This window comes from Chiloscyllium plagiosum, unplaced genomic scaffold (assembly GCF_037043375.1).
Source record: "Chiloscyllium plagiosum isolate Xiang-an unplaced genomic scaffold, Cpla_swu_hap1 HiC_scaffold_12, whole genome shotgun sequence".
Classification (NCBI taxonomy): Eukaryota; Metazoa; Chordata; class Chondrichthyes; order Orectolobiformes; family Hemiscylliidae; genus Chiloscyllium; species Chiloscyllium plagiosum.
The window spans coordinates 17,793,642-17,934,754 of record NW_028270150.1 but is presented as its reverse complement, the minus strand read 5'-3'; the positions used below and the strand labels follow the sequence as shown (position 1 = coordinate 17,934,754).

At 47.1% G+C, this 141,113-nt stretch overlaps 2 protein-coding genes across 3 annotated transcripts in view; one reads left to right on the top strand and one right to left on the bottom strand.

Annotated features, from left to right (window-relative positions):
- Positions 1 to 16,304, top strand: part of atp5pf (ATP synthase peripheral stalk subunit F6) — a 17,226-nt gene extending 922 nt beyond the window's left edge. For both annotated transcript variants that reach the window (XM_087992475.1, XM_087992474.1), the window contains exons 2-4: positions 13,739 to 13,939; positions 15,748 to 15,872; positions 16,185 to 16,304. In XM_087992475.1, the coding sequence (XP_087848601.1) occupies positions 13,770 to 13,939; positions 15,748 to 15,872; positions 16,185 to 16,213 (324 nt within the window). In that variant the 5' untranslated portion in view covers positions 13,739 to 13,769 and the 3' untranslated portion in view covers positions 16,214 to 16,304. The remainder of the gene's footprint in view (positions 1 to 13,738; positions 13,940 to 15,747; positions 15,873 to 16,184) is intronic.
- A 4,398-nt stretch (positions 16,305 to 20,702) lies between these two features.
- jam2a (junctional adhesion molecule 2a) lies at positions 20,703 to 120,243 on the bottom strand. Its single transcript, XM_043701405.2, has 10 exons — positions 119,966 to 120,243; positions 74,790 to 74,855; positions 59,793 to 59,906; positions 59,159 to 59,308; positions 44,706 to 44,905; positions 40,527 to 40,626; positions 37,534 to 37,641; positions 34,463 to 34,478; positions 28,651 to 28,693; positions 20,703 to 25,168 (listed from the first exon to the last, which is right to left on the bottom strand). The coding sequence occupies exons 1-10, from the start codon at positions 120,012 to 120,014 to the stop codon at positions 25,136 to 25,138; spliced, it is 879 nt and encodes a 292-aa protein (XP_043557340.2). The 5' UTR covers positions 120,015 to 120,243; the 3' UTR covers positions 20,703 to 25,135.
- Between the last annotated feature and the right edge of the window lie 20,870 nt (positions 120,244 to 141,113).

Here is a 141,113-nt window from a genome sequence, read left to right as displayed (position 1 = left end):
GGAGAGATGAGGGGAAGAGATGGGGGGGAGCGATGGAGAGATGAGGGGAAGAGATGGGGGGGAGAGATGGAGAGATGAGGGGTAGAGATGGGGGGGAGAGATGGAGAGATGAGGGGAAGAGATGGGGGGGAGAGAGGGAGAGATGAGGGGAAGAGATGGGGGGGAGAGATGGAGAGATGAGGGGAGAGAGAGGGAGAGATGAGGGGAAGAGATGGGGGGGAGAGATGGAGTGATGAGGGGAAGAGATGGGCGGGAGAGATGGAGAGATGAGGGGAAGAGATGGGGGGGAGAGATGGAGAGATGAGGGGTAGAGATGGGGGGGGAGAGATGGAGAGATGAGGGAAGAGATGGGGGGGAGAGAGGGAGAGATGAGGGAAGAGATGGGGGGGAGAGATGGAGAGATGAGGGGGAGAGAGGAGAGATGAGGGAAGAGATGGGGGGGAGAGATGGAGTGATGAGGGAAGAGATGGGGGGGAGAGATGGAGAGGATGAGGGGAAGAGATGGGGGGAGAGATGGAGAGATGAGGGGAAGAGATGGGGGGGGAGAGATGGAGAGATGAGGGGAAGAGATGGGAGTGGGAGAGGAGATGGGGGGAGAGATGAGATGAGGAGGGGAGAGATGGGGGGAGAGATGGGAGGGGGGGAGAGAGATAGGGGAAGAGATGGGGGGAGAGATGGAGAGAGGAAGAGATGGGGGGAGAGATGGAGAGATGAGGGAGAGATGGGGGGAGATGGAGAGATGAGGGGAGAGATGGGGGGGAGAGATGGAGAGATGAGGGGAAGAGATGGGGGGAGAGATGGAGAGATGAGGGGAAGAGATGGGGGGAGAGGAGAGATGGGGGGAGAGTGGGGAGAGATGAGGGGAGAGATGGGAGAGTGAGAGTTGGGGGAGAGATGGGGGGAGAAGATGATGAGAGGGGGAGAGATGGGGAGGAGAGATGGGGGAGAGATGGAGGGGAGAGAGAGATGGGGGAGAGATGGAGAGTTGAGGGGAAGAGATGGGGGAGAGATGGGAGTGAGGGAGAGATGGGGGGGGATGGAGAGTGAGATGGGGAGAGATGGGGGGAGAGATGGGAGAGATGAGGGGGAAGAGGATGGGGGGGGGAGAGATGGGGAGTGATGAGGGTGAGGATGTGGGGGGGGAGAGATGGAGAGATGAGGGGAAGAGATGGGGGGGAGAGTTGGAGAGATGAGGGGAAGAGATGGGGGGGGAGAGATGGAGAGATGAGGGGAAGAGATGGGGGGGAGAGATGGAGAGATGGGGGTGAGTGGGGGATGAGATGGGGGGGAGAGAGGAGAGTTGGGGGGAAGAGATGGGGGGGAGTGTGGGAGATGGGGGGTGTGAGTTGGGTTGGGGGAGGTGATGGGGGGAGCGATGGGGGGGAGGGGAGCGATGGGGGGGAGAGGGGGAGCGATGGGGGGAGAGGGGGAGCGATGGGGGGAGAGGGGGAGCGATGGGGGGAGAGAGGGAGCGATGGGGGGAGAGAGGGAGCGATGCGGGGGAGAGATGGGGGGAGAGAGGGAGCTCTGTGGGGAGAGATGGGGGAGAGAGGGGAGCGATGGGGGGGAGAGATGGGGGGAGAGAGGGAGCGATGGGGGGGAGAGATGGGGGAGAGAGGGAGCGATGGGGGGGGAGAGATGGGGGGAGAGAGGGAGCGATGGGCGGAGAGATGGGGGTAGAGAGGGAGCGATGGGGGGGAGAGAGGGAGCGATGGGGGGGAGAGATGGGGGAGAGAGGGAGCGATGGGGGGGAGAGATGGGGGGAGAGAGGGAGCGATGGGGGGGAGAGATGGGGGGAGAGAGGGAGCGATGGGGGGGAGAGATGGGGGAGAGAGGGGGCGATGGGGGGGAGAGATGGGGGGAGAGAGGGAGCGATGGGGGGGAGAGAGGGAGCGATGGGTGGGAGAGATGGGGGCAGAGAGGGAGCGATGGGGGTGAGAGGGAGCGATGGGGGGGAGAGATGGGGGGAGAGAGGGAGCGATGGGGGGGAGAGATGGGAGAGAGGGAGCGATGGGGGGGAGAGATGGGGGGAGAGAGGGAGCGATGGGGGGGGAGAGAGGGAGCGATGGGGGGGAGAGATGGGGCAGAGAGGGAGCGATGGGTGGGAGAGATGGGGGCAGAGAGGGAGCGATGGGGGGGAGAGATGGGGGCAGAGAGGGAGCGATGGGGGGGAGAGATGGGGGCAGAGAGGGAGCGATGGGGGGGAGAGATGGGGGCAGAGAGGGAGCGATGGGGGGGAGAGATGGGGGCAGAGAGGGAGCGATGGGGGGAGAGAGGGAGCGATGGGGCGGAGAGATGGGGGGGGAGCGATGGGGGGAGAGAGGGAGCGATGGGGGGGGAGAGATGGCGGGAGAGAGGGAGCGATGGGGGGAGAGAGGGAGCGATGGGGGGGAGAGATGGGGGGAGAGAGGGAGCGATGGGGGGGAGAGATGGGGGGAGAGAGGGAGCGATGGGAGGGAGAGATGGGGGGAGAGAGGGAGCGATGGGGGGGAGAGAGGGAGCGATGGGGGGGAGAGATGGGGGCAGAGAGGGAGCGATGGGGGGGAGTGATGGGGGGGAGAGAGGGAGCGATGGGGGGGGAGAGAGGGAGCGATGGGGGGGAGAGAGGGAGCGATGGGGGGGAGAGATGGGGGGAGAGAGGGAGCGATGGGGGGGGAGCGATGGGGGGGAGAGAGGGAGCGATGGGGGGGAGAGAGGGAGCGATGGGGGGGGAGAGAGGGAGCGATGGGGGGGAGAGATGGGGGGGGAGCGATGGGGGGAGAGAGGGAGCGATGGGGGGGAGAGATGGCGGGAGAGAGGGAGCGATGGGGGGGAGAGATGGCGGGAGAGAGGGAGCGATGGGGGGAGAGATGGCGGGAGAGAGGGAGCGATGGGGGGGAGAGATGGCGGGAGAGAGGGAGCGATGGGGGGGAGAGATGGGGGGAGAGAGGGAGCGATGGGGGGGAGAGATGGGGGGAGAGAGGGAGCGATGGGGGGAGAGATGGGGGGAGAGAGGGAGCGATGGGGGGAGAGATGGGGGAGAGAGGGAGCGATGGGGGGGAGAGATGGGGGGAGAGAGGGAGCGATGGGGGGGAGAGATGGGGGGGAGAGAGGGAGCGATGGGGGGGAGAGATGGGGGGAGAGAGGGAGCGATGGGGGGAGAGATGGGGGAGAGAGGGAGCGATGGGGGGGAGAGATGGGGGAGAGAGGGAGCGATGGGGGGAGAGATGGGGGAGAGAGGGAGCGATGGGGGGGGAGAGATGGGGGGAGAGAGGGAGCGATGGGGGGAGAGATGGGGGGAGAGAGGGAGCGATGGGGGGGGAGAGAGGGAGCGATGGGGGGGGAGAGAGGGAGCGATGGGGGGGGAGAGAGGGAGCGATGGGGGGGAGAGAGGGAGCGATGGGGGGGGAGAGAGGGAGCGATGGGGGGGGGAGAGAGGGAGCGATGGGGGGGGAGAGAGGGAGCGATGGGGGGGAGAGATGGGGGAGAGAGGGAGCGATGGGGGGAGAGAGGGAGCGATGGGGGGGGAGAGGGAGCGATGGGGGGGGAGAGAGGGAGCGATGGGGGGAGAGATGGGGGGAGAGAGGAGCGATGGGGGGAGAGATGGGGGAGAGAGGGAGCGATGGGGGGGAGAGGGGGGAGAGAGGGAGCGATGGGGGGGAGAGAGGGAGCGATGGGGGGGGAGAGAGGGAGCGATGGGGGGGGGGAGAGAGGGAGCGATGGGGGGGGAGAGAGGGAGCGATGGGGGGAGAGATGGGGGAGAGAGGGAGCGATGGGGGGGAGAGAGGGAGCGATGGCGGGGGAGAGAGGGAGCGATGGCGGGGGAGAGAGGAGCGATGGCGGGGGAGAGAGGAGCGATGGGGGGGAGAGAGGGAGCGATGGGGGGGGAGAGAGGGAGCGATGGGGGGGGAGAGAGGGAGCGATGGGGGGGCAGAGAGGGAGCGATTGGGGGGGAGAGAGGAGCGATGGGGGGGGAGAGAGGAGCGATGGGGGGGGAGAGAGGGAGCGATGGGGGGGAGAGATGGGGGGAGAGAGGGAGCGATGGGGGGGAGAGAGGGAGCGATGGGGGGGGAGAGAGGGAGCGATGGGGGGGGGAGAGAGGGAGCGATGGGGGGGCAGAGAGGGAGCGATGGGGGGGGGAGAGAGGGAGCGATGGGGGGGGAGAGAGGGAGCGATGGGGGGAGAGATGGGGGGAGAGAGGGAGCGATGGGGGGGAGAGAGGGAGCGATGGGGGGAGAGAGGGAGCGATGGGGGGGGAGAGAGGGAGCGATGGGGGGGGAGAGAGGGAGCGATGGGGGGGGAGAGAGGGAGCGATGGGGGGGGAGAGAGGGAGCGATGGGGGGGGAGAGAGGAGCGATGGGGGGGGAGAGAGGGAGCGATGGGGGGGGAGAGAGGGAGCGATGGGGGGGGAGAGAGGGAGCGATGGGGGGGAGAGAGGGAGCGATGGGGGGGAGAGAGGGAGCGATGGGGGGGAGAGAGGGAGCGATGGGGGGGAGAGAGGGAGCGATGGGGGGGAGAGAGGGAGCGATGGGGGGGGAGAGAGGGAGCGATGGGGGGGGAGAGAGGGAGCGATGGGGGGGGAGAGAGGGAGCGATGGGGGGAGAGAGGGAGCGATGGGGGGGAGAGAGGGAGCGATGGGGGGGAGAGATGGGGGGGAGAGAGGGAGCGATGGGGGGGAGAGAGGGAGCGATGGGGGAGAGATGGGGGCAGAGAGGGAGCGATGGGGGGGAGCGATGGGGGGGGGAGAGAGGGAGCGATGGGGGGGGGAGAGAGGGAGCGATGGGGGGGGGAGAGAGGGAGCGATGGGGGGGGGAGAGAGGGAGCGATGGGGGGGGAGAGAGGGAGCGATGGGGGGGGAGAGAGGGAGCGATGGGGGGGGAGAGAGGGAGCGATGGGGGGGGAGAGAGGGAGCGATGGGGGGGGAGAGAGGGAGCGATGGGGGGGGAGAGAGGGAGCGATGGGGGGGGAGAGAGGGAGCGATGGGGGGGGAGAGAGGGAGCGATGGGGGGGGAGAGAGGGAGCGATGGGGGGGGAGAGAGGGAGCGATGGGGGGGGGGAGAGGGAGCGATGGGGGGGGAGAGAGGGAGCGATGGGGGGGGAGAGAGGGAGCGATGGGGGGGGAGAGAGGGAGCGATGGGGGGGAGAGAGGGAGCGATGGGGGGGAGAGAGGGAGCGATGGGGGGGGAGAGATGGGGGGAGAGAGGGAGCGATGGGGGGGAGAGAGGGAGCGATGGGGGGGAGAGATGGGGGGAGAGAGGGAGCGATGGGGGGGAGAGATGGGGGCAGAGAGGGAGCGATGGGGGGGAGCGATGGGGGGGGAGAGAGGGAGCGATGGGGGGGGAGAGAGGGAGCGATGGGGGGGGAGAGAGGGAGCGATGGGGGGGGAGAGAGGGAGCGATGGGGGGGGAGAGAGGGAGCGATGGGGGGGGAGAGAGGGAGCGATGGGGGGGGAGAGAGGGAGCGATGGGGGGGGAGAGAGGGAGCGATGGGGGGGGAGAGAGGGAGCGATGGGGGGGGAGAGAGGGAGCGATGGGGGGGGAGAGAGGGAGCGATGGGGGGGGAGAGAGGGAGCGATGGGGGGGAGAGAGGGAGCGATGGGGGGGAGAGAGGGAGCGATGGGGGGGAGAGAGGGAGCGATGGGGGGGAGAGAGGGAGCGATGGGGGGGAGAGAGGGAGCGATGGGGGGGAGAGAGGGAGAGATGGGGGGAGAGAGGGAGCGATGGGGGGGAGAGATGGGGGCAGAGAGGGAGCGATGGGGGGGAGCGATGGGGGGGAGAGAGGGAGCGATGGGGGGGGGAGAGAGGGAGCGATGGGGGGGGAGAGAGGGAGCGATGGGGGGGGAGAGAGGGAGCGATGGGGGGGGGAGAGAGGGAGCGATGGGGGGGAGAGAGGGAGCGATGGGGGGGAGAGAGGGAGAGATGGGGGGAGAGAGGGAGCGATGGGGGGGAGAGATGGGGGCAGAGAGGGAGCGATGGGGGGGAGCGATGGGGGGGAGAGAGGGAGCGATGGGGGGGGGAGAGAGGGAGCGATGGGGGGGGAGAGAGGGAGCGATGGGGGGGGAGAGAGGGAGCGATGGGGGGGGGAGAGAGGGAGCGATGGGGGGGGGAGAGAGGGAGCGATGGGGGGGGAGAGAGGGAGCGATGGGGGGGGAGAGAGGGAGCGATGGGGGGGGAGAGAGGGAGCGATGGGGGGGGAGAGAGGGAGCGATGGGGGGGGAGAGAGGGAGCGATGGGGGGGGAGAGAGGGAGCGATGGGGGGGGAGAGAGGGAGCGATGGGGGGGGGAGAGAGGGAGCGATGGGGGGGAGAGAGGGAGCGATGGGGGGGAGAGAGGGAGCGATGGGGGGGAGAGAGGGAGCGATGGGGGGGAGAGAGGGAGCGATGGGGGGGAGAGATGGGGGGAGAGAGGGAGCGATGGGGGGGAGAGATGGGGGCAGAGAGGGAGCGATGGGGGGGAGCGATGGGGGGGAGAGAGGGAGCGATGGGGGGGGGAGAGAGGGAGCGATTGGGGGGGAGAGAGGGAGCGATGGGGGGGGGAGAGAGGGAGCGATGGGGGGGGGAGAGAGGGAGCGATTGGGGGGGGGAGAGAGGGAGCGATGGGGGGGGAGAAAGGGAGCGATGGGGGGGGAGAGAGGGAGCGATGGGGGGGAGAGAGGGAGCGATGGGGGGGAGAGATGGGGGGAGAGAGGGAGCGATGGGAGAGAGGGAGCGATGGGGGGGGAGAGAGGGAGCGATGGGGGGGGAGAGAGGGAGCGATGGGGGGGAGAGAGGGAGCGATGGGGGGGAGAGATGGGGGGAGAGAGGGAGCGATGGGGGGGAGAGAGGGAGCGATGGGGGGGAGAGATGGGGGCAGAGAGGGAGCGATGGGGGGAGAGAGGGAGCGATGGGGGGGAGAGAGGGAGCGATGGGGGGGAGAGATGGGGGCAGAGAGGGAGCGATGGGAGGGAGCGATGGGGGGGGGAGAGAGGGAGCGATTGGGGGGGAGAGAGGGAGCGATGGGGGGGGGAGAGAGGGAGCGATGGGGGGGGAGAGAGGGAGCGATGGGGGGGGAGAGAGGGAGCGATGGGGGGGGAGAGAGGGAGCGATGGGGGGGAGAGAGGGAGCGATGGGGGGGAGAGATGGGGGGAGAGAGGGAGCGATGGGAGAGAGGGAGCGATGGGGGGGGAGAGAGGGAGCGATGGGGGGGGAGAGAGGGAGCGATGGGGGGGAGAGAGGGAGCGATGGGGGGGAGAGATGGGGGGAGAGAGGGAGCGATGGGGGGGAGAGAGGGAGCGATGGGGGGGAGAGATGGGGGCAGAGAGGGAGCGATGGGGGGGAGAGATGGGGGCAGAGAGGGAGCGATGGGGGGGAGAGATGGGGGGAGAGAGGGAGCGATGGGGGGGAGAGAGGGAGCGATGGGGGGGAGAGATGGGGGGGAGCGATGGGGGGAGAGAGGGAGCGATGGGGGGGAGAGATGGCGGGAGAGAGGGAGCGATGGGGGGGAGAGATGGCGGGAGAGAGGGAGCGATGGGGGGGAGAGATGGGGGGAGAGAGGGAGCGATGGGGGGGAGAGATGGGGGGAGAGAGGGAGCGATGGGGGGGAGAGATGGGGGCAGAGAGGGAGCGATGGGGGGGCAGAGAGGGAGCGATGGGGGGGGAGAGAGGGAGCGATGGGGGGGGAGAGAGGGAGCGATGGGGGGGGAGAGAGGGAGCGATGGGGGGGGAGAGAGGGAGCGATGGGGGGGGAGAGAGGGAGCGATGGGGGGGGAGAGAGGGAGCGATGGGGGGGGAGAGAGGGAGCGATGGGGGGGAGAGATGGGGGCAGAGAGGGAGCGATGGGGGGGAGAGATGGGGGGAGAGAGGGAGCGATGGGGGGGGAGAGAGGGAGCGATGGGGGGGAGAGATGGGGGCAGAGAGGGAGCGATGGGAGGGAGCGATGGGGGGGGGAGAGAGGGAGCGATTGGGGGGGAGAGAGGGAGCGATGGGGGGGGGAGAGAGGGAGCGATGGGGGGGGAGAGAGGGAGCGATGGGGGGGGAGAGAGGGAGCGATGGGGGGGGAGAGAGGGAGCGATGGGGGGGGAGAGAGGGAGCGATGGGGGGGAGAGAGGGAGCGATGGGGGGGGAGAGATGGGGGGAGAGAGGGAGCGATGGGAGAGAGGGAGCGATGGGGGGGGAGAGAGGGAGCGATGGGGGGGGAGAGAGGGAGCGATGGGGGGGAGAGAGGGAGCGATGGGGGGGAGAGATGGGGGGAGAGAGGGAGCGATGGGGGGGAGAGAGGGAGCGATGGGGGGGAGAGATGGGGGCAGAGAGGGAGCGATGGGGGGGAGAGATGGGGGCAGAGAGGGAGCGATGGGGGGGAGAGATGGGGGGAGAGAGGGAGCGATGGGGGGGAGAGAGGGAGCGATGGGGGGGAGAGATGGGGGGGAGCGATGGGGGGAGAGAGGGAGCGATGGGGGGGAGAGATGGCGGGAGAGAGGGAGCGATGGGGGGGAGAGATGGGGGGAGAGAGGGAGCGATGGGGGGGAGAGATGGGGGGAGAGAGGGAGCGATGGGGGGGAGAGATGGGGGGAGAGAGGGAGCGATGGGGGGGAGCGATGGGGGGGAGAGAGGGAGCGATTGGGGGGGAGAGAGGGAGCGATGGGGGGGGAGAGAGGGAGCGATGGGGGGGGAGAGAGGGAGCGATGGGGGGGGAGAGAGGGAGCGATGGGGGGGGGAGAGAGGGAGCGATGGGGGGGGGAGAGAGGGAGCGATGGGGGGGAGAGAGGGAGCGATGGGGGGGGGAGAGAGGGAGCGATAGGGGGGGAGAGAGGGAGCGATGGGGGGGGGGAGAGAGGGAGCGATGGGGGGGGAGAGAGGGAGCGATGGGGGGGAGAGATGGGGGGAGAGAGGGAGCGATGGGGGGGAGAGAGGGAGCGATGGGGGGGGATAGAGGGAGCGATGGGGGGGGATAGAGGGAGCGATGGGGGGGGAAGAGAGGGAGCGATGGGGGGGGAGAGAGGGAGCGATGTGGGGGGAGAGAGGGAGCGATGGGGGGGGAGAGAGGGAGCGATGGGGGGGGAGAGAGGGAGCGATGGGGGGGGAGAGAGGGAGCGATGGGGGGGAGAGAGGGAGCGATGGGGGGGAGAGATGGGGGGAGAGAGGGAGCGATGGGGGGGAGAGAGGGAGCGATGGGGGGGAGAGATGGGGGCAGAGAGGGAGCGATGGGGGGGAGAAATGGGGGCAGAGAGGGAGCGATGGGGGGGAGAGATGGGGGCAGAGAGGGAGCGATGGGGGGGAGCGATGGGGGGGAGAGAGGGAGCGATGGGGGGGGGAGAGAGGGAGCGATGGGGGGGGGAGAGAGGGAGCGATGGGGGGGGGAGAGAGGGAGCGATGGGGGGGGGAGAGAGGGAGCGATGGGGGGGGGAGAGAGGGAGCGATGGGGGGGGAGAGAGGGAGCGATGGGGGGGGGAGAGAGGGAGCGATGGGGGGGGAGAGAGGGAGCGATGGGGGGGAGAGAGGGAGCGATGGGGGGGGAGAGAGGGAGCGATGGGGGGGAGAGAGGGAGCGATGGGGGGGAGAGAGGGGGGGAGAGAGGGAGCGATGGGGGGGAGAGATGGGGGGAGAGAGGGAGCGATGGGGGGGAGAGAGGGAGCGATGGGGGGGAGAGATGGGGGGAGAGAGGGAGCGATGGGAGAGAGGGAGCGATGGGGGGGAGAGATGGGGGCAGAGAGGGAGCGATGGGGGGGAGAGAGGGAGCGATGGGGGGGGAGAGAGGGAGCGATGGGGGGGGAGAGAGGGAGCGATGGGGGGGGAGAGAGGGAGCGATGGGGGGGGAGAGAGGGAGCGATGGGGGGGGAGAGAGGGAGCGATGGGGGGGGAGAGAGGGAGCGATGGGGGGGGAGAGAGGGAGCGATGGGGGGGGAGAGAGGGAGCGATGGGGGGGGAGAGAGGGAGCGATGGGGGGGAGAGAGGGAGCGATGGGGGGGAGAGATGGGGGGAGAGAGGGAGCGATGGGGGGGAGAGAGGGAGCGATGGGGGGGAGAGATGGGGGGAGAGAGGGAGCGATGGGAGAGAGGGAGCGATGGGGGGGAGAGATGGGGGCAGAGAGGGAGCGATGGGGGGGAGAGAGGGAGCGATGGGGGGGGAGAGAGGGAGCGATGGGGGGGGAGAGAGGGAGCGATGGGGGGGGGAGAGAGGGAGCGATGGGGGGGGAGAGAGGGAGCGATGGGGGGGGAGAGAGGGAGCGATGGGGGGGGAGAGAGGGAGCGATGGGGGGGGAGAGAGGGAGCGATGGGGGCGAGAGATGGGGGGAGAGAGGGAGCGATGGGGGGGAGAGATGGGGGCAGAGAGGGAGCGATGGGGGGGAGAGATGGGGGCAGAGAGGGAGCGATGGGGGGAGAGATGGGGGCAGAGAGGGAGCGATGGGGGGGAGAGATGGGGGCAGAGAGGGAGCGATGGGGGGGAGAGATGGGGGCAGAGAGGGAGCGATGGGGGGGCAGAGAGGGAGCGATGGGGGGGCAGAGAGGGAGCGATGGGGGGGGAGAGAGGGAGCGATGGGGGGGGAGAGAGGGAGCGATGGGGGGGGAGAGAGGGAGCGATGGGGGGGGAGAGAGGGAGCGATGGGGGGGGAGAGAGGGAGCGATGGGGGGGGAGAGAGGGAGCGATGGGGGGGGAGAGAGGGAGCGATGGGGGGGGAGAGAGGGAGCGATGGGGGGGGAGAGAGGGAGCGATGGGGGGGGAGAGAGGGAGCGATGGGGGGGGAGAGAGGGAGCGATGGGGGGGGAGAGAGGGAGCGATGGGGGGGGAGAGAGGGAGCGATGGGGGGGGAGAGAGGGAGCGATGGGGGGGGAGAGAGGGAGCGATGGGGGGGGAGAGAGGGAGCGATGGGGGGGGAGAGAGGGAGCGATGGGGGGGGAGAGAGGGAGCGATGGGGGGGGAGAGAGGGAGCGATGGGGGGGGAGAGAGGGAGCGATGGGGGGGGAGAGAGGGAGCGATGGGGGGGAGAGAGGGAGCGATGGGGGGGAGAGAGGGAGCGATGGGGGGGGAGAGAGGGAGCGATGGGGGGGGAGAGAGGGAGCGATGGGGGGGGAGAGAGGGAGCGATGGGGGGGGAGAGAGGGAGCGATGGGGGGGGAGAGAGGGAGCGATGGGGGGGGAGAGAGGGAGCGATGGGGGGGAGAGAGGGAGCGATGGGGGGGAGAGAGGGAGCGATGGGGGGGAGAGAGGGAGCGATGGGGGGGAGAGAGGCAGCGATGGGGGGGAGAGATGGGGGGAGAGAGGGAGCGATGGGGGGGAGAGAGGGAGCGATGGGGGGGAGAGAGGGAGCGATGGGGGGGAGAGATGGGGGGAGAGAGGGAGCGATGGGGGGGAGAGAGGGAGCGATGGGGGGGAGAGATGGGGGCAGAGAGGGAGCGATGGGTGGGAGAGATGGGGGCAGAGAGGGAGCGATGGGGGGGAGAGATGGGGGCAGAGAGGGAGCGATGGGGGGGAGAGATGGGGGCAGGGAGGGAGCGATGGGGGGGAGAGATGGGGGCAGGGAGGGAGCGATGGGGGGGAGAGATGGGGGCAGAGAGGGAGCGATGGGGGGGAGAGATGGGGGCAGAGAGGGAGCGATGGGGGGGAGAGATGGGGGCAGAGAGGGAGCGATGGGGGGGAGAGATGGGGGGAGAGAGGGAGCGATGGGGGGGAGAGAGGGAGCGATGGGGGGGAGAGATGGGGGCAGAGAGGGAGCGATGGGGGCAGAGAGGGAGCGATGGGGGGGAGAGATGGGGAGAGAGAGGGAGCGCTGGGGGGGAGAGATGGGGGGAGAGAGGGAGCGCTGCGGGGGAGAGATGGGGGGAGAGAGGGAGCGATGGGGGGGAGAGATGGGGGGGGAGAGGGAGCGATGGGGGGGAGAGATGGGGGGAGAGAGGGAGCGATGGGGGGGAGAGATGGGGGGAGAGAGGGAGCGATGGGGCGGAGAGATGGGGGGAGAGAGGGAGCGATGGGGCGGAGAGATGGGGGGAGAGAGGGAGCGATGGGGCGGAGAGATGGGGGGAGAGAGGGAGCGATGGGGGGGAGAGATGGGGGGAGAGAGGGAGCGATGGGGGGGAGAGATGAGGGGAGAGAGGGAGCGATGGGGGGGAGAGATGGGGGGAGAGAGGGAGCGATGGGGGGGAGAGATGGGGGGAGAGAGGGAGCGATGGCGGGAGAGAGGGAGCGATGGCGGGGCGAGATGGGGTAAGAGAGGGAGCGATGGGGGGGCGAGATGGGGGGAGAGAGGGAGCGATGGGGGGGAGAGATGGGGGAGAGAGGGAGCGATGGGGGGGAGAGATGGGGGGAGAGAGGGAGCGATGGGGGGGAGAGATGGGGGGAGAGAGGGAGCGATGGGGGGAGAGAGGGAGCGATGGGGGGAGAGAGGGAGCGATGGGGGGGAGAGATGGGGGGAGAGAGGGAGCGATGGGGGGGAGAGATGGGGGGAGAGAGGGAGCGATGGGGGGGAGAGATGGGGGGAGAGAAGGGGAGAGTGGGTGGGGGCGAGTGTGGGAGGGAGGGGAGAGGTGGGGTGTGAGGGGGGAGAGGTGGGGTGTGAGGTGAGTGAGGGAGAGAGGGGGAGAGCGAGGGGGGAGAGAGAGGGTAGAGTGGGTGGGAGGGGGGAGAGGTGAGGTTTGAGGGGGGAGTGGTGGGGTGTGAGGGGGGAGTGGTGGGGTGAGAGGGGGAGGGGTGGGGTGAGAGGGGGAGGGGTGGGGTGAGAGGGGGAGGGGAGAGAGGGGAGAGTGGGTGGAGGGGAGAGTGGGTGGAGGGGAGGGAGGGGAGATTGGGTGGAGGGGAGGGAGGGGAGAGTGGGTGGGAGGGGAGGGAGGGGAGAGTGGGTGGGAGGGGAGGGAGGGGCGAGTGGGTGGGAGGGGAGGGAGGGGAGAGTGGGTGGGAGGGGAGGGAGGGGGGAGTGGGTGGGAGGGGAGGGAGGGGGGAGTGGGTGGGAGGGGAGAGGAGCTGAGTGAGGGTGGGGTGGGAGAGGAGAGGGCAGAGAGGGTAGGAGAGAGGGGAGAGGGGCAGAGAGGGTCGGAGGGGAGAGAGAGGGAGAGTTGGGTGAGGGGTTGACGGTGAGGGCTGGAAGGCAATGATGAGGGGAGGGTTTGGGGATGGGTGTGAAGGAGGGTGGGGCTGTGAGGGGGGAAGATGGGAAAGGGCAAGAGAGGAGCAAGGTGAGGGAGGGAAGGGGTGAGTGGAGGAGGGGGTGGCGCACGGGCATTCTGAAGGCTTTGTGCTGGGGGCAAGATTGGTTGGGCAGTTGGTGGAGTGAATCTGGGCATGGGATTAACTGGGTGTGCAGAGCGTCTGGCGGAGACTCGAGTCAGGGATGAAAGAGGTGGTACCAGTTGGAAGATTCCTTTCCCGTGATTCTGGGATGATTTGGCTGGAACATATAGAAAGAAAATCTATGAATAAGGAATCCATGAAAATAGTTTGGGAGAAATTTCCTCACTTGATATTTTGTGAATCTTTGGAATACTGTGGCTTGGAGCGCTCTGGATGTTGAGTCATTGACCATTTCCAGAAGTGGGTTTACAGATTTTTCTTAGATACTGAGGAATATGCTGTTTTGAGGTTGAAAACTGCTCGGATTGTGTCGAATTGCCTACTCTTGCTGCTACATTTCCTACAGAAATGTCCAGCCTGAGCAAACTGTAGGTTTAAGTGTGCTGATCTTGCCCCGTGCTGCTGCTGTCGATTGTTGCTGTCATGAACAGAAAGTTTGCAGATTTGGCGGGTGCTCGGGTGATTTGCCTGTTCTTGAAGTTTAAATCCTGTTTGTTTTCTGCAGTGTTTGTTTGGATTTGCATAACCAGGCCGCCATGACTTTGCAGCAATTGTTGCGTTTTTCCACCCTCCTGCGATCTTCACTTTCCATCGAGCTTCGGCGAAACATCGGGCTCACTGCTGTGGTGTTTAACAAGACCAAGAACCTCGACCCAATCCAAAAGCTCTTTATTGATAAGATCCATGAGTATGACTCGAAGAGCAAGTAAGTGACTTAAAGACAAAATCAGAAATTGCCTTCATTCTTGCTTTGCTATCCTCTTTAGAAACAGGAATAGGCCATTCAGCCTCTTGAGCCTGTTCCATCATTCAGCAAATAAGTCTTTTTGGAATTGTTACTGATAGAAACATGGCAGCTCATTTTGGCACAGCAAATTTCCACAAACAACGGTGTGATAATCAGCAGATAATTTCTTTCCATGTTGGTCAAGGTATAAATAATGACTGGGATACAGGTGGAATTCCCTGTTTGTTTTACACCCACCTGGTGGGGGAATTGACTGGATCTCAATTTAATATCTTGCTTGGAGACATAAAAGACCCCACTGAAGAACGTGGAATTTAAATCTGCAGTGACTCTCTTGGAAGTGTTTGTGCTATCCCTGTCTACTACTGCGAGTGCCTTGTAAACTTCAGGAGCTGTATAATTGTAGTGAAATCTGTCTCTGAAGATGTTCGATAGTGGAAATCTGAAATATCTCGTTGAGTTTTCATATTAACTCCACACATATATTTTCAGAGTAACTGGTAACTTTGAGTCATGTGACGGCAGGTTGGAAGAGTGAAGAGTGTACGTCTGCAGTATGTGTGACGTTCTGGACTTTTCCATGTGTTCCAAACTCCCATATCTGGGAGTCCCATATTCCGGATTTCTGAACTTGAACAGCGTCTGGAGTCTCTGTCCTCATCCTGGAGGCAAATAACACTTTTCAGGAGCTGGTCTTCCACAGATTAGAAGCATACAGACAGAGAGGGAATGGGTGACTGCCAGGCTAAGAGAAGCAGGCAGATAGTGCAGGAGTCACCTGAGTCTGTCTTACTTGCTAATTGGTATTCCAGTTGGAAACTAGTGAGGGTGATGGTTCCTCAGGAGAATTCAAACAGAGTCAATACCATGGCACCATGGGTAACTCAGTCGGAAAAAAGAATTGAAAAGCAACAGTTACAGGGGAGTCCATAGTCTTGGGATCAGTTGGGCATTTCTGTAGCAGTAAACATAACCCAAAAATGGGGTGTTGCCTTTCTGGCGTGCCACAGTCCAATAATGGCGTGGAGCAGCTGCAAGAATCTTACTGTTTAAGAACATTTGCCTTAGCATCGGTGAATCTGTGTGAACAGGACACCAAGTGATAACATTCACACTGTGGGAGCGCCATCAGCCAAAAGCTGTGGCCCACTTTAACGCTAATGATGGAGGTCAGGAGAGGGATGAGGTCCTGAAGACACATGTCAGGGTGTTAAGAAGGAAATTTCCAAAAAAAGTCTTGATCAGTAATCCCGGGAAAGTCCCAGGATTACTCCCAGTGCCATGTGCTAGTGAGCATTAGAGCAGGAAGATGAGTTGATTGAGCACGCAGCTGGAGAACTGGTGCAGGGGGAAGGGTATCAGCTTTCTCAGGAATTGGCACTGGTTCTGGGACAAGTGGGATCTGTGCAAGCTGCATGTGTTACACCTTAATGGGACTCGGATTGGGACTGTGATCCTCACAGGAAGTTGAAGTGTTGTTGGAGTGGATTGAAACTTAGTTGTTGGATGATGGGAATGTGAAGTGTAACCCAAATTGGAAGAATGTAAAATTGGAAACAGGAAGTTGAAAATATGCAAGAGGATCTAGAAGACAGGAGGGACAATAATGGGATAAGGGGCAGTGGAAAGGTGAAGGCATACCAATGCAGAAGTGAAGAGGGCATCTTCAGTGTTTGATACGAGCAGACTAACTTTGGTTGTGAATTGGTTACAATGGCAGAAAAGTGCGGAAACAAGGATTTGATGTGCCTTTTTTGTTAATACAGAAAAGCAGGTGGTCCTGTGGATGCTGGTCCAGAATACCAGAAGAACATGGAGGATGAGATTGCCAAGTTGCAGCGGCTCTATGGGGGAGGAGACCTCACCAAATTCCCAGATTTTAAATTTGAAGGTAGGCATCTTGAATAATGTAGATTGTAAGCAAAAAAATTCTTGTGAATGGGTGGCTTTGGTCAGTTTTAGACTTTTACTGCAATTCTGACAGAGCAACGCGAGGCAACTTGTGCAAACTGACTTTAAACATTTAAGTTGAAAATATTTATCTTGTGACAGTTGTGTGTGATGCTGCCTAAGAGTTGCTGGAAGATTAAACTCCAGTGAAGGAGTGGGATTGGAATAATTGTGCATTATGTTGAAGATTAAAAACTTTTGTTCATATGAATTTGAGGTTTCTAAAGAAATGTCTGTATTTTTCATCATCCAGAACCGAAATTTGATGAAGTCAGCAAGTGAGTGATGACCTTCAGAAAGGAAAAGATCAGCTGTTCTTTGATATTACCTGGGACTGTAAATGTAATTTAATAAATTCCACTGCACTAAAGTGCTTTTTTTGTTGTTGTGTTGACTGCACATTCTGATCTGTTCAATATACATCAGTAAGCTTCAGACGGTCAGCAACAAGAGATCACATCTGGAGTGAGGCACAGCCTGAGTAATTTTCCAGGGATTGTGGCGCAGAGGGGAGAGGTGCTTTTTCAATTCATAGTTTGTAAGATCTTCTCATTGGGATAAACTGAAGCTCAGGATCAGTGTGAGATCACAGGATACCCTTAGGTTTATTGGTTGGTAAAAGCTGCTAATTTGACTTTAACAAATTACTTTTCAGATTGAAAGTGAATAGAAATATTTACAGATTTAAAAACTAAAAGACCAATAGGAAATTTTAACAACTCAGCAAGTAAAATAAAGATACAATGTGTTGTACCTGCATGATTAGAGCGGGTGCTCCATTGTACTATATAGTGACCACATCCACAGCAGTGTTGGTTGCTTGAGGAACTCTGGCTCAGAGGTATGAGCTAGAGTTAGTGGTTTGAATACAATGACGTATGGAGGGGGAGACCTGAGTTCAAGTTTCACTTGTTTAAGAGGTCGTTTAGAAAATTGTTTTTTAAAGGGGACAGTTTCCCGGTTGCTGTGGTTCAGGAGGTAGTTCCACACCTTAAATTAATTCCCTCAAATTTGCTCAGTGGTCAGGGAGCAGAAGCTGTGACTACAAATGAGGCAGGTAGAGGGATCCCTGAGGTAGTGCTGAAGGAACCTCAGCCGTTGAGCTTGAGATTCTTGCTCCCTGTGTGGATGAGGGGGGGAGGGGGGGCTGTGGGGAGGCTGAGCAAACTGACCATAGCACCATGGTACAGGAGTCATTCAAGAAGTGGGAGGAAAGAGAAATGTATTTCTAACTGGGGACAATATAGTCTGGGGAATAGATGCTGCTCTCTGGATCGAGAGTTCTGAAGGCTGCGTTACCTGCCTGGTGCTCAGGTCAGAATAACTCAGCTGGGCGGCAGAGGAACTTGGAGTGGGGAAGGGAACCTACCAGCTAAACTGACATCCGGTAAATGAATATGATCTCATTGCCATTATTAAAATATGGTTAGAAGGAGATCGAAACTGGAAACTGAATAATCAGAGATTTTTGACCTTTTTGGAGAGACAAGATGGGTGGAAAACGTGGGGTGTTAGTACTATTAATAGGTGAAATGAGGATATTTGTGGAAAACGATCTGGGCTTAGATGGTGTAGGAAGTAGGAGGTGAATGTGCTGTAGCTAATTTGCAGATGAGACAAAAATAGGTGGAAATGCAGGAATACAAATAGTTAACAGAGAGATATCTTTAGATTAAGTAAGTGCGCTAAGAGTTGACAAATGGCTTGTAATGTGGGAAAATGTGAAGTTGTTCATTTTGGAAAGGAGACATTGTTTAAATTCAGAAAGGGACTTGGGGTTCTTATGTACAAAACACAGAAAGCCAGCCCACCAATGCAACAGGTAATAAGGAAGGCTAATGGGATATTAGCCCTTATTTCATGGGGATTGGAGTGTAAGAGAAGGGATGTCTTACTGCAACTGTACAGGGAAAATGCAGGAAAGTGAATGTGAGGAACAATGAATCAACCTGATCCTACTGAATGGTGGAGCAGGCTTGAATGGCTTACCCCTGTTCCTATTTCTTATGATCTTATATACATCCAGAGCAATATCTATATGGATCATTTGGTTTTGCTGCTCAATTGGGTGGCACAGTGGTTAGCACTGCTACCTCACAGCGCCAGGGACCTGGGTTCCATTCCAGCCTTGGGCAGTTTTCTGGAGTTTGCACGTTCTCCTGTGTCTGTGTAGGTTTCCTCCGGGTGTTCCGGTTTCCTCCCACAATCCAACGATGTGCAGGTCAGGGTGAATTGGCCATGCTAAATTGCCCATAGTGTCCAGGGATATGTAAGTTAGGTGCATTAGTCAGGGGAATGGGTCTAGGTGGGTTGCTCTTCAGAGGGTCAGTGTGGATTTGTTGGTCCAAAATGACCTGTTTCCACACCGTAGGGATTCTGTGATGATTTCTGTCCACATCCACCCTTGGACTCTTGTTCAATTGCTGCACTTTGTTGTACAAGGTGCTTATTTTCCTCATTCAGTGTGAGTATATACTCATCACTCACTGTTAACAACGATGGCTATAAAATTTGCACCCATGTGGAAGAATGGGATATTATTTTCAAACGATAAACTGGATTCAACAGACCGTAGCCTCCAATCAATTGGAGGTCATGACATAGATGTATTTTTTTCCCACAAAGTGTATCTGTGTATTAGTTCATGAAACACCTTTGATTTAAAAATCCAATTCCATGTTCACACGTTTTTATACAAACTTTTCGTGGTTGATTATAGCACGGTGGCACAGTGGTTAACATTGCTGCCTCACAGCGCCAGAGACCCGGGTTCAATTCCCACCTCAGGCGACTGACTGTGTGGAGTTTGCACATTCCCCCCATGTCTGCGTGGGTTTCCTCCCACAGTCCAAAAAATTGTGCAGGTCAGGTGAATTGGCCATGCTAAATTGCCCGTAGTGTTAGGTGAAGGGGTAAGTGTAGGGGAATGGGTCTGGGTGGGTTGCGCTTCGGCAGGTTGGTGTGGACTTGTTGGGCCGAAGGGACTGTTTCCACACTGTAAGTAATCTAATCTTGGGATTTATTCATCAAGCTATCGGAAATGGAACCTGCAGTCTTATGAAAAGTAAACAAGTAAATATATATCGAAATAAGAAACAGGCTTAAATGGAAAAATTGCTTCTTGGTTGGATTTTTTGTAATGTTTTATCTTTTCTCAACAGCAATGAAGTGGTATTTTTAACCAAGCCCTGTTTGCAGTTTTAACAGAAGTTTGAATTGAGGTTTTAGTACATAGGTTGTTTATAAAGACCTCGTGCAAACTTTAACTTCATCTGTGTGTTAACTAACTTTAAATGTCAGATGAAAACATTGTAGTTTTATTAATGCTGTTTTAAAATTTCTTAAACTGCAATGGTGACAGTAGACAAAATGAATGATGTTAGGGCTACTGGAACTCCCTAGAATCCCTACAGTTTGGAAACAGGCCATTTGGCCAAAGGAGTCCACACCGATCCTTTGATCCCACCCAGACCCATTCCGCTACCCTATCCCTGTAACCCTGCATTTCCCATGACTAACACATCCCTGAACACTTGGACAATTTAGCATAGCCAATCCACCTAACCTGGAGGAGAAAGTGAGGTCTGCAGATGCTAGAGATCAGAGCTGAAAATGTGTTGCTGGAACAGCGCAGCAGGTCAGGCAGCATTCAGGGAACAGGAGAATCGACGTTTCAGGCATAAGCCCTTCTTCAGGAATCCACCTGACCTGCACATCTGTGGATTGTGTGAGGAAACCAGAGCACCCAAAGGAAACCCATGTAGCCAAAGGGTGAACGTGCAAACTGCACACAATCACCCGAGGATGGAATCAAACCGTGTAAACTCCACACAGTCACCGGAGGGTGGAATCAAACCTACGCCCCTGGCGCTGTGAGGCAGCAGTGATAACCACTGTGCTGCCCATGCACTGTTATGCTTAATAATCATGAAGTATTTTGATTATGTATTCATGTTATTTTCAGTTTGCTATTACATGTACACCCAAGATTAAAGCTCCACCAGGACTTGCTATTTACAATTTGTATAAACGGTGGATTTTTGCTGACCATTTCAGGAGCACGGACTGATAAGGTGAATTTCTCCCAGAGTCCTTCAGCTGCTAAGCTAAAAAGTTGACAAGAAAAACTAACGGTCAAGTGGGGACAAACCTGAAGAAATTCATTCTCCAATAAAGACAGGCATGCATTTATATAGCACTTTTCATGTCACCCTGAAATTTACAACTAGCCACTGAACTACTTTTGAAATGGTCACTTTACACTGTTGTAATGCCTGGACAAACTTAAAAATCACACCACACCAGGTTATAGTCCAACAGGTTTATTTGGAAGTACAAGCCTTCAGAGCGCTGCTCCTTCATCAGGTGGTTGTGAGCAGCGATTCAAAAGCTGGTGCTTCCAAATAAACCTGTTAGACTATAACCTGGTGATGTGTGATTTTTAACTTTGACCACCCCTGTACAATACTGGCACCTCCAAGTAAAGCTTGGAGATACTTTTGTTTCTATTATTGAACACAACTTCCATTTAAGGTCCATGTGATTAGTTACTAATGGGTTGGGTCACCATTTTGTGATCCTTCAGTCTGTAAAGTGATTCACAGCAATTTGAAGTGGTTGTTACTGGCCTCATAATTTAAGAAGATGGACTGATACAAGGACTGAAATAGTGAGGGCATTGGTGAAGGGGTCAAGAAATTTTGCACTATCACTGACAACTGTGACTTTCGTATCCTGTTTAATCAATGTTAAAAAAAATGGAACCCAAGGCCTGTGTTGACACTTTTAATGTTATCTCATTACTGACTCAAATTATTAGCTGATAAAGAGTTAAAATTATAAAGTCTTCTGGTAAAAGTTAGTTTTTAAACTCATGCGCAACAAGAAGTATTTGCATCAGTTCATGTTATGGAACTCAAAAGCAGTCAACAAAAATGATTAAGAGTTAGTTGCAACTCCCAAAAGCAAACATAATGCTGGAAGTACACAAGACCCATTGGTATCTAAAAAGACATGGACACATCAATGCTTTTGGTAGGATCTTGTCATCACAGCAAACCTATTGAAAGCAACCCTGTTCAATTTTTTTCTGCAAATACTGAAATTCCTGCGAGAATCCCATATTGAAGTGATTCTCCAGACAAATATATTCCTGTAACTCGCCTTGGAATTATTAATATACTGCAGGGGTTATCCTGAAAAGTACTGATTCATGGGTATGCAGCTGCAAAATGATTAAACCAGAAATATTGCCATACAAGTAGGGATACGTTCTGGGGATCCACCTGCAAATCCTGATGTATTGTAAGGATTCCCCTGCAAATACTAGACATACTCCTGGGCACCCTCATTGCTGGTACTGATATACTCTTCAGGATCACAGAGTCCACAAAATTCTCATGGTTCCTTGGAAAGATGGATGTAGTCACAGGCATCCCAAGGCTCTCTCTCTCTCTCTCTCCTACTTCCCCAATAGACTGAATAAGCTATTTTAGGAACAGGATTATGCCATTGTGCTGCTTCAGCCTGTTCTGCCATGAAGCCAAATCTTGGCTGATCTGTACCTCAACTCCATTTATCAACCTTTCCTTTTCACCCTTTGATACCCTTCGTCAATGAAAATCTGTGAATCTTAGACTGTAAGTGACCTGGTGCAAAGTATTCCAGTTTTTCTAACTTGTGAGAAAATGCAATCTGGTTTCACTCCTGAATAGTGTAGCTTTTATCCAAAGGAGTCCTCGTCATCCTTTAATTCCCTCATCTTCATCTACCTTTTGAATAATGACAATTACCATTTGACACACTTCAATTAGATCATCTTCAATCTTCTAAATCTCAAGGTAGTATGAACCAAGTTTATTCAATCTCCCCAGTTTAATCTTTAATATATTTCTGATGAATCAATGTTTGTAGTTCTGTCAAGCCTTGAGGTGAGCTGCCCCAAACTGAATCTGATATATCAGGCAGCATTTTGCAGAAGTTTGAATTCCAACTCTTTTTTTTAACCGGTTAAAGGCCAACATTCATTCCCGGTTTGTTTTATATTGTGCACTAGTTTTAAATGGTTTATGTGCATAGACACATCAATCCCTTTGCTTCCTCCAAAGCTCCTATGGTTTCCAAGTACATTGAGAAAACTGACAGATTGTCGTTCTAAAATTTAAAAGGGATGGCCTTCCCATTTAGTTTATCATTCTGCAAGAGATATCCCTGCCACTCATTGTAGAAAAACATTCATTTGTACTCTGGGATATCCTGATCTTGAGAGGGGGATGCGTATCTCCTCCTGTGGGACAATTTACAACTTGAGCTCACCCATTTGAGAAGGATTAAGGAGTACTTTATTCTTCTCTCAAACTATCGTGAGTCTTTAGATATTTTGAAGTCAAAGGTAGATGGAATCTTGATAAGTAAGGGGGTTAAAGGTAATCAGTGGAATATGGGAATGTGGAGTAATCTGATCAGTCACAGTCTTATTGAATTGCGGAAAAGGCTCGGGGGGCTAGATATCCTGATTGTAATTTATATCTTTATTCATCCATCTAGTAAATCAACAAATATGGAGAAGAAAATTGTAGACATTTATGTCTTAAGGCACTTTGATTGAATATATAAGGGTCCGAAAAACATTGACCCCTACAGGCCTTTGAGTGTACAGCTGGGAAATTTGGAGCATCTCAGCTGAATGATGCGGTGGCTTACTGGGTTGAATACTTGTCTATAAGTCAGAAGATTGTAGGTTAAAGCCTCACTCCATACCCATGTATATAATCTAATCTAAATGTTTCAGTGCAGTACTGAGGGAGTGTTACACTGTCAGAGGTATTGACTTTCATATAGACAATTGCCTGAAGCCTCATCTGCTCTCTGGTAGATGCAAAAGATTTCCATTGTGCTATTTTGAAGAACAGCTCTTCTCAGTGCCCTGGCCAGTATTTATCCTTTATTCAGTATACTAAATCAGATTATCCTCTTCTCATCACATGGTGAGGATTTACTGCATATAAACTGGCTGCCACATTTTCTACATCACAAGAACAGCTAAAAGTATGTCACTGTTTTTTTGTGTGCTTTGTGATGTTCTGAGGTTGTAAAAGATCCTAAGTAAACACTAGTCTATTCCTTAGTGGTGAACAAAACTGAAATCAGAATATTAGGATGCCAGTAATGTGAGAAATAGGCAAATTAATGGGGCACTGGGTTTTAAGTTTAAATTAAAAAATGCAGATGACGCAAAGCTAAGTGTGAATGTGTGTGTTGTCAGGAAGGCACAGAACAGCTTCAGGAACACGTGGACAGGCTTAGTGAGTGGGCAGATGGAATATAATGCAAAAAACGTGAGATAATCCACTTTGGTAGGAGGAACAGATGTACAGAGTATTTCTTAAATGGTAAGAGATTGGAAAGTGTAGGGGTACAAAGGGGCCTAAGTGTGCGCCCATTGATGAGTCACTAAAGGCTAACATGCAAATACAGCAAGTTGTTAGGAAGGTTGATGGAATGGTAGCAGCACAGTGGCTAGCACTGCTGCCTCGTGAAACCTGGGTTCAGTTCTAGCTTTAAGCGACTATGTGCAGTTTGCATGTACTCCCTGTGTCTGCATGGGTTTCTATTGCTCTGGTTTCCTCCCACAGTTTACAGATGTGCAGGTTGGTGCATTGACCATGCTAAACTGTCAATGGTGTATAGGCTGGGTGGATAAGCCATGGTAAATCAGGGTAGTGGGCAGGGTCTGTTTGGGATGCTCTTCAGAGGGTCAGTGCAGATTTGTTGGGCTGAATGGCTTCTTTCTGCTCCCTGTGGGGATTCTATGAATTACTGCTTTATAGCAGTAAGTAATAAGAGTGGGTGCAGTGTGACTAAAAAAATGTTAAAGTTGCATTTAACCAGCATCATGCTTGACCTCAGGATGTCATAAAGCATATTTCTCCACAATATATTCCATATGCCATGTCATTGCCTATTCACTGTCAAAACTTTCCTGAAAATACATTACATCTTCCTCACAACATTCATTTCTGCTTCACAGTCAACAGTTATACTGTCAGAAAAACAGCAGTCAAATTTATCAGCAATGTGATAAATGACCACCTTAATTCCTCTTTCGTGATGCATACCATGGGATAGATGTGGCTTGGACACCAGAAGAATTCCACATTCAGATTATGTTTGATAACTATTAAGTCAAAATTGCTCAACTCTCTCTACATTTCCAGCCTTTGAGGTTCTTTCCTTTCTTCCTTATAAAATTAATAAGCAGTGTATTTGTAGAAAGAGAAATCCCTTTTCTCCGATGCGCCAAGACTCTGTTAAATGGAGTATGAGGTTTATGGGCTTCATGTTTTGAAAAAGAGAGAGGTATTGGTTTACAACGTATGATCATAAGAAAACACTACCTTCAAACCTCAGACTTGGGACAATGTCAGCAGTCAGAGGAGTCACTTCTTTGACAATAATTCACTGGGGTAAACCTTGATTTTTTGCAGTACGGTGGTGATAAGAGACTGGGGCCTATTTTCTCTCTCCATTCTTACTTTCACTAAAGACAATTGTAGAGATATAAAACAGGTTTTCAACTTGCTATCAACACATTGCATCTACGGAGTGGCTTAAACATAAAACGTTCCAATGTGCTTCATGTAAACATCATCAGTTGACAGTTGACACCAAAAGCCATATTAGGCAATATTATGGTAGGCTGCAGAGTTAACCTTGAAGGAGCCTCTTCAAAGGGGGTAAAAAGACATGGAGAAGAACAGAAATTCCAGAGCTTAGGGTCCATACAGTTAAAAGCCCTGCTGCTGACTGGAGTGAAGGAATTTGGGAATGTGTAAGAGACGGCAATTGGAGGGACAAAATCAAGATCTATACCAGAAACAAAAACAGACATTGCTGGAAAAATTCAATAGGTTTGACAGCACCTTAAAGAGAAATCAGAGTTAATGTTTCGGGTCCAGAGACCCTTCCTCAGACCAGTTTTGAAGAAACGTTACCGGATCTGAAACATTAACTCTGTTTTTTCTCCACGAATGCTGCCAGATCTGCTGAATTTTTTCAGCAATTTCTATTTTTGTCTCTGATTTCCAGCATTGGCAGCTCTTTTGGTTTTTATCAGGATCTATACCACTGTCCTAAAGATAAGACTTAAAATGCTTTATGGATAAGAATAGCGGTTTCAAATTCTTCATAGATCTTCCCTTTGCTTCAGATAACAAAAGACTTGGTATGTTTGAATTCCTGCAAAAGTAAAAAAAAATAAATCAGAGAAATAAATACATATATAGATATGAAATCAGCTGCCAGAGGAAGTAGTGAGGCTGGGACAATTACAATATTTAAAAGGCATCGGGATGGGCATATGAATAGGAAGGGATATGGACCAAGTGCTGGCAAATAGGACTAGATTAATTTAGGATATCTGGTCGGCATGGATGAGTTGGACTGAAGGGTCTGTTTCCATGCTGTACATCTCTATGACTCTAAAATCTACAATTTCATGGAACAAAGAAACAATGAGGCTGGAATGAAAGAGAATCAGTTATTTCATCCAAGCTCCAACGTAGAGTCATATTGGACACAGAATGTTAATTATGTTCCTCTCTTCAAGATGCTGCCAGACCTGCTGAGTTTCTGATTTTATTTCAGATTTCCACCATCTACAGTATTTTACCTTTATCTTTTGCTGGAGCAGTATATTACAAAGGAACAGCTGACCCTGGTATATTACTATATCAGAAATTGAGGATTCACTGTCAGCGAAGCTGCAGAAAAAGCTTTAGTAAAAGGGGAGACTACTTTCTGACCCTTTGCTTTGAGTACCCCATGTTCTGAGATTATTCCCTCTGGTCCTAAACTGTCCCACAGGGGTATATAACCTCTCCATAACTACCCCGCGCCACCACTGATATTATATGATTCAATAAAGTTCCTTCTCATGCTTCTAAAATTCAATGAGTACAAGCTCAACCTTAGTCAACCTCACCTTACAACAAAGCCCTCCATACTTGGGATTGCCCCAGTGAACCTCCCAGACCCCTCTCACGAGTCTCCCACCTGCAGTCAAACTATTCATTGAGAACTATCGATGTGACATTGGTCGCCTTTGTTTCTCTGCTCCTCTCACTCATTCTAACCTAACTCTCTCTGAACTTACTGCTGTGAGGGAATAAGTACAATATTAAGAAATGATCTTGGATTGGATGATGTAGAATCCACATAGGTGAAGGTGAGATAACAAGGGGAAGATAATACTGGTGAAAGGAGTCTATAGAATCCCTAACAATAATTTTAAGTAGGAGAGAGATTAAATCAGGAGATGAGGCCATGTAAAAAAGACAGTACAATAATCATAGGTGGATTTACAGAGTCATAGTCACAGAGTCATAGAATCATTACGTAGGGAAAACCAAATTGTCAAAGGTAACCATGAGGAAGAATTCATAGTGTATTCAGGATAGTTCCTCAGATCAATATTTTGTACAACTGAGGATCAGGCTATTTTGTATCTGGTAATGTGAAATGAGGCAGAATGATCTCAAAGTAAGTGATCCCCTAGGGAACAGTGACCATAACATGGTGGAATTAAGCATTCAGTTTCAGAGTAAGACACTTGAATCCATAATAACTGAGCTTATTTAAATAAGGGTAATAACAGAGATGAGAGGGTTGGCTGGAATGCATGGAAAGAGTATTTAGAAGAAAAAATAATTGAGAAACAATGGCAGGTGTTTAAGAAAATAATTCATGTCTCACAGGAAAGACATATTTACATGAGGAAGGAAGACTCCAGGAAAGAGATAAACCAACAATAGTCAACCAAGAAAGTCAAGGACAGTACCAAATCGAAAAGAAAAAAATCATGCAATGAGACAAAGATGAGGAGAAAACAGATAACAAGGAAAATGTTAATGGCAATAAAAAATGACCAAAAATTTAATAATAAGGGAGAAAATAAGCCAAGAGTGCAAACTAGCAATACAAATGGATGGTAAGAGCTTCTTTAAACTTATTGTACAGAAATAAGAAGCCAAAGAGAACATCAACCTTTTAGAAAATGAGGCTGGAAAAAAATAATGGGGAACCAGTATTTCGCAGAGGAGTTAACTAAATATTTTGCATCAGTTTTCATGGTAGATGACATTAATAGCATTTCAATGATACTAATGAACAATCACAGGGCCCAGAGTCGGGATAGAGAAATAATAGAATAACTACCACTGGATGAAAAAGTAATTAATAGGGGCCAATTGTCTGCGAGTCTCCTGGGCCAGATTTAAGATCCTACAATTTTAAAGGAAGTAGCTATAGAAATGTGGGATGCACTGGTAGTAATCTTCCATTAATCCTTAGATTGAGGAAAAATCCCAAAGGATTAGAAAACTGGTATGGTAATACACTTATTCAAAATTAGAGCGAAATGAAAAATACTAACCAAGGCCAGTTAGCTCAATATTTGTAATTGGGAAAATGTTAGAATCTATAATAAAGTGTATAATGGCAGAGCATTTAGACATAGGTAATAAAATCAAACACAACTTCAATGAAAAAAATGATGTCTGACAATTTTTTACAGTTCTTTGAGGAAGTAATAAGCAAGATAGATAAACGATAATCAGTAGATGCAATATATTTGGATTTCAAAAAGGAATTTGATGAGGAACTGAACATTAGGCTGCTTAATAAAGTAAAGGCCATGGTATCGGGGTAGAATATAAGTCTGGATACAGGATTAGCTAACTAATAGAAGATAGAGAGTTCGGACAAAGGGGTATTTTCAGGATGGTAACCTATTACTAGTGGAGTGCTCCAGGGATCAGTGCTGGGGCCATAATTACTTACAATACTTGTATGCTTACATTAATTATATTGATGACTTGGATGATGGAAGTGAATATTCTTATCACCAGTTTTGTGACTGACACAAAAATAAATGTGAAGGCAAATACTGAAGATGACACAAAGATTCTACAGAGTGAAACAGACAGGTGAAGAGAATGGGAAAAACTTGGCAGATGAAATACAATGTAAGAAAGCAAGAAGTTATTCACTTTGGCAGGAGGAGTAGAGGAGGTGAATGCTATTTAAATGGAGAAAGACTGCAGAAATCTGCAACACAGAGAAATTCGATCCTCGCGCATGAGTCACAAAAATACTAGCATCCAGATTTAGTAGGTACTAGGGAAGGCAAATGGACTATTTGGCCTTTAGTTCCAAAGGGTTAAAGAAAATAAATGAGAGGTCTTGCTAAAATTACACAAGACATTTGTCAGACCTGAATACTACGAACAGTTTTGGTCCTGTTATATAAGGAATGATTTATTGACTTTGGACTGTTTCCTGATGAAGGGCTTTTGCCCGAAACATCAATTTTCCTACTCCTCGGATGCTACCTGACCTGCTGTGCTTTTCCAGCACCACTCTAATCTAGACTTATTGACTTGGAGGCAGTCCAGAGGAGGTTCACTAGGTTGATCGCAGGTGTGGAGGGATTTTCTTGAGGAGAGGTTGAGTAGGTTGGACCTGTACTCATTGGAGTTTAGCAGAATGAGAGGAGACCTCATTGAAACAAGTAAGATTGTTACGGAGCTTGAAAGTGTAGGTGTGGAGAAACTAGAACGAGAGAGCATTATCTCAGAGTAAGCGGTAGCCCATTTATTGTTAGTGCAGACTCCACTTCTATTCTTACATAATGTGGTCTTATCACATTATTTCTAACTTACTTCATTCACTGGAGAAGCAGCTGTTTGTTTGGTGGCTTTTTTTCTGTGGAAACAGAAAGAGAGAAATGGCAGGTCAGTACACAATAACTCGAGCCTCGGAATAAGCAACTGAATTCTCAGGGAAGGAATGAGGAAAACCTAACATTGCAGAACAAATAACAAACCTGCATTTATATAGCATCTTTCACAGTCTCAGGATGTCCCAAAAATACTTCACAGCCAGTGAAACATTTTTGAAGTGTTATATTGTTGTATAATGAGTACACAGGAAATCCACACAAAGCACAATGTAATAATGACCACGCTATTTGTTTATCAGGGATATTGATTGAAGGTAAAAATTGATTAGGAGGAAGATCAGAAGAGGGATATTTTACATTAATGTGTATTGTTTCATGGAGATTGCAGCAGAGATGGTGATGTACCTATGTCTGTATGGAATGGACTTAAACTGTTGAAATGTTTTTGCTCTGGCCCTTCCTTTTGTGAGTTTGATAAGAATAGAGACAATGTGAAAGTATGAAACAGCATTTGACTGTGTAATTATAATATGTTTTGTAAAAAATTTGATCCCTCTTTTAAATATATTGGTTCATTTCAGCCAAAACACTGACTGATGTTACCTCAGTATCAATTACTAAGGGAGGTACTTATAATTCACAGAGTCATACAACACACAAACAGACCCTTCCGTCCAACCAGTCCATGCCGAACATAATCCCAAACTAAAAGACAACTACCACTGACTCTATCTATAACTCTCATTATTTTATAAGCTTCTATTAGGTTACCTCTCAACCACCTACGCTCCAGTGAAAAAGGCCCCAGCCTATTCAGTCTTTCCTAATAACTCAAACCTTCCACACCTGGCAACATCCTGGTAAATTGCTTCTGAACCCACTCGAGCTAAACCAATTAACATTTGAACACCGCAGTGTGTCCAACTAAAGGTGCAAGAATTCAAAGCCTCTGAGTGAATACAGGAGACTTGAAGGCCCCACCACAGGAAATTCCAGCATAATTGACTTTCTAGATCAGTCAGGGATATCAAGGATTATGGAGGAAATGCAGGAAAGTGGACGTGAGAAATGTTGGAACATCCATGATCCTATTGAATGGTGGAGCAGACATATGTAGCCAAATGGCTTACTCTTGTTCCTATTTTTTATGGTCTTATGATGATGCTCAATAATTCACCAAAAGCTAATACAGCTACCAGCTTAAGCTTTGGTTTGTTCAATACAGGCTTTAAGACACCATTCTGAGCAGAAATAGAGTCATAGAGTCATAGAGATGTATAGCATGGATTCGGTCCGAATCGTCCATGCCGACCAGATATCCCAACCCAATCTAGTCCCACCAGCCAGCACCCGGCCCATATCCCTCCAAACCCTTTCTATTCCTGTACCCATCCAAACGCCTCTTAAATGTTGCAATTGTATCAGCTTCCATGACCTCCTTTGACAGCTCATTCCATACACGTACCACCCTCTGCATGAAAAAGTTGCCACTTGGGTCTCTTTTATATCTTCCCCTCTCACCCTAAACCTATGCCCTCCAGTTCTGGACTCCCCGACCCCAGGGAAGAGACTTTGTCTATTTATCCTATCCATGCCCCTCATAATTTTGTAAACCTCTATAAGGTCACCCATCAGCCTCTGATGCTCCAGGGAAAACAGCCCCAGCCTGTTCAGCCTCTCCCTGTAGCTCAAATCTTCCAACTCTGGCAACATCTTTGTAAATCTTTTCTGAACCCTTTAAAGTTTCACAACATCTTTCCGATAGGAAGGAGACCAGAATTGCAGGCAATATTCCAACAGTGGCCTAACCAATGTCCTGTACAGCCGCAACATGACCTCCCAACTCCTGTACTCAATACTCTGACCAATAAAGGAAAGCATACCAAACGCCTTCTTCACTATCATATCTACCTGCGACTCAACTTTCAAGGAGGTATGAACCTGCACTCCAAGGTGTCTTTGTTTAACAACACTCCCTAGGACCTTACCATTAAGTGTATAAGTCCTGCTAAGATTTGCTTTCCCAAAATGCAGCAACTCGCATTTATCTGAATTAAACTCCATCTGCCACTTCTCAGCCCATTGGCCCATCTGGTCCAGACCCTGTTGTAATCTGAGGTAACCCTCTTCACTGTCCACTACGCTTCCAATTTTGGTGTCATCTGCAAACTTACTAACTGTACCTCTCATGCTCGCATCCAAATCATTTATGTAAATGACAAAAAGTAGAGGACCCAGCACCGATCCTTCTGGCACTCCACTGGTCACAGGCTGCCTGTCTGAAAAACAACCCTCCACCACTATCCTCTGTCTTCTACGTTTGAGCCAGTTCTGTATCCAAATGGCTAGTTCTCCCTGTATTCCATGTGATCGAGCCTTGCTAATCTGTCTTCCATGGGGAACCTTGTTGAACGCCTTACTGAAGTCCATCTGGATCACATCTACTGCTCAGCCCTCATCAATCTTATTTGTTACTTCTTCAAATAACTCAATCAAGTTTGTGAGACATGATTTCCCACACACAAAGCCATGTTGACTATCCCTAATCAGTCCTTGCCTTTCCAAATACATGTACACTCTGTCCCTCAAGATGCCCTCCAACAATTTGCCCACCACTGAGGTCAGGCTCACCGGTCTATAGTTCCCTGGCTTGTCTTTACTGCCCTTTTTAAACAGTGGCACCACATTAGCCAACCTCCAGTCTTCCAGCACTTTACCTGTGACTACTGATACAGATATCTCAGCAAGATGGCCAGCAATTTGTGGGCGGCACGGTGGCACAGTGGTTAGCACTGCTGTCTCACAGCGCCAGAGACAGCAGTGCTAACTATTGAGCCACTATGCTGCTCATTCACTGTGTTTTCACTTTGGAAAGATAATTTCAAGCAAATAGCAGATCTGCAACAATAATAGATGGATCTTACTTACATCTCTTTAAGCATCTTTTAATGGTACTTACGCAATCTTTGTACATTAGTCATAACTGTATTATTACTTTAGTCAGCTTCAATGATATGTTATGCGATATAACATTAATCTTATTTAAGACCAAAGCTTTTCTGATGGTTATTTCTTTTTTAATTACAGCTGTCAAAAAACATGAAGAGGGGTAAACAAGCTTATTCCTGATGAAGGGCTTTTGCCCGAAACGTCGATTTCGAAGCTCCTTGGATGCTGCCTGAACTGCTGTGCACTTCCAGCACCACTAATCCAGAATCTGGTTTCCAGCATCTGCAGTCATTGTTTTTACCACTTTATCTATGTGGCCTGGATGATCAGTTTAGTGGGATTGTCGGTGCAGGGAATCGTATTACAGCAACTGGCTCTACACTAAGGTTTAGCATCTTTTCAGCTGTCCCATGAATCCAAACGGTCAATAATTTGACTTCTCCAAATCTTTTACATCTTTATTTGCCTCAGTTTCCCTCATCTTCCTCCTCACAAGTTGCTAATTAAGGCAAGACTTGTTTAATGGCTGTCCACTTCGAACACACATCCATTCATCTTTCAGAGCTCCTTTAAAGAAAAAGACATGCAAACTACAGGGCACTGATTTCTGATGAAAAGTGACTCTCCTGCTCCACGGATGCTGCCTGACCTACTGTGCTTTTCAGCGCCACACTTTTTGACTCTGCTCTCCAGCATCTGCAGGCCTCACTTTCTCCCAGAGGGCATCAATTTACCCAGGGCATCCATCTGGGCTGGACACCAGGAGAGACCTGGCAGTGTATGTGTATCTATTTCTGGGGCAAAGAAAGCCAGTTTTGTGTCAGTTTTTAAATTAGCGGAAGGTTTTGATTGTGTAAATTGGGAAAAGCTATTTCCTCTGTCTGTGCTGAAATTGTCAAGTGAAATCAGCAAGGAGGGAGACGAGAAAATACTTCTTCATGTGATTCCCGGTTGGAGTGTTCACTGTTCTGCTATGGAGTTGAAGGAGATCTCAGTGTACCACTGCCATGGGATAAATAAATATGTTGCTCTACTATGGGCACAGTGCTCAGATGATACCTTTTGATGCTTTTAACTTCCCAACACCAACAGGCCTGACTTGACTGTCTCTGGATGGCTTCAATTGTTGTTGATGGAAAAGACTTCTGAGTGTCGGATTTATCAACAGCGGAAGGCCATTTGACCCTTTGAGATTGCTCTGTCAGTTGGTATGATCATGACTGATTATCTCACTCTGTTTGCATCTGCAGTTTTTTTTTTACATCTAACCTGCTCCCACTTTCATCCCCTTAACCATCTTTTCAATGTAGAGATTTCTCAACCTCAGCCCTGACAGGCCTGAATCTGTTACTTTTTAGCACATGTCCCCTGGTCATACAGAAACAGCTTGTTCTACGTAAGAAGTGGCAGAGGCCATTCAGCCCCTTGAGCCTGTCACCATGCAATTAGATTACGGCTGATCTGTCTCTTATAGCTCCATCTACCTGCCTTGTACACTACAGTGTCTGTAGAGTAGTCACTCAAGACAGAGATCACACTTTCCCTCAGTGGTCTGGTCTCCTTCCTATCGGAAAGATGTTGTGAAACTTGAAAGGGTTCAGAAAAGATTTACAAGGATGTTGCCAGGGTTGGAGGATCTGAGCTACAGGGAGAAGCTGAACAGGCTGGATCTGTTTTCCCTGGAGCGTCGGAGGCTGAGGGGTGACCTTATAGAGGTTTACAAAATTATGAGGGGCATGGATAGGGTAAATAGACAAAGTCTCTTCCCTGGGGTCGGGGAGTCCAGAACTAGAGGGCATAAGTTTAGGGTGAGAGGGGAAAGATATAAAAGAGACCTAAGGGGCAACTTTTTCACGCAGAGGGTGGTACGTGTATGGAATGAGCTGCCAGAGGAAGTGGTGGAGGCTGGTACAATTGCAACATTTAAGAGGCATTTGGATGGGCATATGAATAGGAAGGGTTTGGAGGGATATGGGCCGGGTGCTGGCAGGTGGGACTAGATTGGGTTGGATATCTGGTCGGCATGGACGGGTTGGACCGAAGGGTCTGTTTCCATGCTGTACATCTCTATGACTCAATACAGGGCGACTGCTGTATCCGCGGACACGGTTTTAGATACCTGAGGTCTACCGCTGCCTGGAACATATTACATGGAACATTCCAGAACCAGGGACCAGGGGACTGCCTGGGAGGTAAGTTTCCCATTTAAATGAATGGGTTTGCTGTGATCCGCGGTTCTGGGCATCCACGGTAGGTCTTGGAATGTAGCCCCAGTGGGTGTGGTGGGGGGGTTACCCCAGTGGGTGTGGTGGGGGAGGGTAGCCCCAGTGGGTGTGGTGGGGCGGGGGGATCTACTGTACTCAGTCCGACCCCAGGTGCATGAAGAGAAACCAGTTTGTGCAAAATTGGCACAACGCAGTCCCGGCAGCCCACTCCCAATCCATGGTGAAAAGTATGTGAGAGTGTTGACCGAGGGAACCATGAGCATCCTTTGTCCTGGCATGGAGAATGGTCAGTTGAGCAAGGTACCAGAGGGTGCCTGATGCCCCTTCAATGAAGCAGGCAACCCAAACTCTCATTTCACTATATATAAGGTGCTATGTAAATGTATCGCAGCAATTATCAAAGCAAATTTGACACTGAGTGGCAGAAGAAAATATTAAGACAGGTGGAGGATATTTAATCCAGGAATTATTTTTAAGGAGCATTCTGGCAGAGGAGAGTGGTCAGGTGATGGGGGTTTCTTGGCCTGGAGACCTGAAAGCATAGGGACTAAAGGCAGAAAGCGAATGTGGAGAAGGGGAAAACTTGGAAGATGAAGGAGAAGCAGATAGTTTACTTACTTAGAGGATCCTGATCCTGTGAAAAGAAAAACAAACAAAAATTAATGTTCAACATTATGTTGGGGAACATGTTGGTATTTTAAGATGCATTGGAACAGATATAAAGTGAACCTAAATGAATGTAAGGAGGAACACTGCTTTTTTTTAAAAGCACTATACAGGATGTACAACAGGATATTTGACCTAGTGAGGCCATGCCAGTGTTTACACAAGCCTCATCCTATCCGTTTTCATACAAATCAATCCACATTGTAGGCCTCCATTCCCTATTCTCTCTCCCATTTGCCTAGCTTTTCCCTTACAAACCACCTCCTTCAGAAATTCCCTGTGCATATGAATTATATATTCTCATCATTCTGTGAATAAAAATGCCTTCACTGAATTTCCTTTTGGATTTCTCGGTTCTTCCCCACATCATAGAATCCCTGCAATGTGGAAACAAGTCATTCTGCCTATCAAGTCCACACCAACCCTTTGAACAGCACCCCACCCAGATCCCCTAACCTCCCATTCCTCAGGTCTGAGGAAGGGTCACCAGACCCAAAACGTTAACTCTGATTTCTCTGCACAGTTGCTGCCAGACCTGCTGAGCTTTTCCAGCAACTTTTGCTTTTGTTTCTGATTTACAGCATCCGCAGTTCTTTGATTTTTTCTTAATTTAGTACAATGTTTGGACATTTTGCTCCTCTACCCAACTTGGACTCATACCTTCCAAGTAATGAGCGATCTCGTGATTTTTTCCACCAAAATGTACAACCTTATATTGATCAGCACTGACCATCATAAGTCCATTCTTTAAGTTTATGACGTTCTTGTGATTTGTTGCAATCCTCCTCAATATGGAGTATTCCTTCCAATTTGGAGGTTAAGTACAAGTTTATAAATTAGAATTCTGATTCCAAAATTAATGTAAGTTAAGAGCAGCAGTGGCTCCAGCACAAACCTTGCTGGATACCACTTCCTACCTTCTGCCATTCTGAAAGACCACCCTTTACTTCTACACTCTGCTGTCTCTTTTGAAGCCAACTAGAAATCTATTTTATCCCTAGTCCCTCAATTCTAATATCCACAGTCTTGTTCATCTTTAATGGGACTCTTTATTGAGTGCATCTTGAAAGTTCAGGTGCATCATCTTCACTGAATTACAACTGTCTGCTCTGTTACCCACTTAAAAAAAAGGAATAATATCTGTTCTATTGATTATTATATTTCCCATTCCTTGTGTGGCTATGTGTATCAATATTGTTCTATGTAAGAATGTACAGAAGGCCACCGCAATGTGTAATACCGCTCACTTCACCAACTATCTGTAAACAAACAGTTGCTCTTTTTCTTCCCCTTCTCAATTCTTTTGTTGCCTCTCTTGAAGGTGTGGCCTCTTACTGGCACTGTACTTCTGTAGACTTCATTAGTATTGCTGAAAAAAGACATGTATTGCCAAGAAACTTTTCACTTAGCATTAATGCTAAATCTCAAGATGTTCACAACAATTTATGCAAAAGGAGAAAAGGAGCTAACTGGCTGGCTCCCAGCCAATTTTTAAACATTGGTGTATTTGTATTAGGATCCCCTTGTTTCTCCACCCCACCTACACAGATAACATCGACTTACAACGTGCAAGGCTTGAACATATTCCTTTTGTTTGCAGAGGCCACACCCTGGCAAATGAATGGATGTCGCCTCTAGTGAATCACATTACGGGTCTAAAAGATGATCTTGATAGTGCTTGCTGACATACGATGCTGCTACGACTGTACACCACATCGGCACAGTTTCCAGGCAACGTGCATACACAGACCTGCCTGCTCCCTACTGCCTGCCCCCTCCAGTGGCTCTGGCCAGATGCCAGCCTCACAGCTCCACCCACTGCCAACCTTGATCACATCTCGTTGGCGAAATGAAACAGTGACATTTTTAATTCTCGGGGTGGGGTGGGAAATGAATAAAGAGACGGAGTCGTCAGACAGAATCGCACATTGCCATTCCTCACATGCTGGGCCAGCCATGTAAAACAAAATGGTAACCACTGAATGCTCACCGCAATGCAACTTATCATGTTGGCAGTCAGCTCAGTTATAACAGTAAGTATGTGGACACGTGTTAAGAATCTCATTCAGGAGGGCCTGTGTAAACATCTTCTGAGAGTATACTGTGCACGCAATGTATACTGTGGTGTCAGCAATGCAGCTGATCTTAAATTGGTTACTCATGCAGCTACGAATGCACTTGTATGGAATCACAACTAGCAGCAGACAACTTGTTTCAGCGGTTCTGAAGCACAGGCTAGTTAAATATAGCTGCCTGTTATAAATATCCAAAGGAACACACTGTTTAATTCGACCAGCCAATTGCTGCACCAATATCTACATCAACAACTAATTTAAAATAATCAATTGAGCTCATCACCAGCATTCCCTCATTTATAACTTCAGTGTGGACCGCTGAGGTCCGTGTGCTGCAGTAACTTAGAGGGGATACTGCTTACAACAAAGCTCATTTTCGCTTGTTGGAAACAATGTATTCATGAGCAAGGATCCAGCCTCTGCAAACAAAAAGTATATGTTCAAGCCCTGCGTCTTTATTCAAATTACTCAAGAACTTGGAAAGCCTAAATTCCCATTGTGTTCTCCATGATAATATCTTAGCCAATTTAGGTGTACCTGGCAACCCTTTTCTCCTGTAGTATACATTATCGTGATCATTTGAAATGTGGCTTTCTTGTGTTTGTCCTGATTAGTGCAAGATGAAAAGCTTTGGCAACATTTCCCACCTTTTTCAATTAAGTCTGGACTTCATTAGTCTTACGCACATATAAACAAGGAGCAAGAGTAGGCCACTTGACCCTTCAAGCCTACTCCACTATTAAATATCTGATTTTAACCTCAACTTTACCTTCCTGCATATCCCCAGTATCTTTCCCCATTAGCCTATTCTCCAACTGGGAGCCTGGGGCTTTGACATATTCTCATCAGGGTTTCACAAGTGTGAAACTCACTCAAGCTCTTTGTTCACAGGAGATGCATCATTTCCCAACAATCCCTCCACAGATAAGGAAACAAGATGTTACTCACTCCCTAAGTAACCCTTTTTGTGGGTGTAGTACATTCCGAGCCCACACAGCGATAAAACCAAGGAGATGATTACCACGGTGATAACGATTGCACCGATGTCTAGATCATCTGCAAACAAATGGAGGAGGAGTGAGAAACAATCTCATCGACGAGCAATGTGAAGAATAGAAGGAAAAACTTGCATTAATATAGTGACTTTTACATCCTCAGGATGTCCCACAATAAAAGTGTTTTACAGCAGTTACTTGAATAGATGTTTTGAAGTTTTAAACAATCACTTAATTTTATGAATGCCACTTTAATCGCTGAGAGCTGACTATCCTTCTGGTTGTAGGTTTGCTTGCTGAGCTGGAAGGTTCATTTCCAAATGTTGTTGCCCTACTAGGTAACATCTTCAGTGGGGTAAAAACAATGACTGCAGATGCTGGAAACCAGATTCTGGATTAGTGGTGCTGGAAGAGCACAGCAGTTCAGGCAGCATCCCCGCTCCTTGGATGCTGCCTGACCTGCTGTGCTCTTCCAGCACCACTAATCCAGAAACATCTTCAGTGGGCCTCAGGCAAAGCACTGCTGAAAATTCCTGCTTTCTATTTGTATGCTTGCTTTTCTTTGGGTTGGTGATATCATTTCCTGTAGTCAAGTCACTTCCTGTTCCTTTTCTCAGGACGTGGTAGATGGGGTAGCCGGGTGCTGGCAGGTGGGACTAGATTGGGTTGGGATATCTGGTCAGTATGGACGGCTTGGACTGAAGGGTCTGTTTCCATGCTGTACATCTCTACGACTCTATGAACAAATACATTGAGTTAGACCCCATCTACCACCTCCTGAGAAAAGGAACAGGAAGTGACTTCACCACAGGAAATAAAATCACCACAGGAAATGACATCGCCAACCCAAAGAAACCCAAGCATATAAATAGAAAGCAGGAATTTTCAGCAGTGCTTCACCTGAGGCCCACTGAAGATGTTACCTAGTAGGGTAATGAAACGTCTGGAAATGAACCTTCCGGCTCAGCGAGCAAACCTACATCCAAAACCACAACCTGAGCTACAAATCTTCTCAAAACTTGCTGGCTATCCTTATTATGAGGTATAAAATCATTCATAAAAGAAAAGATGTATTTATCTTTTGTTTTCCACCTCTATTATTTGAAACTTTACACCTCATTTTTGTGGGATAATTGTAACGTAGGAATCCAACTTGCACATGGCAAGGTGCAACAAACAGTAATATCACACTGACTGGATCAACTGATTCACTTTTAAGAACTGTTGTTGGCAGAGAAGAAAGCATTGGCCAAGTCACCACAGACACCTCCCTTTCATCTTCTTCAAACAGTGCTACAGGATGTCTTTCTTACACCTGACGGGGCCTTGCTATAAAACCTCATTGAAAATATAGAGCAGTCCCATGTCTACACGTTTCAGGTCTGTGTAACACTGACAGGTCAGCCAAGCTTGTTGTGCTCAAGTCTTAACCTTCTGACCCAAGGCTGGAGGTGCTGGCCATGAGCCAAAGCTGATGGCTATGAACTGAAATCATGAAATAGGATGTAATCGATATTTGTCAATTTAATTAGAGGTTTCTTATACAGTCTGAATATTGATATTCATCTGAATAGAGAGAAACTACTACTCTTTGTTGGGGAGTCAGTGACAAAGGGCTCACCATTACAATGAAATGAGTGGGGAGTAAAATGTCCTTTACACAGTGGGATAGTTGGAGCACGGAGTGATTTAACACAGGGTCAGTTCAAGGTGGAGGACAACGTAACTTTTAAGGAAAGTTGCAAATCTAAACTGAGAGAGTCGGAGAGTGGGTTACGTGTGAACAGCCAACACTGGCTCCCAGAGCCTGACTGGGTGCCAACATCCACATTCTCTCTGCTTTTGGCTGCTTTTGCTGATCTGAATTAGTGAGACTGTGGGACAGTGCAGCTGATGGTCTACTGATCAATCTGATCAGGAGAAACACTTTTAACCAGAGAGTGGCGGCAATGTGGACTTTATTACAACATGGAGTTCTAGTCTGGAGACACTCAAGGGGAATTCAAGATAAGGGAATTGAGAGAGAAAAGAATCAAAGGATGTGCTGATAGTTGCTGCAAAGTAGAAGGTCAGAGACAGAAAAACTGCAGGTGCTAGAATACAAAGTAGACAAACAGGAGACTGAAAGAACACAGGAAGCCTGGCAGCATCGGGAGGTGGACAAATCAACGTTTCGGGTATAACCCTTTTTCATTCCTGAAGTGTTGACTTCTCCACCTCCTGATGCTGCCTGACTTGCTGGGCTTTTCCAGCCTCCTGTTTGTAAAGTCGGAGGTGGTGCATAAACGGTTAGTTGGGCTGATGGCCTGCTTCTGTCTTGTATTTTTATGTTATTTGAAGTAAAGATTTTGACTTGGATGCAAAATCGTATCTAACGCAATCAGGTGGACGAGAGAAGGAGGTGGGAGATCATCCTGCTGTGATTTCAGACTGTAAAATAACAACCACTGGTTAGGCTGCTCTGGAAGATCTTGTTACAATGGGCTCCATTCCAGTCTCTGAGCCAGAAACTCCAAGTTGGAGTGTCCCTCCAGGACCTGATGACCAAGGAAGGCGCAGATGGCCAAACAGGTCAGGTATCAACCTGCAAAAGGAAGCAGGAGAGATTCCTGGTCAGCAATGTGATGGAGCTCCACCAGTAATATCCAAAGCTGCGGACTACAACATGAAGGTCAATGTGTGTGTGTGGTGCTACAGGAACCCAGTCTGCTCTTGCGGCAAATGGGGTGCAGGTTGTTCGGCTGATGTAGACATAGTTCAGATGAGTGCCAACAATATGGGATTCGATCCTATTCCGATCGAGATGGATTCAGGAAATGCATTGCCTCACTGTGACATAGACAGGGAACTCATGAAAAAGGGAGCATTCTATCACAAGGAACTTCTTTCTTCCTTTAACCCAAACAGTCCGAGGTGTGATTCAGGTACAAACGTAGCAACACTTACTGACTTGCATGAACTGAGCTGAACATGTCCTAGAAGCGACTTTATTCTGTGCCCTACAGTGGTATGATCCACTGTTACTCTTTTGGACAGGGTTAAATGTCTGTTGAAGTAAAAAGAAAGGATTAGACTGACATAGAATAAAGAACAGAGAGCCTTGGAGAAACTCAGCAGGTCTGGCAGCATCTGTGGAGGGAAAGAGTTGCCCAAGTTATCGTTTGGAGTTCACTGATAGTTCTAAAGGAGAGCCATTTGACTCAAAACGCTAACTCAGTCCACAGATGCTGCCAGATCTGCTGAGAAATCAGATCTCCGGCACCCACTCTATTTTGTTGTAAGTACAGAATAAAGAATGTTGCTTGGCTGTTCTCTCCAGCTGGTTTCTGAATCTAAGTTTACATTACAAGCTGGATTGCAAGCAGAGAACCCATTCGAGATATTTTCTAACCAACCTGTTCAGAGATGTGATTACACACCTCTGGAGTAGGTTGGTCTTGAAGCCAGGCCTCCTAATTCAGGGATAAGGGCACTACCACTGCACTACATGAGCTGTAGGAGAAACCATTCTAATAAGCCTAGACTTCCAGTCTTTTGAGACTTTTCATTCTTAGTGGCTGTGATTAGACAATATTGGGCAGGATCTCAATTTCAATGAGAGTTTGTCGGTTGCATCCTTCACTTCCTGGTATCGAAATCATAAAGCCCCCTCTCAAGGATGGGTCTCAATGTTAACCAACTTTGCTAAAACCCTCCCAGTTCTTGGGATGTGAACCAGACTGGCAATGACACAAGTATTGCCCTCCCTCCTCCTCTTCCCCTCGAACTGAGCTGAGATGGTTGTGGTAGGTCTGCTCTTGAAAATTCACCAATATTGTGTCAAACCAAAAATGAGCAGATCAAGCCAGATTCATGATATATTTAGATCGCTTGTCGTAGCCATTAATTTCAAGCCATCCTATTTATCACCAGTTATGTGTTTTGTAACTTCCCTGCTCCTAGTTCTTATATTCCACATTTATTGTGCAAAATTCAACATCTAGCAGTGGAAGGTGGAGGTGCCTATCACCTACCCAGGGTCTAGGCAAGTGTAGTTTCTATTCATGGTTTCTGAGTTCCCTAACTTCCAAAATCCATCTTCTCTGACAGAGTCGTGTCCTTTTACTAATTCAAAGGCCTTGATTAAATTTTAAAAAGAGGTCTGTGTAGAGTGGATAGGGAGAAACTGTTCGCACTCATAAAAGGATCGGAAACGAGAGGGTACTGGCTTAAAGTGATTTGCAAACGTAGCGACTGTGATTTGAGAAAAGACTCTTTCACCGAATGAGTGGTGGAGGCAGGTTCACTCGAGGTTTTCTGGTGTGTCCTGTAATAATTATTTGCACAAAAAAACTGACAATGTTGAGGGGATGGGAAGAAGGCAGTCGAGTGGTACTGATTTGTAAAGCTCACTGGAGAACCAGAGCAGATGGGCTAAATGGCCTCCTTCTGCATCAATAGACAATAGACAATAGACCATAGGTGCAGGAGTAGGCCATTCTGCCCTTCGAGCCTGCACCACCATTCATTATGGTCATCGTTACCATTCTGTGATTTGAAAATGCTCAGGTCTCTCTGTGCCTCCAGCGACTCATCAACCAAGTCGCCCTTTCCAAAGGCTTTCTATCACCCAAAAGGTGAAGACAGAGCAAAATGGAATGAGGATTAATCTCAGAAGCATAATAATGTGGATGCTGGAATGTTGAAATATAAACAAAACGCGTCTGGGAACATCTGGGCTCTCCTTTAGATAGTGCTGTAGGATCTTTTGGATGCACCTGAGATGAGGCAGGGGAGCAAGGACTCAGTTTAATGTTGCATTTGAACACAGAGTGTCTGACAGTGCAGCACTCACTCAGTACTGCATGAGCACTTGCCTCGGAATGCCCCCCACATTTCAAAAAATCAATATTTCACAAAGTGTAGGCATCAGGAGCAAGGCCAGTATTTGGTGATGATGTGGAGGTGCCAATGTTGTACTGGGGTGTACAATGTTAAAAATCACACAACACCAGGTTATAGTCTGACAGGTTTATTCGGAAGTACTAGCATTCAGAGCTCTGCTTCTTCATCAGGCAACTGTGGAGCAGGATCATAAGACACAGAATTGATAACAAAAGATCACAGAGTCATGTAACTGATACGATATATTGAACAGGCCTAGCTTGCTAGGCGAAAGTGAGGATTGCAAATGCTGGAGATTAGAGTCGAGAGTGTGATGCTGGAAAAGCACAGCAGGTCAGGCAGCATCTGAAGAGCGGGAGGATCGATGTTTCGGGCAAAAGCCCTTCATCAGGAATGTTGACATTTCGGGCAAAAGCCCTTCATCATTCCTGGTGAAGAACTTTTGCCTGAAACGTCGACTCTTCTGCTCCTCGGATGCTGCCTGACCTGCTATGCTTTTCCAGCGCCACACTCTCAAACCTACTTCGCTGTTAAGTCTTAATGAACCGAAACCTGCAACTCATTCTAAAAGATGAAAGACTTAACTGCAATCTACGTTTGTTCAATAAATCGTATCAGTTACATGACACTGTGATCTTTTGTTAGAAATTCCGTGTCTTATGATCCTGCTCCACAGCTACCTGATGAAGGGGCAGCGCTCCGAAAGTTAGTACTTCCAAATAAACCCGTTGGACTATAACCTGGTGTTGTGTCATTTTTAACTTTGCTCTCAAGGAGGTCATGGTGTGCTGCCTTCTTGATCTGTTGTGGTCCATCTGGTTTGACCTTTCCTGCAGGTCATTCCAGTGAGGCTGTTCATTGTCAAACATATTACTGCAGTCTGGACTCACATCACCAAAGCAAGTAAGGATGAAACAAGTACCTTAAAATGAAGCAGGGTTTTTAGAAGACCAGATGGAAGTTCTAATGACCCTCACTCTGGAGGCAAGCTTTTAATCCCAGATTTTTTAATGAATTGATTGGAGTGAAAATCCACCAGTTGAGCTGGGATTTGAACTTGTGTCCCCAGAGCATTAGTTCATGAATTAGAATCATAGATTCCCTACATCGTGGAAGCAGGCCTTTTGGCATATCAAGTCCACACCGGCCCTCCGATGAGCATCATACCCAGAACCACCCCCTATCCCTGTAACCCTGCATATCCCTGGACACTACGGGCAATTTTTCGGCCAATCCACCTAACCTGCACATCTTTGGACTGTGAGAGGAAATTGGAGCACCCGGAGGAAACCCACGCAGACATGGGGAGAATGTGCAAACTCCACATAGACAGTCTCCCGAGGCTGGAATTGAACCCAGGTCCCTGGCCCTGTGAGGCAGCAGTGCTAACCACAGAGCCACTGTACCACCAGTTGTAGTCCAGTAACTAGGCCAGCAACACCAGCAATTACTGCCCTTTGAAGCAGATGTTTCACACTTGCAATAACTTTCAACCAAGTCAAAAACAAACGAACCAGCCATTTAAATCCTCACCATTAACCAGTGTAATGTTACAAGATTAAATGGGAATATCACTTTGGACATTAATGTAATATTAAAGAGTTAAACTGCATTGAGTGAACCTTCTGGAAGTGGATGGGGACGACAGTCATGCAAGAATACGAATGACTCCCACTCCATTTCGACAGACATTTGCTACTACTCCCCCTACTATTATCAAATTAAACTCTCATTCAATCTCCCCCATTCAGAAATACTTTCTAGCCATCTCCTGAAGCTAGGTATGTCGCACCTGCATTGTCTTGGGTAATACTGAATCAGGAAATCGTTTGCATAACGATTCCCCAGGATTAGGGCATTTACATTTACGTTATCTCTGAGGATGATCTCATCCTACCATTTTACCCAGGGTAACATGTGACTGTGGGGGAGTGGCTGGGGGGGGGGGAGAGTTGTCTTGAGTGGCATGTGACTGTGGGGGAGTGGCAAGAGGAGCTGTGAGCATGACCAACTGACCTGTATAAAGGGGATGTGTTTTCTTTGTTCAGGGCCTCACTTTGACTCGACCTTGCACGCCTGCGAAGAGGGTCAAAGGGGTCACCTCGCTCGTACAGCCTTTAATAAACTTTAACTGTTTGCAGAGGTTGGTGTGTGCGAATTGCATCTCGTGTGCGAAACCTTGGGAAAAGAACCAAACACCAGAACAGGCTCTGATTTAAATCACCAAACATCCCCATTTACCAGAATTCCAGTCTTTCCATCCACCGTGTAAGATTTGTTGGAAGTTGAATCCTTAACTGGACGATTCATGAGTATGGTGTTGTCTTTGTACCAGGTGTAATTGGACGGTGGTGATCCTTCTGACTCCTTGCAAGTCAACACGACCTTCGACCCCGAGAGTGCAGAGCTCGGAACTTTACACGTGGGAACAATTGGTGGCACTGGGAATGAGAAAACAGTGATGAGGCAGGCACTGCCATGTAAATCATCAAATATTAAAAAGAAAACTAGTCATAATGGGCAGTGGGCAAGGTGTGGATTGGCAAGATTCCTTGGACAGCACTTTCCAACCCTGTGATGTCTGCCTCAGAGAAGGATAAGGGACAATAGCTGACTGGGAACACCATCAGGTCCTCCTGCTCGTTTCATACTATCCTGAGCCCCAGTTCGTGCTGCTCTGACGCCAGGCTGGAAGACCGTCCCTAACAAACCCCAAATGGGCACAGCTATACCAGAGCGACGGAGACCTATTACCTCAGACAGTGCACTGTTCAGATAAATGTCGATTCCTATTGGTGGACCTGGGTCCTGCCTCCTCACCCTGTCCCCTGAGAGTGGCAAAACACCGCAGTCCAGGCCAAGATCCCTGCATGGAGTGTTGCCAGGCAACAAGACAAGGACCTGCCTTCAGGGAGAGCACTAATGGATGAATGAATCAACATCACCTTCTCAAGGGCAGCTAGGGACACCCTATGAAATGTGTCCTTCCCACTTACTCCTATGTTCAACAAAAAAAACAAATTCTGCCCCAATGTGGCACTGAGGAAGATTATATCATCAAAAAACATGGGATGATGTTTGAACAGTTGATGAAAAGTTTAGCTAGGAACACATTCTTTTAAATAAAAGAGCAGGATAAATGATAGAGAAAGAGCGGGGGAGGGGGGGAGAGAGAGAGAGAGAGATCATGATAGAGATAGATAGATAGAAAGTGAGAGAGATATATAGAAAGATCATGATAGAGATAGATAGGTAAAGAGTGACAGAGGCAGACAGTGGGAGAGGTAAAAAGACTGTGATACGGAGAGAGAGAGAGAGAGAGAGAGAGATCATGATAGAGATAGATAGATAGAGAGTGACAGAGATAGAAAGATCATGATAGAGATAGATAGGTAGAGAGTGACAGAGGCAGACAGAGAGAGAGGTAAAAAGATTGTGATAGAGATAGAGAGAGCGACGGCGTGGGGGTGGGGGGGGTGGGGGGGGGGGGGTGAGAGAGAGAGGTGGTGGTGGGGGATTTGGTGGGGAGAGAATTTCAATGTTTGGGCCTGGGCACTAGCAGCTCCACCTCCCTGTGGGCAAGGATGCTGAGAGGGCCGCAGTCAGTGGATGTGGTCTTTGTGGAAGAACACAGAAGTTCAGTCAGTCCCCTCCAGCCTACTTCACCATTCAATGAGATTGTGATTGACCTGTGGCCAAACTCCATGTACCTCATCACCATTATTGCCTTAAATTACCAGGAATCTGGTGAACCCATCCGGACACAGCTGAAACCCACTCACTGCTTTGCCTCCTTCAAAACCACCTCATCAGCCTCCTCTGTTACTTCCTCAAAAAACTCCAGCAAGTTAGTTAAATGTGACTTTTTTTCCAAAGAAATCTACGCTGGCTCTTGTCAAATGACCCATGTCGATTAATTTTATTCTGATTTACTGATTTCTGGAAGTTTCCTCACCACTGAGGTTAAACTGACTGGTCTATAATGAATGGGCTTATCCTTTCTGAACAAGGTTTGTAATTCTCCAAATCTCCAGCCCACCTGAGCAAAATGAAGACCGAACAAATTATTGACAGTCTCTCGACAATTTCCATTCTCACTCCCCTCACTATCCTTGGATGTGTCTCACCTTGGCTTGATAGGCAAACGTGAGGACTGCAGATGCTGGAGATCAGAGTCTAGATTAGATTGGTGCTGGCAAAGCACAGCAGGTCAGGCAGCATCCGAGGAGCAGGAAAATCGACATTTCGGGCAAAAGCCCTTCATCAGGAATGGATGCTGCCTGACCTGCTGTGCTTTTCCAGCACCAATCTAATCTAGATTCACCTTGGCTTGATGCCTTTCAATCTTTAAGTACAAGACGCGGTAGGTCCTCCTTATCAAACTGAAACCAATCTATTTCCTGAGTTTCTTCCCCTTTCACCACAGTATCTACCTTGTAGGTAAAAACAGATGCAAGTCATTTTTCCTGCCTCCATGAGTAAATCAGCTTTCTGATCCCGCCCCATTCCTCCCTTCACCACACATTTCCTTTCTATACAGCTGTAGGAGATTTTAGGTTTCCCTGTTTTGTTTACTGCTGGTCTCTATACCTTCTCCCTCTTTGTTCTTATTTCTTTCCCACCACCCCTCAGGACTTTCAGACTTCTCAATTATATTTTATGCCTGACACCTGTCATAAGCATAGTTTATCTTCTTTATCAGAACTTGTGCATCTTTTCTTATCCAGAGAACTCTAGATTTCTTTGTTCTTTCTTTCCCTTTTGAGGGAACATACTTTGTACTTAAACTGTTTCTTCTTTGAAAGTTCAGCTACTGGTTTTCCTTTGACTCCAAATCATTTGACCCAAATCCAGTCTAAGTGCATTGACGTTGACTTACCCCCAATTAATTAGTTACACCAAAATGTTTTCTGATTCAGTATGTGAATGTACCTACCAGAGAAGGTGCAAAACTTGACCTACTCTTGGGAAATAAGACAGGGCGGTTGACTGAGGTGTCAGTGGGGGAGCACTTTGGGGTCAGCGACCATAATTCTATTAGATTTAAAATTGTGATGGAAAAGGATAGATCAGATCTAAAAGTTGAAGTCCTAAATTGGAGAAAGGCCAATTTTGACGGTATTAGGCAAGAACTTTCGAAAGCTGATTGGAGGCAGATGTTCACAGGTCAAGGGACGGCTCGAAAATGGGAAGCCTTCAGAAATGAGATAATGAGAATCCAGAGAAAGTATATTCCTGTCAGGGTGAAAGGAAAGGCTGGTAGATATAGGGAATGCCAGATGACTAAAGAAATTGAGGGTTTGGTTAAGAACAAGAGGGCAGCATATGTCAGGTATAGACAGGATACATCGAGTTAATCCTTAGAAGAGTATAAAGGAAGTAGGAGTATACTTAAGAGGGAAATCAGGAGGGCAAAAAGGGGACATGAGATAGCTTTGGCAAATAGTATTAAGGAGAATCCAAAGAGTTTTTACAAATACATTAAGGACAAAAGGGTAACTAGTGAGAGAATAGGACCCCTCAAAGATCAGCAAGGTGGCCTTTGTGTGGAGCCACAGAAAATGGGGGAGATATTAAATTAGTATCTTGCATCAGTGTGTACTGTGGAAAAGGATACGGAAGATATAGATTGTAGGGAAATAGATGCTGACATCTTGCAAATTGTTCATATTACAGAGGAGAAAGTGCTGGATGTCTTGAAACGGGTAAAGGTGGATAAATCCCCAGAACCTGATCAGGTGTGCCCTAAAGCTCTGTGGGAAGCTAGCGAAGTGATTGCTGGGCCTCTTGCTGAGATATTTGTATCATTGATAGTCACAGGTGAGGTGCCAGAAGACTGGAGGTTGGCTAATGTGCTGCCACTGTTTAAGAAGGGCGATAAAGACAAGCCAGTGAATTATAGACCGGTGAGCCTGACCTCAGTGGTGGGCAAGTTGTTGGAGGGAATCCTGAGGGACAGGATGTACATGTATTTGGAAAGGCAAGGACTGATTAGGGATAGTCAACATGGATTTGTGCATGGGAAATCATGACTCACAAACTTGATTGAGTTTTTTGAGGAAGTAACAAAGAGGATTGATGAGGGCAGAGCAGTAGATGTGATCTAGATGGACTTCAGTAAGGCATTCGACAAGGTTCCCCATGGGAGACTGATTAGCAAGGTTAGATCTCACGCAATACAGGGAGAACTAGCCATTTGTAAACAGAACTGGCTCAAAGGTGGTGCTGTTTTTCAGATTGGAGGCCTGTGACCAGTGGAGTGCCAGAAGAATCGGTGCTGCGTCCTCTACTTTTTTTCATTTACATAAATTATTTGGATGCGAGCGTAAGAGGTACAGTTAGCAAGTTTGCAGATGACACCAAAATTGGAGGTGTGGTGGACACCGAAGAGGGTTATCTCAGATTACAACAGGATCTTGACCAGATGGGCCAATGGGCTGAAAAGTGGCAGATGGAGTTTAATTCAGATAAATGTGAGGTGCTATATTTTGGGAAAGCAAATCTTAGCAGGACTTAAGCACTTAATGGTAAGGTCCTAGGGAGTGTTGCTGAACAAAGATTCCTTGGAATGCGGGTTCATAGCTCCTTGAAAGTGGAGTCGCAGGTAGATAGGATAGTGAAGAAGGTGTTTGGTATGCTTTCCTTTATTAGTCAAAGTATTGAGGACAAGAGTTGGGAGGTCATGTTGAGGCTGTACAGGACATTGGTTAGGCCACTGTTGGAATATTGCGTGCAATTCTGGTCTCCTTCCTATCGGAAAGATGTTGTGAAACTTGAAAGGGTTCAGAAAAGATTTACAAGGATGTTGCCAGGGTTGGAGGATTTGAGCTATAGGGAGAGGCTAAACAGGCTGGGGCTGTCTTCCCTGGAGTGTAGGAGGTTGAGGGGTGACCTTATAGAGGTTTACAAAATTATGAGGGGCATGGATAGGATAAATGGGCAAAGTCTTTTCCCTGTGGTCGGGGAGTCCAGAACTAGATGGCATAGGTTTAGGGTGAGAGGGGAAAGATATAAAAGAGACCTAAGGAGCAACTGTTTCATGCAGAGGGTGGTACGTGTATGGAATGAGCTGCCAGAGGAAGTGGTGGAGGCAGGTACAACTGCAAAATTTAAGAGGCATTTGGATGGGTATATGAATAGGAAGGGTTTAGAGGGATATGGGCCGGGTGCTGGCAGGTGGGACTAGATTGGGTTGGGATATCTAGTCGGCATGGATGGTTGGACCGGAGGGTCTGTTTCCATGCTGTACATCTCTATGACTCTATGTACAGCATGGAAATAGACCCTTCGGTCCAACCATCCATGCTGACCAGATATCCCAACCCAATCTAGTCCCACCTGCCAGCACCCGGCCCATATCCCTCCAAACCCTTCCTATTCATATACCCATCCAAATGCGTCCTAAATGTTGCAATTGTACCAGCCTCCACCACATCCTCTGGCAGCTCATTCCATACACGTACCACCCTCTGTGTGAAAAAGTTGCTCCTTAGGTCTCTTTTATATCTTTAATGACTCCATGAAATTCCACAGTAACCCTGAATCTTATGATACAGTGTGGCGCTGGAAAAGCACAGCCGGTCAGGCAGCATCCAAGGAGCAGGAGAATTGACGTTTCGAGCATAAGCCCTTCATCAGGAGTATGCTCAAAACGTCAATTCTCCTGCTCCTTGGATGCTGCCTGACCGGCTGTGCTTTTCCAGTACCACACTTTTTGACTCTGATCTCTCGCATCTGCAGCCCTCACTTTCTCCCACTGTCTCACAAATATTCTCTGAATGACTTCTGGCCCATTTCACTCCCTAAGAACCAGGTCTAGAAGTGTTTTCTTTTGGTGTTGAATTGGACATTTACTGCTGGGGAAAAAAAAAATCTTGATTACACTTTAGGGATTCTTGCCCTTTACTACAATCCCACTTTATAATCGGACAATTATGCTCCTCCAGTATAACAAACGATATAATTTTTGTCCCTCTCTGCAATTTCTTTTGCAAATTTGTTCCTCTCTATCCTTTCTACAAGTTGCTGAGAAGTCTGGACTCTCTCACAGATCAAAAGTCTGCCTAATTTATTCAATGATGTAGACCTTCACTGCCCTCAAGAATTCCAAAGACTAACGTCAGATAGAGGGGGAATTCTTCCAGATTCTCCATCTATCATGGTAGTCGCGTATTCTGAGAAGGAGTCATTATTCCAGACCATCTAAGCAGCTGAAGATAGTTATGAATGTAGGGCAACACATTGCACATAACATCCATCAACAAAGACTTGATGGGCTTCTTGGACAGTGAATTGTTTTGGAGTTCATGAAAAGGGTGAAACAGGTCATACATTCTCTTGTGGTGGAGATGTTAAACGGACAATGTTGGTCAAGACACCGGGAGAACCCTGGGTCTCCTCCCAATAGTATAATTAGTCTTTGCTAACCAACTGAAGTTCAAGGGCAAATGGGGCATTAAATACTGGCCCAGCCAGTGATGTCCACATCCTACAAATGATTTTAAAACACCTCAAGCTGAGGCTTCAATTTAAGTTGCAGAAACACCATTTCTATTGATCCATGTCATCATAACGTTATGTTGTTGGATCAGAAGCAAAATAAAAATAACTGCAGTTGGGCTTGGGAGCTTTGTGGTCACAACAATCAGTTGGCTATCAAAAGGATAAAGGAAAGCAACAAAAATTAAGATGTATATCATTGTTATAACAAAGGGTTGTTTTTCTTAGCGAAGAGAAGGCTGAGGGGGGGAACCCCGATTGATTATTAGGGACATTGATAGGAAGAAGCTTTTCTCCTTGGTAAAGGGGTCACTAACCAGGGCCATAGATTTAGGCTTTAGCCTGAAACATTGATTTTCCTGCTCCTCGGATGCTGCCTGACCTGCTGTGCTTTTCCAGCATCACTCTAATCTTGACTCTAATCTCCAGCCTCTGCAGTCCTCACCTTTGCCCAGATTTAAGGTACAGGGCAAGAGGTTGAGAGGGGATTTAAGGAAGCATTCTTTCACCCAGAAGGTGATGGAGATCCGGAACTCGCTGTCTGAAAGAGTGATAGAGGAGAGAACATTTCAGTATTTAGCTGAACACTTGAAAAGGCATTCTCGGGTAGGTTCCAAGTGCTGGATAATAAGACCACAGTAGGTAAGTGGTTGATGAACAGTACTAACACAGGGTGTAGGTTTGCTCGCTAAGCTGTAGGTTTGATATCTAGACGTTTCATTACCTGGCTAGGTAACATCATCAGTGGCGACCTCCAAGTGAAGTGAAGCTGTTGTCTCCTGCTTTCTATTTATATCTTTCTCCTGGATGGGGTTCCTGGGGTTTGTGGTGATGTCATTTCCTGTTCGTTTTCTGAGGGGTTGATAGATGGTATCTAGATCTATGTGTTTGTTTATGGCGCTGTGGTTGGAGTGCCAGGCCTCTAAGGAATTCTCTGGCATGTCTTTGCTCAGCCTGTCCCAGGATAAACCTGAGCTACCTAAACCTCAACCTGAGCTACAAACCTTCACAAACCGTGCGAGTACAAACACAATGGGCCGAAGGACCTCTTTCTATGTCACAAAACTCTGTGACTCAATGATAACCAGGAGGTGACACCTTGATATTGACTTTCCTATCCCAATCCTAATTTAAAGTGGACAAGCAAGAGGCTGGAAGAATACAGCAAGCCAGGCAGCATCAAGAGGTCGAGAAGTGCTGCCTGGCTTGCTGTGTTCTTCCAGCCTCCTGCTCGTCTACCTTGGATTCCAGCATCTGCAGTTTGTTTTTTGTCTCTAACCAATCCTAATTTAAGCCAGAAGGGAAGGGAACAAAAACATAAATTGCTGGAAAATTTCAACAGGTCTGGCAGCATCTGTGGAGCGATATCAGAGCTAATGTTTCTGGTCCAGTGACCCTTCCTCAGGGCAGTTCTGTTTGTGTTTCAGATTTCCAGCATTCACTGTTCTTCCAGGTTTTATGTCTAGGGATTGGACGCAGTACTGCATCAGTACCAGCAGAGGGCATGATATCACCACATATCAATAAGAATCGAACCAGCCATTCAGCCCATCATGACTGCACCAGCTCTGCAAACAAACATCATTACCTGGTGCCAATCTACTGATTTTCCCCATACCCTTGCCCCTTATTTCTATTCAAATGATGATCCAATGAATTCTTGAATGCTCCAATTGACTCTTACTCCCCAGTCACACAGGATAACTGTGTTTTAAGTTCCCCTCGTGTTTTTGCCTCCAACATGTCCCTGAAAGATCTCACTGAAAATAATTGCACCCTGTGGCCTAATTATTTCTTGCAAACATATAAATTAATTTTTAAAACTTGGGAACGTAAGGTTAAATGCCGTGATGGCAAATGGTGAAATATAATTTCAATTAACGGAATTTGGAATCACCAATTATCATTAAAATCCCAGCTGGGTTCATTAGTGTAAAGGATGAGAGAAGGAAATATGCCATCCTTACCCTGTCTGGCTTACATGTGACTCCAGACCCACAGTAACGCGGCAAACTCTTCAGCGTCCTCTGAACCGGCCAAGTACACCACCCAATTCAAGGGCAATTCGATCATTTAACACAGGAGCAGTTGTAGGCCATTCAGCCCATTGAATTTGCTGTTATTCAGTGAGATCATAGCTGACCTGATAATCCTCAATTCCATTTCCCTGCCTTTTCCCCATAACCCTTGATTCCCTTACTGATTAAAAATTGGTCTATCTCAACCTCCAATATCCCAGCCTCAACCACCCTCTATAGTACACAATTTCACAGATTCACTCCCCTCAGAGAAGAAATTCCTCCTCATGTCTGTTTCAAATTGGAATCCCTTTACTCTGAGGTTGTGCCCTCCGAGACTCTCCCAGAACGGGAAACAACCTTTCTGCATCTTCCCTGTCGGGTCCTACAATAGTCTCGTGTGTCATCTCTCATTCTTCGAAACTCCAACAAAACAGACCCAATCAAGTCAACTTCTCCTCATAAGTCAGCCCCTCCATACCTGATGTTAGCCAAGTGAACCTTCTCTGGACTGCCTCCAAATCCCAGCAAATCTTTCTCCAGATAATGGGTTTACAACAGTTTGAAGTATTCCAGTTATGGTTTGATTAATGCCTGGTGTAGCTTTCACCAAACCTCCCTATTGCTGCACTTTGATTTAAAAAAAAACAATTCCATCTGCCTTCCCTAGTATCCAATAAACGTGGACACTAGCTTTTTGTGATTCACGGATGAGGACTCCCAATCCCTCTATCCCGCAGCTCTCTACAGCCTTTCTCCATTTAAATAATATTCAGCTCCTCTCTGAGCCAAGTGCTGGAAAATGGAGAGAGTTAGGTGCTTGTTTTTTGACCAGAGCACTGTGCATGGACTGTAGCCCTCTATGATTCTATTCTGCCTGCCCAACCTGCCTAACCTCACATTTCCCCACATTATATTCCATCTGCCAATTTTTGCCCATTTTTGTATTTGCATTTAACCTTCCTATATCCCTTGACACAGGCTTTGTGTCTTCCCCACTACTTGCCTTCCCACATGTTTTTGTGTCATCTGCAAACCTGGTGATAGTACATTCACTTTCCTCTAAGTCATTAATATATTAGTAAATAATTATTGTCCCAGCACTGACCCATGTTAGAATGACCTTCAAAAGCTGATTGGGGGCACATGTTCGCAGGTAAAGGGACGGCAGGAAAATGGGAAGCCTTCAGAAATGAGATAACGAGAATCCAGAGAAAGTATATTCCTGTCAGGGTGAAAGGGAAGGGTGGTAGGTATAGGGAATGCTGGATGACTAAAGAAATTGAGGGTTTTGTTAAGAATAAGAAGGCAGCATATGTCAGGTATAGACAGGATACATCGAGTGAATCCTTAGAAGAGTATAAAGGCAGTAGGAGTATACTTAAGAGGGAAATCAGTAGGGCAAAAAAGGGGACGTGAGATAGCTTTGGCAAATAGAATTAAGGAGAATCCAAAGAGTTTTTACAAATACATTAAGGACAAAAGGGTAAATAAGGAGAGAATAGGGCCCCTCAAAGATCAGCAAGGCGGCCTTTGTGTGGAGCCGCAGAAAATGGGGGAGATATTAAATGAGTATCTTGCATCAGTGTGTACTGTGGAAAAGGATATGAAAGATATAGAAAGTAGGGAAATAGTTGGTGACACCTTGCAAATTGTTCATATTACAGAGGAGAAAGTGCTGGATGTCTTGAAATGCATAAAAGTGGATAAATCCCCAGGACCTGATCAGGTGTACCCTAGAACTCTGTGGGAAACTAGAGAAGTGATTGCTGGGCCTCTTGCTGAGATATTTGTATCATCGATAGTCACAGGTGAGGTGCCAGAAGACTGGAGGTTGGCTAACGTGGTGCCACTGTTTAAGAAGGGTGGTAAGGACAAGCCAGGGAACTATAGACCAGTGAGCCTGACCTCGGTGGTGGGCAAGTTGTTGGAGGGAATCCTGAGGGACAAGATGTACATGTATTTGGAAAGACAAGGACTGATTAGGGATAGTCAACATGATTTTGTGCGTGAGAAATCATGTCTCACAAATTTGATTAAGTTTTTTGAGCAAGTAACAAAGAGGATTGATGAGGGCAGAGTGGTAGATGTGATCCAGATGGACTTCAGTAAGGTGTTCGACAAGGTTCCCCATGGGAGACTGATTAGCAAGGTTAGCTCTCACGGAATACAGGAAGAACTAGCCATTTGGATACAGAATTGGCTCAAAGGTAGAAGACAGAGGCTGGTGGTGGAGGGTTGTTTTTCAGATTGGAGGCCTGTGACCAGTGGAGTGCCAGAAGGATCAGTGCTGGGTCCTCTATTTTTTGTCATTTACATAAATGATTTGGATGCGAACATAAGAGGTACATTTAATAAGTTTACAGATGAGACCAAAATTAGAGGTGTAGTGGACTGTGAAGGGGGTTACCTCAGATTACAACAGGATCTGGGCCAATGGGCTAAGAAGTGGCAGATGGAGTTTAATTCAGATAAATGCGAGGTGCTGCATTTTGGGAAAGCAAATCTTAGCAGGACTTATATACTTAATAAGGTCCTTGGGAGTGTTGCTGAACAAAGAGTCTTTGGAGTGCAGGTTCATAGCACCTTGAAAGTTGAGTCACAGGTAGATAGGATAGTGAAGATGGTGTTTGGTATGCTTTCCTTTATTGGTCAGAGCATTGAGTACAGGAGTTGGGACGTCATGTTGAGGCTGTACAGGACATTGGTTAGGCCACTGTTGGAATATTGCCTGCAATTCTGGTCTCTTTCCTATTGGAAAGATGTTGTGAAACTTGAAAGGGTTCAGAAAAGATTTACAAGGATGTTGCCAAGGTTGGAGGATTTGAGCTACAGGGAGAGGCTGAACAGGCTGGGGCTGTTTTCCTTGGAGCGTCGGAGGCTGAGGGGTTTATAGAGGTTTACAAAATTATGAGGGGCATGGATAGGGTAAATAGACAAAGTCTCTTCCCTGGGGTCGGGGAGTCCTGAACTAGAGGGCATAGGTTTAGGGTGAGAGGGGAAAGATATAAAAGAGACCTACGGGGCAACTTTTTCACGCAGAAGGTGGTACGTGTATGGAATGAGCTGCCAGAGGAAGTGGTGGAGGCTGGTACAATTGCAACATTTAAGAGGCATTTGGATGGGTATATGAATAGGAAGGGTTTGGAGAGATATGGGCCGGGTGCTGGCAGGTGGGACTATATTGGGTTGGGATATCTGGTCGGCATGGATGGGTTGGACCGAAGGGTCTGTTTCCATGCTGTACATCTCTATGACTCTGACTGACTGGTTAGAATCACAGAAATCCTACAGTGCAAAAAGAGGCCATGCAGCCCATCAAGTCTGCAATAACCCTCCAAAGAGCTTCCCTCCGGATTCCCATGAGCCTACATTTCCCATGGCCAATCCACCTGACCTTGGATTGTGGGAGGAAACCCAAGCAAACCCACACAGACACGAGGAGAATGTGCAAACTCCACACAGACAGTTGTCCAAGGCTGGATTCGAACACAGGTCCCTGGTGCTGTGAGGCAGCAGTGCTAACCACTGAGCCACTGCAACACCCTCAACAGGGACTGCCAGCTTGAAAACAGCTCCCTTATCCCAACTCTGTCTTTTGTCATTAGCTAATGCTCCATTCGTATTAATCTCCAACAGTAGACTGTTGTCCTATTGGAGATGGAGTTATCCCACAAAGGAATAAAAATAACCCACTGCTGTGCTCTATCCTGCTGCAAAGTATATATTTTCAAAGACATCTTCAAAATACAATTTACATCCACATCCAACATCTTTTGCAAGTTCATGCTGAATCTGATGAAAAGTAAACTCTTTAGATTACTTACAGTGTGGAAACAGGCCCTTCGGCCCAACAAATCCACACCGACCCGCAACCCACCCAGACCCACTCCCCTACACCTAACACTACAGGCAATTTAGCATGACCAATTTACCTGACCTGCACATTTTTTTGGACTGTGGGAGGAAACCGGAGCACCCGGAGGAAACCCACGCAGACACGGGGAGAATGTGCAAACTCCACACAGTCAGTCGCCTGAGGCGGGAATTGAACCTGGGTCTCTGGCACTGTGAGGCAGCAGTGCTAACCACAGAGTCACCGTGCCGCCCATAAACTCAAACATCAAATAAAAAATAAATTGCTAATTTTCCCATCTGGTTTTTGTTAATTATCTTAAAACGAGTGATTAAAACCCTGGTTAAGGGGAGGCAGGTTTTACAGGGGGTCTGAATAGCAGAGGCAGATCTAGGCAGAGAAGTGCAAAGCTCTGTCATAGATAGAGATGTACAGCATGGAACCAGACCCTTCGGTCCAACCCGTCCATGCCAACCAGATATCCCAATCCAATCTAGTCCCACCTGCCAGCACCTGGCCCATATCCCTCCAAACCCTTTTCATACACCCATCCAGATACCTTTTAAATGTTGCCATTGTGTTTTGAGATGACAGAAGGTACTGCTGCAAAAGGTGAGGGACAAGAGTGTGAAGGAAGAGGTGGACGGAAAAGAGAGTGGAAATGGAGGAGCATACGTTGAGAAGGTGGTTGGTGGGATGTTAAAGTGATAGAGAGAATACAAGAAATAAGAACATGTAAGATCCTTCCAGTCCATCAAAACCCTGTTCTGCCAGTCAACAGGGTCACGGCTGATCTCAGGCATCAACTCTACTGCCCTGTCCTGTCTCCCTGAGAGACTAAAAATCCATCTTAATCAATCGCAAATGGTGGAGCACCCAAAACCCTCTGGGGCAGAGAGTTCCAAAGAATCACAGCCCTTTGAGTGAAGTAATCTCCCCTTGAATCAGTCCCCTGTCTCGGAACTGTGCTCCTATGCTTTAGGTTACTCAAACAAACATCAAAACGAAGGGAAAATGTTGCACATTCTGGTGTTTATTACTAATTTTCAACGAGTACTGGAGAAATTCAGTATTTCTGGCAACATCAGTGAAGCGGGGTGAACAGAGCTCATTGCTTAGAGTCCGATATGTTTGCCACCCTGCTATAGGAAGGATGTAATTAAACTGGAAAGGGTGCTGAAAGGATTTACCAGGATGTTACCGGGATGGGAGGGTTTGATTTATAAGGTGAGGCTGGATAGCCTGGGGCTATTTCCCTGGAGGCATGAGGGGTCACCTTCTCAAGGTTTATAAAGTCATGAGGAGCATAGATAGGGTGAATAGTCAAGGTCTTTCCCCCAGGGTAGGGGTGGTTTGGTTTGAGGGGATAGGTTTGAAGTGAGAGGGTAAAGATTTAAAAGGGACAACTTTTTCATGCAGAGGGTGGTGCGTGTATGGAACAAGCTGCTAGAGGAATTGGTGGAGGCTGGTACAATTAAGCATTCAAAAGGCATCTGGGCAGATACATGGATAGGAAAGGTTTTGAGGGATATGAGCCAAAGACATGTAAATGGGATTCGTTCAGTTTAGGATGCCTGGTCAGCATAGACGAGCTGGACTGAAGGGTCTTTTTCCATAGAATATGATTGTATAACTTTCAGTTCTCTTCACATTTATTCTGTCAAGCCCCTTCAGAATCTTGTGTTTCAAAGAGATTCCGTCTCTCCCTCATAAACTCCAGAGATCCTCGGCTGAAGTTTCTCAACCCCTCATAAGACAGTGCTCTGTTTCCAGGGTCTGAGCTAGCGTACCTTGGCTGTACTTTCTCTCCAATGCAAGGATACCCTGCAGAGCAGTGAGGCTGCACACGGATGTGAACAGAGTCAGGTGAAGCGGGGAAATGATTTTCTCCGATCAAATGATTCCGACAAACTGAATCTGTCATTGCCTCCGATTCTGCGGGGTACTCAGTGAATGCCAGTGCAAGTTGGGACCAGGCAGATACTCACTACACTACAGACATCCAATCAAAAGCCAACAACCCAACATATGGTATTGAAGACACATAGCAAGACTCTCTCAGTGACCAGGCAGTCTGCTACGGATGTGGGCTGTACCGTTCCAGCCAACTGAAGCAAAATATTGCGGGGATGCTGGCAATCAGAGATAAAAACAGAAAGTGCTGGAGAAATGCGGCAGAGAGAAACAAAAAAAATCAGTTCACGCTTCAAGTCCGGTGCGACTCTCCTTCAAGACGGGCAGATTCCAAGTGTTTTGTTACCCCTGGAAGAGTTGGTTTGTTAACAATGACCTTTAACCTAGCGGAGACCCCGAGAGCTCACCCAGGACAGAGAGTTTGAACTCCTTCTCAGCAAAGACAATCGGGTCATCCTTGGCGGTCACTTCACAGCGATACGTGGCCATGTCATCACGGGTGACCCGGAGCAGCTCGATGCTGTACCCCTTCATTCTCGCCCGGTCCTTGTATTCACCTTCACGCAAAACAAACCAGGAGAAGACTGTAAGGTTAAAGGTGGGTGGGCACTTGCATTTACGCAGCGCCTTTCATGTCCATGGAACGTCCCAAAAATAGCCCATAGCACTATGTCAAAGAAGACCAGGGAATATGTGCCCAGTACTTTGATTTAGTACATTAGAATCTTTACCATCCTCTCCAACAGAGCAGATTGCACCCCCAGTTTGACCTCTTTTGTAAATCTATGTTTAAATATATTAAAATGACAGTTAAAGCTCCCAAAGACTGGACTCCATTTCCGTAGGAATGGAGCTACCCTGAACTCCTCATGTACATTCGATTCACCACCCACGCCCTCGCCTCATCTTCACCATGGACGTCCAGTGTGTGTGTGTGTGTGTGTGTGTGTGTGTGTGTGTGTGTGTGTGTGTGTGTGTGTGTGTGTGTGTGTGTGTGTGTGTGTGTGTGTGTGTGTGGCTATTCGATTGTGTCAGACATACCAGTCAGAGCACGGTCAAAGAACATGAAGGTGACTTGTTTCCCTTTGATTTTCTTCCATTCCACCCGAGGGGTCTGAGTTGACTGCAAGTTGAAGACACAGGGAAGAACAGCCGCTGGAAACATACAAGCACAAAACCGTATGAGTGGGGGATCAGGGGTGACAGGCTGGGCTCTGGATTGGGAATTCTCCAATGCTAGGCAATTCTACAGCTCCCTTGTTAAATGTTAGTGGGTGACCAGCCACGTGTTAACCTAGATCACCAGGAAACACCTCATCCATGGTCAATATGCGCCAGTCTCTCCTCAACGTCTTTCTGAGGGTGTGAGATGAGAGAGACAATGTGCACAAAAACCGAAAAAAGAATCATGCCATCAAACGTCGTACAGGAGCAATCGTAGGCCATTCGGGCCCTCATTTCCTGCCTGCCAGTTAATGATCGCGTGGCTCACATGTATCTTAATTCCGCTTTTAACTGATATCCATCACCATATCCAACATCGATCCACTGGTCTCAATCCTGAAAGCTTAGACTGGCTCGCTCATGTCAGACAATCAAACATTCTGTCCATCACTATCAGTGCTGGCCACTCCCTGGTCCCTGTGTTACGCTGAACCTTCTTAACTGGGAAAATAACTGGGTGGTTCCTGACACCACTCTCTTCTCCAGTGCTCTCTTCCTTTGGTGGGAGCAGCTAAACAACATGGTGTCAGACCTGGACTTTGGACGTGGCATTTTGATACATCATGATGGTTGCTAGGGTAGCCACTGGGCCTTTTTGTCTTGTTGCTGCTGAGCTCCTAGGGGCACCAGGAGTGGGTAGCAACTCGCTGGAGGTGCCAGCTCTAGCAGAGGAAACACTGAAGCTTCACCAGCCCCAGATGTTAGTCCAAGAGGGTTCTCACACACAGTGCTGAGTCCCTGACTCGGGAGAACATTAACCTTGTCATCTCTTTGCAGACACATGTACAGCACCCTTCAAGGTGTCTGTGACAATCAAATCGCTGATCAGGGGTCTCTCCCATTCTCAGTGGCCCGTGTTGGAAGAATTCACAAGTTATTTTTCTTCTTTTCTCCCTCTTTTCCTCCCTTCTCATGGCCTCTAACTCCCAGCTTCTTAAGTGGGGACGCCAGTGACCAGGAGCCTAGTGCGGGATTGGGGGTAGCGGCCTGGTGCTGACCGGGGCTTAGTGACCTGTTGCTAGGGGCCTGGTGTGGAGCAGGGACATGGTGTGGAGCGGGGTGTAGGGGCCTGGTGTAGAGTGGGGTGTGGGGCCTGGTGTGAAGTGGGGTTAGGGACCTGGTGTGGAGTAGGGGTTGGGGCCTGGTGTAGAGTGGGGGTGGGGACCTGGTGTAGAGTGGGGTTGGGAGCCATGTGTGGAGTCGGGATTGGGCCCTGGTGTGGAGTGGGGATTGGGGCCTAGTGTAGAGTGGGGGTAGAGGCATTGTGTGGAGTGGGGGTAGGGGCCTGGTGCGGATTGGAGGTAGGGGCCTGGTGTGGAGTGGGGGTTGGAGCCTGGTGTGGAGTGGGGGTTGGGGCCTGGGTTGGAGTGGGGGTTGGGGCCTTGTGTGGAATGGGTGTAGGGGCCTGGTGTGCTGTGGAGGTTGAGGGGGACTGGTGTACAGTGGAGATGGGGACCTGGTGTGGAGTGGGGGTTGGGGCCTGGTGTGGAGTGGGGGTAGGGGCCTGGTGTGGTGCGGGGGTTGAGGGGGCCTGGTGTACAGTGGAGATGGGGACCTGATGTGGAGTGGGGGCTGGGGCCTGCTGTGGAGTAGGGGTAGGGGCCTGGTGTACAGTGGGGGTGCGGGCCTGGTGTGGGGCGGGGTGTAGGGGCCTGGTGCAGAGCGGGGTGTAGGGGCCTGTTTCAGAGTGAGGTGTAGGGGTCTGGTGTAGAGTAAAGGAGGTTAGGGGCCTGGTGTGGAGTGGAGGTAGGGTACTGGTGCAGAGTGGGGGTAGGGGCCAGGTGTGGAGTGGGGTTAGGGCCTGCTGCGGGGTGGGGGTAGGGGCCAGGTGTAGAGTGGGGGTGGGTGCCCGGTATGGAGTGGGGGTTGGGGTCTTGTGTGGAGTGGGGTTTGGGGCCTTGTGTGGAATGGGGGTAGGGGCCTGGTCTAGTGTGGAGGTTGAGGGAGACTGGTGTACAGTGGAGATGGGGACCTGGTGTGGAATGCGGGCTGGGGCCTGCTGTGGAGTAGGGGTAGGGGTCTGGTGTACAGTGGAGGTGGGGACCTGGTGTGGGGCGGGGTGTAGGGGCCTGGTGCAGAGCGGGGTGTAGGGGCCTGTTTCAGAGTGAGGTGTAGGGGCCTGGTGTAGAGTAAGGGATGTTAGGGGCCTGGTGTGGAGTGGAGGTAGGGCCGGTGTGGAGTGGGGTTAGGGCCTGCTGTGGGGTGGGGGTAGGGGCCAGGTGTAGAGTGGGGGTGGGTGCCCGGTGTGGAGAGGGGGTTGGGGTCTGCTGTGGAGTGGGGGTGGGGGCCTGGTGTAGAGTGGGAGTTGGGGGTCTGGTGTGGAGTGGGGCTTGGGGCCTGGTGTAGAGTGGGGATAGGGGCTTGGTGTGGAGTGGGGGTTGGGGCCTGGTGTAGAGTGGGGGTGGGGGCCTGGTGTGGAGTGGGGGTAGGCGCCTGGTGTGGAGTGGGGGTACGGGCCTGGTGCGGAGTGTGGGTAGGGGCCTGGTGTGGAGTGGGGGTAGGGACCTGGTGTACAGTGGGGGTGGGGGTCGGGTGTGGAGTGGGGGTCGAGGGGGACTGGTGTACAGTGGGGATGGAGGCCTGGTGTGGAGTGGGAGTTGGGGGTCTGGTGTGGAGTGGGGGTCGGGGCCTGGTGTAGAGTGGGGATAGGGGCTTGGTGTGGAGTGGGGGTTGGGGCCTGGTGTAGAGTGGGGGTGGGGGCCTGGAGTGGAGTGGGGGTAGGCGCCTGGTGTGGAGTGGGGGTAGGGGCCTGGTGTACAGTGTGGGTAGGGGCCTGGTGTGGAGTGGGGGTAGGGCCCTGGTGTACAGTGGGGGTGGGGGTCGGGTGTGGAGTGGGGGTTGAGGGGGACTGGTGTACAGTGGGGATGGAGGCCTGGTGTGGAGTGGGAGTTGGGGGTCTGGTGTGGAGTGGGGGTTGGGGCCTGGTGTAGAGTGGGGATAGGGGCTTGGTGTGGAGTGGGGGTTGGGCCCTGGTGTGAAGTGGAGGTTGGGGCCTGGTGTACAGTGGGGCTGAGGGCCTGGTGTAGTGTGGGTGTCGGGGCTTGCTGTAGAATGGGGGTAGGGGCTTGGTTTAGAGTGGGGGTAGGGGCTTGGTGTGGAGTGGGGGTGGGAGCATCGTGTGGTGTGGGGGTTGGGGCCTGGTGTACTGTGGGGTGGGGGCCTGGTGTGGGACGGGGTGTAGGGGCCTGGTGCAGAGCGGGGTGTATGGGCCTGTTTCAGAGTGGGGTGTAGGGGCCTGGTGTAGAGTAAGGGAGGTTAGGGGCCTGGTGTGGAGTGGAGGTAGGGTACTGGTGCAGAGTGGGGTAGGGCCAGGTGTGGAGTGGGGTTAGGGCCTGCTGTGGGGTGTGGGTAGGGGCCAGGTGTAGAGTGGGGGTGGGTGCCCGGTGTGGAGTGGGGGTTGGGGTCTGGTGTGGAGTGGGGTTTAGAGCCTTGTCTGGAATGGGGTAGGGGCTTGGTGTGGTGTGGAGGTTGAGGGGGACTGGTGTACAGTGGAGATGGGGACCTGGTGTGGAGTGCGGGCTGGGGCCTGCTGTGGAGTAGGGGTAGGGGTCTGGTGTACAGTGGGGGTGGGGGCCTGGTGTGGGGCGGGGTGTAGGGGCCTGGTGCAGAGCGGGGTGTAGGGGCCTGTTTCAGAGTGGGGTGTAGGGGCCTGGTGTAGAGTAAGGGAGGTTAGGGGCCTGGTGTGGAGTGGAGGTAGGATACTGGTGCAGAGTGGGGGTAGGGGCCGGTGTGGAGTGGGGTTAGGGCCTGCTGCGGGGTGGGTGTAGGGGCCAGGTGTAGAATGGGGGTGGGTGCCCGGTGTGGAGTGGGGGGTTGGGGTCTGCTGTGGAGTGGGGCTTGGGGCCTGGTGTAGAGTGGGGATAGGGGCTTGGTGTGGAGTGGGGGTTGGGGCCTGGTGTAGAGTGGGGGTGGGGCCTGGTGTAAAGTGGGGTAGGCACCTGGTGTGGAGTGGCGGTACGGGCCTGGTGCGGAGTGTGGTTAGGGGCCTGGTGTTGAGTGGGGGTAGGGGCCTGGTGTACAGTGGGGGTGGGGGTCGGGTGTGGAGTGTGGGTTGAGGGGGACTGGTGTACAGTGGGGATGGAGGCCTGGTGTGGAGTGGGAGTTGGGGGTCTGGGTGTGGAGTGGGGGTTGGGGCCTGGTGTAGAGTGGGGATAGGGGCTTGGTGTGGAGTGGGAGATGGGGGTCTGGTGTGGAGTGGGGGTTGGGGCCTGGTGTAGAGTGGGGATAGGGGCTTGGTGTGGTGTGGGGGTTGGGGCCTGGTGTAGAGTGGGGGTGGGGGCCTGGTGTAGAGTGGGGTTAGGCGCCTGGTGTGGAGTTGGGGTAGGGGCCTGGTGCGGAGTGTGGGTAGGGGCCTGGTGTAGAGTGGGGATAGGGGCTTGGTGTGGAGTGGGGGTTGGGCCCTGGTGTGAAGTGGAGGTTGGGGCCTGGTGTACAGTGGGGCTGAGGGCCTGGTGTAGTGTGGGTGTCGGGGCTTGCTGTAGAATGGGGGTAGGGGCTTGGTGTGGAGTGGGGGTGGGAGCATCGTGTGGTGTGGGGGTTGGGGCCTGGTGTACTGTGGGGTGGGGGCCTGGTGTGGGGCGGGGTGTAGGGGCCTGGTGCAGAGCGGGGTGTAGGGGCCTGTTTCAGAGTGGGGTGTAGGGGCCTGGTGTAGAGTAAGGGAGGTTAGGGGCCTGGTGTGGAGTGGAGGTAGGGTACTGGTGCAGAGTGGGGTAGTGGCCAGGTGTGGAGTGGGGTTAGGGCCTGCTGTGGGGTGGGGGTAGGGGCCTGGTGTAGAGTGGGGGTGGGTGCCCGGTGTGGAGTGGGGGTTGGGGTCTGGTGTGGAGTGGGGTTTGGGTCTTTGTGTGGAATGGGGGTAGGGGCCTGGTGTGGTGTGGAGGTTGAGGGGGACTGGTGTACAGTGGAGATGGGGACCTGGTGTGGAGTGCGGGCTGGGGCCTGCTGTGGAGTAGGGGTAGGGGTCTGATGTACAGTGGGGGTGGGGCCTGGTGTGGGGCGGGGTGTAGGGGCCTGGTGCAGAGCGGGGTGTAGGGGCCTGTTTCAGAGTGGGGTGTAGGGGCCTGGTGTAGAGTAAGGGAGGTTAGGGGCCTGGTGTGGAGTGGAGGTAGGGTACTGGTGCAGAGTGGGGGTAGGGGCCGGTGTGGAGTGGGGTTAGGGCCTGCTGTGGGGTGGGGGTAGGGGCCAGGTGTAGAGTGGGGGTGGGTGCCCGGTGTGGAGTGGGGGTTGGGGTCTGCTGTGGAGTGGGGCTTGGGGCCTGGTGTAGAGTGGGGATAGGGGCTTGGTGTGAAGTGGGGGTTGGGGCCTGGTGTAGAGTGGGGGTGGGGCCTGGTGTAAAGTGGGGGTAGGCGCCTGGTGTGGAGTGGCGGTATGGGTCTGGTGCGGAGTGTGGGTAGGGGCCTGGTGTGGAGTGGGGGTAGGGGCCTGGTGTACAGTGGGGGTGGGGGTCGGGTGTGGAGTGGGGGTTGAGGGGTACTGGTGTACAGTGGGGATGGAGGCCTGGTGTGGAGTGGGAGTTGGGGGTCTGGTGTGGAGTGGGGGTTGGGGCCTGGTGTAGAGTGGGGATAGGGGCTTGGTGTGGAGTGGGAGATGGGGGTCTGGTGTGGAGTGGGGGTTGGGGCCTGGTGTAGAGTGGGGATAGGGGCTTGGTGTGGTGTGGGGGTTGGGGCCTGGTGTAGAGTGGGGGTGGGGGCCTGGTGTAGAGTGGGGGTAGGCGCCTGGTGTGGAGTTGGGGTAGTGGCCTGGTGCGGAGTGTGGGTTGGGGCCTGGTGTGGAGTGGGGATTGGGCCCTGGTGTGGAGTGGAGGTTGGTGCCTGGTGTACAGTGGGGCTGAGGGCCTGGTGTAGTGTGGGTGTCGGGGCTTGCTGTAGAATGGGGGTAGGGGCTTGGTGTAGAGTGGGGGTAGGGGCTTTGTGTGGAGTGGGGGTGGGGCCATCATGTGGTGTGGGGGTTGGGGCCTGGTGTACTGTGGGGGTGGGGGCTCTCTGTGGAGTTGGGGTTGGGGCCTGGTGTGGAGTGGGGGTTGAGGGGGACTGGTGTACAGTGGGGATGGGGGCTTGGTGTGGAGTGGGGTTTGGGGCCTGGTGTAGAGTGGGGGTAGGTGCTTGGTGTTGGAGTGGGGGTAGGGGCCTGGTGTACAGTGGGGGTGGGGGCCTGGTGTAGTGTGGGTGTAGGGGCTTGGTGTGAAGTGGGGGTAGAGGCCTGGTGTGGAGGGGGGGGTTGGGGCCTGGTGTGAGTGTGGGTCGGGGCCTGGTGTAGAGTGGGGGTAGGGACCTGGTTACAGTGGTGGTGGGGACCTGGTCTAGTGTGGGGGTAGGGACCTGGTGTGGAGCGGGGGTTGGGGCTTGGTGCAGAATGGGGTAGGGGCCTGGTGTGGAGCAGGGGTGGGCCTGGTGTAGAGTGGGGGTAGGGTCCTGGTGTACAGTGGGGGTGTGGGCTTGGTGTAGAATGGGGGTAGAGGCTTGGTGTAGAGTGGGGGTAGGGGCTTGGTGTGGAGTGGAGGTGGGAGCATCGTGTGGTGTGGGGGTTGGAGCCTGGTGTACAGTGGGGGTGGGGGCCTGGTGTGGAGTAGGGGTTGGGGCCTGGTGTACAGTGGGGGTTGCGACCTGGTGTGGAGTGGGGGTGGGGGCCCGGTGTACAGTGGGGGTGGGGGCCCGGTGTACAGTGTGTTGGGGGCCTGGTGTACAGTGGGTGTGGGCACCTGGTGTACAGTGGGGGTGGGGGCCTGGTGTGGCGTGGGGGTTGGACCTGGTGTGGAGTGGGGTGTAGTGGCCTGGTGTGGAGTTGGGGTAGGGGCCTGGTGTGGAGTGGGGGTAGGGGCCTGGTGTGGAGTGTGGTATAGGGGCCTGGTGTGGAGTGAGGGTAGGGGCCTGGTGTGGAGTGGGGATAGGGGCCTGGTGTGGAGTAGGGTGTAGTGGCCTGGTGTGGAGTGGGGTGTAGTGGCCTGGTGTGGAGTGGGGTGTAGGGGCCTGGTGTGGAGTGGGGATAGGGGCCTGGTGTGGAGTAGGGTGTAGTGGCCTGGTGTGGAGTGGGGTGTAGTGGCCTGGTGTGGAGTAGGGTGTAGTGGCCTGGTGTGGAGTGGGGTGTAGTGGCCTGGTGTGGAGTGGGGTGTAGGGGTCCGGTGTGGAGTGGGGGTGGGGGCCTGGTGTAGGTGTAAGGCAGCCAGTGATCATACTACGTGGTGGCTCCCCTGCACTGGTCTGCTGCAGTGAGCCCTTGGAGAGAGACTGTGATGTTTGTCTTTTTAATTTTGCTTCTTGTTTCCCTGACCTATGGCTATACTGTGTACAGCTGTAATATAACTTTATTTCTTCATTTCTCTATTCTGTAATTAAGGACTGTACCTCGGTATGCTGTACATAATATAGCACTGTAAGTGGCACCTTAGAAAGTTTTCATTTGTGCACATATGACAATAAAGCTGATTCGATTCAATTGATATTCAAGCCATTTGGTCTTATATTGAAGAGCTGAAACTGTGTTGCTGGAAAAGCGCAGCAGGTCAGGCAGCATCCAGGGAACAGGAGAATCGACGTTTCGGGCATAAGCCCTTCTTCAGGCTTATGCCCGAAACGTCGATTCTCCTGTTCCCTGGATGCTGCCTGACCTCCTGCGCTTTTCCAGCAACATATTTTCAGCTCTGATCTCCAGCATCTGCAGACCTCACTTTCTCCTCTTATATTGAAGACCCCTTTCTTAAATGTGGAGTGAGGCTTGAACTTGAGGCTCCTGGCTGAGAGGGAGGGAAACTTTCCCCACAAAATCCTGCACCAATTGACCGTGTAGAGACCACACCTCACGTTGACCCCATGCACCAATGTCCCTTCCCTGCTCTCTTCCCTTTCGGTTCACACAAATTGATAGTGCACCTGACCCAACATGCATCCTCACCAAACTCCCCAGAAAAGTGTCCTTGTACCAGCTCTCAATGAGCTTCATGACTACTTACCTGGTCCTCATGACAGACCACAGGAGGATTGCCAAGACCTGTTTTCCTGGGTCCTGATGTGAGGTGTCTGCATTGGGAATGTCAACGGGAAACTAACACACCAGCGATTTTCAATGCTCACCCACCTACCTCAATTCTTGCTCCCAGGGACACAGAACCCCCGACCAATACATCACCAGCTCCCTTACTGCTCTGGACTTGTACAGATCTTACTCAAAGATAGGCCAGCACCAAAACAGCAGCAGGAAATGTTACCTGCCGGTGAACTCAGAGTACAAAGACATCACAAGAACATAAATTCCAAGAGGAAGAAGGTCAATGCCTCAGCCCCAAGACAGTTGACCAAGGAGACGGATTCCAATCCCAGCTCACCCCCAATCTGGAAAGTCTTCACCCATCCAACTGAAGTCCTGAACACTGGGATCAAACCAAGTCAGCTGGGCCTCGACCAAGGGGCTTGAGCATCATTGTCACCAGAATTAAACAAACGCTGAAATAGGTGACCTCCTGGATGAAAAACGTGTGGAGCTTTCATTGCCTGGGAGAAGGACACATGGCTTTAAGTCAAGGCAAGGCTGATAGGAGACATATCAAAGATCTCCGCTAATGTTCTGACCATTATGTGTGTCGTACACACACCCCACCCTCCCTGCACCATGTGCTTCTGGAAGCCACCAGAGCTATCCACAGACTATGGCCAGATCAACTTGGAAGTTATGTCTCTCTTTCTCTCTTTGTGGATGACAATGCCTCAGCTGTGAATCCATGCATTGGAATGCATTGCCAGAGGTGGTGATGGAAGCAGATACAGTGCCAGCATTCAAGAAGCACAAGAGCAAATACATGAATAGGAGGGGAATAAAGGGATATAGATCTTGTAAATAGAGTCATAGAGATGTACAGCATGAAAACAGACCCTTCGGTTTGTCCATGCCGACCAGATATCCCAACCCAATCTAGTCCCACCTGCCAGCACCCGGCCCATATCCCTCCAAACCATTCCTATTCATAAACCCATCCAAATGCCTCTTAAATGTTGCAATTGTACCAGCCTCCACCACTTCCTCTGGCAGCTCATTCCACCATGGGAGACTGGTTAGCAAGGTTAGATGTCACGGAATACAGGGAGAACTAGCCATTTGGATACAGAACTGCCTTAAAGGTTTGAAAACAGAGAATGATGGTGGAGGGCTGCCCTTAGACTGGAGGCCTGTGACCAGTGGAGTGCCACAATGATCGGTGCTGGGTCCACTACTTTTCGCATTTACATAAATGATTTGGATGTGAGCATAAGAGGTATGGTTAGTAAGTTTGCATATGACACCAAAATTGGAGGTGTAGTGGACAGCGAAGAAGGTTCCCTCAGATTACAACGGGATCTTGACCAGATGGGCCAATGGGCTGAGAAGTGGCGGATGGAGTTTAATTCAGATAAATGTGAGGTGCTGCATTTTGGGAAAGCAAATCTTAGCAGGACTTACACACTTAATGGTAAGGTCCTCGGGAGTGTTGCTGAACAGAGAAACCTTGGAGTGCAGGTTCATAGCTCCTTGAAAGTGGAGTTGCAGGTAGATAGGATAGTGAAGAAGGCATATGGTATGTTTTCTTATATTGGTCAGAGTATTGAGTACAGGAGCTGGAAGGTCATGTTGCGGCTGTACAGGACATTGGTTAGGCCACTGTTGGAATATTGCCTGCAATTCTGGTCTCCTTCCTATTGGAAAGATGTTGTGAAACTTGAAAGGGTTCAGAAAAGATTTACAAGGATGTTGCCAGGGTTGGAGGATTTGAGCTATAGGGAGAGGTTGAACAGGCTGGGGCTGTTTTCCCTGGAGCATCGGAGGCTGAAGGGTGACCTTATAGAGGTTTATAAAATTATGAACGGCATAGATAGGATAAATAGACAAAGTCTTTTCCCTGGATTGGGTGAGTCGAAGACATTTTTAGTGTGGAAGGACAAAACATGGTGGCACAGGCTTGTAGGGCCAAAGGGCATGTTCCTGTGCTGTATTGTTCTTTGTTTTTGTTCACACAGACAGCTGTTATGCTTTAGGGTATCTCTTGGCCCCAGGTGGTACAATCCATGGGGGGAGCTCCATCGGACAGGGTGCTCACACAAACAATCAAACGGATTAAAAATAAAAAAAAACCAGCATTGCAGGTGGAGGGATTCAAAACTGGTGCACATTTTCTCACACCAAGGAAAAAGGACCCAAATTCCCCGTCCCCTAACCCAAATCTCTAACTCCCCAACTAGTTTGCAACAATTGTAATTAGGTGGAGGAAGGGTGATAAATCATATTATGGAAACTACAGCTGGTGTGGTTTACATAGACTTTAGGAAGGCCTTTGACAAGATTCCATACTGAAGGCTGATCCAAAAGGTAACAGTCCGGGTGATTCAAGGCAAGTTGGAAACTGGATCCAAAACAAACTTAAAACAGGAGGTAAAGGGTGCGAGTTGTTTTTGTCATTGGAAGCCTGTGACCAGCTATGTACACAGGGAGTGGTGCTGGCACCTTTGCTGTGTGTTACACATATAAACAAAATGAATGTGAATGTAGAAGATGTCATTAGTAACTCTGCAGATGGGCTGAAATTGGTGGCGTTATTGATAGTGAGGAGGGTGGTGTCAGGGTACAGTCTGATATTGATCAGCTGGTAAACTGGGCAGCACAATGGCAGACGGAATTTTCGGGAGACCTAATGAGGGCAGGCGGAACACAATGAATGGTAGATCCCTGAGGAACAAAGGGAATTTGGTGTACAAATCCATAGATCCTTGAAGGTGTCAGTGCAGGTTCACAGGGAGGTAAAGAAGGCATAAGGGATGTTTGCCTTCATTTAGCAGGGGTGTAGAATAAAGGAGCAAGAAAGTCCTGTTACAACTTTATAAAATATTAATTAGGCCACAGCCAGAAATATGTATACAGTTCTGCTCACCACACTGCTGAAAGGGTGTGACTGTACTGGAGAGGGCACACAGAGATTCACCAGGATGATTCCTGGAATGCAAAGTCTCAGTTATGAGGAGAGACTGGGATGGGCTGGGTTTGTTTTCCTGGGAACAGAGGAGACTGGTGAGGGATCTGATTGAGATGTACAAAATGATGACAGGCATCCACAGGGTAAATCGTGAGAAACTCTTCCCATGGCACGCGTGTTTAAGACCAGAGGGCAGACATTTAAGTTGAGGAGCAAGTGGTTTAGATGAGTTTTAAAAGAAGAAAATTCACTCATCGGGTGGCAGAAGTATGGAACATGCTACCTGAGAGGGTGGTGGGGGCACGTATTCTTGCTACATTTAAGGAGCGTCTGGAAGGGCACTTAAAATGCCAGAGTATAGTAGGCTATGGACCAAGTGCAAGTAAAAGGGATCAATGTAGTTTGGTGTTTGTTGGTCAGCATAGACATGGTGGGCCGAAGGGCCTGTATCTATGCCACATGACTCTATATCCATTTTGTCCATAGCAGGGAATATTCTGAGGCATAATCTCCTGAATCACACACTTCCTGTGACTGAGGAAATCCCGTCAGAGACTCATATGGTCTTGAGCTTTCCAGAGGAAATAGAGGATATGGTCTTTGTTTCGAGACAAATCTTTGAAAAATACCAGAGAACATCATGAGTGACTCTTCATTGCATTTATCGACCTGAGTAAAGAATCTGGTTCAGTGAGTCGTGAGGTTTGTGAATTGTTCTCCAGAGATCTGCATATCCAAAAGAAAAACTTCCTCACAATCCTGGAACTGCTGCACGATGAGGTGGCTGTAACTGTTTGCGTGGGATGTAAATGTTCCGTCGCTCATTTACGTCAAAGGACTCTGGAGTATGTTGTGCGTTTGGCATACCTTAGCAGCTTCCTCCCTCTGAAGGCCATTGGTGAAGTGATGCAACCTTGCATTAGCTACACCAGTTTAGTGTTTTACAAGCTACGACAGTGAGTGCTTGATATTATGGAACTGCACAAATATCAAAAGTGCTGGTGTTTAGAGAGCAGTGGCTCTCACGACACTGCTGCAGTGTTCTTTTTATTCAATCATGAGCATGCTAGGCCAGCATGTATTGCTCATTCCTAACTGGGGCAACCAAAGGGTAGTTCAGAGTCAACCACCTTGTTGTGGGTCTGGAGTCACATGTAGGACAGACCAAGTAAGGATGGCAGTTTCCTTCCCTAAAGGCTTTCGTGAACCAGATGGAACTTTCCTGACCACTGACGATGGTTTCATGGTCACCATGGGACTCATAATTCCAGATATTTATTGAATTCAAATTCCACTCACTGCCTTGGCAGGGTTCAAACCTGGGTCCTCAGAACATTACCCGGGTTTCTGAGCTAACAGTCCAGTGATAGTATCACTCGGCCATCGCCTCCCCATCACTAGTCATTCTGGAATGTTAACGGCTTCTATACCTGTTGGCAGCTCACAGCAGAGCTCCCTCCCACATGCGCCATCTTCCTGCAGATGGTCCCATCCAGACTGAGTCATCTATTTGTAGGTCACAGCAGAATGTACACACTCCACCCAACGTGCTGTTTAAGATGTGCAACATTGTACCAAGCCGAAACTCCTTGTGTGGGCTGTACATGGGTCAGTTCCTTCAGATTACTTTACATCCACAGCTCCATAAAAAAAACAAAGAGTCCACACTCTGGAATAAACTGCTTGTACACTCCAGAAAAAGAACTTGCAGGTCTGTTGCCTGCAATGCTGCTCAGTTTTACAGTGGCTAGACTCTTCCATGACCCGTGGAGGCAACTTTACAGTGTGGGCAGTGATAAATCTTACAAAGGCATGTTCCCGCTGCACTCTGACATGCTCCTGCCTCCATGTGACTTTCTGGACTTTTCTGTGCTCCTTGGGTCTGCCCACCCTTCCACAGCATGCAGCAGCATAAGTTAGTTGAAAGGGCAAAGTCACCTCTTAATTTTGTGCAGCACGTTAATTTTACAAAAGACGAGGTAGGAAGACTGCCTTTGACGTCAAGGTGATATCTGACCAAGTCTGGCATCAAAAAGCCCTTGCAAACTTGACATCAATGGGGATCAGGGGCAAACTATCCATTGAGTGGAGACATACCTGCAACATAGGAAGATGGCTGTGACTGCTGGGGATTAGTCATCTCAACTCCAGGGCATCTCTGCAGGAGTTCCTCAGGAGAATGTCCTAGGCCCAACCATCTTCAGCTGCTTCATCAATGACCTTACCCCCCTTCCTAAGGTTGGAAGTGGAAAATCTTACAGATAGAGCAAGGCCACTTAATGGAAATCGGTACATCTTGTGTCCGGTTAATAACAAAAAAAACAATGAAAATGCTTTGCTTCAGTGTTAAAGGAGAAAGCTTGTTTGACTGACAGAAAAACTCCTAACCACTTTCTCATTCATTCCTTTGGGTTTTTCTGGGACGTCTGCCACATAACTACTTAATTCAAAAAAAACTGGCTGATTGCCTGTGTCCCTGTCTCTTATTCTACTCTGTTTGGTCAGAGAAAAGATTGGATATGATTCAACACAATGGGTGTGAGATGTATTTCATCACTAAGACAGCACAATGGGCTGCCTGTTATTTACAGTGTATGGCAAAACAACATCAAAGCTCTCTCACTAGTGTCACACAGCTAACTGCCTCACATCTCTGCATTAAACCAGAAACTGGCATTAAAACACTATTGTTTAAAACCATACATGGGAACTTTTGCCCCCAAAATCTTCCTGTAGGAAAATAACCAATAAGTGACAACACATCCACGCCTGGTCTCTTGGTCTACCCGGGCTGAACGCTAATCAGAGACACAGGCTTAAATCCTCAGCTTACACAAGTTGAAAAATTGAACTACTTTTCATTGACGTGTCCCCCATCTGGGAGAAAGAGCCCTGTCCTGGAGAGCTGCTGGCCAATCAAATGACTGACATCTCTGTGGCGCCACCAAGAATCGTGTTGGGCGCTGGAACTGCAGGAAGTTTCCAATGATGAGGCATGGAGCTGGGTGAGAAGTACTTTAGGGGAGAAAGGGGGTTCACCCTGGCAAGGGTCATATTAGTGACAATCATTCAATTACTCCTCAGGGAGTTGGTTAGTTTATTTAAAAAAGTAAGCCATGTAATAAGTTGTAAAGAGACATTACATCAACAAATAGATTTCAGGGTGAGCAGTCTGCAGTGGAGACCCTTATCTGTACACAATATGTAACAAGGCTGCTAGAGTGGGTACGGAGACCAATATGTGCCTCAGTAACAGGAATGGTGAGTAGGTGACAGACAGATATACAGCTCACATATCAGAAAAGAACATCACTTTTATATCAGAGAAACATATGTTGCTAATTTAACAAAGGAAAGATGAACAAGGCAATCATGCTGTGTTTCATTCATGATACACAATTTCTTTGTCTCGTCGATAATCAAACCCAAACAATTTTATGCCTCTGCGTAATAACGTGTAGAGGATTTCATACAAATGTTCAAGACGAAAACATCACTCAGAATGATGACAACACTTTTCATGTTGCTGAGTAAATTCATCTCTCCTGACAAGAAACAATATTCGGCATTTGTATTTGAATCATAAAATGGCCCTTCGTTAAAAATGACACAACACCAGGTTATAGTCCACTAGCACTAGTTTCCAAACAAACCTGGTGTTGTGTGATTTTTAACTTTGTACACCCCAGTCCAACACTTGCGTCTCCAAAAATGGCCCATAGCACTGAGAGTGTTATCAAGCCATAATTTGTTTATTCAAAGACAGGTGGCCAAGAGCTAAGTCAAAGCTGATGATTTTACAGAAGCAACATAAAGGAGGAAAGAGAAATTGAGAGATTTTAGAGCAGGAATGTGAGAGCTCAGGACTTAGACTGCTGGATACTTACAGTTATGTTCATGTGTTTCAACTTCTTTATTTGAAGATGTGATTACGACTCCACGGCTTTGGTAAACTGAGAAGAAAGATAAGAAAAAGCTCAGTGAGGTTACATTGAACACACCAGGCTGCAAGGTCCAAACACAGAGCCATTCACTCTGCCAGTGGGACGTGGGTGGGGAGTGGTCTCAACACTTACATCTGCAGCATGCGTGAGAAAAGACATATACCCCCTCCCCTACCTCCTATTCCAAAGATGCAGTCTCATTCAGAATTACCACAATTGACAAATCCTTACAATTATATAGTGCTTTTGAATATCATGCAACATCTTGCTTCACAAGAATTAAATCAAGTGGAAAATGGCACTGCGCCGCATGAGGAGAAGTAAGGAAAGGTAAGCAAGTGCCCGATCAAACAGATTTAGGAACATAGGAAAGACATTCAGACCACTAAGCCTGCTATTCAATTTGAATAATCATCTCCTTAAACATCACTTGCCTGCACTAGCTCCCCCAATGCCATTAGCCTCCAGAAACCTATCCATTCCATTGTGGACAGGTTCAATGATTGAGTTTCCACAGCTCATTGGTTGGAGAGTTCCAAAGATTCCCCATGCTCTGAAGACATTTCTCCTCATCTCAGTCTCGAATACACTACACTTGGGGCAGCACGTATGCTCAGTGGTTAACACTGCTGCCTCACAGCGCCAGGGACCTGGGTTCGATTCTAGCCTCGGGTGACTGTCTGTGTGGAGTTTGCACATTCTCCCTCTATCTGCAAGGGTTTTCTCCCACAGTCCAAAGGTGTACAGATTAGATGAATTGACCATTGTGTTCTGGGATGTGTAGGCTAGAAATATTAGTCAGGGGAAATGTAAAGTAATAAGGTAGGAGAATGGGTCTAGGTAAGGATTGGTGTTGACTTGTTTGGCCAAAAGGCCTGTTTCCACACTGTTGAGATTCTATGCCTCCTTATGCTAAGATTATGCCCTCTAGTTTTAGGCTCAGCAGCCAGGGGAAGCATCTTCTCAACATCCACCCTGTCATGGCGTGCAAGAATTTTATAAGTTTCAATAAGATCACATCTCATTCTTCAAAAGTCGAGAAAGATCGTAATCACAGTTTCCTCAATCTCTCCTCATAAAACCATCCCGCCATCCCAGGGATTAATCTGGTGAAACCTTGTTGCACACTCTTTGCCAAGGATATCTTTCCTCATAAAGGGGACCAAAATTATACACAATATTCCAGGTGCTGTCACACCAACGCTCTATACAACAGCAGGAAGACCTCTTCTGTATTCAAACCCCCTTGTGATGATGACCAACCAACTATTTGCCTTCCAAAATACCTGCTGCATCTGTGCTGAGTTCTGAACAAGAAATTGAGGTTTATAAAATCATGAGGGACATAGATAAAGTGATTGACAAGGATCTTTTCCTGTGGGTGGGGGTGTTCAAAACTAGGGGGCATATTTTTAGGGTGGGAGGAGAGAGCTTTTGAAAGGAAGTGAGGGGCAATTTTCTTTTCACATAGAGCGCGGTTTGTCTGTGGAATGAATCAGAGGAAGTGGTGGATACCGGGACCATTACAACATTTAAAAGACGTTTGGGTAGGTTCATGAATACGAAAGGTTCAGAGGGATACAGGCCAAGCTCAGGCAGGTGGGACTAGTTCAGATTAAAACACCTGGTCAGTGTGGACTATACGTGATTTTTCTAGAACGCGATGGTTGCGTTCTTGTGCAGCCTTGCTTTAGAAACAATGCTTAAAATGTTAGTCATGCAGTCGCATTACAGTCAACAAACATTTTAAAAGTTCGCGCTTTAGAAACAGTGTCCTCAGTTTGTCAATCGCGTTACAGCCAATTCACGCTAACGAAATGCGCGTTATAGCAGACCGACCTGTCATTGAACTGAAGGGGCTGTTTTTGTGCTGTACGGCTCTATCCCTTCGAGTATCTGCATTTTCAAAACTCTCACCGTTTAAGAAATATTTTGCCTGTTGTTTTTCTACAAAGTGAATAACTTCATTTCTATTTACTTAAATTTTCATCTGCCATGTTCTAGCCCATTCATTTTGATCGGAAAGGTCCTCCTTAAGTATTCTTGCATCCTCCTCAGGACTCATGTTCCCAACCAGTTTGGTACCATTAGAAAATTTGAAAATCTTATAATAGGTCCCCAACTCCCAATCATTTATCTGAATTATGAACAGCCTGGGACCTAACTCTGGCCCTTAGGGTACTCCACCACTAATAGCCTGCCATCCTGAGATTTATTGCTACTCTCCAGTTATTAACCAATTCACTATTCATATAATGAATACTCCCCTCTGCTGAACTAACAGAGCATGCCAGAGGCTGGGAATTCTCCAAGTTAAAAATCACACAACACCAGGTTATAGTCCAAAAGGAAGCACTAGCTTTTTGAGCACTGTTCCTTCACCTGATGAAAGAGCAGTGCTTCGAAAGCTAGTGCTTCCAATTAAACCAGTTGGACTATAACAATGTGTTGTGTGATTTTTTAACTTAGTCCACCCCAGACCAACACCGGCTCCTACACAGAGGGAATTCTCCAGTATGCAGCTCACCCCCTGATGTCAAAACCATCTACAAGGCACAAGTCAGGAATGTGATGCAATACTCCCCACTTGCCTGGGTGGATGCAGTTCCAAAAATACTCAAAACCCTTGACTCTCTCCAAAGGAAAGCAGCCTGCTTAGTTGCTTGTGGATGCGGTGTCACTCCGTCCTTTCACCACTGACACATTGCGATGGTTGTGTGTACCTTCTACAAGATGAACAGCAACAACCCACCCAGACTCCTCACCTTTCAAACCCAACATCTCTAACATTGAGAAGGATGAGTAGCGATAGAGCAGCAGCAGGGGCAGCACTGTGGTTCAGCGATTAGCACTGCTGCCTCATAGCAGCAGGAAACCAGGATCAATGTCAGCCTCAAGTGACTGTGTGGAATTTGTATATTGTCTCCGTATCTGCATGGGTTTCTTCCAGATGCTTCGGTTTCTTTCCACAGTCCAAAGATGTGCAGGTTGGGTGGATTGGCTGTGCTAAATTGCCCAGAGTGTCCAGGGATGTGTAGGTTAGCTTGGTTAGCCATAGGATAGGGTCGAGCGGTGGGTCTGGGTGGAAAGCCTTTCGGAGGGTGGCTGTGAACTCGATGTCCTGCTTCCACACTGTAGGCATCTTATTCTATAATCTATGATAGGGGAACACCACCAAGTTCCCCTCCAAGCGACTCACCACCCAGACTTGGAAATGTATTGCTGCACCTTCAATATCACCCACTTAAAATCCTAGAACTCTCTCCTTATTACATTGTGGGCTTACCTGGAGCAAAGAGACATGGAAGACTCTGTGGTCAAAATGGTGGCAGTGTCCAGGCCCCTGTGCCTGGGCTTGTCCACTTCATCCACTTTTTCTTCTTGTCCCTTCCTTACAATTTCAGTTTTTGTTTAGTTTTTGCTTAAACCCTCTTGACAAAGAGACATCTTCCGTGGGAAAGTGGCTTCAATGGATTCCAGAGTGGGTGGTTGCATTTTCAGAGGCAGCATGGCTGCAGAGCCGGTCAGCCGGCCTGGGAAACCTGCAGCAGGACTCTCGCTTCCGCATGGAGAGCGACTCTGGCGGAAGGCATGGTGTGGGCTGGTGTAGCCTGGAGAGAGACTCTGGTAGGGGGCATGGTGTGGGCTGGTGCAGCTTGGAGAGAGACTCTGGTAGGGGGCATGGTGTGAGCTGGTGGAGCCCAGAGGGGGACTCTGGTGGGGTGCATGGTGTGAGCTGGTGTAGCCTGGAGAGAGACTCTGGTAGGGGACATGGGGTGGGCTGTTGGAGCCCGGAGAGGGACTCTGGTGGGGGGCATGGTGTGGGCTGGTGGAATCCGGAGAGGGACTCTGGTGGGGGGCATGGTGTGAGCTGGTGGAGCCCAGAGGGGGACTCTGGCGGGGGGCATGGTGTGAGCTGGTGGAGCCCAGAGAAGGACTCTGGTGGGGGGCATGGTGTGAGCTGGTGGAGCCCGGAGAAGGACTCTGGTGGGGGCATGGTGTGAGCTGGTGGAGTCTGGAGAGGGACTCTGGTGGGGCCATGGTGTGAGCTGGTGTAGTCTGGAGCAGGAACTCTGGTGGGGGCATGGCATGGGCTGGGGAAGCCTGGAGTGGGATTGTAGTGGTGGAGAAGGAAAGGTTGGACTCTATTTAAGTGATTTCCCTTTTTTAAAATTTTATTTTAAGTTCATGAGAATGGTGCCGATGCAAGGCAACAGTACCCACTTTTCACTATAATGATGTTGAATACATATGAAAATAAATGATTCAGTCAGGTGGCTCAGGGCACTTAGGAAGGGGCAATAAATATCGGCCGAATCAGCAAAGGCCACATCTCCCAATCAATAACAACAAGTGAAATTGTGATGTTCCCCCCTTTCAGCAAGCACATCGGAGTTCAATTTTCTCTACAAATGGTTATTGGTGTCTGTGAAGATCCTGATAATAGCAGTACTGAATGAGCAATTCAGACGGAGGTGCTAACTTTTCGATGAGGTGTTAAACCAAAGCACATAGATAGGTGGACATAAAAGATGCCAAAGCACTATTTGGGAGAAAATGACAGTGAGTTCCCCAGTGTCAATATTTATTCCTCAGCAAACACCACTGAGTGGAGGCAGATTAACCAAATTATTTTGTGTGGGACTTCCCTGTGTGCAAATTGCCTGGCTTACTTCCTACAGCCTAACCTAATTGTTCAAAATATTCTTCATTGGTGGCGAAGTTAGTCCTGAGGTCATGAAAAGCAAGATTTTTATTTCCTTGCTTTCCACTCGTAGTGCAGTGGCTCTGACAATTCTCTCTATTCTGGAAGTCGGCCTGGCTGAAAGCTGCAGTTGCTAAGCAACGCACACTTCACAGGTCAGACTATTCTCGAACTAATCCTCATAAAAAAACGAGGAAAGAAATCCCAAAGAACTGTTGAAGCCGCAGAGCAAGAGATAATTTCAAAACTGAGATTGACAGATTGTTGTTAATTTCGCTTGCTCTTACACAGGGCCAAGACACGTGACTGAGATTAAGGCAGGGACCATTAACAGTCCAACTGGAAGGTGATGAATGACATAATCCCGCTCCCATATTCTTGCTGAACATTCCTTTGGATGTTTTGCACATCACGAACTATATATTTCCCACCCTCCACAGATGTTCTAAACTCAAGCATAACTTTGAAAGAATACCATAGAGAATTTCAGGGTAATTTTAAAAGTTTGCTAATTGGGTGGGATAGTGTGTAATGCTACATTCATGGAACTGACAGGATTTTCATACCACACCCTTGTCACCAGATATTCTCACACACCTTCACATTCACCAGCACATGGGAGAAGGCGTCAATTAAATCTCATCTTATTTTCAGGTGCTGCACTTCAAATCTTCACCATTTATTACAGAAAGCTTTTCCTGATGCCTATCTTAGCTGTTTTGTTGTCAATCACCTTAAATTGATGTCCTCTGTGTTTTGACTCTTCTGTTAACGTGAATAGTCTCTCCTTTTCAATGATGAATAGATACCTAATGGTTTTGAATTCCATTACCAAATCTCCTTTCACCCTTCTCTTCTCCACTGAGAACATCCTCAGAATGTCTAAACCGTGTAATTGAAGCTACTCATTCTTGGAATGATTCTCATGACTAGTTTCTGTACCCTCTATGATGTCTCCACATCTTTCTTGAAATCAGGTGTCCAGAACCACAGCAAATACTCCATTTGAGGCAATCGTGTATCTTCATTACCGCTCCTGCATCTTGGTAAAATGATACCTTGCAGTTCTATAAAAGTTCCTTGTGTACTGTTATGAACCAGTCCAGATCCCCTCAAAATATTTTACCGTAGCCTAGACCGTAACTTTTTCTTATCTTAAAGGCTAATGCAATCTGCTGTGCTCCAGAGCAATTCAACTGGTCAAACTACTTGATGTTAAGCAAAACACCATTTATTCAACACTATATTTAACATACAACAAAATAAATAAAAACTTAGAACAACTTAACTCTAATGGTAAAGCTAACAGAATAAGAGATACAGTAACTATTACTAGTCAATTGTTCCAATATAGTAACATCTCATAAACACATCCTTTGGCAAAAAGGCAAATTCAGAAAAATGGACTTGTCTCACAGCTAACCCAGTAGCAAAGAGAAACCCAGCTTTTAACTGTAAACGAGAGAGGGAAAAGATAGCTTTCTACTCCTTCAAAACTCCAGCTGCTTCTGCTGAACCTAAAAGCTAAATAAAACCTAGAAATTCTGGTCTGTGAGAGCTGGCTACACCCATCCAGGTTGCTTCAATTGTTCCAACCTTTTAAAAACCCCAAGGCCTCACATGCTGTTTACTTTTCTGGCTGTCCAATGCCACAGCTCAGTAACTCTGTCTTAATGGTAAAAACAAGGACTGCAGATGCTGGAAACCAGAATCTAGATTAGAGTGGTGCTGGAAAAGCACAGAGGTCAGGCAGCATCCGAGGAGCTCTATTCCTGTTGAAGAGTTTTTGCCCGAAACGTCAATTTTCCCGCTCCTCGGATGCTGCCTGACCTGCTGTGCTTTTCCAGCACCACTCTAATCTAAACTCTGTCTTAAAACCTCTTAAAGTCACAGCATCATCACAGTACAGACAGTTAGGTACTTTCAGCCTCCAATCTTGGGGTAAACGTCCTCCAAGGCTGCCTTCAAGATACATAACAATGCAGAATCACTGACCAGAAACTGATAGCCAAATTCCATACCCATGAAGACGGTCTCAACCACAATCTTGGGGTCATGACACGCTACATGTAACCCCACAATTGTGTTCTGTGTTTGTGAAATCTTCCTTACTATTCTGTTTTGACACCATAACCTTGATAACTTATTATGATGTCTCCACCTTAAGTAGTTGGTCCAGCTTGGATTACATGTTATTTTGGTTAGAACCTCGGTATGTGACTCATATCTATCATGTTATTCAAGCCATTTGATTTGTCTTCAGCACCATTTTATTTTTAATTATTTTGCAATTATCTCTCTGCTTCAATTAATCAGACCATGTCATCCCCTTCACTTGTTATTCAGCTGTTGACACTTTACTCACACTGCCTGATTCTCTTGATCGCCTGCAGAGACTTATGATTCAGCCTGGTAACACTCCACTCCCATCATTTGTCTTGATGCCTCTTGATCCCTCTGCCTATAAATTCTGTGCCTACTTCACCTGATGAAGGAGCAGTGCTCCAAAAGCCTGTGATTTCAAATAAACCTGTCAGATTATAATCTGGTGTCGAGTGACTTCTGACTTTGTCCACTCCAGTCCAACCTCCGCATCTCCACATCATGTTTCCCATGGCTAACCCACCCACCCTGCACATCCCTGGATACTATGGCCAATCCACCTAACCTGCACATCTTTAGACCATGGGAGGAAACCAGAGCAGCTGGAGGAAGCCCACGCAGACATGGGGAGAATGTGCTAACTCTAAACAGACAGTCTCCCAAAGACAGAATCAAACCCGGGTCTCTGATGCTGTGAGGCAGCAGTACTAACCACTGAGCCACCGCATAGCAAAGTTCAACTTGATTGTTGCCTACATCTGCTGCTGCAGTTGGGATCTACTGTAAGGCTGATGCAGGATTTCATTTCTGCAGGAACAACACTTCATCACTTTACATTTAGCATTGGTTTCTTCTTTATTCATGTTATGTTTTTATAGGCTCGCTAATGGAGTACTTCACTCCCAACACCTCCAACAGTCCTGACAGCTATCATGCTGATGTCTCTTGCTCTGGGGATATCATTCAATGGTTCATCTGCCCCTCAGAAGCAGTGTGTTGCACAAGTATATAAGTAATGACACATTGCTGCAAATCACATCAATTTGACTTGAAACTTTTGTGAGCAATAAGAACATAAGAACTTGGAGAAGGAGTAGCCAATTCAGCCTCTTGAGCCTGATCTGCTATTTAATACGATCTTGCACTCAATTTTGCTCTTAACTCCACTTTCTGCCTTCTCTCCACAGCTTTTCAACCTATTAGTAATTACAATCTTCCTTAAATTTAGTCAATTTCCCAGCATCCACTGCACTCAGGTGGCAAATTCTACAGACTCAGAATCTACCAATTTTTCCTCCACTCTGTCTTAAATCTGCTATCCCTCAGCCCAAAACCACAAACTTTCATCCCAGATTGTCCCACAGCCTTTCTACATCAACTGTGTCAATCCCCTTTAGCATCTTATGTATTACAATTATATCTTCTCTCAGTCTTCTAAACTCCAGAGAGTATTGGCCTAAACTGCTCAATCTCTCTTAATAAAATAAATCCCTCAGCTGTGGGATCAATTCATAATCACAAAGACATTCTGGAAAGAAATTCCCCATTTTATTACTCCTTTCCCACTAACCTGTTTGGTAAGATTAAAGGAAATGTTTGCAAAAGGAAAATCACGCTTGACAAATGCACTGGAGTTCTTCAAGGACAATAATGAGTCTAAGAGTTGATTGGGGCTTTAGTGGACGTGGTCTATTTGGACTTTCAGAAGGCTTTTGACAAAGTCCATTTTAAGAGGCTAATGTGTAAAATTAAAGCGTATGGGCTTGGGGGTAATATACTGAGTATTAACTGGTTATCTTCAGGTTTGAGAGAATTTTTACAGAAGAGAAAGGATAGCTCCTTCCATTTCCAGACAACTTCTCCCTCAAACCTTCACACCCAAAAGCTGTTTGATTTCCTTGGAACCAATCATAGTTCACGGCAGACAAGAGGCCTTCGTTGTTGATAACTAATTAGCTACTTGTTGCTGGTCAAAGGTCCATTCATACACACGACCCTGGCCGCAGTTTGTCTGTAACTAAGATGTCCCCACTGCTTGAACCAACAGCAGTCTAAACAACACTTACAGTGATGTCAAATTATTTGCTTTTAAAAAGTGCAGCAATCCTTTGACAATCCGTGGATTTTTAAAGCAATTCTTTTCCCATTTCAGAGCAATTAAAATATAAATAGAAGAGTCAGTCTTTACATTTGCCTGTGGTGAGAACTGATTCAGTGAATAGTTTCTTCTTCACTACAGAAATATGGTCTGTGATTTCTATTAACTGAACTCATTAGGCAGGAATGTTGGGGATTTTGAGTAATTAGATTAAATCTTTAACTGTTGTGATGACCTGAGAAAGGGGAAGGCTTGAGAATCAATTTGCTTTCCCAAGTGGGTTATGATGCTGACCACTCCCCATATTCCTCAATTTCCTGACAGACCAAAATCTGTCTATCCCAGCTTATAAGGTTGTGGATAGAGTGGAAAGTATGAGGATTTTTTCCCAGCGTGGAGGGTTCAATACCAGGGGACAATAGCAGCATTCAAGAAGCACCTGGACAAATACATGAATAGGAAGGGAATAGAGGGATACACATCCTGTAGGTGAAGATAGTTTTAATATGAAAGGGCAAACTGTGGCAGGTTTGAAGGGCCGAAGGGCCTGCTCCTGTGCTGTATTGTTGTTGGTTTGTTTTAAATGTATTCAATTATGGAGCATCCACAAGCCTTGGGGTAGACTCACAACCCTTTAAGTAAAGCTATTTCTCCACATCTCAGCTCTAAACAGTTGGCCTCTTATCTGAAAATTGTGCCCCTGTGTCTTAGATTCCCCAAAGCAGTCTGTGTCTACCCTGTCAAGCCTCTTCAGAATCTGAATACTGTTCATTCTTGTACGTTTCAGAGAATATAGGCCCAATCTACTCAGCCTCTCATTGGTGGGCAATCCCTCTTTCCCCAATAACCAATTTAGTAAAACTTTCCTGCCCTCCAACTCAAATATTTCCCTGATGAGGAAAGGAGGATATCTTTGTAACGTCACCCTTCTTGACCTCTCAAATATCTTGCGGCTACTGAAATACCTTTTCAAGTGTAGGAAACACTGCAATCAATTTGTACAGAGCAAGCTTCCGTCAAGTAAATATGATAAAAGATCGGTTTTCCTGATGTCGCTCAAGATGTAAAAGATTTGACAGAACACACACGGAAAATTCCAGTGCTCTACATCATCTTTATTCACCCAAGAAGGTAGAAGGAGACCAGGATTATCATTTGTAAGATGGCACCTTCGACAGCCCAGCACTCCTTTAATAGTGCACGAGTCTGTCGCTTCAATCTCGAGGTTGAAGCCACAGCTTTGTACCTCAGAGTTGAGAGTGCTACAAACTGAGCTACCCTCCAACAGATAAAATCATAGAATCCATACAATGTAGAAGCAGGCTATTCAGCCCATTAAGTCCACACCAACCTCCCGAAGAGCATCCCATCCAGACCTACCCCCATTTATCCTATAACTCTACATTCCCCATGTGTGTTCAAGATGGCAGCAGCGTAGGATGCTCCAGTTGGAGCTCCTCTGCTCGCCAGTTCCTTTTCCTTTCTTTTTTCCTCCTCTTTTCCTTCCCACGCACAACTTTCTACTGCCCTGTCCTATCTGAAGGAGTAGGGTAAACTGAAAGGAACATTTCATCTTGGTGGAGGGATCAATGACTGGGGTTGGAGGAAGGGGCAGAGATTTAACAGTAAGGGGAGAAGGTTTAGAGGAGATGTGAGTAAAACCTTTTTCACCCAGAGGCTGGTGGGAATCTGGAACTCACTGCCTGTGAGGGTGCTAGACGTAGAATCCCTCCCAATATTTGGGATGTTTAGATATGAACTTGTGATGCAAGTGCTGGAAAATGGGATTAGAATCGTTAGCGACTGCTTTTGACTGACTAAGAGGCTATGGGCCAAAGGGTCTTTCTCTGTGCTGCAGACCACTCTGACAGGCATTAAAGCCTGTGTGTAGGGAAAGGGGAGAAACATCAGCTGGAAACATTGTTGCAAAGGCAAAACCAAACAAAACAGTGGATAGAGAGAGAAAATGCATAAAAACCTCAACAGCTCCTCTGTTCACGGGCTGTCCCATCCCCCATTCTAGTCAATGCAAAGTAAAATCAAACACAACTAACTCAATTCTCCTTATAAAGAGCAGCTCGACTTAATCACTTCTTTGGCCGCCATCCAAATGAGTATATTCCTGACAGCCAATGATTTGTCATGCTGAAGGACTTCAGGGTTGTATGATGATTTGCTGGGCTTTTCTCCCTAACTTGCGCCTTTCCAAATCCACTTCTGCAGTGAGCTGCTTCCATAGCTATAAGTGTCATGGCAACTGGTAAGGAGACCACTGATTTGGAGGAGCCGGTGTTGGTCTGGGGTGGACAAAGTTAAAAATCACACCACACCAGATTAGAGTCCAACAGATTTATTTGGGAGCACTAGCTTTCAGAGCGCTGCTCCTTCATCAGGTGGCTGTGAAGCAGGACCATAAGACACAGAATTTAAAGCAAACGATTACAGTGCTACAGTGATACATTGAATAAACCCAGATTGTTAAGTCTTTCATCTTTTAGAATGGATTTGCTGGTTTCAGTTCTTTAATATGTAAATCCCAGAACATCTTTTAAGTCATATTCTCAAGATAATTTAAGGTGTTATAACAAAAGGTGACATCTCAGCTTAGACAATGCCTTAAAGGTATGAGTCAGACCAACCTTGAGTCAGACTGGTTCTGTTTCCAAAGTGAAATTTACAAATATTATATGGATTCACTGCCTGCATTGACTGCTTGCAGGTTCTGCAATTTTTGAGCAAAATAGAATGTATCTGCAAATATAATACAAATTCACTCCCTAAACTTATATGTGTGTGCACATGCAGGAGAGAGAGAGACAGAGTGAGTGTGTGCATGTGAGTGTGAGTGCACATGAGAGAGTGTGTGTTTGTGTGTGTGCAAGCTTGGTAAAGTGTGCGCGCGTGTGATGGGACATAAGCTTGTGAGAGGGTTTGTGTGTGCACGACTGTGGGAGGTGCATGTGTGTGCATATGAGAGGGTTTGCGTGAGTGTGTGAGTATGTAAGAGTGTGTGTATGTGCGAGAGAGAGTGTGTATAGTGCAGTAGGGTTATAGTGCAGTGTGACATGAACCCAAGGTCCCGGTTGAGGCCATCCCCAGGGGTCTGGATCAGTGGTGCTGGAAGAGCACAGCAATTCAGGCAGCATCCGAGGAGCTTCGAAATCGACGTTTCGGGCATAAGCCCTTCTTCAGGAATGAGGAAAGTTTGTCCAGCAGGCTAAGATAAAAGGTAGGGAGGAGGGACTTGGGGGAGGGGTGTCGGAAATGCGATAGGCACCTCCAACATGATCATTTTTTTCTTCGACAAAGGACACCCACCTCCAGCCAATTCTGCTGACAGGTTTCCAACTGTGTCTGATCCATCTCCTCCACTTCTGCTCTCATCCCTGTCCCTCTTTTCCAGAACAATGGTATCCTGGTTCATTCTTCCATTATTCCCAAAGCTTCCTCATTTCCCCAACCGCCACCCCATGGCATCTTCCCATCGAGTCACAGAAGGTGTAACATTTACTCATTCATTTCCTCCCTCTTCGCCATCCAATTTTCCCTAGCACCCCTTGTTCAGCTGGAAGGGGTGCTTGGGAAAATTGGATGGCGAAGAGGGAGGAAATGAATGAGTAAATGTTACACCTTCTGTGACTCGATGGGAAGATGCCATGGGGTGGCGGTTGGGGGAATGAGGAAGCTTTGGGAATAATGGAAGAATGAACCAGGATACCATTGTTCTGGAAAAGAGGGACAGGGATGAGAGCAGAAGTGGAGGAGATGGATCAGACACAGTTGGAAACCTGTCAGCAGAATTGGCTGGAGGTGGGTGTCCTTTGTCGAAGAAAAAAATGATCATGTTGGAGGTGCCTATCGCATTTCCGACACCCCTCCCCCAAGTCCCTCCTCCCTACCTTTTATCTTAGCCTGCTGGACAAACTTTCCTCATTCCTGAAGAAGGGCTTATGCCCGAAACGTCGATTTCGAAGCTCCTCGGATGCTGCCTGAATTGCTGTGCTCTTCCAGCACCACTGATCCAGAATCTGGTTTCCAGCATCTGCAGTCATTGTTTTTACCTCGCCATCCCCAGGGGTACCAAACTTGGCTATCAGCCTCCGCTAGGCCACTTTACGTGGTTGCCAGTCCCAAATTCTGCCTGGGAGGATGGTCACTTGATGGTCCGAGGCAGAATGTCCCAGACCGCTGAAGTGTTCCCCGACTGGGAGGGAACACCCCTGCCTGGTGATTGTTGTGTAGTGTCCATTCATTCGTTGTCATAGTATCTGCTTGGTCTCACCAATGTACCATGTCTTGAGGCATCATTTCCTGTAGTGTATGAGATAGACAACATAGCCAAGTCACATGAGTACCTGCTGCGTACATGGTGGGTGTAATGGTGTACATCCCACGTGTAATGGTAGTATCCATGTCAACACTCTGACATATCTTGCAGTAGCTGCCTTGACAGGGTTTTACGGTGTTGTGGTCGATGTTGTCCTGAAGGCTGGGGCAGTTTGCTGCGAACAATGATCTGTTTAAGGTTTGGTGGTTGTTTAAAGACGAGAAGTGGAGGTGTGGGGAAGGTCTTGGTGAGATGCTCATCCTCATTGCAGGCCGTGAAGAACATGGTGTAGTTTTTTGGCTCCTGGGAAATACTGAACAACGTAGGGGATCCTGTCGGTTACAGCTCGTGTCTGTCTCCTGAGGGGGTCATTATGGTTTCTCGCTGTGGCACGTCGGAACACCACTTTCGAAATAGAACCAGTCTGACTCAAGGATGGTCTGGCTCACACCTTTAAAGCATTGTCTGAGCTGAGATGTCACCTTTTGTTATAACACCTTAAATTCTCTTGAGAATGTGACTTAAAAGAAGTCCTGGGATTTACATATTAAATAACTGAAACCAGAAAATCCATTCTAAAAGATGAAAGACTTAACAATCTGGGTTTGTTCAAAGTATCACTGTACCACAATAATCTTTTGCTATAAATTCAGTGTTTTATGGTCCTGCTTCACAGCTACCTGACGAAGGAGCAGTGGTCTGAAAGCTTGTACTTCCAAATAAACCTGGTGATTTTTAACTCTGAGCTAAAATGTTCCACATCCACCATAGCTCATGGCAAGATAACAGGAATGCAGCAGCACAGTTTAAAATAGATTCCAAAAAAATAACTTGGTTACAGTGTCAGATAAGAAACAGATGGAAACAGAGTTGGAGTGTGCCTGGGATTTCACAATGACCTTATTGTGATTACTGTAAATCCCGTTTCTAATCCTACAAATAGGCTGGAAGAATAGAAGAGAAAGAAAGCTAGTTCCACAGCAACGGATGCTTGGAATACAGTTTAAGACAGAGATTGGAAGATTTTTGTGTTTGTAAAGGTATGGAGGAAACATGGAGTGTGATTAATCATGTCACATAAACAGTGCAACAAGCTGAAGGAATGGAATGGGTTACTCCTATTGCTCCAACTTATTAGTGTGAATAAAATCAAAGCTGGAAACAGGCTGGAGTGGAAACCTGGATCCACTTAAACAATTTTGAAGTCAGCCACATCAGCAGCTAAGTAACTGTGACAGATCAACAAAAGCTAAGTGCTGTTCTGCGACACTCCCATCTGGACAGTACAGTTCAACAGCATTGTCATTATTTCCATCCAAACATCCATCTGTCTATTTACGTACTACATGTACTTTTATGTATTTATGTATCAATATCAAACTATTCAGGTGACACTTCATTAGCTAAAACAGTGCCAGTGATCGAGAGTTGATCCAACTCCTGTGCTTGTCTTCCACACTCCTAAGACAGAAACTCAAATCCTGCCCCTGGGGCTTGTCCTTTGAATTGTCCGTCGTCACCTTCTTGCTGCTGGTTCTACAGCTTCTCATTATCTTCTGACGGGGTTTCCTCCACTGAGGATTGATTAGCCTTGTCTAGGCATTCATTTGCACTGTCACCAACAGCACTGCCTGGGAAGTGGGCTGGCTGTTTGACCACTTGGTGTTGACCAGTCACCAGTAGCAGCAGGATCATTATAATATCAGTACTGGACTTTATTATATATATGTTCATTCTTGAAATGTGGTTCATGTTGGTGAGTACGATATTTAATGCTTATTCTTAGTTGGAGACATAACCAAATGGTATCAGAGGAGAGCTAAGAATTAAGGTTGACTGGATTTGATTTATCATTGTTACATGTACCTCGGACAAGTTTTGTTCTGTATGCTGTACAGGCGGATCATACACAAAGTGCATGAGCATAATATAACAGAACAAGGAACACAATGTTACAGCTGCTGAGAAGCTGCACAAAGAGCGAGGTTAACATTAAATCTGAAATTTGAAGGTCCATTCAGAAGTCTAACAACAGCGGGGAAGAAGCTGTTCTTGAACCTGTTGGTATGTCAGTTTGAGCTTTTGTATCTTCTGCCTGCCAGAAGAGGTTGGAAGAGATTATAATCAGGGTGGGAGGGGTGTTGATGATGTTGGCTGCCTTTCTAAGGCAGTGGGAAATATAGATGGAGGCAATGGATGGAAGGTTGGCTTGTATGATGGACTGGGCTGTGTTCACAACTCTCTGTCGTTGAGTTATGACATGCCAGATTGGATAAGGGCTGCACATTTCCTTATTTAAAGAGCCTCAATGAATAAACTGTGCCTATATTATAACCTACTTTATCGCTTTTATGATCTCATAATTTCTGAACTCTCAAATTGCAGAGATTACAAACGTAATCTTTAGATTACAAGTCCAGTAAAATAATCATTACAAGACCGCACTCCTTCAGTATTGTCACAGTTGAAGATGAATCTGTACAGTTTTCAGTCTTTGAATCAGGTAACAATAGACTAATGCAGATATACATTTTCTGGTGACAGAAGGCAATTGGTGGGATTAACTAACTGCATACACTGGAGAGTGATTGTCCCATAGGAGGTTATGTTGTGGCTACATCTACTTTCCCCATGTTGATAAATGACTCACATTAAGGATTAATAGAACACGCATTTCAGCATCTTTCATGACTCCTTGTGCTTTATAGAAAATGATATACAATAAAGAAAGCATAACGACTGCTTTTGTAAATTCAGAAGGTGGCAGCCAATTCACACACAGCAAGTGCAAAACAGCAAAGTGACCATAAAAGTTTCTTTTACTGATGTCAATAAACATTGATCAGTTGTAATTCAGGGAAGAAATTACTTTTCTTTGTGCAAAATCATGCTATGGGATTTTTACATCCACCTGACCAGGCAGTTGGATGCCATTTTATTCTCTCATCTATGAGATGGCAGTGTATCACTTCCTCAATGCCACACTGAAGTGCCATCCTAAATACTGTCTTCTAATCTCTGCATTACTAACTGAGCATTATTTCAAATAGAATAGGCCTTGAGGTGTAAAATTTGACAATGGTACTATATGTGGGTATGGAAAATTGTGACACGATTAAGAGATTCTGCAAGATGTGTAGATGGATCAGCTGGATCAATAAATAGGTGGCAGCGTATTGGCATAAATATTGAAATATGCATTTCAGAGAGAAGAATAAAGGAAAGGAAGTACATTTAAAGGAACAGGACTTAAAATAGGTCCTTGACATACCTGAGGGGCAACTTATTCACACAGAGTGTGGTTCGTATGTGGAATGAACTGCCAGAGGACGTGGTAGTTGCAGATACAGTTACAACATTTAAAAAACATTTGGACAGGTACACGAATAGGAAAGGTTTATAGGGATATAGACCAAATGGAGGCAAATGGGACTAATTTAGTTTGGGAAACCTGGTTGGCATGGACGAGGTGGAACGACGGGCTTGTTTCCATGCTGTATGACTATATGACACATTATGATGCTCCAAGTGTTTATTGTATATTGTGCTCAAGTATAATTGGGTAGCAGGCATCGACTATGGATTTGCTTGCAGAGATAAGGACATTATATGTCTGAAAGAGATGGTGGGGTGGGAGCCCTCAGTTGAAGCTTCTTTTAGATGTCACCCAAAGATTTTGCAATGGGGGAAGAGGACTCCCCCAGTGGGGGCCCTGCACAATACTGCATTATGTCGATTTACAAATTTCTGGTCTACCTATCATTCTGTGGTTGAGAGGAGTTGGAGGGCAGGGAGTGGGCTGCACCGCTCTTGGACTTGGCCCAGGTAATCATCAATCGGTCAAACAGACAGCAAACAGTCAAAATGGGCCTGTGGGCTTACTGCTCATCTCTCTCCAATGGTTGCACCTGCACCCAGCTGTCCCTGCAGAGACAGCAAGGAGTGCCCACTGATATGTATCCATGGCCAGTGGGCACCAGGGGTGTGGGGTGCATCATCAACCCTGGAATAATAATAATGTAACATAAATTGTAATAAGTTTTTTTGAAAGTTTTAGTTTGTTTTGTTCGGGAGATTGGACGCTCCCCTTTCAAATTAGACACAATTGTTTGTGGGTTCTTCAATGGAAGTATACATTGGAGTTAATTGGAACTGCGCCTTTTGTGATGTGCATCTCTGCAAATAAAACCTCATACATACGTGTAAAATTTAAGGTCCAGAAAGAGAGGCTGGGAACCCAGCAGCGATTAACTCACCTCCTGACTCAGCAAAACTTGTCCACCATCTCCAAGGCAAGATTCAGGAGTGTCATTGAATACTCCCCACTTGCCTGGATCACTACACTCCAGATGCTTGACACCATCCAGGATGAAGCAACTCACTTGGCTGACACCCCACCTAACAACTTCAACACTCACTTCCCCAACTACTGACACACTTATAGCCGTGTGTAGAAACTACAAGACTCACTGCAGAATTTCAGCCGGGCTCCATCAACAGCAATTTCAAAGCTCTGACCTCCACCACTTAAACAGGCAAGAACAGCAGATGCTTTGGAGCATCCCAAACGTGTAAGTTTTCCTCCAAGTCACAAAACATCCTATCTCGGAAATGTAATGCCTTTCCTTCAGCATCACTGGGTAATCCCTCCCTAACGGCACTGCGGTGTTCCCACACTCCAAAGACTGTTGCAATTCCAGATGGAGGCTCACCATTATCTCCTCAAGGGTAAATAGGAATAGTCAAGAAATGCTGACCCAGCCAATGATGGTCATATCCCATGACTGTACAAAACAAAAATCAATGACGTGTGAAAAGAAATCAACTGAAATTCTGGGCCTTGTGTCCAGAAAACACAAACATGAAAATGATATTTGTATCTATTTTTGAACACTGACAATTTCCTGTAATAATTTGACTGATGCACAGACCACATCTTATCCAGTTTGTTGCCAATTGAAATGAATACATTAGAATGCTAAAATTGTGCAGTCCTCCCGTGTGGGCAAAAAAAGTGGGTTCAAGTAACTTTGATTTAATTATCACATGCATTTTACAGTAAGAATACAACAAAATGCAGTAAAAAGCTTTCATTTTTCGCCATGAAATGGTGCCATTTTGAATAATTTAAGTATAAGGAAAGAAGTGGTGAATTCTGAGTATTGTGGAGCAGGAGGTATATCTGATCATACGTGACTTACAAGAGTGGCAACGAACCCTCAAACTCAGTTTGATCAGTTAAGTGTCATACATATTTTAAAATACTCATGAATTTGCACAGTGTAATATTAGTACGACCCTAGGTGAGGTTTCCTTTAATACTTAAACCACATTTAAGCCTTTGAAAATTAAAATCAATAATGATCCAAATATGGTCAATAATGATCCAAATATATTCTGTTCATGTTATTAATGGAATGATCAGACATGTTAATAGCCATGCTTCCAGGAGTTTCCACCATGCATGGGCCTTGGAGGCCTGCACAGCTGGGGTGGCACGGTGGCTCAGTGGTTAGCACTGCTGCCTTACTGCACTAGGGACCCAGGTTCAATTCTAGCCTTGGGCAACTGTCCGTGTGGAGTTAGCACATTCTCCCTGTGTCTGTGTGGGTTTCCTCTGGGAGCTCTGGTTTCCTCCCACATTCCAAAGGTGTGCAGGTCAGGTGAATTGGCCATGCTAAATTGCCCATTATGTTTAGGGATGTGGAGGTTGGGTGCATTAGTCAGGGGTAAATATAGGGTAGGGAATGGGTCTGGCTACTCTTTGGAGGGTCAGCGTGGACTTGTTGGACCGAAGGGCCTGTTTCCACACTGTAAGGATTCTAACAAAATTAGAGGGTACGCTGGGACGAATCGGGGAAAACCAACTGGAAAAAATTCAGCCCCCCCCTCCCCAAGTGGAAGGGACAGAATCTGTGAGGAGCTGCTCCTACAACTCTGCTTCTGTCTCATGTGTACTGATGGTAAGCTCAGCAGGCTCCCCGATCAGCAGCAGACACAGGAGGGGAGCAGTCAGCAACTGGGGCAAGTGAATGACAATGGTCGTCAGGGGAGTTGGAATTGCCTTTTGTGGTGGGCCAGGCTTTTGTCGGAGTGTTGCTTGTTGAGCTCACGGGGCGACTGAGGGGAAGATTGGAGAGTGAGGAAGGAGGAAGAGAAGGAAAGGACAGCTGACGGTGAGGGGGTGGGAGAAGAGGAGGAGGCTGCAAGACAGATGTGGGAGGGAAAGGAGGAGAGTTCATGGGAGGCGGGGGAAAAGATGCTGTAATGGGGGGGTGAGAAAGAGGAGGCTGCAAGAGTAAAATGGTGGAGGAGAACAAGAGAGTGGCTGCAAAGGAGAGATAACATTGTTCTGTAGCTAACTGGAAGTTGGGAAAACTTGAAAAGACTGAACTATGAACGGCTTCTGAATGGCTGGGGAAACTCTAGCCTCAGGCTGCATTAGTTCAGGAGCTACTATACGGGGAAAAATATAGCAGATACTATTGTAATTAAACTTAAATCTGAAACTGAAAACTGCAATAGAAAGAGTGGTAACTGCTTGGTTAAAATATTCCAGCTTGTGTATATGAAATATATTGCATTGAAATGGAAGGCATGTTTCGGGTAATGGCTTTTTGCTTGTAGAAGTGTTTGATTTATTTTGGAAAATAAATTAAGTTGTCTCGTGCCTGTGTAAATAATGTAGTGTATTGTGTGCAGTGTTTAACAAAGGATTGATAAGTTGAAGCTATTGATAAATTTTTCTAATTTTGCCTTATAGTCCAATAGCCTCATATGTTAACACAAACACTAAGTGCAAATTGTGAGCAGAAGTTGACCATTTCTCGAGCCTACTTTGTTGCTCAAAAGGATTATGAATGACCTACTTGGGTTTCCAATTCCACATTCCCAACTAAGTCAAAAAGTGTGGCGTTGGAAAAGCACAGCGTGTCAGGTAGCATCCGAGGAGCAGGAGGATCGACGTTTCAGACATAATCCCTTTATCATTCCTGAAACATCAACTTTCCTACTTCTCGGATGCTGCCTGACCTGCTGTGCTTTTCCAGTGCTACACTTCTTGACTCTGATCTCCAGCATCAGCAGTTCTCATTTTTTCCACATTCCCAACTAACCCCACATTAACCAATGATTCCCCTGCCTAATAAGGATCAATCAATTTCTTCAGTTACCAGTTCCAAAGTCAGAACCCTTACAGAAAAAAAATTCTCTTCAGTTCTGTCCTAAAATGGCGACCTGTAATTTTAAGTCAATGGTCTCTAGTTCTGGATTGACCCACAGAAGATAACATCCATTCTGCATCCACCTTGCCAGGATCATTCAGGATCTTGGACACTTCAACCAAGTCACCCTTCACTCTTCTAAACTCCAGTCTGTCTAATCTATCCTCTAAACATGGCTCATTCATTCTACATGTCAACCTTTTCTGAACTCCCTCTAATGTATTCTTGAAATAAGGAGACAGAAACTGCACACATGGATTCAGATATGGTCTCATCAATGCCATACATAACTAAGGCAGAGCATCCTGAGTTTTATGGCCAATTTTTCTTTAAGTAAAGGCTGGCCTCCCATTTGCCGTCCTGATTATGAGGGGGTCAGAGGGTCATGCTTCAAGTCTTACCCTAAATTGGTTTCATTCATAATTCAAGTGGATTTCGGAGTGCAGTCTGGCACCTTATTAGAACTCACTGGTTCAGCACTTTGAAAAAGTGATATTTGGACAGTCTGTGGGTAAACTCAAGGAGTGCAGAGGTAACCCCCACTTTCTGAAGGCAGGCTGACAGTGACTTGCAGTATCACTATGGAGCCAGGTGGGGCGCTGCAACTACTACTGGTCCCACATGAAGGGCTTGTTTGTAATACTGGGCAGAGGGCACCACATCTACCACCCACTTTCACCAAAGTTAGCAATGGAAATCCTGAAAAAGGCACCAGGGATCTCTGACAATTAGATCCTGGGACCTCGATCCCTGTTTGGATGGGTGTCCTGCACGAATCACTGTCAAACCTCTCCTGGCTGGTTCCCAATTGAGCCTTCGTTTGAAAGTTCTCAAAATCAGATCTGAGATCTCTCCATGACCTCGTTCCTTCCCTATCTCTAATCTCCTTTAGCCATACAATGTTTCATCTTATCTAATTCTGCCCCCTTGAGAATCCCGAATTTTCTGTATTGGTGTCCCCAAGCTCAGGAATCCCCTCTCAGGCTTCTCAGCTTCTCCCTCCTCCTTCAAGACCCTCCTTAAGTTTGACCAAGCTTTTGGTCACCTCACCTGAAATCATCTTACGGGACTGCAGTGCTAATTGCATCCAAGATGGCGGCAGAGTAGGATGCTATGGCCGGAGTCAAGATTAGAGTTGTGCTGGAAAAGCACAGCAGGTCAGGCAGAATCCGAGAAGCAGGAGAGTTGACCCTTCATCAGGAAGGGTCTGGTCGGTGCTTCTTTGCTCACCAGTCCCTTTCCCGTTTCCTTCTTTTTTCTCCTCTTCGTTGCTTTACTTTTCTCCCCCCACCAGCCCGTCCTACCTGGAGAGTGGAGACGAGGGGCGGAGTGAGCGGGCAGTGTTCCAGGGAGGAGCGAAGTGAGTGGGTCGTGTCCTACGATGGAGCGGAGTGAGCAGGCCGTGACCCATGGCAAAGCGAGCATGGGCCGAATCCTGCGGCAGCAGCGGAGCGGATGGGCGATTCTCAGAACGGTGGCGGAGCGAGTTCTTGATGAAGGCCAGCAAGTGGAGGCAGTGTGGCCTTGTGCTCTGGGGCCTACAGGCATGGACTGGAACTGAAACACTTATGGTCACTTATTATCATTCTGGACCTGTTCACTGTTTCATGCTAATCTATATTTTTTTTAACTCAGTAACAACGCTTTTTCTTTTACTCTGCAAGATTTGTATCTAGGTACTTGTACCTAAGATAACACCATTAAAGGCAGCCATTGTAAAAACTTTTCACTGTTCTCATGTACTTCTGCACTGGAGTACATGTGACAATAAAGGATATTCTATAGTCTATTCTATCTGATAAAAGTCCTGTGAAGCATCTTGTGCTATATTATTATTTCAATGCCTACATAAATACAGAGTTAAAAATCCCACTACACCAGGTGATAGTCCAGCAGGTTTATTTGGAACCAGAACCTTTCGGAGCCACCTGAAGGAGCAGCTCACCGAAAGCTTGTACTTCCAAATAAACCTGCTGTACTACAACCTGGTGTTGCGTGATTTTTAACTTTGTCCAAACCAGTCCAACACCAGCACCTCCACATCATATAAAAATACAAAAGTTGTTGTTGATAAAGGCTGCCTGTTTCAATTAGGTGGATCCTGGCTATGATTTTGATAAAAAGAGCAGGTTCTTAGAATAAAGCTACGCCAGTTTAATACAGGGATAGGGAGAACATTCTTCTCTCAGAGGATTGAGAGTCTTTGGAAATCTGTCGTCTGCAGAGTCCTTGTGTATATTTAAGTCTGAGAGAGACAGATTCTTGATCAGTCAGAGAATCAAGGATTAAGGGGAAAAAGCAGGAAAGGGGATGTGGGGATTGTTGGATGAGCCATGATACTACTGAACAGAACAGCAGGCTCGAGGGGCCAAACGGCCTACTCCAGTTTTCTAATTATTGTGGTTGTATTCTTGTGGTCTTTATCAAAATGAAGTTGGGTTTCTTCCTGTCTTCAGGTAAGGGAAAGAGAAAATCTTTAAACAAAAAAAACTTGCACAAGTTTCCTTCACACCAAAACATTCTTGCTGCTTGTTATATTTGAGGGCGGGGAACAGAAGGGACAGGGGTGCAGGAAAGGGAAGCAATATTGAATTCTGTGCCTTCACTTGAAGCACTTCAAGGAGATTCTGTGTGGAATACTTTTTCTTCAATAAAAAAGCCCAAAGTCTAAGGCAACTGAAAAGAAACAAAGAACAAAAAGAACTGAATTCATGCCATCTTCCCTCAGCAGGCAATTATACATTTCCTCAAGGCTTTGTTGTGCTTTCAAACTGTGTGTTCAGAAAGTAAAACTGGCGTGTGAAGAGGCTGAGAAACTGCGTGAACATTCTTGGATGACTGCTTTCTCTGCAGCAGAGAAATGCATCAGCCTCCGCAGACCCCTCACTTGGCTGTACACGATCCAAGGTTTGAAGAACTGTAGTCCTGCTACATATAGTCAAAGGATCTGCTGAGGCCTTGTGCCTGCTGTCTTTACAATGAATCAGAAGCAAAGATTTTTCATTCTGAAAGCAGCTAAAGTTAGAACGAACTTATCCTGAAGGGTAAGAAAAGTCACAGAAATCTTACGAGTCGGAAGAAGGCCATTCTGCCCATTGTGCCTGAAGCAGCTTTTAAAATGAGCCCCATTGCCTCCTGTGTTTTCCCCAAACCCTCGCACGTCAGTTTTATCCAAATAATCATCCAATCCCCTCTTGAATGCCTCAATTGAACCTGCCTCCACCAATTTCCAGGCAGTGCATTCCATATCCTAACTACTCACCCTTGCTTCTTCTGCACATAGAGACACACAGCACAAAAACAGACCCTTCTGTCCAACTTGTCCATGCTGACCAAATGTACTAAATTAATCTAGTCCCATTTGGCCCATATCCCTCTAAACGTTTCCTATCCATCTACCCATCCGGATGCCTTTTAAATGTACTAGCCTTGACCACTTCCTCTGGCAGCTCATTCCATTCATGCACCAACCTCCGCATGAAAAAGTTGCCCCTTAGGTCCCTTTTCAATCTTTCCCCGCTCCCCTTAAACCTCTGCCCTTTAGTTTTAGACTCCCTGATACTGGGGAAAAGACTATTCACCCTACCCATGCCCCTCATGATTTTATAAACCTCTATAAAGTCATCCTTCAGTCTCTAACGCTCCAGGGAAAACAGTTGTAGCCTATTCAGCCTCTTCCTATAGCTCTTTTTAAATCTATGCCCTCTCATTTTTTTACAAGCAGGAACAGTTTCTTCCCATCGACACTATACATGATATTCAAAACCTCTATCAAATCTTCTCTCAGCCTTCTTCTCTCCAAGGAGAACAATCACAGCATCCCCAATCTACCCTCACAACTGAAGTTTCTCATCCTTGGAACCATTCCTGTAGATCACTTCTGCACCCTTCGCATCTTTCCTGTAATGGGGTGCCCACAACTGTACACAATACTCAGGTAAAGTCCATCAAAAGTATCTGATACAAGTTTAACTTCACCTCCTTGCTTATACTTTATGCACCTCTTAATAAAGCTGAGAATACTGTATGCTTTACGCACCGTGCTTTTCACCTGGCCTGCCACCTTCAATAATCTGTGCACACATACACACAAATCCCTCTGCTCCTGCACTCCCTTCAGAATTGAGCCGTCTATTTTATCTTCCTTCCAAACTACATCACCTTCTCTGCATTGAAATTGATCTGTCACCAATCTGCCCACTCCAGCACCTTATCAATGTCTTTTTGGAGTTCTACACTAATCCCCTGCACTTTATGATTCTTCCAAGCTTTATGCAAACTTTGAAACTGTGCACCAAGATCCAGTTCATGAATATATTTCAGGAAAAGCAAGGATACCAATACCAACCCCTGGGAACTCTATTACAAACATTCCTCCAGACTGAAAAATATCCATTGACCATTCGTCTCTGTTTCCAAACATTCAGCCAATTTTGTACTCACTTTGTTACTGACCTTTTTATTCCATGACCTATATCTTTCCTCACAAGTCTGTTGAGTGGCACTGTATCACACATTTCTGAAAGACCATGCACATCATTTCAAAAACATTACCCTCATTCTCTTACATCTTCAATAACTCTAGCAAGTTAGGTAGACAGGATTTCTCCATTAGAAATTCATGTTGGTTCTTTCTAATCAACCCACATTTTACCATGTGACTGCTAATTCTATCCTGAACTTGTCAATGTTCTTTTGGAGTTCTACACAGTGGCTCAGTGGTTAGCACTGCTGCCTCAGGACACCATGGACTCAGGTTAAAGATGTATCATAGTTTTATTACATGAATAGGAAAGGTTTGGAGGGATATGGGCCAGGAGCAGATGGGACTATGTTTGGCATGGGCTGGTAGGACTGAAGAGTCCGTTTCCGTGCTGTATGACACTATGACTGCCTGTATGAAGTTTGTACATTCTCCTCGTGTCTGCATGGTTTTCTCCGGGTGCTGCGATTTCTTCACACAGACCAAAGACATTCAGGTTGGGTAGGGGTTGGCTGTGCTAAGTTACGCATAGTGTCCAGGGATGTGTAGGCTAGGTGGATTGGCCATTGGAAATGCCAGGTTCTGGGTGGGGTGCTCTTCAGAGGGTCAGTGTGGACACAATGGGCCGAATGGCGTGCTTCCACACTGTAGGGGTTTGACGAACAATTTCTCTACAATTTTCACTATCACTGAAGTTAAACTGACTACTTGTTAATCGTTAGGCTTATACTTACAACGTTTCTGCAAAGCAGCTGCAGTGTTTGCATTTTTTGCTGTCTTGTGGTGCCTTTCCTGAGTTCATGAAAGACTGAAAGGGTGGCCTTGACCCTGCAATTTCCACCCTCACTTCCTTCAAATGCTTTGGATGCATCTCATCTGGTCCCAATATATTGTCAATTTTAAGCACCAAATCTACCTGACAGTTCGTCTTTATCAATTTTGAACCCTTCCTGGTCACCATGGCCTGGATAGCATCTCCTTTTTGGTAAAAGCAGGGGTAAATTGCTCCCAGCTCGGCCCCATCATCGGTTGGAAATCTTGTTGGTCCCTAATCAGCCATACTCTTCCCTTTACTGCCTTGTTACTACTTAGATACTATCAAAGACTTTGGGACAGCCTTTTTAGTTGGCTGCCTATCTTCCCTCATACTTCCTCTCAGCTTCCAAACATACCACAATGTTTTTGTGGGATAGATTAAGCAGTCACAACTTGGCTTTATGTAATGGCTTTAACACAGGAAAAAGTACCAACACATTTCACAGAGACATAATTAATAAAGAAGAAAATAGTGGAACAGCGTAAGAGGCCAAAGGAAGAGAAGGGGGTTTGAAGGAGACTAACAGCTTGATTTCTACAGTAGGCACCTCATGACTTTATGGCTGCCAAAGGTTAGACAAACGGAGTGAAGGATAAATAGGAGAGATGGCTGGTTTCAGAAATCCAGTAGCTCTCAGTTTGTCAATCATTTAGCAGATTGGATGCAGACCACATTTGAAATTCAGTCAACAATCTCATTACAATTAGCGCTGGAACATGACTTATTGTTTGCTTTTGTCATCCAGTGCCAATAACAAACATTCTCAGGTTAAGTATGCATGTGAACAGAAGAGAGAGATGCTGGAGGTCAATCAACCTGTTGTCAATCTGACTGTCATGGGGGAATGTGTGATCGGGAATATTTATTCAACATATCATCAGCTGGACATATACATAATAAACCATCTGGCCAATAAAGAAGCATTTCAACATGAAAAGGAAATGAAGAGTGTTATTTCAGGTAAAATGTAGAGAGAGTGAAAGAAATAGACAGAGAGTGGCATAGATAAAGAGAGACAGAAAGAAAGAGCGAGAGAAAGAAAAATGATAGAGAGAAAAAATTTAAAATCATGAGAGAAAGAAAGAGGACAGAGAGCGAGAGTAAGAGACAGAAAGAGAGAGAAAACAAAGAGCAAGAGAGAGACAGAGAGTTTGTGAGAGAGTGTGTGATTGTATGTGAGAGAGAGAGAGAGAGAGAAAGAGAGTGAGAGCAAGAGAGAAAGAAAGAAGAGAGAGGGAGACAGACAGAGACAAAAAGTAGGAAAAAGACAGAAAGTGAGAAGGAGAGGGTCTCATGGTTTGGCTACGAAAGCAATACCGTGCAGTCAGTCTCTGAAAGGCCACCTCCAGGGAAATGAAATAACTCCAGAGAGGCTGTTATCTTGTCACCATTGACACCGATCCAGCTTCCTCACAGTCAGCTCTCAGAGTGAACAGAATCTCTGACACTCCTCTTTATGTCTATCAGCCAGGGCTCCTTGATTGGACCAGATTAACAGCCCCAAATTAGGGAACTCATATTCTATGAAGTCCACCTGATTGACCTCATTACAATCACAACATTCTTCCCCCTCTGAGTCTGAGGACACAGGCTGGTTCTTTTATCTGTAGCTCACCTTGGGGCGTTTAACCTAGGGTCAGGTTCCTCCAACTATCTCTCTGATACGGGCAGCGTGTAACTTCTTGTGCCCGGAACATCTCAGTAGAGATTCATTCCTCCAGACGGCAAAGGCATCAAGGCAGCGACATCCGCTGTGTCTGTCTCAGATTCCAAGGTTCCTTCAATGCTTGTTAGAGAGGAAGAAACCATGGGTTTCAGAACAGTTGGAAAGGCAGTGGAGGAGCTGGGCATATTTTGCTCCTGGACAGTTTGCAAGTTTGCAGTTTTTATATGGTCCACGTTCTTGTTCAGGACTGTCACACCTACCCGAACTCGATACATCACTGGACCCTACCTTGTGATAACCATGCCATTTACCCATGCAGCGCCATTCCTGTGCTTCTTACAACAAACGCATCCCCTGAAGAAAGCTGTCTCTCTGGCTTAGCAGATTTCTGTGTCCAGCACTGGTGTTCTTGATGCTGTTTCACCCTCCCCCCTCCCAATGTCCGGGTAGATCAGATTTAACCTGGTGCAGAGTGTTCCCTCCCATTAGCAACTCTGCTGGAGCTATTCTTGTAGTTGCATGAGGGGTGGTCATATAATCGAACAGGAACCGGAACAGTTTGCTATCTATGTAGCCTGTTTCTTTAAACCTGACTTCAAAGTTTAGACAGCTGTTTCCATCAGACCATTGAATGATGGATGATATGGAGCTATCCTTATATGTCAAATATAAATCAACTTTAGGAAATACTCAAATTCCCTGCTGGTCAATGATGGTTTGTTATCTGTGACCAACACTTCTGGGAGCGCGTGTATTGCAAAAGATGCATGCATTTTTTTCTATTGTTGTCCCTGTGCTTGATGAATGATCTCTGTGCACATCCAGCCACTTTTAGTGGATATTCACAATGACTAAGAATGTTGAGCCCATGAAAGGACTTTTAACCAAGTCCAAAGTTTACCTGGCCATTCCGACAAATATGGGGGAGCTGCTGGCAGTAATGTTTGTCCTTGTTCGCACTCTAGATACTGCCTCACCAACACAGCTATATCTGCATCCAGTCCAGAACAGAAAATGACATTACCATAAGAAATGATGTCACCACAGGAAATGACATCAACAAGCCTAGGAAACTCAAACATTTAAATAGAAAACGGGCTACATCACCAGTGCTTCATTCTGAGGCTCACTGAAGATGTTATCTATTATGGGGATGAAACGTCTGAAAACGAACCTTGCAGCTCAGCGATCAAACCTACATCCATGTCTCTTGCTGGCTAGTTGGTTTCCTTCCTGTTTGCCCTTTGTAGTGATTTTGTAGTCTGGGGCTTGGACTAGAACATTAATATTAAAGTTTACAGCTTATTACAAAATGATGTCACCACAGGAAATGACATCACTAATGTCCTTCAACAAAGAGAATGAGCCAACCAGTTGTATCCAAACTAATTCAGTCTTTCTGCTAGGCGACCAGTAATAGGGAATTATTATTGCAATTCTGACACTATTTACACACCAAGGGGAGACTAAAAATCAAAACAAAAACCCAGCTAGCGTTGCTTCTGATAATTTTGTTTTTTTGCTTTACATTCTCAATATTTAATCTTGTAGTTTTAATTTGATTACAGAGATTAAATGGAATAATGTGAGTTAATGCTACTCTGTATCTGATTTCAGCATTGATGAGTCTGGTAAACAACATCTGAATTAAACTTTACTTAATAATTATAGCGCAATCGCTCTGTCAGATGTAGTTTGGTCAATGGTCAGTACAACCTGCGCAGGATATCTACAGCAGTCTAATGATGAACTATTTTTGACCTCTTACATACTCCAGAAGAGAATGTCACAGCTCATTTCAAAATACATGATCTGTTTTTCTTAGGAAAATGAATATCTCTAAACCACCTACTCCTCAATTATCTACTGTTCCCCACATGGTGAATGACACATCATAGAGACACAGAGGTCTACAGCATGGAAACAGGCCCTTCGGCCCAACTTTGCCCATGCTGTCCAATTTTCACAATTTAAACCAGTCGCATTTGCCTGCATTGCCATCACAGATGTGCTGTCACAAGAGAAGCAACATCTATGGCAGAGAAAGAGGCCATTAGGCCCATCAGGTCCTTGCCCGTTCCCCACAGGACAATGCAGTCAGTCTCACTCCACTGTATTTGCCAGGTAGCCAGAGATATTTTATGAACAAAAAGAGCAGAGAGAAAGACAGTTAGAGTTTCTGTTCAGTTAGAAGGCAGAGAACTGGTAGCAAGGAGTTCAGAAATCTCAGATGAGATTGGAGATTGACAAAGAATCAGAACTTCTTTCACTCATTCACAGGATGAGAGTGTTGCTGGCTAGGCAATATTTATTGCCAATCCCTAACTACCCAGAGGGCAGATAAGAATCAATCACATTGCCATGGATCAGGAGTCACATATAGTTTAAGGATAGCAGTTTCCTCCCTTAAAGGACATTAGTGAACCAGATAGGCTTTTCCTGACAATTGACAATGGATTCATAATTCAACAATGATCATTAGATTCTTAATTCCAGATTTTTATTGAATTCAAATTCCATCATCTGATATGGGAGCCTGGGAACAATGGACATCAGACATCACTTCTTGTTATAAAACAAGAAATCACAGCAAGTCTGGAAGCAATTGTGGAGAGAGAGCAAGCTAATGTTTCGAGTCTACCTGACATTTCATTCAAGCTGACGTGAATTATGGAGGGGGCAGCATTTAGTGTGGAGGCGGAGTGCTGGGGGAGAAAGGGTGCTGGTAGAGCAATTTAAGTGACCGGAATGTGAGAATGGCAGAACAATGATGTGTCCAACTGCAAGACTGGAAAAATCACGTAGTCCCACTGGAATGGTGGGGGGGGGGGCGGAACATGGTGTCAGAGAAAACAACTAAAGCTAAAAGGGAAGAAATGGGAATGAGTTAACAATCTTAAGGCATTGAATTCAATATTAAGTCCAGAGACTCAATGTTAAGTGCAGTAATTTGCTCCTATCACTTCTTGTTCATAGAATCCCTACAGTGTAGAAGCAGGCCATTTGGCCCATCAAGTCCACACTGACCCTCTGAAGAGTATCCCACCCAGACTCAGCCCCCTACCCTATCCCTGTAATCATGCATTTCCCACTGGTAATCCACATAGCCTGCACATCTCTGAACACTATGGGCAATTTAGCATCTAACCTGCACAACTTTGGACTGTGGGAGGAAACCGGAGCACCTGGAGGAAACCCACACAGACACAAGGAGAACGTGCAAACCCCACACAGACAGGATGGAATTGAATCCGGGTCCCTGGCGCTGTGAGGCAGCAGTGCTAACTAGTGTGCAACCTTGCTGTTACTTTTCTTCCTGTGGCTCTTGGATGAAAGTTTATGCCAAGATGGGAAATAATGGCAGAGTTTGGTTTTTAAAAGCATTTAGATTGTCAGAGAAAGGAATCTGAAGTGGTATCAGAAAGGACAGAGTTTTCTGGGCAATGTTAATTTGCAAACGAATGAACTTTCTCAAGTTTTGCCAATGTCAATTTCTCAATCTGCCCCTGGTGACTTTGAAATGTGTTGTAGAAATCGCAGAGCAGTCTGTCCTAAACCACTGTGGTCTTAATGGCGTCCCAAGTGATTTTTACAAACTTACTCTACTACAGGGATAAAGCCAAACATTGGCAGCAGATTAAATAAACACAGGGAAGCGATCAGCTGTTATTGACTCACTGCCCAAGGTTCAGAATGGAATGGGAGAGAAGGAACAAATGAATTTGAAATTATACTTGAAATTGAATTTATATAAATTCAGGATGAGCCAAAGTTCTTTGAAAAAGATTTCTGGAAATGTGATATCGGAAACAGCAAGCTCCCACAAGCAGCAACATGATTTATGTTTAATTTGTTCATGGGAATGTAGGCATCACTGCTGGGCCAGCAGTTATTGCCCATTCCTAATTGCCCAGAGGGCAGTTAGGAAGCAACCACATTGCTGTGGGCCTGGAGTCACATGTCAGTCACACCACATAAGGACAGCAGGTCTCCCCAAAAAGACGACAATGAACTAAATGGGTCTTTATGACAATATTCACATGGTTACCGCTGGGATAACTTTTCATTCCAGAATTTTAATTACATGCAAATTTCACCATTTGACTTGGTTGGTTTCAAACTCATGTGCCCAAAACACAGGGCTGGGGTTCTGGATAACTAGTCCAGCATGGTTACCATGGTGACATTAGCACCCCCATCTAGTTAGCTGTAAATTAAATCAATGGCAATGTATTTTGAATTAAATAGTTGGTAGAGGGTAAAATTGGCAGTCCGTGGTGTAGCATGCTTCTCCTACAGAATGTAGGAAATCAGAGACAATTCAAATATCCCTGGTGACTACATCGGGCAGGAAGTGTGTCCAACTGCAGCTCCCGTCATACAGCATGGATTGATTAGAGCGGCACTTAGGAATATTTTGAAAGCATCATAGAAATGGGTTTTAGAGACATTTAGATTCGATTAGATTAGATTTCTTTTAGATTAGATTCCCTACAGTGTGGAAACAGGCCCTTTGGCCCAATCAGTCCATACCGACCCTCCGAAGAGTAACCCACCCAGACCCACTTCCCTCTGACTAATGCACCTAACACTATGCTGACATGCTCATATTCAGGGTTCAGGGAGATAGATGGGTGACTGCTAGAAAGACAGACAGTACAGGAGTCCCTTGTGGCTATATCCCCCAAACAAGTGGACCGTCTTGGATACTGTTGGGGTGATGGCCTATCAGAGGATGGTGACAGCAGCAGCCAGAGTGGTGGCATCACCACTGGCCCTGTTATACAGCACAGAGGGTCAAAGTGGCAAGAGCAGTAGCAGCAACAGGGAGCTCGATAGTCAGGGGCACAGTTAGGTGTTTCTGTGATCACGGAAGAGAGTCCAGATTGCTGTGTTGCCTCTCTGGTGCCAGGGTCAAGGATGTCTGAGCAGGCAAGGGCCATTCTCAAAAGGGAGGGTGAGCAGCCTGAGGTCGTGGTACACATTGGTATTAACAGCATAGTCAGGAAGGGTGACGAGGTCCTGCAAAGGGATCCAGGGAGTTATGCAGGAAGGTGAATTGTGGAACCTCGAGGGATTTAATCTTGAGATTACTCTCTGTGCTATGTGCCAGTGCGGCTAGGAATAGGAAGATTAGAATCTCTACAATATGGAAACAGGCCCTTCGGCCCCACAAATCCATACCGACCTGTCGAAGAGTAACCCACCAAGATCCATTCCCGTAACCTATCTTTACCTATTGGCAATTTAGCATAGTTAATTCACCTGATGTGCACATCTTTGGATTGTGGGAGGAAACTAGAGAACCTGGAGGAAACCCACGAAGACACTGGGGGAAGGTGAAAACCCCACACAGACAGTCGCCCGAGGTTGGAATCGCACCTGGGTCCCTGGCACTGTGAGGCAGCAGTGCTAACCACTGAGCCACTGTGCCGCCCAGATAGTACAGTTAAATACATGGCTAAAGAGCTGGTTAGGACGGAGGGCTTCAGATATATGGATCATTGGGATCACTTCCAGGGAAGGTGGGACCTGTACAAAAGGGTAGGTTGCTACTAAACTGAAGGGGCACCAATATCTGGGCAGGGAAGTATGCTAGTGCCACTCGGGAGGGTTTAGACAAGTGTGGCAGAGGCCAGAAATTGGAGCTGTAGGTCAGCAAGTGAAATGACCGAGGTGAGTTAGAGAGTAAGGCCAGTGAGATTAATAGGAAGAACAGACAGGGAGAGGTTACTGAACACAGCAGGACTGCTGGTCTGAAGTGCATTTGTTTTAATACGAGATGTATGAATGGTAAGGCAGGTGAACTCAAGAGCTTGTGAGATAGGGGAACAGATAGGTGGACAGATTATGGAATAATGTGAAAACAACAGGGTTGCTGTGGTAGGTGATTTTAACTACCCCTATATTGACTGAGACTCCTTTCATGTCAGGGGCTTGGATGGTGTCGGGGGGGGGGAAGAGTCTGTTAGCTCCATCCAGGAGGTTTTCTTGAAGCAAAATATAAGTTGTCCAACTAGGGAAGGGTCGAGAGTGTGTTGCTGGGAAAGCACAGCCGGTCAGGCAGCATCCGATGAGCAGGAGAATCAACATTTCGGGCATAAGCTCTTCATCAGGAATCTAATGAAGGATTTATGCCCGAAATGTCAATTCTCCTGCTCCTTGGATGCTGCCTGACCTGCTGTGCTTTCCCAGCAACACACTCTTGACTTTGATCTCCAGCATCTGCAGTCCTCACTTTCTCCAACTAGGGAAGGGGCCAAACTGGACCTGGTACTGGGGAATGAACCCAGATAGCTGATTGAAGTTTCAGTGGGACAGCATTTCGGGAACAGTGATCATAATTTTCTAAGTTTTAAGTTACTTATGGATAAGTATAAGAATAGTCCTCAGGTGAAAGTACTCAAATGGGGGGAAGCTAACTATGACAATATTAGGCAGGAACTGGGGACTGTAGATTGGGCACTGCTTTTAAGGGTATATCTAGGAATCCTCTAAAGACCAGTTGATTAGAGTTCAGTAACAGCATGTTCCTGTGAAAATGAAAGATAAGGATGGCAAGATTTGAGAACCTTGGATGGCAAGAGAAATTGAGAACTTAGACAAAAAGGAAAAGGAGACGTACATAAGGCTTAGGAAACTGAAGACAGACAGAGCCCTCAAAGAACGCAAAGCAATTAAAAAGACCTTAACAAGAAGTTAGGAGAGTTAAAGGAGCCATGACATACCCTTGACAAACAGGATGAAAGAAAATCCTAAGACATTTTATACTTTTATAATGAACAAGCAGGTAGCTGGAGAAAGTATAGATCCACTCAAGAACAGAGAGAATTTATACAAGGAGCCAGATGCAGTGGGTGACATCCTTAATGAATACTTTACATTGGTTTTCACAAAGGAGGAGGACATGGTGGATGATGACATGTTGATACAAAAAAGGTGATTAAGAGCATTCCAGTAGACAAGTCCTCAGGACATGATAGGATCTATTCCAGAATGCTGAGGGAGGCAAGTGAGGAGATTGTTGGGGCCTTGTACGAAAATCTTGTATCTTCTTTATTCACAGGAGACATCCCAGATGACTGGAGAATAGCCAATGTTGTTCCTTTAAGAAGGGCTACAGGAATAATCCAAGAAATTACACACCAGTGAGCCTTATGTCAGTTCATGGGAAATTACTGGAGAAGATTCTTAGGAACAGGATTTACTCACATTTGGAAACAAATATGGACTTATTAGCAACAGACAGTATAGCTTTGTGTGGGGGAGGTTGTATCTCAAAACCCTAATTTTTTTTGAGGATATGATAAAGATGATTGATGAGGGCAGAGTGGTGAATGTTGTCTACATAGACTTTAGCAAGGCCTTTGTCAAGGTCCGTCATGGCAGGCAGGTATAGAAAATAAAGTCACATGGGATTCGTAGTGAGCTGGTAAGATGGATATAGAACTGGCTTGGTCATTGAAGACAGAGAATCACAATGGAAGGGTATTTCTTTGACCGGAGATCTGTGACCAGTGGTGTTCCACAGGCATCAGTGCTGGGACCCCTGTTGTTTGTAATATATATAAACAATCTGGAGAATAATGTAAGTAGCCTGATTAAGTTAGCAGACAATGAGGAGGTTTGCCAGAGGAAAAAGCAGGATACTGATTGGCTGGAGACTTGAGTGGAGAAATGGCAGACAGAATTTAAAATATTCAAATGTGAGGTGATGCATTTTGGAAGGTTTAATGCAGGAGAGGAATATACAATAAATGGCATAACACTTAGAAGCATTAACATACATGGATCTCGGCCTACACATCCACTGTTCCCTGAAAGTGGCAACACAAGTGGAGAAGGTGGTCAAGAAGGCAGAGACGTTTGCTTTCATAGGTCAGGGCATAGAGTACAAAAATGGGCAAGTCATGTTGCAGCAGTATAGAACTTTAGTTAAGCCACATTTGGATTAATGCATATAGTTCCAGTCACCACACTATCAGAAGGATATGGAGGTCTTTGGAGAAAGTACAGAAATGATTCACAAGGATGTTGCCTGGTTTGAAGGGTTTTGGCTATGAGGGGAGATTGGACAAATGTGGTTTGTTTTCACTTAAACGTCGAAGATGATCTTAGACGTTTCTGAGAGACATAACTGGAACGGATGGTCTGAGTCTTTTTCTAAGGGTAGAACGTCAATTACTAGGGGACATGGTAAAAGGAGTAAGTTTAAAGGAGATGTGAAAGGCAAGTTTTTTACAAACAGGGTGGTAAGTGCCTGGAATGTACTGCCAGAGGAATTGGTGGAGGCAGATACAATAGCAATGTTTAAGAGGCATCTTGACATAATCATGATTTGACAGGGAATAGAGGGAGACAGACTGTATAGAGGCAAAAGGTATTTAGTTTAGGAAGGTGTCATGTGTCAGCACAAGCTTGGTGGGCTGAAGGGCCTGTTCTTGTACTGTTGTTTGTTCACATGATGATAACCTGGCAACCTGTTTCTCATGAAGTTGTTTGAAGTTTCTTCAGGTCCACTGCAAGAGGCCAGATGGGACAATCTGTTCAGCAAGACAGAGTGCGTTGAGAAAGCTGGATGAGTCAGCTGCAATAAGTTTTGCGCTGTGATACTGAAACATTAAGCCAGATGCAGAAGTGAGTGTTCTACCCCCTCAGCACAGCTAAACGGACGAGGAGGATAAGTACAGCAGTCCCAATCCTGTTCTAAGTGGACAGACACTTGTAGAATCAAAAGGGGCCTCAATTGGCAATCTACCCAAGAGAGCACAGGATGACTGGTTCCTGGGGCACATACACTCATACCTAGTCAGCAGGGCTTCAACAACTCATTGAGAGAGAGTAGCTCCACCTTTACTCTGCATTTACTACAACTAATGGAACAATGAATGAACAGGAAAGCCATCACATTTCCTGGCTTCCCTTGTTTTATTGAGCCCAAAACTCACACACAAAAAGCATCATGAACAAAAACAGCAAAGAAGGATAACTAGACAGGACAGGCTCCACCATACCAAGGAATTCCAAACTTTCAGGGAGAGTGCCAACCAAACAGGGGTTTGTCGCATTCCCATCTGTCTTTGTGAAGGCACATGTCCCTCCAATTGAGCAGCTGGTTGGAATTCCAGAGTCAAGGAGAGTTTGACTTGCTCCACTTCTAGCTTTGTGTTGTTCGTGGCACTGAGCCATAGAGACCCAGGAGGTTCCAGCAACACACTCCACCCCCACCCCCATGTCAGCACCGAGTTTACTGACTTCTGTCAAATGTTTCCTTGGTTTCAGCACCTCAGGGCTGGAGAAAGGGTAAAACAGATTAGATTTATACTTGCAACTACACGTGAAGACATCAGAGGAAATAGGATCAGGTTGGGTGTTTGTGTGTTGCTATATTGTTTATTAATCTGCTGACACTTGTCCAAGGCCAAATACGAAAGATAATGATTTGCACACAGTATGTGAACCACACCCCCAGTATGACTCATTGCTGACAGGAAAAAACATTAACTGCACATTCCCGCCTCTTAAGAAGAAATGAATGCGTCTATTATTACTACATCTTTCACACGGCAGGATATTCTGGAGCACAATGGATTATTTTTGGAATGTAATCTCTTCTGCAATGTGGAATCAAACTACTAACTTAAGCACAGCAAGATTCACCAAAAAGCAGTGACTCAATGACCAGACGAGTGATTACAATCATGAGATATTGGTGAGGGAACAATTATAGTTCAAGACACTCTGCTGCTCTTCTGCAAAGTTAGAATGGTTCAGTTTGTAATAATGTGCTTCATGATAGAGGATTCTTCAAAGTTTTAGCTCATAAAGACCAACACTGTAAGCTGATGTTTTAAGATATGTGACTGCATTATTGCAGTGAGGTCCCATTCACTTATTTAGGAGCAAGAGCAGGGGATTCATATATTCTGAATCTATCCTGACCTATACCAAAAACAGCCCCAGTATGTCAGTCCTCCCATTGGACTCTGTGGGATTCTACCATGTGGAAAATCAATACGATACAGTTCCTTCACTTCAAAGTAATCAATATAAAAAAAGCAACATACAATTGTAAGCTGTTGTTATGATGAAGTGCTTTGAGCTGTTTAGGAGAAATGTAAGAAGTTACTAGTAGTAGAATCACAGAATATTACAGAATGAAAGGAGACCACCATCCCATTGTCCCCACGCCAACTCCTTGACTAGAGTTATTTATCAGTCCCAATCTCATCATTCTAATCTCCCACCCTGCCAGTTTTGCAACTTTCACTTTTTTTTTGAAGTGATTTTGCCAATTTCCTTTTAAAAATCATTATTGAACCAATTCCCACTACTCTTTCAGGCAGCACATTCCAGATAATAGTTTTGCAAAAGAAAAATCCTTATCCCCTCCAGACTGATTACTAAACTTAGTGATCTCGGACTAAGCCCCACTCTCTGCAACTGGATCCTCAATTTCCTGACCCACAGGCCACAATCAGTGAAGATTGGGGACAATATTTCATCCACACTAATACTTAACACTGGAGCCCTCCAGCGGTGTGTAACTCAGCCCCCTACTGTACTCACTGTACACCCATGACTGTGTTGCCAAATACCAGACTAATGCTAGTTACAAGTTCGCTGATGACACCACCATAATCGGTTGAATCTCAAATGGCGATGGAACAAACTACAGGTGGGAGGTGGACAACCTAGCTCTCAATGCCAGCAAAATCAAGGAACTCATTATCGACTTTCGGTGAGATGTTACTCATGCCACCCCTACACATTAACAGCACAGAGATGGAACAAGTGGAGAGTGTCAAGCCCCGGGGAGTGGTCACCCACAACAAGCTTTCTTGGACTCTTCATGTGGATGCACTAGATACAAAGGCCCCATAATGTCTCTTCTTCCTCAAGCAGCTGAGGAAATTTGGCAAGATGGCGAATACCCTTGCCAACTTTGATAGGTGCGCCATCGAGAGCATTCTGTCTGGATGTATCACTACCTGGTATGGCAACTGTAACATTCAAGATTGGAGATGGTTACGGAGAGTGGTGAACTCGGCCCGGACAATCACAAAGGCCAACCTCCCATCTATAGAATCCATAGATAGAGTTGATAGCCAGAAACTTTTTCCCCAGGCAGAAATTATTAACCCGAGGGATCATATTTTTAAGCTGTTTGGTGGAAAGTATAGAGGGGATGTCAGAGGCAGGTTCTTTACGCAGAGAGTTGTGGGAGCATGGAATGCATTGCCAGCAGCAGTCGTGGAAGCGAGGTCATTGGGGATATTTAAGAGACTGCTGGACATGCATATGGTCACAGAAATTTGAGGGTTCATACATTAGGTTTACCTCACCTGAGGATCAATAGTCGGCACAACTTCGTGGGCTGAAGGGCCTGTTCTGTGCTGTACTGTTTTATGTTCTCTATGTTCTATCTACCAGGCCCGCTGTCAAGGAAAGGCCACCAGCATAATCAAAGATCTATCCCACCCTGGAAATGTTTTTCAAAAAACCTCTACCATCGGGGAGAAGGTACGGAAGCTTGAACATATGCACCAGCCAGTTTCGAAACAGTTTCTACCCTACTGTTGTTAGAATACTGAATGGACTCACAAACTCTTAACATTCGCCTGTACCTGTGATTTTGTTTTTGCCGCTGTTTACCTATTATTTACTTACCTATGCTACTTAATTGTGTGATCTGCCTGTATTGCTCCTAAGACAAAGCTTTTCACTGTGCCTCGGTACACCTGACAATAAAATCAATTCAATTCAATTCACTTCAATTCAATTATGGGTGGCACAGTGGTTAACACAGTGCCAGGGACCCAGGTTCGATTCCAGCCTTGGGTGACTGTCTGTGTGGAGTTTCCTTGTGTTTACGTTTATGCCAGCTCCTCTGGTTTCCTCTCACCGTCCAGATTAGGTGGATTGGCCATGCCAAATTTGCCCTGTAGTCCAGAGATATGTAGGCTAGGTGGATTAGCCTTGGTAAATGCTGGGTTTGGGGATAGGGTGTGGAGGTGGGTCTGGGTGGGATGTTGTTTGGAGGGTCACTGCCAACCTGATGGGCCAAGTGACCTCATACTGCACTGTAGGGATACTATGCCTCTTTGCTATTTTGTTGCTTTCTCATCCCTTTACTCTGAATCATTGGACAATTATCTTACTGGTTACTGACCCTGAAAATAAGTAGACATTCTTTCCCATCATTTAATCTAACAACATCCCACTTTTATAAGCTACTATTTAATCACTTCTGCTCTGCAGAGAATAACTTCAGTATCTCTGGATGTTTCATATAACTGATGTTCTATACTTCTGGTATTATGCAGTACACTCTCTCTAAGAACTCAACATCCTTTTCAAATTGCTCAGAATTGTACTCCAGATAAGGTCTAACAGTGATGTACAAAAATTGACTGTAAATTGCTTGATTTTTGCTCTGTGCTGTTGTGTACCATGCCACAGGTCCTGTTCATTCTTAACGGCCTTCTCAGTTTGTTCTGACACTTTCCAGGATTTATGTACAAACATCACCAGGTCTCCCTTTTTCTGCACTCCCTTTAAAGTTGTTCTATTTAAAGCATATTCTTATTTTATTTGCAAAAATGAAGTGACATTTGCATCACTCCATAACTATGAGAGTTTTTTTTATAAGTAAGATACTTCTGTCCTTTTTCTCTTTCAGAAGGGTGAAGATCACTGGCCTGCACAAACAACATGGACTCCAGCCAATATGGAGGCTGGGGTGGGGGGGGGGGGGGGGGGGGGGGGGGAAAGCTGCAACATATAAACCATGTTACTGTCCACGTACTAGAACTAATGTCATTACTGCAGCATTGGCTGAGCGTGTGCCAAGGTTGAGAGAGAGTCAAGCTACCAGGGTTGTTAAGAAAAACAAAAATCTCTCTTCGAACTTCTCAGAAAAATAAACAAGTTAAAAGGGAAACACTCGCAGGACTAGAGCAGAGGATGAGACAAAAACTGAAGCACGCTTTTGGGATTTGTACGGGGTGTGGAGATGTCCTTCCCAAGTGCCTGCTGCCCTTGTTCTTTCAGCTGATAGAGATCAAAGGGTTCTAAGGTGATCATTATTCATGTTAGTCTTAGTTTTGAGTAGTGGTAGGCTTATTAACTGTGGACAGCATCACAGTTCAGCTTAATAATGTACTGTCCAGCAGAATCAATCTCCTGATGAAGGGCTTATATCGATTCTCCCGCTCCTTGGATGCTGCCTGACCTGCTATGCTTTTTCAGCACCATATTCTCCACTTTTTTAGTAAGCCAGCACAGGGCCAAATGGACTTCCAAACTTATAATTCTGTGATAAAGTAACACCAATATACCACAATAAATTTCATCAGTGAGTAGCTGAGCAATACAGACCATGAAGGTACCCCAACAGATCCCGAGTCTGTCATTTGGAGAGTGTCTATAAGTAAAGAGGATTTCAGGTTGTGCTTATTCAGCCATGGTTCTCACTCTTGATCACTATGTCTTGTTTCATTGTTTTGTCCTGGTTTTTTTTTGAGGGGACGGATACCGAGCAGTCGACGAAAAGATAAACAACTTGTGAGGACTTGGAGTCTTTTCTTTAAAAATCTGATCAAAAGAAACAGCCTGTGTGGGTGTGGTCAGGCTCTCGTAGCTTCAGGATTTTCAGTTAGTTTTCAGCAGGGGTCTCAGCAGGGTTGGAAGGCAGTGAATCTCTCCTGGCCGCTACACTCTCTCAGAATTGTCTTTTGATGTTCTTGCCTCCTGGATTGGAGAATTGCATGTGAGACAATCTATCTTCTGAATTTGCCTTTTGCCATTTATAGATATTACTACATTGGAACAGTTACTGTTTAGTAGTAATACTGGGGTGGCACGGTGGCTCAGTGGTTAGCACTGCTGCCTCACAGCACCAGGAACCCGGGTTTGATTCCAGCTTTGAGTGACTGTCTGTGTGGAGTTTGCACATTCTCCCTTGTGTCTGCGTGGGTTTCCTCCCAGTGCTCCGGTTTCCTTCCACATTCCAAAGATGTGCAGGTCAGGTGAACTGCCCATGCTAAATTGCCCATTGTGTTCAGGGATGTGTAGGTTAGGTGCATTACTCAGGGGAAATTTGAGCATAGTAAGGGTCTGGGTGGGTTACTCTTCAACCGGTTGGTCGGTGTGGATTTGCTGGGGCGAATGGGCTGTTTCTACACTGTAGCAATTCTAATTCTAAGTAGTAAAATAATCTATTATTCTGTTAAATTTCCAACAGAGTTAAGTTATTCCAAGTTCCTCCTTTTTTTGTTGTATTTAATTACAGAATTTGAATAAATTGTGTTTTCTTAACATCGAGGAGTTTGACCAATCAAATTGCATCTGGAACACAGCACCTGATATTTACCTTTAAAATAAGAAAAATTGAGGGTCTAGGCTACCTTCTCAATATACGTTGAGTGGGTTTAGTCTGCTCCATAACATTAGGAATACACTTTTATGAGATTAGGCATTGAATACAAGTGCAAGAAGTTTATGTTGAAGCTGTGCATTATGTTAGTTAAACCACAGCTAGAGTACTCTGTGCAGTTTTGGTTGCCACACTTCTAGGAAGGTTGGAATTGCACTGGAGAGGGTGCAGAAGAGACTCATCAGTTTTACCATGGGCTCGAGTGATTCAGCTCTGAGGAAAGACTGGATAGACCAGGGTTATTTTCCTCAGAGCAAAAAGTGTGAGTTGGAGGGGAGGAATCTGATTGAAGAATAGCGTGTTGGTGGACATTTACGGGGTAGACAGGACACAAATTTTCCCCTTAGTTGAGAGATCAATAACCAGGAGGCACCGTTTTAAAGTAAGGAGCAGGAGGTTTGAGATGACATTTCACCTAGAGGGTTGTGGACATCTCAAACTCACTGCCGAACAGAATGATAGAGGTGGGAGACTTCAGGTATTTATGAACTAGTAAGATGAACACTTGAAAACGCCAATATGAGGCTCCACGTCTAAGGATGGAAACTGGGATGAGAATAAGCAGGTGCTTGATGATCAGCACAGACTGATGCTCTCCAAATACTTTGTGGAGTACAGTTATTGCTGTAATATAGAAGACTGGGCAGTCAATTTGCGCATAGCAAGCTCCTACAAGCAGCAGACCAAATAATTTGTTTTACATATTGTTGCTTAGGAGGCAAATATTGACCAAGACACAGGGGATAATTCCCTCTCTTGTGTTTGAAATTGGGCCATGGCACATTGACACCTCAAGAGGGAAGTCTGGACCTTGCATGAACAGTTTGTCTGAAAGAAGGTATTTCTGACACTGACACACTCTTTCAGCACTGTACTGGTGTGGATTTTGTGCTCTGGGAACTAGAGTGGAACCTATTCTCAGTGAAAATAACTTCTTGGATTTAGCTCTTTCATACCATTTACCATCGAGTTTGCATTGACACGAACGTTAGTGCATTTCGCCCATTTTTCTCAGTGTGCATCACAACATTCACATCTTGCAACACTCCTTCTCAGATCAGCTCTCAAAACTTTTAAGACCCCAAATGTCTCTGGCACTACCTTCTTACCCAGTGGACATACATCAGATTGAAGTGGAATATTCTCTCCTCTTCCACTTTCATCTACTTTAAATGTCCTGACGTCAAATGCATTCTCTACTACATACTGTCCTTCACATTGCGGAGGCTGAGTGTCAGCTCTTGGACAATTTCTCTGACATCCCTGGACCATGGTCCCACCTTCAAACATCAGGCTGTTGTTCTCATGAATGTTACTAACCTTATCTCATCTGGGGATCTACCCTCGCTCACTGCTACCCAGTTCATGGTCCCCTAACCTTGCAGAATCCACTTCTACCTTGTTCCCAAAAAATCTACAAACAGGACTGCCTGGGCAGACCCATTGCTTCTGTCTACTCCTGCCTTATCGAGCTCATCTCTTCCTACCTTGACTTGATATTTTCTCTTTGTCCAGTCTCTTCCCACTTGCATCCGCAACTGTCCTGACACCTTAGACCAGTTTCAAAGTTTCCAGTTTGTGGGCTCCAACTGCCTCCTCTTTACCATGGATACTCAATCCCTTTAAATATCCATTCCCCCATCAGAATGGTCTGAGGGCTCTCTGCTTCTTCCTGGAAAAGACACCTGATCAATCCCCCTCCTCCTCCCAGCTGAGCTCATCCTCACTCTGAACAACTTCTCCTTTAACTCCTCTCACTTTCTTCAGGTTAAAGGTGTGGCCATGGGTACCTGCATGGGCTCTAGTTATACCTGTCTCTTTGTGGGGTACGTGGAACATTTCTTGTTCCAGTCCCACTTTGATCCTGCTCCACAACTCTTTCTTCCCTCTCCCTTCTGGAATTGGAAACATTGATCAATTTTGATTCCAATTTCCACTCTGCTCTTCTTCATCTGGCGTTTCACTGACTTCTCCCTTCTCTTCCTTGACACTTGTTTCCATTTCTGGGGATAGGCTGCCACCAATATTCATTACAGCCTGACCAACTCCCACAGCTAACTTGACTAAACATTCCTCACACCCTGCTTAAGGATGCCATTCCATTCTCCCAGCTTCTCCATCTTAGTTGCATCTGTTCTGTAGGGGTGGGGGACTCAGAAACGTCCGCCTTTTTCCTCATGATTTCCATTTTCCTGCACATCTGCCCTCATCTGTTCCACAACAGCAGTAGGGTTCCACCCCCCAGTTCTTGCTTTCCAGCCCAACATCTTAACTCATTGAAAGAATCATAAGCCATCATTTCCGTCGCTGCCAATGAAGTGCCACCATCAGATATATATTCCCTCCCTCCCCTTGTCAGCTTTCCACAAGGACCGCTTGCTTCCTCTGGGACACTCTGGTCCACTCCTCCACTCCCAACAGCTCTTTACACCCCCCTTCCCCAACATGGCACCTTCCCACGCAATGGCTGAAGGTTCAACACTTGGCCGTTTACTTCCTCCCTCCTCCAGCTGTTTTTTTAAAAAAAAAGATGTTTCTGACCCTCAGCAACTGCAGTTCTTTGTTTTAGCCTCGAATCGTTGCCCTGTTTGGGATCAGCCAACTGCAGCCTCTGCTGAAACATTAAACCTGGGAGGTCTTGCTTGCTCTGCAATCCCTGCCTTTGTGAGGATTGGCCCACAGCATTAACTTGGTTAAGATGGAAGACAGCAAACTCGAGAATCACCCTCTCACTCACTCTCCTCACCCGTTCATTGTGTGGGAGGAGACTCTTGTGTCTGAACTCAGGCAAGCATTCTAACAGAGGGTTAACCATCCTTTTGACCAAGTTTCCAGAATTTTCTATTTCATTTTCCCTTCCCTTTAAACCCCCAATGTTTGGCAGCCGCGGATTCACGGTGTGGGCTTCGGATAGTTCAACAAAAGTTTCCTTCATTCCAGCAATGTGTCCTACACAGAGAGTGCGTTCGACAAAACTGCAGGAACATCTTACGAAAAGGCCTCTCCTGGAGGTCACCAAGCTGCAGGGGAGAGGGGCATGAACAACATCAGGGAAGAATCCCAAGTAAAAACAAGATTCGAGGAGCTGCCAAACCGCTGAGGAATCAAAGAGAGGGCAGCTCATTCCCCTAGCTTCAAGGTGACTAAACAGCAGCCAAAGAGAAAACCGTTAGGATCTGATGGTGGGGGAGGCTGCAGGGAGAGGCGAAGTTACAAAGGAGCGGAATACAATGTTTAAAGGCACTTTGTCAAATACTTACAGAGCTCCAGGAGGATGAAGGAACACAGAAAGGCTTCAACTTTCTGCATGTTCTCACACTCTCCAGCAACAACACCCAAACCCCAACTCCTGACAGTCCCCCAGAGGGTTATAGCTGCAGCCTTTCCTACTCGGCTCTCTGCAGCAGGATGAGATCCGGACCTGTTGCTTTTTCTTTCTCTTGCTGCTGCTGCTCCTTCTCAGTGAGTCAAGACTTTTTTTTTAATCACTCTCCAGTCTGTGTGAGGAGGGCAGCGCCTGCAGGGTCCTAGCGCCGCAGCGCTCCCTCCTGAGCTGGACCCCAGGCTCCATCGCCACAGCACTGGCTCCTCCGCCAAACGCTGCGCTGCACTCCTCGCCTTATCGTTACAGCGCAGGAAAGACCTTAAGACATAGGAGTGGAAGTAAGGCCATTCGGCCCATCGAGTCCACTCCGCCATTCAATCATGGCTGATGGGCATTTCAACTCCACTTACCCGCATTCTCCCTGTAGCCCTTAATTCCTTGTGACATCAAGAATTTATCAATCTCTGCCTTGAAGACATTTAGCGTCCCGGCCTCCACTGCACTCTGCGGCAATGAATTCCACAGGCCCACCACTCTCTGGCTGAAGAAATGTCTCCGCATTTATGTTCTGAATTTACCCCCTCTAATTCTAAGGCTGTGTCCACAGGTCCTAGTCTCCTCGACTAACGGAAACAATTTCCTAGCATCCACCCCACGAAAGCGAGGAGGTTGGCAGGGGTGGGGGCACCGTTCGGCCCATCGTACCACTGCCTTCACTGAACAATCCATCCAAATAAAAGGCAGCGAACCGCGGATTCTGGAGATCAGGAGTTCAAACAAAACACGAAGTGCTGGAGAAACTCAGCAGGGAGCATGGAGAGAGAAACAGACTTCATGTTTTGAGTACGGTGTGACATTTCTTCGATGAATGAGTTCTTTAAGACAAATGAAAGAACTCTGGCTGATCTTTGTGTGACTCCAGACCCATGGTTCTCTATAATGGACGAGGAACCACTCAGGGTTCAAGGGTAAAGAGGAACAGGCAACGAACGCTGGTGTAAAGGGACATCAGCTCTGCCTGTCTTGGGCAGAGATCTCAGACAACCCTCAACATTTGCAGGGCTCTGTTCCTGTCTAGATTAGATTAGATTACTTACAGTGTGGAAACAGGCCCTTCGGCCCAACAAGTCCACACCGACCCGCCAAAGCACAACCCACCCAGACCCATTCCCCTACATTTACCCCTTCACCTAACACTACCGGCAATTTAGCATGGCCAATTCACCTAACCTGCACATTTTTGGACTGTGGGAGGAAACCGGAGTACCCGGAGGAAACCCACGCAGACATGGGGAAAATGTGCAAACTCCACACAGTCAGTCACCTGAGGCGGGAATTGAACCCGGGTCTCTGGCGCTGTGAGGCAGCAGTGCTAACCACTGTGCCACCGTGCCACCCACTGCCGCCTACCTTCAATGGTCAATATACACATGGGATTCCTACAGTTCCATACACTCCATTAGCCCCTTTGTGAGAGATTTGTTCACCACACAAACGTGATACGGAAATAAGGCATATCAAAGTCAACTTACAGGATCAGAGCTACCATGAACAGAGCATTTCATGCATTACATTTGTGCAAACCTAAGGAAAGTTGAAACTTTATTGCTGGAACAGCACAGCAGGTCAGGCAGCATCCAGGGAACAGGAGATTCGACGTTTCGGGCACAGGCCCTTCCTGAAGAAGGGCCTGTGCCCGAAACGTCGAATCTCCTGTTCCCTGGATGCTGCCTGACCTGCTGTGCTGTTCCAGCAATAAAGTTTCAACTTTGATCTCCAGCATCTGCAGACCTCACTTTCTCCTCGAAGATTTCAAACCTAAGGAAAGTCCTCTTGCTGACTAGCCCAATACTGACATACAACTTTTTCCTGGTTCTGTCTTACCTTCTCAGAATATCCTTGCGTGTCTCGTGCATTTACCTAGAGTCCCCTCAAACGCACATATATGATGCACCTCTGTTATGTGTCATGATAATATAAAATATAAGCTCTCAAATTTCAAATTCTATTGAACGATATAATACCTGAGACTTTCATTATCTGAATTAAAAAAAGACGAAACACACTTCCTGAAATTCCTGATGAAGGGCTTTTATGCCCGAAACGTCGATGCTGCCTGACCTGATGTGCTTTTGCAGCACCACACTCTTGACTCTCATCTCCAGCATCTGCAGTCCTCACTTTCTCCAAAATGCACTGGCTTAAAAGAACCACAGCAATCACCTGACTGCCCAGACTGACCACATTTCATGAAACCAATGTGGATTAGATATGTGATAACAGTGCTGAAATTAACATTTCCCCTAAAGGATATGAAACCAGCCAAAAACTCCCTGCATCGGTGTGAAATGGCCCTTATCATTTTTAAAAAAATTTACACCTTTAGGAGAATGTTCACATATTGGAGGCATAACTGTCTACAATTAATAAGTCTAAAAAATGTCAGCAGACACGGAATACACAAAAACACTTGTGTTTCAGGGAGCTGTTATTGGCAGAGTGAAATCACCAATGCAGTATTTAACACAGGCCAAGCACTCTTTGTCTTTTAAGAAGAAAATGTATCTGGTGACAGAACTGACTGGAATGAAGCATCAGGAAAAGGTATAGCCACGTTTTAAAAAGAACTTGGGACTTTCTTTGCACTTATTTTGAGAATTTGAAAACAAAGGATTCAATTCATCCCCCTCCTCTCTTTCTCATTGTAGCAAAGTCCATATTCTCACCACTCTTTAGGTAATGTTTCTCCTGAATACCTTATTGGATTTATTAATGACTTGTTAATATTCATGATCTCTAAGTTTTGGAATATAGGAGTTGGAGAAGACCATTCAGCCTTTAAGCCTGCTTTGCACTTCTAAATGATCTGCCTGAATGTCGTATTCCCATGATATCCACATACCTCTTGATGTCAATACTCTTTCAATTGAGCCATAGCTGACAGTGAAGAGTAATATTTTATAAATATGACTGGGGAAATTTCCTGCTGCTCTGATAAACATTTTTCCAATTGATACCACCTCAAACCTCCTATCCATTCATCTCTGTTGTTTGGAGGATCAAGATGACATTATATTGCTTTAAATGGAACAATACAGTTAAGAAATTGGTAACAGATATGCAGACATAGCCATCATTCTTTTTAAAATGTAATGCATTGTGTAAAGCACACCGAGAATTTTTACAAACTTTGTCAGAGTAAGATAGCAATATATGCAATCAAGACTAAGCTGTCAGGAAGCTGAAAATTCTGTTTTCCACTAATCGTTGTTGAAAAATCTGGCGGGGAGAGGAGGAGGATTTTGTTTATTAGATTTATTAGATTCTGGAATACTGTCTGAAAAGTTAGTGGAGCCTGAAGCTTTAAATAATTTGAAAAGGAAGATGGGATGTACTTCAGGATGAGAAACATATGGACACAAAGCAGGAGAGTCTGGTTATTCTTTCAGAGAGTCTCAGTATGTATTATAGGCTAATTCATTTTTAATAAAAATTCTTGAATTAAGAATCTACTCTCAAAACAATTGCCGATTATCAGAAGAACCCATCTGTGTCACTAATCTTCTTCAGAGAGGGCAAATGCAGTCCTCACCTGGTCTGATGTGGAGGTGATGGCATTGGACTGGGGTGGACAAAGTTAAAAATCACATGACACCAGGTTATAGTCCAACAGGTTTATTTGGAAGTACCTGGTCTGGTCTACATGTGACTCCAGATCCACAGCGAATTGACACTCGACTGCCCTCTAAAATGACCTAGCAAGTTGCTCAGTTCAAAGGCAGTTCGGGATGGGAAATAAATGTTGGCCAGCCAGTGACACCCATGTCCCATGATTGAATTTTAAAAAGTGACCTCCTATTGCAAGCTACATTCCTATAATTTTATGGTATTGCCTTTTTCATCTATAGCAAGTTGTGTCATTGTTCCCTGGACGTAACCAGTCATAACATGGCAACATTTCTCTGATACGCTGTAAGGGTTAACAATGTTTGAAGACATTGAGAAGGAGTTGTCTGCCTTCAGGGGCAGCTTCTAAAGACATATTTTCTCCCCTTCCTCCCAGGCAGATTCCTAGTCCATCAATTCTGCTACCCACAGGAAAACTTTTTAGAAAATGTTTCAATTATTCTGCCTTTTCGCACTTCTGTTCAGATGTCAGAAATAACGCATACTAATTGGATGATCTTTTTATATCTGGAAATGCAACCGTAGAATGGCCTGTATGTTCATTTGCCAGCTCTTTGTGTGTTTTTTTAAACAGTTGTTTCCCTTTGTATGAAACATAGCAGTGACTTGCATGCTGTGTAATACAACTTGCTTCCAAAAAGCACAAGAATAGATCATTACCTCAATTATCTACAGTGTTTGTACTCCATGTGCAGTTTCCTTCATCTATCCCTATCAGTAAGTCCTTCTTTTCCTTTTCCTCACATGTATTTATCCAGCTGTCCCCAAATGTACCTACGTTATTTGCTTCATTAATTGACAATCACCAATTCCTTGTCAAAGCCTTGCATTTATCTTCGCGGACATGCATGAGGTAAGCAGAAGATAGAAGAAAGGTGAATACTCTATACAACTTGTGTGAGGCTGCCTCCTCCTACTACTCATTTAGTGGATGCAGATTAAAGTCTTATCTGTGTTCATATAGTTGAAAAGTGTGGTGCTGGAAAAGCGCAGCAGGCTAGGCAGCATCCGAAGAGCATTCCTGAAGAAGGGCTTATGCCCGAAATGTTGATTCTCCTGTTCCTCGGATGCTGCCTGGCCTGCTGCGTTTTTCCAGCACCACACTTTTCAACTCTGGTCTCCAGATCTGCAGTCCTCACTTTCCCTCTGTGTTCATATAGTAAAGTATTATGTACATGAAGTTGAGTAATAATCTCACAGTGAGGATATGGTAGCATTGTAAGTATAGTTTTGGACTGGCAATCCCCATCTTATGAAAAGTATTAATTAAATCTTGTACATAGAAATTGCTGGAAAATCTCAGCCTGTCTAGCAGCATCTGTGGAGAGAAATCAGAGTTAATGTTTTGGGGCCAGTGACCCTTTTTCAGCACTGGATCCGAAACGTTAACTCTGATTTCTCTCCATAGGTGCTGCCAGACCTGCTGAGATTTTCCAGCAATTTCTGCTTTTGTACAAAATTTCCAGCATCTGCAGTTCCGTTCATTTTAATTAAATCTTGCAACTGATTCATGGTTTGGTTCCACTTCATATAGTGTTTGGATCTTTCTTTGAGTACTTGTGGTGTCTTCCAGATTGGGGTGGTCTCCTTTTACCTTAGTAACTAAGGTCTGACTCTGGAATATTTCTTCAGAACATTTTTCTTGGAGTATTGTGAAAAAAGGTAGGTTTCGTTGAAGCCTTTCATCTTGTACTTCACAATTTGCAATAATTCCAACTTTGGGAAGGAACCGACATGGTTACAGTTTGAGATGATTGTTTGCCAAGTGGACTCTGCTAGGTTCAGGTGTTGTCATGGTGAATGCATCAGTTAATGCTGGCTGACAGTTCACTGTCAGGCTTTGGGTACATTTTAAGCTGCACAGGGGTTGTCTCTGATATGTCAAACATTGTTTTGAGAAATAAACCAGAAAATGACTGTTGCCTGTTTTCTTGAGTTGGATCAGTTGCAGTGCATGTACATACTCTTTCTGTGTGTGAAAACAGGGTCCTGTTTATTAATATGTAACTTCCAGGGCATGCTTGCACATCATCCTCGATACAATATACGCTATATCTTTCTATTCTTATTCTTAAAGCTATTCAAGTTGTGCCAGATTGTGGCAACAGTGGAAAAGCTTTTCACTGTATTTTACTGTTTTTTTCACTGTAAAATAAAGGTGACAACCGAGCTCACAATCCTTAATCAGTTGTAAGTGTGATTCTTGTTATACACAGGGAATGGTAGTCATGATAATTAAAACTATAAATAAAGCAAACCTAAAGATGGATGCTGATGATTTCAAGTGACGGGGCTGTAACTGTCTCCCTTGGCTGCTTGTTCCATTGTGTGGGTTTGTTCATGCGAAGTAAGATTGTTGGTACACTGGCCTGGAATTTCTTGGAGAATCCTGCACATTTAAAAATGGCAGGTGGGAGCTGGATACAGAAGGCACAGTCCCAATTCGACCAGTTTTTGCCAGGAGGGGAATGGGGTGGGGCATAACTCACACAGGTGGGAATCTCAAACTCAGCACTCTATTTGGACCTAGTTCAAACAGGTGCACCCAGGGTCTTATAGTATATGATATGATTTATAACAGAATATTTCTCAGACCTTTTACATAGATATTTTCTAATCAACCTGTTCTTGCACACTTCTGCAGCAGGTGGGACTAGAACCTAGGCATCTTGGCTTAGAGGTAGGAACACCACCATGTTACTACAAGGTACCAAAGACTACATGATCCAGATATGTTCTAATCAAGCTGTTCGGAGATGTTATGACACAATTCTGGAGGAAATATGTCTTCACTTTTTATCGGCGGCAGATGGAGTGGGAGTAGCGACAGTGAGGACCAGAGGCCTGATGGGAAGGTAAATTTTAAAAGATATAAAGGTTTACCTCGTGTACAAGTGAGCGCACACTGAGCAGGAGCAGACACGGGATAAGTGAGGCTTCATATTTGGGTGGTTGCTTTACCCGAAACACTACTCAGGTAGTGTCTCCCACCCGTCCTCCTCCTCTAACCAAAAAAAAGGTTTTGTGCGCCAATTGGTCAGGTGACTGGTTTCATTTTTTTAGCTTTTCAGTAGTCTCATTGAGAATTTAGAATAGTGGGAATGGAGGTTAGGGCAGTTGAATGTCCCTCCTGTGGTATGTGGGAGGTCAGGGTCACCTTTAGAGTTCCTGCTGACTTCATTTGTGGGAAGTGCACCCAACTCCAGCTCCTTGAAAACCGCATTAGGGAACTGGAGCTGGATGAACTTTGGATCATTTGTGAGGCAGAGGGGGTTATAGAGAGGAGTTACAGGGAGGTAGTCACACCTCAGGTAAAAGAAGAAGATAGATGGGTTACCGTCAGGGGACAGAAAGGGAACCGGCAGCCAGTGCGGGGAACCCCTGTGGCCGTTCCCCTCAACAACAAGTGTACTGTCTTGGATACTGTTGGAGGGGATGACTTTCCAGGGGTAAGCAATGGGGCACAGGTCTCTGGCACAGAGTTGGTCCCTGCTGCTCAGAGGGGAAGGGGCAAGAGGAGCAGAGCATTAGTCATTGGGGACTCCATAGTTAGGGGGACAGATAGGAGGTTCAGTGGGAATGAGAGAGACTCACAGTTGATGTGTTGCCTCCCAGGTGCCAGGGTTCGTGATGTCTCTGATTGTGTTATCGGGGTCCTTGAGGGGGAAGGGGGAGCAGCCCCAATTCGTGGTCCACATAGGCACCAACGACATAGGTAGGAAGAGAGATAGGGATTTAAGGCAGGAATTCAGGGAGCTAGGATGGAAGCTTAGAGCTAGAACAAACTGATGTTATCTCTGGTTTGTTTCCCATGCCACATGCTCGCGAAATGAGGAATAGGGAGAAAGAGAAGTTGAACACGTGGCTACAGAGATGGTGCAGGAGGAAGGGTTTTGGATTCCTGGATAATTGGGGCTCTTTCTGGGGTAGGTGGAACCTCTACAAACAGGATGGTCTTCATCTGAACCAGAGAGGCACCAATATCCTCGGGGGAAATTTGCTAATGCTCTTCGGGTGAGTTTAAACTAATTCAGCAGGGTAGTGGGAAACAAAATTGTAGTTCGGGTAAAATGGGAGGATGAGAGTAGTGAAGTCAGAACTAAGATTTCAACATCACAAGAAGGCACCAGCAAGCAAGAAGTTGGTTTGAGGTGTGTCTACTTCAACGCCAGGAGCATCCGGAATAAGGTGGGTGAACTTGCAGCATGGGTTGGTACCTGGGATTTCGATGTTGTGGCCATTTCAGAGACATGGGTAGAACAGGGACAGGAATGGTTATTGTAGTTTTTGGATTTAGATGTTTCAGTAAGAACAGAGAAAATGGTAAAAGAGTGTGGGGGGGGGGAGGTGGTGGAGTGTGGCACTGTTAGTCAAGGACAGTATTACGGTGGCAGAAACGGCGTTTGAGGACTCCTCTACTGAGGTGGTATAGGCTGAGATTAGAAACAGGAAAGGAGAGGTTACCCTGTTGGGAGTTTTCTACAGGACTTCAAATAGTTCCAGATATTTAGAGGATAGGATAGCAAAGATAATCCTCAATAGGGGCGAGAGTGACAGGGTAGTTGTTATGGGGGACTTTAACTTTTCAAATATTGACTGGGAATACTATAGTTCAAGTACTTTAGATTGGTCAGTTTTTGTCCAATGTGCGCAGGGGTAGGTTTCCTGACACAATATGTGGACAGGCCAACAAGGGCCGAGGCCACATTAGATTTGATACTGGGTAATGAACCCGGCCAGGTGTTAAGAAGTAGGTGAGCACTTTGATGATAGTGACCACATTTTAGTTATGTTTACCTTAGTGATGGAAAGAGATTGGTATATACCACAGGGCAAGAGTTATAGCTGGGGGAAAGGCAATTACGATGCAATTAGGCAAGATTTAGGATGCATAGGATGGGGAAGGAAACTGCACGGGATGGGTGTAATTGAAATGTGTAGCTTATTCAAGGACCAGCTACTGCAAATCCTTGATAAATATGTACTGGCCAGGCAGGGGAGAACTTCTTCAGTGCGGGAGCCAGTGGTTTACTAAGGACGTTGAATCTCTCTTCAAGACATCGAAGGAGGCTTGTGTTAGGATGAGATGTGATGGCTCAGTTACGGTGCTTCAGAGTTACAAGTTAGCCAGGAAAGACCTAAAGTGGGAGCCAAGAAGAGCCGGGAGGGGACATGAGAAGTCATTGGCAGATAGGATCAAGGAAAACCCTAAGGCTTTCTACAGCTATATCAGGAATAAAAGAATGACTAGAGTAAGATTAGGGCCAATCAAGCATAGTAGTGGGAAGTTGTGCATGGAGTCAGAGGAGATAGGGGAAGCGCTAAATGAATTCTTTTTGTCAGTATTCACACTAGAAAAAGGCAATGTGATCGAGGAGAACACTGAAATACAGGCTACTGGACTAGATTGGATTAAGGTGCATAAGAAGGTAATGTTAGCAATTCTGGACAGTGTAAAAATAGATAAGTCCACTGGGCCGAAGGAGATTTATCATAGGATTTTCTGGGAAGCCAGGAAGGAGATTGCCGAGCCTTTGGCTTTGATCTTTATGTCGTCGCTGCCTACAGGAATGATGCCAGAAGACTGGAGGTTAGCAAATGTTCTTCCCTTGTTCAAGAAGGGAAGTAGAGACAACCCTGGAAATTATAGACCTGTCAGCCTTACTTCAGTTGTAGGTAAAGAGTTGGAAAGGGTTATAAGAGAAAGGATGTATAATCATCTAGAAAGGAATATGTTGATTAGGGATAGTTAACATGGTTTTGTGAAGGACAGGTCGTGCCTCACAAACCTTATTGAGTTCTTTGAGAAGGTGAGCAAACAGTTTGATGAGAGTAAAGCAGTTGATTTGGTGCATATGGATTTCAGTTAAGGCTCCTCCCGGTAGGCTATTGCTCAAAATACAGAGGCATGGGATTGAGGGTGATGTAGCAGTTTGGATCAGAAATTGGCTAGCTGAAAGAAGACAGAGGGTGGTGGTTGACGGGAAATATTCATTCTGGAGTTCAATTATTAATGGGGTACCACAAGGATCTGTTTTAGATCCATTGTTGTTTGTCATTTATATAAATGACCTGGATGAGGGCATAGAAGGATGGGTTAGTAAACTTGTGGATGACACTAGGGTCAGTAGAGTTGTGGATAGTGATGAAGAATGTTGTAGGTTACAGAGAGACATAGATAAGCTGCAGAGCTGGGCTGAGAGGTGGCAAATGGAGTTTATTGTGGAAAAGTGTGAGGTGATTCACTTTGGAAGGAGTAACAGGAATGCAGAGAACTGAGCTAATGATAAGATTCTTGGTTGTGGAGATGAGCAGAGAGATCCCGGTGTCCAGGTACATAGATCCTTGAAAGTTACCACCCAGGTTGATGGGGTTGTTAAGAAGGCATACAGTGTGCTAGCTTTTATTGGTAGAGGGATTGAGTTTTGGAAACATGAGATCATGCTGCAGTTGTACAAAACTCTGGTGCGGCCACATTTGGAGTATTGCATACAGTTCTGGTCACCGCATTATAGGAAGGATGTGGAAGCTTTGCAAGGGTTCAGTGGAGATTTACCAGGATGTCGCCTGGTATGGAGGGAAGGTCTTACAAGGAAAGGCTGAGGGGCTTGAGGCTGTTTTCATTCGAGAGAAGAAGGTTGAGAGGTGATTTAATTGAGACATATAAGATAATCAGATGGTTAGATAGGTTGGACAATGACAGCCTTTTTCCTCGGATGGCGATGGCTAGCACGAGGGGACATAGCTTTAAGTTGAGGGGTGATAGATATAGGTCATATGTCAGAGGTAGTTTCTTTACTCAGACAGTAGTAGGGGCATGGAACGCATTGCCTGCAACAATAATGGACTCGCTAACTTTAAGGGCATTTAAATGGTCATTGCATAGGTATATGGACGAGAATGGAATAGTGTAGGATAGATGGGCGTCAGACTGGTTCCACTGGTTGGCACAACATCGAGGGCTGAAGGGCCTATACTGCACTGTAATGTTCTTTGTTCTATGAGCTGGAGCTTAAACCCATGTCTCCTGGTTCAGAGATAGTGACATTACAACTGCACCAGAAGAGGCACCCAGACCTTTCCAAATAATAGTCTCATCAACCTGTTCAGGGATGTCATTGCACACCTCTGGAGCAGGTGAATCCAGACCTCGTGGCTCAGAGGTAGTGACACTATCACAAGATCCCAGCCCTAACCAGACATTTCAGGTTGATATTTTCTAATCAACTTCTTCAAAAATTATCATTATATACATCCGTAGCAGGTGGGACATGTACCTGGATCTTAGTCCAGAGGTAGGGACATTGCCACTGCACCACCAGAGCCTTACTCCCTTGACCTTTCAGATATTTTTCTAATTAACTTGTTCAGTAACATTTTGACACACTCCTGGAGCAAGTGGGTCTTGAGCATGAGCTTCCTGGTTCAAAGATAGAGACACTACGACTGCACCTCAAGAGCCATCCCCCAGAGCTTTCAGGTTTTTAGTTTTCTGAACAACCTGTTCAATGATGGTATTACACATCTCTGGAGCAGGTGGGACTTGAACTTTGGCCTCCTGGTCGAGGGGTAGGGACACAGCCACTGCAGTACAAGAGGGCCCCACATTTCCAAACCTTTCAAATATAATTGAATCGTTTACAATACCTGATTGCCTTGTTACCCCTAACTCCTGCGTATTTTAATATGTTGATACCATTCAATATGAACAGACTTCTCTCTTTACGTAAAAATATTACTGTGAAAATAGACAAAATGCTCATACATCAGAATGCATTGCATTATTTCATAACATTTGACAAACTCTATCTGCCACCTACCTTGTAAAGAAAATTAAGGTCACAATTCTCACAATTCATTATGAAATAAGATATCCCAGTTTGAGGACATCCAACAAGTTTTTTTAGTGAGCGTTCATTTTTGCAAAACAATCCAATCATTGATTACTTGCATCACTCCATTTTATTTTTGAAATTTTCTTTTCTCTCTAACATTTGTTTTATACTCATAGGACCAATCCACAATCACTTTTCGCAACACTCTTCATCAAACAGGACACCTTCATTGTCCCAGATTATCAATGTAGAACTCCTTGACATTCCCACTCTCCCACACCCCCATTGACCCTTATGTACTAAATAAATATAAAGCCATATCTATTGCTTTGACCACCACAAGTGTACCTGCAGTTACGTTTTTCTTTAAATAACTATTTCTTTCTTGATCCACAAGCTAACACACAACATCCTGTTGCACTTGGAAAACTATTAGAAGAATAGAACATAGACATTATAGTGCATTATCGGCCCTTCAGCCCTTGACCACGCATCGACCTGTGGAACCAATCTGAAGCCCATTTAACCTACACTATTCCATTCTCGTCCATATGCCTGTCCAATGACCATTTTAATGCCCTTAAAGTTGGCGAGTCTACTACTGTTGCAGTCAGTGCGTTCCATGTCCCTACTACTCTCTGAGTAAGGAAACTATCTCCGACATCTGTCCTATATCTATCACCCCTCAATTTAAAGCTATGTTCCCTCATGTTAGCCATCACCATCAGAGGAAAAAGCCTCTCACTGCCCAACCTATATAACCATCTGATTATCTTATCTATCTCAATAAAGTCACCTCTCAACTTTCTCTCCAACGAAAACAGCCTCATGTCCCTCAGCTTTTTCTCATAAGACCTTCCCTCCATACCAGGCAACATCCAAGTAAATCTCCTCTGAACCTTTTCCAAAGCTTCCACATCCTTCCTATAATGCGGTGACCAGAACTCCAAATGTGATCATACTAGAGTTTTGTACAGCTGCAGTATGATCTCATGGCTCTGAAATTAAATCCCTCTACCAATAAAAGCTCACACACTATATGTCTTCTCAACAACGTTATCAACCTGGGTAGCAACTGTCAAAGATCTATGTACCTGGACACCGGGATCTCTCTGCTCATCTACACAACCAAGAATCTTACCATTAGCCTTATTCTATGCATTCCTGTTACTCCTTCCAAAGTGAATCACCTCACACTTTTCCGCATTAAACTCCATTTGCCAACTGTCAGCTCAGCTCTGCAGCTTATCTATGTCTCTCTGTAACCTACAACATCATCATTATCCACAACTCTACCAACCTTTGTGTCACCTGCAAATTTACTAACCCATCCTTCTACGTCCTCATCCAGGTCATTTATAAAACTGACAAATAACAGTGGACCCAAAACAGATCCTTGCGGTACTCCACTAGTAATTGAACTCCAGGATGAATATTTCCCGTCAACCACCATCCTCTGTCTTCTTTCAGCTAGCCAATTTCTGATCCAAACCGCTACATCACCCTCAATCCCATGCTTCTGTATTTTGTGCAATAGCTTACCATGTGGAACTTTATCAAACGCCTTACTGAAGTCCATTTACAGCACATAAACTGCTTTACCCTCATTGATCTGTTTGGTCATCTTCTCAAAGAACTCAATAAAGATCTTGAGGCACGACCTATCCTTCAAAAAACCGTGTTGACTATCCCTAATTGACTTATTCCTCTCTAGATGATTAGAAATCCTGTATCTTATAACCTTTTCCAACCCTTTACCCACAACCGAAGTAATGCTCACAGGTCTATAATTTCCAGGGTTGTCTCTATTCCCCTTCTTGAACAAGGGAACAACATTTGCTAACCTCCAGTCTTCTGGCATCATTCCTGTAGACAATGACGACATAAGGATCAAAGCCAAAGGCTCGGCAATCTCCTTTCTAGCTTCCCATAGAATGCTAGGAAAAATCCCATCCAGCCAGGGGACTTATCAATTTTTACATTTTCCAGAATTGCTAATACCTCTTCCTTATGTACCTCAATCCCATCTAGTCTAGTAGCCTGTATGTCAGTATTCTCCTTGAACACATTTTCTTCTTCCAGTGTGAATACTGATGAAAAGTATTTAGCGCTTCCCCTATCCCCTCTGACTCCACGCACAACTTCCTACTAATATGCTAGATTAGCCCTAATCTTACTCTAGTCATTCTTTTATTCCTGATATACCTATAGAGAGCCTTAGGGTTTTCCTTGATCCTATCCACCAACGACTTCTCATGCCCCCTCCTAGCTCTTCTTAGCCCTCTCTTTCGGTGAGTCAACATGAAAATTAGTGTGTGGGTCAACATCAAAAGATGGCTCATTTGCCTCTTCTAGGTCATCCAGGGTTGTAAATCTGAATATTCTTAATTTTTATACTTTTTAATGTCTTATTTGCCTCAAATACTTCTCCAACAGTAGCATATTTCAACATTCTGATACATTGTGGTATACATCAATTCGAGTTTGTGCGCAAACAACTTATTTGCCCAATTACACTTCCCAGCTAGTTTACTTCTTACTTAATTGTAGAATCTTCCATTTGTCAGGATCTAGACTGCTTTATTGGGATCCTATTAACATGAGCTGAAAAATGTGTTGCTGGAAAAGCACAGCAGGTCAGGCAGGATCCAAGGAGCAGGAGAATCAACGTTTCGGGCTTAAGCCTTTCTTCAGGAATGAGGAGGGTGTGCTAAGATAAAAGATAGGGAGGAGGGACTTGGGGGAGGGGCGTTGGGAATGCGATAGGTGGAAGGAGGTTAAGGTGAAGGCGATAGGCCGGAGAGGGGGTGAGGGCGGAGAGGTCGGGAAGAAGATTGCAGGTCAAGAAGGCGGTGCTGAGTCCAAGGGTTGGCATTGAGATAAGGTGGGGAGAGGGGAAATGTGAAAGCTGGAGAAATCTGCATTCGTCCCTTGTGGTTGGAGGGTTCCTAGGTGGAAGATGAGGCGCTCTTCCTTCAGGCGTTGTGTTGCCATGGTCTGGCGATGGAGGAGGCCAAGGACCTGCATGTCCTTGGCGGAGTGGGAGGGGGAGTTAAAGTGTTCAGCTACGGGGCGGTTGGGTTGGTTTGTGCGGATGTTCCAGAGGTGTTCTCTGAAACGTTCCGCAAGTAGGCGGCCTGTCTCCCCAATGTATAGGAGGCCTCATCGGGTGCCGCGGATGCAGTAAATGATGTGTGTGGAGGTGCAGGTGAATTTGTGACGGATATGGAAGGATCCCTTGGGGCCTTGGAGGGAAGTGAGGGGGGAGGTGTGGGCGCAAGTTTTGCATTTCTTGCAGTTGCAGGGGAAGGTGCCGGGAGTGGAGGTTGGGTTGGTGGGGGGGGTGTGGACCTGACGAGGGAGTCGCGAAGGGAGTGGTCTTTCCGGAACGCTGATAGGGGAGGGGAGGGAAATATATCCTTGCTGGTGGGGTCTGTTTGGAGGTGGCGGAAATGACGAAGGATAATACGATTATTAACATGCTTTGCATAAGTCTATGGATCTGTTTAGTCTGTTTAATTTCTAATACTACATATCAAAAAAAGAACCTTGAATCCTGATTTCAAATTCTGAATTCTGCTTTAAGCTCATAAACTACAATGTTTACAAATTCCTTCTCCCACTCCACAAACTACGGTCTATGTACAGGATAGACCTGAAAGTTTCCCATGGTACCAATAAAACATTGCAGGGGCTGCATTTAATTGGAGACTATACAATTCAAAGTTTGTGAGAAGATTTGTAACTCAGGTGCTCGTTGTTGTGGTTCTGTTCGCCAAGCTGGGAATTTGTGTTGCAGACGTTTCATCCACTGTCTAGGTGACATCCTCAGTGCTTGGGAGCCTCCTGTGAAGCGCTTCTGTGATCTTTCCTCCGGCATCTGTAGAGGTTTGAATCTGTCGCTTCCGGTTGTCAGTTCCAGCTGTCCGCTGCAGTGGTCGGTATATTGGGTCCAGGTCGATGTGCTTATTGATTGAATCTGTGGATGAGTGCCATGCCTCTAGGAATTCCCTGGCTGCTCTCTGTTTGGCTTGTCCTATAACAGTAGTGTTGTCCCAGTCGAATTCATGTTGCTTGTCATCTGCGTGTGTGGCTACTAAGGATAGCTGGTCATGTCGTTTTGTGGCTGGTTTGTGTTCATGGATGCGGATCGTTAGCTGTCTTCCTGTTTGTCCTATGTAGTGTTTTGTGCAGTCCTTGCATGGGATTTTATACACTACATTGGTTTTGCTCATGCTGGGTATTGGGGTCCTTCGTTCTGGTGAGTTGTTGTCTGAGGGTGGCTGTTGGTTTGTGTGCTGTTATTAGCCCTAGTGGTCGCAGTAGTCTGGCTGTCAGTTCGGAAATGCTCTTGATGTATGGTAGTGTGGCTAATCCTTTGGGTTCGACTGGGGATGTCACCTAGACAGGGGACGAAACGTCTGCAACACAAATTCCCAGCTCGGCGAATAGAACCACAACAGACTGCACAATTTTAATAGGATGCACTTTACTGACTCCAGAGGCATCACTAAGGCTATTTAACTTCCAGGGTTGCCTTACTGTTTTTAGTGTCTCTTTTGGAAGGTGAAGAATTATTTTCCTTTTGGTCTGATTTCCCTGTAAAAATGCAGCTTTAATATTAATTGATCGACATTCCCAAATGTTTGTGGCTGACAAAGTCAATAAAAATCTTCAAAATTGCTTTAGGTACCATAGCTGTCTGAACTGTACTGTTATACTGTGGTCCTCTAGTTTTTCTTCAAACCTTCAAATCTAGCTTTAGGTTACACATTCCATCAGGCAGCACCTTCTCCGTGCACGTCTCTCTATGCAGTATCTGGCATGTCTGTATATACTCTAAATTTTCTACAGCTTTTAATTCTTGACGTTAAGCATCTTTGTGAACTTATAATTTGTTCAGTCAGTAAGATTTCCCAACCTATCGCCTTCTACTCCTGGTAGTATTCCTGATCTGTACTATATTTCTCAACCTTGTTAAACTACACCATCTATTTTGCCTTCTCACTCTTTTTGGATTGCTACTATTTGAATCACCTTCCTATTAAAATTATTCATTTCAGCAGTTTGTGATCTCAATATGGGGAAATCTTCACTCTCATACCCACCGACTGGATTAGCTGCATTTTTTTTGTTCTGCATTTCTTTATTTCATTCTCCCGAACTGTGGCCCAACTAGCTGTCCCTCATGCTCAACTTTCAACCAGCTATCGTATTTTCCAGTGACGTTCCTTATTCTTGTTAAAATGGTTGTGTTTCTCCATTGACTAGCCCCTTCTGGAAAACATTTGACTTTAGCATTCACTTTTGGCACTTTAGGGCCCAATGGCCTCATTTTAATCAGGACTAGGCTATCCATCATCTGATGAACTGTCAATTACAACTGTTTGATCTTTATAACTGTGCATCATTTGGGTTTAAGAGATACCTGGTTCTTCTTTATTCTCTATAATTCCATTAGAACATCAAAATTGTAATCTATTGCCAAGCAACCTTAAAGAATGTATCCAAACAATTTTGTCCCCATGATGTACAATGATTATTTTTGTGACATGACCAATCAACTTTCCCAAGCCTCTCTTTTCTTCAAGTCCCTATCTCCCGTAATGAAGTGCATCTCCCTGACTGAAACCAATTTCCAATAGGCTTCTGAAGGCTTAGAGTATAGAGATGCACAGCACGGAAACCCTTCGGTCCAATTCATACATGCCAGCCAGATATCCTAAATTAATCCAGTTCCATTTGCCAGCACTAAGCCCATATCCCTCTAAACCCTTCCTATTCATGTACACATCCACATGCCTCTGAAACGTTGTAATTGTACCAAACTCCACCACTTCCTTTGGCAGCTCATTCCATACTGTCACCACCCTTAGGTCCTTTTAAAGTTTTTCCCTCCCACCCTAAACCAATGCCCTCTAGTTCTGGACTCTCCCATCCCAGGGAAAAGACCTTGTGTATTTACTGAATCTGTGCTCCTCATGATAATTTTGATGAATTCATTCTGAGATGTTGGCTTTAATGATAGTCTTCCCCTGCCTGTGTTCAGTATAATCAAATGCTCTGAGAAACTAGAACTAATTGTAGTGTCTTCCCAAGCTGGGGGCTTATAATTTATTACTGAAAGAACTTCAGGATTTCTATCAACACTAATTGATATAGACTACATGCTCTGATCAGGTGGAGCAAGTTTTTGCATGAACAATGCATGCTAGTGCAGATGACAACTCACAGTTTGGTTGATCTGCTGACGTTTTCTGTACCATTTCACCTATGAATTCATGATTTTTTTTCATACATTCTATTGCTAAAAGGGCTTTTGAGTGAACTATTCCCCTTTCTGCTGCTGTAATCATTGCTGTTATATCCATATGTACACATGTTTCTCTAAATCCATTTATCAGTGAGAAAGCTTGTTAGGCCCCATATTAACCGCTACCTGAACTCCCACACCCCTCCCACCCACTCCAACCTCTCACCCTCGGAACGCACAGCCCTCCACTCACTCCGTTCCAACCCCAACCTCACCATCAAACCAGCTGACAAGGGAGGCGCAGTAGTAGTTTGGCGCACCGACCTCTACACCGCTGAGGCCAAACGCCAGCTCGCAGACACCTCCTCCTACTGCCCCCTTGACCATGACCCCACCCCCCACCACCAAACCATCATCTCCCAGACCATCCATAACCTCATCACCTCAGGGGACCTCCCATCCACCGCCTCCAACCTCATAGTCCCACAACCCCGCACCGCCCGTTTCTACCTCCTGCCCAAAATCCACAAACCTGACTGCCCCGGCCGACCCATCGTCTCAGCCTGCTCCTGCCCCACTGAACTCATCTCCTCCTACCTCGACACGGTCCTGTCCCCCTTGGTCCAAGAACTCCCCACCTATGTCCGTGACACCACCCACGCCCTCCACCTCCTCCAGGATTTCTGCTTCCCCGGTCCCCAACGCCTCATCTTCACTATGGACATCCAGTCCCTGTACACCTCCATCCCCCATCACGAAGGACTCAAAGCACTCCGCTTCTTCCTTTCCCGCCGTACCACCCAGTACCCTTCCACCGACACCCTCCTTCGACTGACTGAACTGGTCCTCACCCTGAACAACTTTTCTTTCCAATCCTCCCACTTTCTCCAAACAAAAGGAGTAGCCATGGGCACCCGCATGGGCCCTAGCTATGCCTGCCTCTTCGTAGGGTATGTGGAACAATCCATCTTCCGCAACTACACTGGCCCCACCCCCCATCTTTTCCTTCGCTACATTGATGACTGTATCGGCGCTACCTCGTGCTCCCACGAGGAGGTTGAACAGTTCATCCACTACACTAACACCTTCCACCCCGACCTCAAATTCACCTGGACAGTCTCGGACTCCTCCCTCCCCTTCCTAGACCTTTCTGTTTCTATCTCAGACGACCGAATCAACACGGACATCTACTACAAACCGACCGACTCCCACAGCTACCTGGACTACACCTCCTCCCACCCCGCCCCCTGTAAAAACGCCATCCCATTCTCCCAATTCCTTCGTCTCCGCCGCATCTGCTCCCAGGAGGACCAGTTCAAAATACGCACAACACAGATGGCCTCCTTCTTCAAGGACCGCAATTTCCCCCCCGACGTGATCGACGATGCCCTCCACCGCATCTCCTCCACTTCCCGCTCCTCCGCCCTTGAGCCTCGCCCCTCCAACTGCCACCAGGACAGAACCCCACTGGTCCTCACCTACCACCCCACCAATCTCCATGTACAACGCATCATCCGCCGTCACTTCCGCCACCTCCAAACGGACCCCACCACCAAGGATATATTTCCCTCCCCTCCTTTATCAGCTTTCCGTAGAGACCACTCCCTCCGCGACTCCCTCGTCAGATCCATACCCTCCACCAACCCAACCTCCACTCCCGGCACCTTCCCTTGCAACCGCAGGAGGTGCAACACTTGCGCCCACACCTCCCCCCTCACTTCTCTCCAAGGCCCCAAAGGAAACTTCCATATCCTCCACAGATTCACCTGCACCTCCACCCACATTATCTACTGCATCCGCTGCAGCCGGTGTGGCCTCCTCTATATTGGGGAGACAGGCCGCCTACTTGCAGAGCGATTCAGAGAGCACCTCTGGGCCACCCGGACGAACCAACCCAATCACCCTGTAGCACAGCATTTCAACTCCCCCTCCCACTCCACCGAGGATATGCAGGTCATTGGACTCATCCACCGCCAAACCACAACAACGCGACGGTCGGAGGAGGAGCGTCTTATCTTCCGACTGGGAACCCTCCAACCACAGGGGATGAACTTGGACTTCACCAGTTTCTTCATCCCCCCTCCCCCAAACTTGTCTCAGCCGAATCCCTCCAGCCCGGCACCGCCTTCCTGACCTGCAGTCTTCTTCTTGACCTCTCCGCCTCCACCCTACTCCGACCTATCACCCTCACCTTGACCTCTTTCCACCTATCACATTTCCAACGCCCCTCCTCCAAGTCCCTCCTCCCTACCTTTTATCTTCTCCTGCTGAACACTCTCTGCTCATTCCTGAGGAAGGGCATGTGCCCGAAACGTCGAATCTCCTGTTCCCTGGATGCTGTCTGACCTGCTGAGCTGTTCCAGCAATAAAGTTTCAGCTTTGATCTCCAGCGTCTGCAGACCTCACTTTCTCCCCATATACATACTTGATACTTTGGCACTGTCTTAAATGTCTTAAACTTTAATACCAGCACAGAATGGGGAATTTCCAAATGAAATTTCTGCAATTCTGCATTCAATCTACTGAATTTGATTATAAAGGGGAGGCGATGGTTTTACGGTGTTATCACTAGATTATTAATCCAGAGACCCGGGTAATGTTATGGGGATCTGGGCAGATGGTGAAATTTTAATTCAAAAATGTCCGTAATTAAGAGTTTAATGATGATTACAAATCCACTGTCAATTATTGGGAAAACTCATCTGGTTCACTAACGTTTCAAGGGAAGAAAACTACCTACTTTACCTGGTCTGGCCTACATGTGACTCCAGACCAACAGCAATGTGGTTTATACTTAGTAAATGCCAGTTTGGCCAATGAAGCCCACATCCCATGAATGAATTAAAAACAAATGTCAAAATCTGACCATGCCTCATAAATCATTGTTTTGATAATTTTTATCCATGCAAGTTAACAAACTGTCCAAACTTTTGACTGTGTTCAAATCATCATGCTCCAATTCTAAAGAAAAATTGCATCTTATCTGGCTTTCAAAGGTAGTGAAAGTGCTAAGGCCAGACCTTTGGTAGAGAAGTAACCCAAGTCCACATAATTAGTTTATTCTTCCACTGGTCATGCAGTTCACTTTCAGAAAACAGGGGGGTGATCATATCTTACATTCTGATTCAACCACCGTCTGCCACCAGTGGTGTACACCAAGGGTTAGATGATCTTACACAAAGGGTTAGATGGTCTTACACAAAGCCCAAACATACATTTTCAGATTACAGCTTTATTTCAATCAACCACCAAACATTATAAAACTATTCACTGTTAGGGTCACAGCGCTCTATGTACATTTGAACACT

Excerpts from the sequence above, each read along its gene's own strand:
- jam2a (XM_043701405.2), bottom strand. The coding sequence starts at position 120,014 with ATGCAGAAAGTTGAAGCCTTTCTGTGTTCCTTCATCCTCCTGGAGCTC. Across the intron at positions 74,856-119,965 it reads CTTCATCCTCCTGGAGCTCT|TTTACCAAAGCCGTGGAGTC; the intron begins GTAAGTATTTGA and ends CTTTCTTCTCAG. Across the intron at positions 25,169-28,650 it reads CTGCTTCTCCAGTGAATGAA|GAATTCAAACATACCAAGTC; the intron begins GTAAGTTAGAAA and ends TTACTTTTGCAG.